This window comes from Myotis daubentonii, chromosome X (assembly GCF_963259705.1).
Source record: "Myotis daubentonii chromosome X, mMyoDau2.1, whole genome shotgun sequence".
Taxonomy (NCBI): domain Eukaryota; kingdom Metazoa; phylum Chordata; class Mammalia; order Chiroptera; family Vespertilionidae; genus Myotis; species Myotis daubentonii.
The window spans coordinates 40698209-40825576 of NC_081861.1; the positions used below are offsets into that span (position 1 = coordinate 40698209).

At 43.1% G+C, this 127368-nt stretch overlaps 3 protein-coding genes and 2 pseudogenes across 3 annotated transcripts; 3 read left to right on the forward strand and 2 right to left on the reverse strand.

Annotated features, from left to right (window-relative positions):
• The first annotated feature begins 20475 nt into the window (after positions 1 to 20475).
• Positions 20476 to 21168, forward strand: LOC132224417 (CCAAT/enhancer-binding protein gamma-like; annotated as a pseudogene).
• A 26383-nt stretch (positions 21169 to 47551) lies between these two features.
• On the forward strand, positions 47552 to 79853 carry KIAA1210 (KIAA1210 ortholog). Its single transcript, XM_059678641.1, has 14 exons — positions 47552 to 47652; positions 51478 to 51551; positions 55701 to 55872; positions 58971 to 59094; positions 59412 to 59543; positions 60363 to 60512; positions 64742 to 64939; positions 67301 to 67397; positions 69870 to 70732; positions 70841 to 71360; positions 71577 to 73643; positions 74591 to 74745; positions 75686 to 75791; positions 77565 to 79853. Exons 1-14 carry the CDS (start codon positions 47552 to 47554, stop codon positions 77729 to 77731), a joined length of 4926 nt encoding a protein of 1641 aa, XP_059534624.1. The 3' UTR covers positions 77732 to 79853.
• Positions 79854 to 83171: 3318 nt separating this feature from the next.
• CT47C1 (cancer/testis antigen family 47 member C1) lies at positions 83172 to 87135 on the reverse strand. The gene is made up of 4 exons (XM_059678642.1): positions 86800 to 87135; positions 86250 to 86679; positions 85365 to 85485; positions 83172 to 83604 (listed from the first exon to the last, which is right to left on the reverse strand). Exons 1-4 carry the CDS (start codon positions 87133 to 87135, stop codon positions 83592 to 83594), a joined length of 900 nt encoding a protein of 299 aa, XP_059534625.1. The 3' UTR covers positions 83172 to 83591.
• A 4683-nt stretch (positions 87136 to 91818) lies between these two features.
• LOC132224246 (60 kDa heat shock protein, mitochondrial-like) lies at positions 91819 to 93689 on the forward strand (annotated as a pseudogene).
• A 3044-nt stretch (positions 93690 to 96733) lies between these two features.
• On the reverse strand, positions 96734 to 98477 carry LOC132224039 (hsc70-interacting protein-like). Its single transcript, XM_059679118.1, has one exon. The coding sequence runs from the start codon at positions 98335 to 98337 to the stop codon at positions 97924 to 97926; it is 414 nt and encodes a 137-aa protein (XP_059535101.1). The 5' UTR covers positions 98338 to 98477; the 3' UTR covers positions 96734 to 97923.
• Between the last annotated feature and the right edge of the window lie 28891 nt (positions 98478 to 127368).

The following is a 127368-nucleotide window of genomic DNA, read 5'->3' on the forward strand; positions in this document are numbered from 1 at the left end:
GGCCATTAATTCATTCCACAAATCTTTATTGAATATTTGATTTTGGCTAGGTCTTTTCTTGAGTGCTAAAGATACAGAGATGAATAAGATATTATTCCTACCTTGGAAAGGCCTCAGTTTGAGCAGACAATTACAGTGCAACAGGTGTGTTAAAGACCTTACATGGAACACTAGTGTACAAAAGAGAGGCTTAGTGGGGAGAAGGGGATAGGAAAGACCTCACAGAGAAGGTATGTAAGATTCACCAGGTTGGTGGAGGAAGAGGGAGAACACTTTCTGAGTAGAGGTGGTATAGAAGTGTAAAACAGTATGACACACTAATAATGAATTAGGACAGTTAATAGGCCTATACTATAGCCATGTAATTGGTGTAAACAATATGAGGCCCTCAGGGGAAGAGGGAATGATGGGTACAATTTAGCTGGGGCCAATACTTTCATCTCACCACTTTTTTCACTTCACTTTCAAGGCCCTGAGGAGACAGGAAGGAGTTTTGAAAGCAGAAGTTGACTTAAGCAGATTTTAGTTTTAGAATGTTCCCTTTAGATGTTCTGTAAATGGAGGGATAGAATGAGTTGGGTCATAGCAAAAGAAATATTGAGATTATTTCTCTGGTCTAAGGGGGGTTGATGAATTGGGCATGTACAGTGGGGAAGATGAGCTATGGGTGGATTGGAACGCTATTTAGGAATTCAAATCTACACAGTTTTTTATTTTGCTTTGTTTTTTATTTAAAATATGTTTTTATTGATTTTTAGACAGTGAGGAAGGGAAAGGGATAGAAAGTAACATTGAACTTGTATGGATGCATATGAGCATAACCAGTGGACACAGACTGGGGGGTGGTGGGGAGGAAGGCATGTGCTGGGGAGTGGGGATGGCTGGGGAGAGGTCAATGTGGGAAAAAGGAGATTTACATAATACTTTTAACAATAAAGAATTTTTTAAAAATGTGCCATATAATATAAAAAAAGAAAGAAACATTGATAAGCATAGATCAGCTGCCTCTTGCATGCCCCCTACTGGGGTTTGAGCTTGCAACCCAGGCATGTGCCCAGGGAATCAAACCAGTGACCTCTTGGTTCCTAGGTCAATGCTCAACCACTGAGCCACCTACTGGACACAGTTTATTGATTAGTGGGCAGTGCAGTGTTGAGGGAAAAGGTAGCGCTGAGGATAACTTCCCAGTTTTTGACTTGGAAAATTGGGTGGAGAAGAAGATTTAAGGGATTGTAGATTAAGGAGAGAGAATGAGTTCCATTTTGGACAAGCTGAGTTTGAAGTACCTATATGACATCCAGGTGGAGATGTCCAGTAGCAGCTGGATAACAAGAGAGAGTCCCAGCTTAGAGGTGATTCTGAGGAGGGATTTTTGGGTCCTGTGTATTCCCTTCTTATACATTCCTTTATATTCTTAATACACTTTCAAGAACAGATTTTGGTGATATCCAAGGTTCTATATTTTCTCCTTCCTAACACCTCTGTATCCACCATCTATAACATTCATAATACATCACATAGCCACCCATGAATTCCTATTATTCATAAAGATATTTTTCTAAATCATGAAGGCAATTCAAAGAGGATCTCAGATCATCACTTCCTAACTCCTTATAGCAAAGTGTAGATATTCTAGAAGGCAACCAGACATTTGTTCAAGATTCTAAAAGTCACTTGTTTTGTTTTGAGAATGGAAAAGAAGTAATAGTCAGTCAAACCTAGGGACATTCTGTCTTGAGACCTGGCCTTCTGGGATGGGTTGACATCATCATTATTATCATCAGCATCACCATCATTGCTAAAGAGCTAATAGCTTGGAGCATTTACTATACGCAAGAAACTGTGCTGAGGACTTTTTATGCATGATGTCACTAAAACTTGGTCATAGTCCCAAGGTAGTACTATTACTATGCCTATTTTTTAAAAAATTATCTTTAATTGTTAGAAGTATTACAGATGTTTCCTTTTTTTCTCCATTGACCCCCCTCCACTCCCCACCCCCCTCAGGCCTTCACTACACTATTGTCAGTGTCCATGGGTTATGCATACATGCATATAAGTTCTTTGGTTAATCTCTCCCCACACACCCACCCACCCCTGACTTCCTTCTGAGATTCGTCAGTGTGTTCCATGCTTTTATGTCTCTGGATTTTTACAGATGAGAAAACTGAGGTTAAGGGAATATGAATGACTTGCTCATGAACCCAGTTATTATGCAATAGAGCTGGATTTCAAACCTGTATCTACCAGCATCTGACTCCAGAATCCTTATTCTTAAGGATTGGCCTACTTAGGAAGGCTATTTAATTATAACTACTGCTGCTTTTCTTTCAGAAAGTTTTCTAGTTTTTTTTTAATCTTCAGTATGTAACTGCCTGCTTACTCAACTCGTCATTCAACGACTTGGATTGCATACCAGTTTTAAAAGGAGAACTATATTACAGTTTGGAGGCGACATGTGAGGCAAAAGAACTTGAAAACATAGTTCCTGTGCTCAAGAACCTAGCTAGCAAAAGAAACCCAGGATATGACTTGAATGAGATTATGCAGTCTGGGGCTAAGAATGGGTGGAATTCATAATAAGGCAAGACTTCCTAGAGGAGAAGAGTTCTAGCTGTTTCTCCACTTAGAAGGAAGAAACAGACAAATGGGACAAAGCATTCTTGGTTTCTCTTAGGACCGTGGTTGGCAAACTGCGGCTCACAAGCCACATGCGGCTCTTTGGCCCCTTGAGTGTGGCTCTTCCTAAGCCTTAGGAGTACCCTAATTAAGTTAATAACAATGTACCTACATATAATTTAAGTTTAAAAAAATTGGCTCTCAAAAGAAATTTCAATCGTTGTACTGTTGATATTTGGCTCTGTTGACTAATGAGTTTGCTGACCACTTAGGAGAATTCAGAAGTCATCAGAACTTGGAGGGACCAGAGAAAACATTTGGTTACTAGAGTCTGGTCTCATTTCTTAGATGAAGAAATACAGCAAGAGAGTGGGTTAGGGTTCCTGATACCCCAGCCAATACTTTCTCCCTGGGGCAGGGGAGATGGAAGACCAGCATGAGCAAAGTCCTAGAGGTGCTAAGAGGTCATAGTCATGTGCAGGGAAGAATCAGACCAGGAGCAGCCACAAAGCCACCTTATTCAGAATGCATTTCAGTAAAGTCTGGGAAGTTTTGTTTTGATTTCCACCTACTCCATGGGCTTTCTTCAACTCTGGCGACAGTGTGTGACTTGCTCTTGCCATGTGCCTTTGCAATCCAGGGTGACAGTGTACATTTTATTGGCCTGCTCATGCCAAAACCATACTGTCAGTGGAACATACTAATAGCTTCTATTTACCCAGCACAGAATATTTCCGATAAGAAACTAAAGTTTCTTTATTCCCACAGCTTACATATTTTAAAACAAAAGAACCATAGAGTCTTAATTTATAAACTTCTGGCTGCCCTGGTGTTTGGTCAGGAAATACCAGTTTTTTACATGGTGTCAAAAATTAATCAACTTCCATCTCCTTCCACAAAAATGTTGCTTCACAGACGTAAAGATGTGGGGGGTTGGAGTCCTAACTCTCTTGGGTCCCAGACTACCTTGTCATACAGTCCTCATAAATCAGAAGACAACCCTTTCTGTTAGGTCTGTATTTATCTTTGCAGATGAACAGAGGTGCCAAGTTATAGAGGAAAAATCATTCATCTTTTTTTTTTTTTACTCTCATCTGGAATCTTCCAGCAGTTCCACCTGCCTCCAGTTAGGCAGGGCTCAGGGGCTGTGTAGATGGCAGAGTACTTGTTTTCCTGGACTCCAGAGTGGGTATTCTGGGTGCTTCTTTCCTCTTCCTCAGTCCAGAGGTTTTGCCTTTCACGTTGAGCTTTTTGCATTCCAGGTGCCCAGAATTTAGCCATCCATCCTTGGCCTTTTAGCCTTTCAGCCCTGGGTGGGAAGCTCAAAGGAACTGGCATTTTCTTGCTGTAGCTGCAATGATTCTGGATCCTGCATTATGCTTACTGGGCTAAGGGGTTGCCTCCATCTAGATCAGTGGTTCTCAACCTTCTGAACCTTTAAATACAGTTCCTCATGTTGTGACCCAACCATAAAATTATTTTCGTTGCTACTTCATAACTGTAATGTTGTTACTGTTATGAATCGTAATGTAAATATCTGATATGCAGGATGGTCTTAGGCGACCCCTGTGAAAGGGTCGTTCGACCGCCAAAGGGGTCGCAACCCAGAAGTTGAGGCCGCTGATCTAGATGGTCATCAGCAGAGTGCACTCTTGATGTGTGGGGAGGTGACACTGAGGGCCATAGGACTGGGGACAAGTAGTATATGGAGGGAGAGAAGTAGATTTAGTTTCTGTAATCCTGTCCCACCTAATCAGAATGTAGTCATCTTAAGAGAAAGGGTTTTGAGGATTTAAGACCCAGGAAAACACCTGACTGTTTTTATTTTGGGATTATAAAGATCAGAAAAAAAGCTATATTTTGTAAACTTGACTCTCTACAATTTAAATTTTTGGTAAATATTTTATTTTGTACTTTCATTCATTCAATGCATATTTGTTAAGCTCTCTACTATGGCCAGCCAAGCCCTGTGCTGGCTACAGTAATGAGCAAAATCTAACATGGTCCCAGCCCTCATGCAACTTATAGTCTAGTTGGTGAGCCAGACATTAATTTCATAATCAGAGAAATGAATGTTAAAATCCAGTTATGAAAAGTTCTATAAAGGAGAATTATGTGTTATGAAAGCACATAATAGGGGAGTTTTGACATTTTGGGAGACCAGGGAGGGCTTCCTGGAGGCAATGATGATTTTACTGAGACCTGAGGGATAAGTAGACTTTAACTAAGCTAAGAGTAGAGGGAAGAGTATTTCAGGCAGAGAGAACAGTATATGCAGTGGTGGGTCTGCAAGAAAGCCAGTATGGTAGAGTGGAGAGAGGATCAAGGGGAAGTATGGTTGGAGTTGAGGCTGTAAAGTCAGCAGGCTTCCAAGGCCTAACCATCAGAGCCTTTGAAGGCCTTGCTAAGGATTTTGATTGTTATCTCTTAATAGCCACGGGAAAGTTCTTGGTCAAGTTCTTTTTGAAAATGTCAGTTTATTGGAAGGGTAATTTGCTACTAAGGAAAGAAAATGGTTGTTTTCTTTTTTTTGAACCTATTTAGGTATATTAACATGTAAATAAATCTCATTTCCTACTCTCTTGGGTTCCAAGGGGAAAAGTACTACTGAAATGGAAGAGAAATCTTTAGGTTTAAAGGAGCCTAACGAGATGATGAAACTTATGGCATGCTGAGAATTGTGGCCTGACACTGTTTTTTTAACATCACTTTCCCAGTTGTGGTCTTCCTTTTATAATCTGGCCCAGGTCTCTATCTCCCTTCCAGCTACTGCACTCATTTAAATTTTTTATAATGGTGGTACAATACACATAACATGAACTTTACTATCTTAACCATTCTTAAGTGTACAGTTCAGTGGCATTAAGTATATTCTTGTGTTAGGCTACCATCACCACCATCCACCCATTTACAGAACTTTTATCTTACAGAACTCAGTGCCCATTAAAGGATAACTCCCCATTCTACCCTCGCTCACAGCTCCTAATAATCACCATTCTAATTTTTGTCTTTATGAATTTGACTGCTCTGGATACCTCATATAAGCAGAAGCTTATATTATTTGTCTTTTTGTGACTGACTTATTTAACTCAGCATCATGTCTTAAAGGTTCATCCACATTGTAGCATGTGTCAGAATTTCCTTCCTTTTTAAAGCTGAGTGACATTCCATTTTATTTATATATGACATTTTGTTTATATAATATGTCAATAGACATTTGGGTTGCTTCCACCTTTTGGTTATTGCTAATAATGCTGCTTTGAATGTGAGTGTTCAAATCTCTTTTCAAGTCCCTGCTTTCGACTATTTTGGTTATATACCCAGCAGTGCAATTGCTGGGTCATATGGTAGTTCTATTTTTATTTTTTAAATCCTCACCCAAGGATATGTTTTTTTAAATTGATATTTAGAGAGGGAGGAAGGGAGAGAGAGAGAGAGAAACACTGATGTGAGAAACATTGATCGGTTTCCTCTCCTATGTGCTCCAACTGAGGATTGAACCCACATCCTAGGATTGTGCCCTGACTGGGAATCGAGCCCCAAACCTTTTGGTGCATCAGGATGACGCTCCAACCAACTAAGCTACCTTAGCCAGGGCATTTTTGATTTTTTATAATAATAGTCCCTATGGGTGTGAAGTGGTATCTTATTGCTATTTTGATTTACATTTCCCTAATAGTTAGTGATGTTGAGCATCTTTTTTTAAAAATATATTTTATTGATTTTCCACAGAGAGGAAGGGAGAGGGACAGAGATCTAGAAACATCGACGAGAGAGAAACATCGATCAGCCACCTCCTGCACACCCCGCACTGGGGATGTGCCCGCAACCAAGGCACATGCCCTTGACCGGAATCGAACCTGGGACCCTTCAGTCCACAGGCCGACGCTCTATCCACTGAGCCAAACCGGTCAGGGCTTGAGCATCTTTTTAAAAAAATATTTTTTATTGATTTCAGAGAGAAAAGGAGAGGGAGAGATAGAAACATCAAGGATGAGAGAGAATCGTTGATTGGCTGCCTTCTGCAACCCCCTACTGGGGATTGAACCCACAACCTGGGCATGTACCCTTGACTACAGTCAAACCTGGGACCCTTGAGTCCACATGCCAACGCTCTATCCACTGAGCAAAACCAGCTAGGACATGTTGAGCATCTTTTTGTGTGCGTTTGTATGTGTTCTGTAGAGAACTGTCTATTCAAGTCCTTTGCCCATTTTTTTTGTTGGACTGTTTGTTTTTTGATTTGTAGAAGTTCCTTATATATTCTGGATATTAATTCCTTATGGGTGCCTTCATTTTACAGAATGACTTTAAACATTTTTTAAAAAACATTTTTATTGATTTTGAGAGAGAGAGAAAGAGGAGAGAGAGAGAGAGAGAGAGAGAGAGAGAGAGAGAGAGAGAGAGAGAGAGAGGCATTGATATGAGAGCATAATATAGATACGCTGCCTCCTGCATGCCCCCTACCAGGGATCAAGCCCACAACCTGGGTATGTACCCTAACTGGGAATTGAACCAGCAACCTTTTGGTGCACAGGATAACATCCAACCAACTGAGCTATATTGGCCAGGGCTAGAATGACATTTCTTAGAACAAGGGTCTAAGTTCTGGTCCCAATTCCACACGTGATTAAAATGGTGATAATACAACTGCCCTACCTAATAATAATAATAACAAACATTTATCAAGCACTTACTAAGTGCCAGGAACTGTTCCCAGTGTTTACACAAATTAACTCATTTAATATTCCAACAGCACTGTGAATGAAGCAGGTACTATTTTGTTTTCTTCTTTATCTTACAAATGAGGAAACTTGTTTACAGAAAGTATGTGATTTGCAAAAGTCATACAGCCAGCAGGCACTAGAGCTGAGTTGCTACCCAATAGACTGGCTTTTTAAAACCCATGCACTCTAGCCCTAGCCAGGTAGCTCAGTTAGTTAGAGTGTCATCCCCTTGCACCAAGGTTGCTGGTTAAATCCCCAGTCAGGGCACATACAAGAATCAACTAATGAATGCATAAACAAGTGGAACAGCAAATTAATCTCTCTCTCTCTCTCTCTCTCTCTCTCTCTCTCTCTCTCCCCCTCTCTTTCTCCCTGCCTCTCTCCCTCTCTCTAAACCAATAAACATATCCTCAGGTTAGGATTTTAGAAATATTAAACATAGTTATGCACACATTATTCCATCAGATCTTCATAGTGATACAGTCAGCCAGGAAGGATGGGGGTTATTGTTACTATTTTATGGATGCAAAGGCTCTGGGAACCTTAAGTGGCTTACCAAAAGCCTCAATTAGTGGCCAAATCAGAAAAAAAAAAGATCTTTGGACCTTTTCATTTATTTATAAATAAATCATTTTGCACTCATCAAAGGAGCCTATTCCTTACCCGGCCAGTGGGCCAAATAGGCACAAAAAGCTACATGACCTGTGCCAGAGTCTTTCTCATAGTTCCCATAGGAAGCTTTGCAGGTCATTGTTTGCTTTTAGGTCCACTGGTCATCTAGGACCATGGCTCTGAGGATCAGGGACCTAAACACTTAAGATACTTTTAAGTCAACAGTGCCTCCCTTCGGAGATACAGCAACTCTATGTAAGAGGTCCAGAAGACATTATTGCCTCCATCTGAGAGATGTGGAAACCGAGGCTCAGAGCAGGTAAGTAATATGCCTGAGGTCATGCAGCTAATAGCTAAGTATTTTATTTTTTGGGGGTGTAATATAAATGCTATTGTGTTTTTTATTTCAAATTCCACCTGGTCATTGATGATATATAAGAAATTGATTGATAGGAAACCAAGATGGCGGCATAGGTAAACACCGGAAATTACTGCCTCTCACAACCACTTCAAAAATACAACTAAAAGACAAAATGGATATCATCCAGAACCACAGGAAGGCTGGCTGAGTGGAAATTCTACAACTAGAAGGAAAGAGAAAAACACACTGAGACTCAGAGGAGGTGCAGAAGTAGAGTGCAGAGGTACGGAGATGCACATGGAAAGGGCTGGCAACTGAGGACACGGTTGTTTTTTTCAATCAGGAGGGAGTCTCAAGCTCCTGACTGCTCTGAACTCCAGTTCTGGGCGAGTCTCTGGGGACCCAGACTCATATGGGGAGAAACTGGACTGTCTGGCACCGGGCGGAACTCAAGGGTGGCTTTCTCTCAGAGGTACTTGCAGCGATTACCGGGACACTGAGACCCGGGGCCTCTTAGGGTAGGACTGAGGAGCAGCCATAGCTGCTTGCTCTGCCCTGTTGATTCCCTAAGACCCCGCCCCACCCAAGCTGTGCACAGAGGCTTTTTCATATGAAAGGCCTGGCCCTTTGCAATCTGAAAATTACCTAACAAACTGCAGCTGGGTCAGAGACCCAGAACTTCCAAAAGAAGGCCCAAGGCCCCACAGCAGCTTGCATTGCTTCACAGCTGGGCCTCACCTGGGCACCTCCAAACCCCAAACAAAGAAGAGGAATCTGAAGATCTCTCCATAGCTCCTGCTGGGTAGCCTCAGGCAGAGGCTAAATTAGCACCTCCTTAGAGATCCAAGAGCCAGTGTACCCAGTGGCCAGAGTGGGACCATCCAGATTACAACTCCTCAGGTCCATAAGGGGCACACTCAGGGGGCAGACTCAGTGAGCACCAAAGCCCCACTAAAGCAAGTCTTGCCCCAGTAGGGTGTCTCCAGCACAGAAGTTCTCCCACTGCAGACACAGCCGATTCTCACTGCCAATTGGCCTGGAGGCCAATTCTTCCCAGTGATACCAACAACAATCAAGGCTTAACTACAACAAGACTGTGCACAAAGCCCACAAAGGGGTGCACCAAGAGTGTCCACCTCAGGTAATTGGGGAGGCTGAGCCACTGGGCCCTATAGAACACCTAGCACAGAAAGCCACTCTATCAACACAGGGAAGCATAAAAAATGCAGAGACAAAGAAACAGGTCACAAATGACAGAAATGGAGGAAAGCAAACTACTGGATATAGAGTTCACAACCACACTTATAAGGTTTCTCAAGAATTTTCTAGAAACCACCAATAAATTTAGTGAGACCCTCAAGAAATCTAGTGAGACCCTCGAGGTTATGAAAAAAGACCAACTAACAATTAAGCATACATTGACTAAAATAAACAATATTATACAGAGTTCCAACAGCAGACTAGAGGATCACAAGAATCAAGTCAAAGATATGAAATATGAAGAAGCAAAAAACACCCAACCAGAAAAACAAAAAGAAAAAAGAATCCAAAAATATGAAGATAGTGTAAGGAGCCTCTGGGACAACTTCAAATGTACCAACATCCGAATTATGGGGGTGCCAGAAGAAAAGAGAGAGCAAGATATTGAAAACCTATTTGAAGAAATAACAACAGAAAACTTCCCCTACCTGGTGAAAGAAATAGACTTACAAGTCCAGGAAGCGCAGAGAACCCCAAACAAAAGGAATCCAAAGAGGACCACACCAAGACACATCATAATTAAAATGCCAATAGCAAAAGACAAAGAGAGAATCTTAAAAGCAGCAAGAGAAAAACAGTCAGTTACCTACAAGGGAGTACCCATATGACTGTCAGCTGATTTCTCAACAGAAACTATACAGGCCAGAAGGGAGTGGCAAGAAATATTCAAAGTGATGAATAGCAAGAACCTATAACCAAGATTAATTTACCCAGCAAAGCTATCATTCAGAATTGAAGGTCAGATAAAGAGCTTCACAGATAAGAAAAATCTAAAGGAGTTCATTTCCACCAAACCAGTATTATATGAAATGTTGAAAGGTATCCTTTAAGAAGAGGAAGAAGAAGAAAAGGTAAAGATACAAATTATGAACAACAAATACACATCTATCAACAAGTGAATCTAAAAATCAAGTGAATAAATAATCTGATGAACAGAATAAACTGGTGAATATAATAGAATCAGGGGTATAGAAAGGGAGTGGACTGACTATTCTCGGGGGGAAAGTGGTGTGGGGATGCGGGAAGAGACTGGACAAAAATCGTACACCTATGGATGAGGACAGTGTGTGTGTGTGGGGGGGGGAAGGGCAGAGGGTGGGGTGGGAACCGGGTGTAGGGGAGCTATGGGGGGGAAAGAAGAGGAACAACTGTAATAATCTGAACAATAAAGATTTAACTAAAAAAAAGTTATAAAAGGAAAAAAAAAGAAATTGATTGACATATGTATATTAACCTTTGTATCCTGCAACCTTGCTTTAATCACTTATTAGTTCTAGTAGTCTTTTTATCAGTTCTTTCAGATGTTCGACATAGACACTTATGTCATTTGCAAATAAGGGTAGTTTTGTTTCTTTTCAATCTATATACCTTTAAAAAAAAAAAAAAGATAAAGTGCCTGGTGAGTGGAGGGGGGAGAGGGTAAGGGAAAGGAAAAGGCACGGGTGTGCTGGGGTGGGGGGAGCCCACTGGGTCCTCCTCCTAAGGGTTTTAAGGGCAGAGATTCAATCTGTATACATTTTATCCCTTTTTTTTTTTTTTGGTCTTATTGCATTAGCTAGTACTTCCAGTATGAAGTTGAAAAGAGCTGGTAAGAGGGGGCATCCTTGACGTATTCCTGATCTTAGTGGGAAAGCTTCGAATTTCTTAACAAATATGTTAGCTGTAGCTTTTTTGTATTTTTTAAATATATGTTTATTGATTTCAGAGAGAAGGAAGAGGGAGAGAGAGAAGAATCAATGATGAGAGAGAATCATTGATTGGCTGCCTCCTGCACACCCCACACTGGGGATTGAACCCGTAAACCAGGCATGTGCCCTGACTGGAATCTAACCGTGACCTTCTGGTTCATAGGTTGATGCTCAACCACTGAGACACACTGGCCGGGCTTTTTTTGTGTGTTTTTAAAAAATCAAGTTGAGGAAGTTCTATTCCTAGTTTATTGAGAGTTTTTATCATGAATGGGTGTTAGATTTTGTCAGGTGACTTTTCTGCATCTGCTGATATGATCACGTGATTTTTCTGTTTTAGTCTGCTGATATGATGGATAACATTATTTGATTTTTTAAAAGAATAGTTTATTGACGTCTAGAAAGAAAGGAAGAGAGAGAAACATTGATGTGAGAATGCAACATTGGTAAGCTGCTTCCAACATGGATTGGCTGCCTCCTACACACCCCACAGCAGGGGTTGAACCCATAATGGGGCATGTGCCCTGACCTGGGACAGAACCAACAACTGTCTTGTGCACGAGATAACACCCAACCAACTGAGCCATACTGGCCAGGTCATTAATGATTTTTGAATGAACTAGCCCTGCATACCTGGAATAAATCTCATATGGTTATGATATACTAGTGGCTCGGTGCATGAAATTCGTGCATGGGGGGGGTGGTTGTCCCTCAGCCAGGCCTGCACCCTCTCCAATCTGGGACCCCTTGGGGGATGTCCGACTGCAGGTATAGGCCCAATCCCTGTGGGCGTGGCCAGCCTGGGTAAGGGGCTGAGGGCCATTTTCAGGCTGGCCGCACCCCCTTCAGGGTGGGAGTCCAAATGGGGTGCCTGGTGAGCCTGGGTGAGGGGCTGAGGGCCGCTTGTAGGCCCCTCCCTTGGTGGCTGGCCTGAGTGACCCAAGTCTCCCGCACACTCAGACCGGCTCCGTGGCCACTGCCCACAGGCCCCTCCTTCAGTGGCTGGCCCAGACAGGTGGGAAGCTTGGCTTCCTCCATTGCCGGGGGCGACCCAAGCCTCCTGCCTGCTCCAGCTGGCTCCATGGCCTCTGCCATCTTTGTCCCACTAATTTGCATATTCCCACCTGATTGGCTGTGAGGTGTCACAGAGGTATGGTTAATTTACATATTTGTATATTATTAGTGTAGATAATTATTTTTATATATTATTGGATTTGATTTGATAATATTTTTGTTAAGAATTTCTGTATCTTTGTTTATGAGAGATATTGGTCTGTAGTTTTCTTTTTTATTTATTGACTTTTGAGAGAGAGAGAGGAGAGAGACATTGGTTTGTTATTCAACTTATTTATGCATTCATTGGTTACTTCTTGTATGTGTGCTGACCAGAGTTTGAACTGGCAACCTTGGTGTATCAAGACGATGCTCTAACCAACTGAGCTACCTTGGCAGAGCTGTAGTTTTTTTTTTTTGGTTTTTTTTTGCAATTTCTTTGCCTGGTTTTGGTATTAGGGTAATGCTGGCCTCAAAGATTGAGTTAGAAAGTAGTCCCTCTGCTTCCATCCTCTGAAAGAGATTATCAAAAACTGGCATATTTTCTTTCTCACATGTTTGGTAGAATTCACCAGTGAACCCACCTGGGCCTAGTGCTTTCTGTTTTGGAGGGTTATTACTTCCAAATAAGTAATTTTAAGTAATTTATATAATAAGTAATTTTAATAATTGATTTGTGTAAGAGATATAGGCCTGTTTAGATTGCCTATTTCTTCTTGTGTGAATTTGGCAAATTGTGTCTTTCAAGGAATTGGCCCATTTCATCTAGGTTATCAAATTTGTGGTCTTAAAGTTGTTCCATAGTATTCTTTATTTATCCTTTTAATGTTCATAGGATGGATAGTGATGTCCCTTCTTTCATTTCTGATCTTAGTAGTTAATACTCTTTTTTACTTTAGCCTAGCTAGTTTTTAATTTTCTGAATTGTCCACACTGAACATTCACTAATTCATCAGTTACAATTCAGGTTTTCCTACCCTGACACTGGCTTCTGCCGCAGTTTCTGCTTATGACTCTTGGCTTTGGGAAGCCACGTTGGGAAGCTCCCTGTATTTGCTTGACTGTCTTTCCAATCTTAGGGGCAGCAGTTTTCCCTGAGTCTTTCCCTTTCGTGGATCCAAGAAGAGTTGTTGATTTTTCAGTTTGTTCAGCTTTTTACTTGTTGTTAGGATACAGTGGTGACATCTAAACTCTTTACCTATGGAACTAGAAACCAAAAGTCCTACTGTATCAGTTTTTCCAGCTTTATTGAGATATAATTGATACATAACATTGTGTAAGTTTACAGTGTACAATGTAATGATTTATACATGTATATATTACAAAATGATTATCAGAATAAAGTTAGTTAGCACTTCCATCATGTGACATAATTGCCTTTTTTATGGTGAAAACATTTAAGATTTACTCTCTCAACAACTTTCAAGTATATAATACAGTGTTGTTAACTACAGTCACCATGCTGTACATTAGATCCCAGAACTTATTCATCTTATAACTGGAAGCTTTTACCCTTTGGCTAAAATCTCCCCATTTCCCATAACTCCCATCCCCTGACAACCAGTATTCTAGTCTCTGTTTCTATGAGTTTGGCTTTTTTAGATTCCATATATAATTGGGGTCAGACAGTATTTGTCTTTCTCTATCTGACTCATTTCACTTGACATAATGCCCTCAAGAAGGTCCATCCATGTTGTCACAAATGGGAGGTTTTCCTTCTTTTTATGGCTGAATAACATTCGTGTGTGTGTGTGTGTGTGTGTGTGTGTGTGTGTGTGTGATTTTCTTTATCCATTCGTCTGTTGATGGACACTTAGGTTGTTTCCATGTCTTGGCTATTATATGGTAGTTCTATTTTTACTTTTTGGGGGAACCTCTATACTGTTTTCCATAGTAGCTGTAGCAATTCTGTATGGTTTTATTTTAATAGCATTCTTGAAATGAAATAGCATGTAGAAATGGAGAAGAAATTAGTTGTTGCCAGGGGTTGAGGAGGGATTGGGGTGGGAAGGATGTAGTGGTGGCTATAAAAGGACAACATGAAGGGTCCTTGTAGAGATGGAAAAGTTCTCTGATTGTATTAATGTCAATCCCCAGGTTGTGATAGTGTGCTATAGTTTTACAAGCTGTTACCATTGGGAGAAATGGGGTAAAGAGTATGTGAGATCTTTCTGTATTATTTCTTGCAACTGTGTGTAAATCTAGCTCAAAATAAAAAAATTAAATATATTTTTATTGATTTCAGAGAGAGGAAGAGCGAGATAGAAATATTAATGACAAGAGAGAATCATTGATTGGCTGCCTCCTGCATGCCCCACACCGGGGATTGAGACCACAATCTGGGCATGTGCCATGACTGGGAATTGAACCATGACCTCTTGGTTCATAGGTCAATGCTCAACCACTGAGCCACACCTCAAAATAAAAAAAATTAATTAAAAAAGAGACCTTTCTTTTCCTCTGTTTATTACCTTCTATTGGGCCCTTGTTTAGGCCAGTATTGAGGAGTAAAAGCTAAGTCATCTTGAGGCCAGTAGTAATTCACCAGAGCAGTTAAATTCAGCAGTTAAATAGATGGCATATAGGAGGTGGCCTGAACATCTATATCCTTTCCTCATTCCACCTCAACTTAAATAGAATCAACATTGGACCTGCCATGATACCTGAACCTCTTACCTCTAATACCATTCTTTGGGATCCTCTTAGCAGGCCTATGCTCTTTGTGACTTGAGACAAGCAGCATGTTAATCTGTTGGTGTGATTACTACTATCAATTATTGTCAGCTGGCACACAGCAGGCTCTGAAGTTCTGAGGAAACAGGACAGAGACTTTGGGGTATGAGAGAGAGAGCAATGTAGCAGTTCTCAATTTTTTTAAAAAAAATATTTTTATTGATTTCAGAGAGAAAGGAAGAGAGAGAGAGATCAATGATGAGAGAGAATCATTGACTGGCTGCCTCCTGCATGCCCCCAGGGGACCAAGCCCGCAACCCTGGCATGTGCCCTTGACAAGAATTGAACCTGGGACCCTTCAGTCCGCAGGCCGACTGACTGTCCACCAAGCCAAACCGGCTAGGGCAGTCCTCAAATTTTTATTCCCAAGGGTCATTTGAGAGTCTGTTGATTTGCAGTTATCAAAAAATGAGAGACACCTTCCTGGCTTGGGAGACAGAGAGTGCCAAGATAAGCTTATTAGGTAGAAGAAAAGCAAATGAAAAAGCTGTGTAGAGTATTATCTGTGTTTTTTTGTTTGTTTGGTTTGTTGATGGTGGTGGTTTTTGTTGTTGTTGTTGTTTTTGTAAGTAAAAAGAAGCAAAAAGTATTTTTATGCATACAACTTTCTGTTTCCTGGAGGGAACCCAAGAAGTAGAGTATGGACTTATTGGGGATGAAGAGTAGAGAAGGGCTTTTATGTATAGTCATTTTATAAGTTTGTGTGAGGTTAGATTTGTTTTCAACCCCTTTTTTCTTTTTTTGGGAGTTCTTGGAGGCCAGCTGCCCTGGCTACATGCCTTTACTTGTCCCACTGACCAGCCATTCAACCCAGGATGCCAGTGGCCTAAGAGGAAGAACTAGGAACTCCTTCTCCAGGATGTTAAGTAATGAAGGAAATAAAATGACAGCAGGAGGCTGTTTGGGTAGGCCAGTGTGAATCACTGATTCCAGGCCCAGGGGGTCACTTCCCTCTCAGCTGCCTGGACATGGAAACCAGAACAGTTTTCTGCTTGTCATGGTGGTAAAAACCCCATTTACTGTATCAAGCAAAATCTCCCTTCTTCATTGAAGGTGGCATCCCTGACTAGGCCTTTGCTCTCTGGGTTGATGGTTGTGTGAAGAGGGGCATGGAGTCTATGGACAGTGCTACTTGTAGGGGAAGTGCAGTTTGGCAGGGTTTCTCACCCCGGAGATGGCAGCTGTGGGGCCCCAGCTGCCTCACACCTCTAAGCTCTGGGCTAAGTGAAGTGTGAGTAATAAATTTGTGTGCTTTCTCTTTCCTGGTGGTTTTCAGGTTGGAGATAATTATTTTGGCCATGACTGGAGGTAAGGGAAAAGAAAATTGGATTTCTCCTCCTTCCTGAGAACTGTTTCATCCTGAGGACCTTGAGGGCCAGGAAGCTGGGGGAGGGAGGGAGCGAAGGGAATCAGTTTTGGAGTTTTCACACAGCCAGGGGAAAGGAAATGAATACATCAGCAAGAAACTGGCAAGGATCTTCCACATCCTTGCACCTTTGCTCTCAACATCATTGACCCCATCTGAGCTCCAGTTTCTACTCAGGAAAGGGAACACCTGAAACAAGGGCAAATTTAGCAGGAGGATGGATGGGTGTGCATTTAGAAACATTTCAGAATGTCAATTTATAAACTCTTCTCATCTCTGTTAAGTCAGGCGGGTCCCCTAGGACCACACCTGGAGCCAAGTTTGTGTTATTGGATATATAGCCTGAGAGTAATAAAACTACATTCTAAACATTCTATATAAGACAGATTTCTTCCAAATCTGGTTGCTTTCCTCCACCACAAGCACAAGCACCAGCATGCAGTGTAGCAAGTGATGGTGCGTTTCCTGCTGTTTCTTCCCTCCCCCAATCCAAGGTATCCATGCAGCAGGCGATTCTCAATGGCGCTGAAGACTGCCCGGTGGAGGAGGAGGAGTGGAAAGAGGATTTGAAGGAAAAAATCCTCAGGATGAGCACTACCATTAGCAAGTAAATGCCTTTGTCAGCATCATTATGTAAGCATTCCTCCTTTTCAACCTTCCAATCCTAGGGAGGCACCCTCTCCTCCCCCTCTCCAGCCCCCACTTTAGTATCTTATTGGCTTTCTCTTCCCCATTTCTACCTCCTCCTTCCTTAATGTTAATTTGCAACAGACTTGAACTGTTTACAAATGTTGGGGCTGGGAAAGGTCCCTGCAACATTGTGTGTAGTTTCCAGGTCCAGCTCCCTTAGAGATGGTTCTGGCCCTGTTGGTCTTTAATTTCTGAATCTCACTTGCCCCCAGACTCCCTAGGGTGTTATGAGGGCAGATATTCTGAAGGCTCTCTGAGATGTCTGGATGAATGGCCCCATAGAAGCCATAACTCAGCTTTCTAGGTAATCTTCCCAGGATTTGTGAGATGTCACTCCATTTGGGATGCTGTGATCAGCAGGGTCACACGGATTTAGACACTAAACTGCTTTGTCTCTCTCATTCCTAACCCCTAAACCCACCATTTCTTTGCCAGACTTTAGTGGGAATTGGTTCAGTGAGCCTCAGGAGGTAGACAGAGGGGAGAGGGAAAAAGGAAGGAGGGAGACAGAAGCCAAAAGGAAAGAGAGGAGAGACAGGGATTGAGAGGAACCTTCTGGAATGGCTTGCATCTGCTCTAGAGTTTCACCATTCTCCATTTCAGGCTCTAGTGATTACAGGAATCTTTTTCAAGAGCCATGTGTTTAAAAGTCTTGGCAAGGTTGTTGAGTCAGTTCTAAAGGTTTATTCGAATTTACCTTCAATGTTTTATTTTTTAATTTAAATATTATTTATTTATTTGAAAGAGAGAGAGAGAGAGGAAGGAAAGGAGAAACATTATTTTTTGTTATTCCACTTATGCATTTATTGGTTGATTCTTGTATGTGTCCTGACTGGGGAAGGGGAAATATTGAACTCTAAACCCTGGAGATCGCCAAGGCTCTAACTAACTGAGCTACTTGGCCTGGTTCTACCCTGCATGTTTTAGACTCACTGAAATCATAAATTAGAGTCAGGAAGATTGAACTCCCTTCTAAAGCAACAGAGGCATTTATTCAAGAAGTGGGGATCACCTGCAGTGTTTGCACTCTCCCTTTCATTGGGAGGGGCAGCTGTGCCCTGCAACCCTAAAAATCTGCCTTATTGTCCTGGCATCGAAGGAATGCCCAAATTGCTTAGTGGAAGTCATCCCTATCCTGGAAGCCAAGCAATGAAATGTATGCCCTCTTGGCATTTATAAAAGGTAGACACTTTTCCCCCAAAGTCTGGCTGTGCATGAAGGAATCAACCTTCAAAATTTTAAGAAGTAAAAAAATCTATTCCTTAAATAAATGTTTTATAGTTCTATCTTCTTACCCAGCTCCCACCAGGCTATGCTAACATTATCTTCTATTGGTCTTTAATAAATAAATGAATGGCCTTTTGTCACATGATAATTTTCAAGTCTTTGCTATAACCAAAGATCCCACAGAATAGTAATCTCAAAGTCAACTCGACAAGGTATTCTATTCACTATCTGTGAATTACAAGGTGCTGTGCTAGATATTATAGTAGGTAAAAGAAAAATGTAAGAAATGTGTCTTGTTCTCTAAAAGCTTAAAGTCCAAGTTAAGGAGACAGGATATTTGCATTTGAAACACCTTGAGAACAATATAAGACAGTAAGTAATCAAATATTAAATAACAATAGTATGATAATAGTAATTCCTATCAGTTAATGAGGCCTTCCTTAGGGACAGGAAACATGCTTAAGAGCATTATGTTTATTATCTCATTTAAATCCTCTTAACAACCCTGTGGGGATAGGATCTATTAATATCTCCATTTTTGAGACAAAGAAACTCAGATTTGCAAGGACTAAATAATTTACTACTGCACAGTTGATAAGGCAGATGGAGCTAAGATTTTATTTCCAACTTTTAATTTTGAAAACACTACAAAACTACAGGAAGGTTAAAAGAATAGTATAGCCCTGATCAGTTAGCTCAATTGGTTAGAGCATCACCTAGATATGCCAAGGTTTTGGGTTCAATCCCAGGTCAGGGGACATACAAAAATCAACCAATGAATGCATAAATAAGTGGAACAACACATCAATATTTTCCTCTCCCCTCTCTTCCTCTCTCTAAAATCAATCAATAAAAATTTTTCAAAAAAGAAAGAATTGCCCTATCAGTGAATAGAGCACCTGTGAACTAAAGGGTCCCAGTTACAATTCCAGTGAAGGACAGGTACCTCGGTTGCAAGCTAGTTCCCTGGCTCTGGTTGGGGTGTGCGTGGGAGGCAACTAATCAATGTGTGTCCTTACATTGATGTTTCTCTCTCTGTCTCTCCCTCTACATTCCACTCTCTCTAAAAAAAAAATCAATGGAAAAATATCCTTGGGTTAGGATTAAAAAGAAAAAGAAATAATAGTACAATGAAGATCCATATAGGCTTCACAAATGTTAACATTCTACCACATGTTTTATCGTTCTCTCTCTCTCTCTCTCTCTCTCTCTCTCTCTCTCTCTCTCTCTTTCATTTTTCTGACCTATTTGAGCAAAACTTGCAGACATCATTATACTTCACCTCTAAATACTTCAGCATGTATATTGCAAGAACAAAGACATTTTTCCACAAAATCCTAATGCAGTTATCACACCTCTTAAATTTAGACAGAGCCAGGATTTGAACTCAGCTCTGACTTCAGAGCCCTGACCACAAGTGCTATGAGAGTTCAGGAGAAGGAGCCATCAGTATAGTCTGGGAATTGAATGGTAGATTTTCTGTGGAACTTCTACTGCAGCTTATTCAGAGCAATGAAATAAAGGAGTAGGCCAAATAAGCACAAAGCATGAATAATCAAAAAACAAAATTCCATGTGTGTTCTATTTGGGTGTAAGATTTGCCTTCCTAATTAATTTCTTCTCTGGTCAATATTAAAATTGGTCTTGCCTGTCCTGTTCTGTGTGGCTCAGTTGATTGGAGCATTGTTGTGCATGGGAAGTCATAGGTTTGGTTCCCAGTCAGGGCACATACCCAGGTTGTGGATTCCATCCCTGATAAGGTCATATGGAAGGCAACTGATCGCTATTTTCTCTCACATAGATTCTCTCTCTCTCTCTCTCTCTCTCTCTCTCTCTCTCTCTCTCCCTCCCCCTCCCCCTCTCCCTCTCCTTTCCTCTCTTTAAAATCAATTAAGTTCCTTGTCAGGCCTGGGTTGGGTCAGGCCTGATGGCTGGGGCTGGGGCTGCTCAGAGTGGAGATGAAAAGAGCTGGAGAGATGGAGAGAGACATAGAAACATCAATGATGAGAGAGAATCATTGATCGTCTGTCTCCTGCACACCCTTTACTGGGGATTGGGCCTGCAACCCAGGCATATACCCTGACTTGGAATTGAGCCATGACCTCCTGGTTCATAGGTTGACGCTCAACCACTGTGTCACACCAGGTACATGTGAAGATTTCTTGGCCGTGTAGAGTGGAAACCATTGATTGCCATGCCCTCATTTCTACCTGTTCTGTGTTGGCAAGAGAGAGTGCCCAAATGAGCAAGATATCACAGCAGAATGGTACTCCAGGAGTGAACGGAATAAGTGTTATTCATACTCCAGCTCATGCCAGCAGCTAACAGCAGGTTCCTCAGCTGGTGCCCGCTGGCCCTAAGGGAGGTGGTAAGGCTGTGCCTCCAAGCAAGCAAAGCAAAAAGAGTTCACCTATAAATGGAAACAGTGATGTGTATACCCAACGCAGAGAGAAGAACAACATGGCTGTGAAAAAGAGCCAGTTGAAAAGCAAGCAGAAAGCTCAGGATACCCTGCAGAGAGTGAATCAGCTTAAAGAAGAGAATGAATGGTTGGAAGCAAAAATTAAATTGTTGACTAAGGAATTAAGCGTACTGAAAGATTTGTTTCTTGAGCATGAGCATAACCTTGCAGACAACGTGCAATCTAGTAGCACTGAAAATATTACAAATTTTGATAATGCAGAACAGTAGACTTCACCCCTTCCCGACTTCACAACTTGTGGCTTGAACATGAAAGATGTTGACGACTTACACCACTAATATCAATGGCTGAACATTGTCTTGTTCCATTATCCAAAGATTCATTGAAGGTTGTTTCCTAGGATCAGCACTGAAGAGTTGATTAGCTAAAATTGTTAGCCATGTAATTCAAATTTAAAATGATATTGGAATAAAGAAACAAAATTTTAAGGTGTATGGTGAAAAAAAAAAAAAAGCCCCAGACATGGATGTTCTTAATAAATCCCGACTTCCCAAGAAATGCTCTTTTTTTTTTTTTTCGGTTGACAAAAGGAATGAGGAATTGGCAGGTCCTGCAGAAGGTTCTGGATTTTAATGGAAATGGTTAATTTGATTAAAAAAGTTGAATGCTGTTTGTGATAATCTATTTGTGATTTTATTCTAAATTCTGCATTAAAAATCTTTAGGGCTATAGAAACCTAATAATAATAATAATAATAATAATAATAATAATAATAATATAAAGTCAATTAAAAATTGGTCTTTTCTAACCACCTTCTGGGGTAGGCACCCCAGAAATTATTCTTTGATTAAAACATAATTGCAAAAACACACTAAATGCATAAGCCACATATGAATAGAGAAATAACCATACATTCTAGCTAGAAATTTTAGCCACAGGTCAGGATTCAGTATCTACAACATAAACCTAGTCCTTGGTCTACTCATCCAATGAAATTCCAGAAACAGGGTATTTGTTGCCTATTGCCCACTAAAGAAGGAAAGCAGGCCCTCTGCTACAGACTGGCCAAGGCACCACCCCCTCCCCCTCCCGGAAGAGGCCCCAACGTGGCTTTTTTCCTTTTTATTCAAGGAAGCAAGACTTAGGCCCTCGGATCAAGTCCAGTCCTGAGGTATTTAATGACTGCCCCCTACCCCCTGCCTTCCCTGGAGAAATCTTCACCTTTTTAAACCCTTGATTTCTCTCAGTAATTAAAAAGAGCCCAAACCTGCATCTGCATTTGTCTTGCTGTTCACATTCTTACTAATCACTTAAAAAATCACAATGTTGCAAATCTCTGTGTCTCAGATGCTAGGGCAGGGACTGTGGCTGGGAAAGATGCCCTATTGAATCTTCCAGGCAGCCAACATCCGGTCACATTTTGTTCCCTCCTGTTCTTTCAATTTTCTGTAGGCACAATGTGATCAACTATCTTTGAATCCATGCAATGTAAGTGATGTTATAACTGATATACATGATCATTGATGGGGACTTCCACCCTAAGGGAATTCAAATTTTATTCACAGTTTTGACATTCTTGGTGGTTTTTATTTTATTTTTCCCTAAACTTACTTAGGATGTAAATTGTTTTCTTTGGGATTAAACAAAACAATTTAGACGGGTCAAAAATAGTGCTCAGATTGAGGTGGGAATGCTTGCAGCCTAGCTATTTAAATTCCCTTTCGGGCTTTCCCTCCCCCCACCCACTTTGTCCCTCCCCCCGCCCCCCCCCCCCCCCCCCCAGCCTGCAGAATAAAAAATGCCTGAAAGCGACTAATTTACATTTGCTTCCCAAAGCTGTGGAGTGTCCCTCTTTGCTTGGGTAACAGTCTCCACTAACTCTTTTGGGCTTCTTCCCCTCCAAACTCCTCCTCACATTCGTTAGCCTGCAGGGATACAGAGATCCTAAGAAAGAGCATCTGGTATTTCGCACTGAGGATACTGTGGTCGCGGGAAGTTGGAGGCAGGGGGAAAAGGGGAGTTAACTGTTCTAACCATGTAAGGAACAAGCCCAGCCCTCTTTGGACCTAGTTCAGAAGACGAGAAAGGCCTTGGAAAAGAAACTTCATCTGGCTGGTTGCTTCAGACGGCTGGTTTGGAGCTGCGTGCGTGTGAGCTCTGGGTGTTCAGAGCTCCTTGAGCGTGGCATCCCCATCGGTTCTCCGGCAGTGCCGTTTTCTATAAACCCCAACAGGCCAGGCTTCTGGCGAGCCGCTGACTCCGTCGGAAGCACCATGGCTGGGTTCTATGGGTGTCTGAAGACTCCAGAGTAAGTGGTGGGTGCTGTGAGGGCTCCAACCGGACTCCGCGGAGTGGAGGGTGGCAGAGCGCGGCCGGTGGGTGCGTTGGCTTCTACCTGTCCAAGCTGGGCGCTAGCTGGCTAGAGGGGCAGCTGGGAGCCACCCAGGGCTGGGTGGCAGGCATGGAGGGGATCCTGTCTTCGCACTGCGGGTTGGAGGCGGGACGCTCCAGGAGGGCTGGTACAGGTGTGCATATGCGTGGGAAAGCAGCGGGGCGCGGGCTTCCAGAACTTAGTGGCCAAGGAAGCCTTGCGGGGCAGCTGGACGCCATGCGGTTCCTGACTTTCAGGCTTTCTCCTTCCCGCCGCCCCTGGGCTCACCTGTGTCTCAGCAAAAGAGGATCCGGGCTGGGCAGATGGGACAGGCGGGGCGTCTTCCCAAAGTTACTGCGGTTGTTGATTAATTTACTTGCCAAGGCAAAGAGAGAGGCACCAAAGGCAAAATTTAGCTGAGGCTCAGTGGCTGACAGGAAAATACCCAGTTATTCCAGGGGTTTACTTTCCTGTGCATGGTGTTGTCCGACCTCTTGGTGGAAAGGTACTTTGTGATACCCCTTTGATTTTCCCTGAGTTTGTAAGGAATGACTCAAGGGTCTGAAAAGGGAGAGCTGCACAGAGGAGGAGGATGTTTAACCAGATGGATTAGGGAAAAGAGACTGGGGCAAAGATATAGGTTCCTAGTGCATGTCGTCTTAAAGTATCCCACAAACCTGGATCTCACAAAGCTAATTTCATTGACTAGTAACAGTATTTTTTAAAATATATTTTATTGATTTTTTACAGAGAGGAAGGGAGAGAGATAGAGAGCTAGAAACATCGAAGAGAGAGAAACATCGATCAGCCGCCTCCTGCACATCCCCCACTGGGGAAGTGCCCGCAACCCAGGCACATGCCCTTGACCAGAATCGAACCTGGGACCTTTCAGTCCGCAGGCCAACGCTCTATCCACTGAGCCAAACCGGCTTTGGCGACTAGTAACAGTATTAAAACAACGTTCTCAGCAATAATTCAGTTAAATGACGTGTTTCAGTTACACCGAAACACTTTGTTATTGCACCGGTCAGCATCCAGTGTGACTGAAAGTAAAGATATAAAGGGGTGGGGACACTGAGGGCAAGTAATGGGAGAGAGGAGAGCAAGGGGGAGAGAGAGATGAAAAGAGGGAGTAGAATTTGAACGAGTGGAGAAAATCACCTTAAATTTTTTGAGTTGTCTTAATTTTATAAGTGTTCCGAGCTATACAATGTGCAGTCTCGTTATTTGATGTGTTGTTAGGTCTTCTTCACTGAGCTTTCTCCGGGGCTCCAGGAGGTAGTGGGAGAGGAAGACCTGAAGGGAAATCTTACTGCTTAGATATTCATTGCTCCCCATGCAAGCCCAAAGAGGGATTCCTAGAATCGCAATGTAGCCAAATCAGAAGCGTTGCACCCTTTTAAGGAAAGCCAGTAAGCCTTGAAGTTGAATTTGGGTGGAAACACAGGATAAGGTCACAGTTTCCTCTCCAGATCACAGTTGTAATCTAAATGTTATATATAGGTATATACATTATTATGAGTTGGAGATGTTTTACCAGTGGTGGAAATGGGTCTCCTCCCCTTAACCACAGGGGATATGTCCTAAGACCCCAGTGGATGCCTGAAACTTAGCATAGTACTGAATCCTATATACCCTAGGTTTTTCCCTTTGCATACATACCTATGATAAAATTTAATTTATAATGGGCCCAGTAAGAAATTAATAACAAAAAATAAAATAGAACAACTGCAACAATATACTGTATTAAAAGTAATGTGGATTGTTTGGGGCCCATTATTAATTAAAATAAGGGTTATTTGAACACAACCATAACAGTCAATCTGATAACCACAAAATACTGACTTCTGCGCATGGGCCACGAAGTTTCAATCGCACTGTATGTGAGCGCCCACACATGGTATTTTGTGGAAGAGCCACACTCCAGGGGCCAAAGAGCCGCACGTGGCTCGTGAGCTGCAGTTTGCCAACCACTGCCCTAGGCTTGCCTTAGGCTAACACATTGCCATCCTGTGGTCCTATCACTGACCTGTGATGATAGGTTAGTGGGTATGGATGGATTACTCCTGAAAATATGCATTTCAATAGGACCTAAATGCTTTTGTGTTACTCTGATACTTAGTGGTCATCTGTGGGAACTTGCTAGGTTGGTGAGCCCTTCACATCATGCAGTCAGTTTTTCCCACTCTAAGAATAGGATTCAGGAAGGTGAGGCTGAGGACTTATGCAACAGGCACCTGACACCTTACCAGAGAAGAATTAATGATGTGTCAGCCTGATCCTCTTGGCTGCAAATCTTCCCTGATGCACCCCCCCCCCCCAAAAAAAAATCATTGTGGCCTGCTATTTCAGATTAGAGGCCACAAATACTGACTTTTTATGAGTTACAGTTGCTGGTGCTCAAGGGGCCCATACATTCTTTCTTGGCCCTGGTAAACCCTAGTTCCCAGATGCCGGAGGATCTCCAACCCTGCACGTCCTTCCAGTAGTTGACAGTCTTATCACCCTATCTGCAACCTGTTCTGAACCTGAGACCTACCTATACCCAGGGATCAATGATGAACGTGAAGCCTGACCCTATGTGAGCTTGAAGTTATGGAAGGCACATATAGGCTAGCAGAAAGCACCAGAAATATGCAGCTGCATCTACTCAACCTGCTAGCTTAGACCCAACTTCCACTCCTCACTGTAATTAAGAGCATTTAATGTGGTCATTAGAGATCCCTATTGCACTTTGTTTCCTTTTCTTCTTCTCATCTTCCATGTTTTTTTTCCCCTTTTAGTTTTAGGAGAAAGGCTGTTAACTCCAGTTCCCCGGCCAGGGGCCCAGACTAGTTATTGCATTTTGCTAACTTGCATTCACCCTGTGGCATCTGTTCGAAGTAGGTTCCCTTTCATTAGAACGCGCAGGGGAGCCTATGGAGTGGCAGGTGTCCACTAGGGGGCAGCACTACCCAGGTCCCCAGCCTCACATTTTGCACTGGGTAGGGTAGAAATTTGGGAAGGCCCACCTTTGGGAAAGCTCTTGAATAAACTATTTGCTATGTTTACCAGTTTACCAAAAGTTTGTCTCTGTTGACTATAACATAGTTAAAATATTTAACTCTGTAAAGATCCATTTAGGAGGAGTGGTTTTCAGATCTTTCGGAGGTTTCTCTGAAGATGTAGTTGACAAGTTTCATTTGAAAAAAGTGTGCCTTATGTTTAGTTTCCTTGGGAATATATTAAAATGTGGAAAGGTATATGATTTCATCAGTAACCAAAATTTCAGCATTTTATATGGGAATGTTTCCACTAGTTTCTCTTGAATCCTTTAAAAGCTCTTTTTCTTTTGGGTCAACTTTAGCAGTTTTGGGATTCTTTTCCCAATTTCTGAAGTAGCATAATTTTTGTTGCTTGTTATTTCTAGAAATTAGTAGCCAAAATGTAGTATGCAATTTGGTTACTCTTGTCATTTATTAATTTATTTTCTACTTTAACATTCAATAAACCAATTCATTTGACTCCTTCACAATTTTATAGTTATAGCTAATGGATAGGAAATTTGGGCAGCTAATTGTACAGTACATTAGAGTAATCTTCATTAGCATCTTCATTCTCATTCTGCAGCTTTAAATTTTATTTAATTGATTTTTTTTACAGAGAGGAAAGGAAAGAGAGAGCGAAACATCAATTTGTTGTTCTACTTATTTATACACTCATTGGTTGATTACCGTATGTACCCTGGCCTGAGATCACACCTATAAAATTGGCATATCGGGATAACACTAACCAACCGAGCTACCCAGCCAAGGCCTCATTCTGCTGCTTTATTTTATTTATTTACTTGTTTTTTTCATTTGCTTTTAAAAATGTTATCTTTATTGTTGAGAGTATTACAAATAATCCCCCACTTTTCCCTATTACCCCCCTCCATCTGGTTCCACTCCCCTCCCCACCCCAGGGAAGAACTAATGTTGGGAAAAAGACACACTATTGTCTGTGTCCATGGGCTATGCATATATGCATATACGTTCTTTGGTTAATCTTGCTTTATTTTTTAAATAATTTTTTGACTGCACAAACTATCATTTTTTTACTTTAAAAATATATTTTTTTATTGATTTCAGAGAGGAAGGGAGAGGGAAAGAGAGATAGAAACATCAATGATGACAGAAAATCATTGATTGGCTGCCTCCTGCACACCCTCTACTGGGGATCGAGCCCACAACCTGGGCATGTGCCCTTGACTGGAATCAAAACTGGGACCATCTATCCACTGAGCCAAACCAACTAGGGTGAAGCTATCATTTTTTAAAAAGTTGATTTTAGAGAGATGAAGGGAGAGAGAGAAACATTAGTCGAACCCGCAACCTGAGTATGTGCCCATTGCCTTTGGGTATAGGGGATGACACTCCAACCAACTGAGTCACACTGGCCAGGGTTCATTCTGCTACTTTAAATGGTTTTTACTCTTTCACGAAATCTTCAGTAGGTATTAAAACTACCCATTTAATGTAAATTGCTGTAAACTATGATTCACTGGAAGAAATGAAGACCAAGTTTAGGCAGTGAAAAGATTTGCTCTTTGATTACTTCAAATACATAAGCTAACCTTAACCCAGAAGTTTTTAGCAGGGGTGTGGGACTTTTGGTAATGTTTGCAGACATTTTGACATATCACAAGACTAGATGGGAAGTGTGCTACTGACATCTAGTGGGTAGAGGCCAGGGATGCTGCTCAACATGTAGGCTCTTCTTGCAATACACAGGAAGAGCCCTCTGCAACAAAAAATTGTCCAGCCCATATGCCAATCGTGTCAAGACTGAGAAACTCTGCCTTAAACTAATAGCACCTTACCAAAGTAGAAGCCTGAGAAGGACCACCCTTAAGTGTTTAGATCAGCACTATTCAATAGAAGTTTGTGGTGATGGAAGTTTCTGTGGTGTTCTCTATCTGTGCTGTTCAATACAAGAGCCACTTAGCCATGTGTGGCTATTGAACACTTGCAATGTGGCTAGTGTGACTGAGGAGCTGGCTTAAAACATTTTATTTTATCCTCACTCAAGGATATGTTTCTTGATTTTAGAGATGGAGGGAGGAAGAAAGAGAGAGAGAGAGAGGGAGAGAGAGAGAGAGAGAGAGAGAGAGAGAGAGAGAAACATTGATTGGTTGCCTCCCATACATGCCCCAACTGGGGATCTAACCTGCATTCTGGGTATGTGCCTTGACTGGGAATTGAACCCACAGCCTTTTGGTGTATGGGACAATGCTCCAACCAATTAAGTGACCCAACCAGGACGGGAGCTGGCTTTTAATTTAATTTTAATTAACTTAAAGTTAAATAGCCATATGTGCCTAGTGGCTTCCAATATTGAACTCAACTTTAGAGGCACTGCAGACTAGTGAAACATGGTTCTGGGATCAGACAGTCTTAGGTTTGTGTCTACGGTCTATCAATTCCTAACTTTATGGTCTTGAGTATGTCATATAAGCCTTCTAAGCCTCAGTTTTTTCATCTATAAAATGGGAGTAATAATGGGACCTATTCCTCAGAGGATTATGAATATCCAATTAAATGTTGCATTATAAATAAAGCATGTAGCAAAGTGGCCAGCACAGTAAGCATTTAAAAGATGGTAGTAATAATTGTCGGAGATTTGTTATTAGTATAGTAATTGTCATCATGTAAATCAGTCTTCAGTAGGGATCACAAAGGAGATCTCCCATGGGATATTTAAAGGCCATTTCAGAGGTAGAACACTAACAGCCCTCATAGGGTTACCATAGGCATGTCGCCATGCCTATTGGGGCCTTGGTTTTCTCATCTGTAAAATAGGAGTAATAATAAAAATGATAATCAGAATATTGCAACTTCCCTAAATGTGTATATCACAGAACTGTTGGGAAAATCAAATGGCTGCAGAGGAGCTTTAGAGAGGCCAAATCTCTCTGTAAGTGTAAGGTTTATGTTACAAGTTGGCACACAAGAGTGCATTTTGCATTTATTTAGATTCAGTGCAAAAGTTCTTAGTAGAATTGTCTTAAATTCCAAATAGGAGTGCCTGAATTGGGAGGTTGTATTAGAGAGCAGCAGGAAGCCAAGAGCTCTTCAATGTCAGGTCCACCTTGGTTCATCATTCTGCCACTAGTGTGACAGGAGAGCCCAGGCACCACTTTAAAGATGCATGGAAGCTTGGCATTTGGGCATGGGAAACCAGAGCAGTGTATGGACCAGCCTGACTCCTAGGCTGGTAATGAAGGAGCAAGGCATTTGGCCCACTGGGAGAGAAGAGAGCCCCTCCCAGGAGCTTATAGTGTGCTATCGAAGGTCATACTGCTCAACGGCTCAGCCACCCAGCATAGTGTTTGGCCTGAGAGATACACATGTACACATGCTGAAAATATTTGGCACCATGTAATGGAAAGAGCATGGGGCTTTGGAGTCAGACATAGGTTTGAATCCTCACAATGCTACTTACTAGCTGTGTGGCCCTGGGCAAATGCCTTCATCTTTCTGAGCCTTTGTTGTCTCACCTGTTAAATGGAGATAATGATTCCTACCTCAGAGGGTTGTCACAAGGATTAAGTCAAGTAACTGACAGGGACATAGGCTGCTAAATATGAGTTCCTTGCCACCAAATGCTGATAAACAAAGAGCAACTTTTAACCAATTAATTAGTCATAATCCCATTTCTGTTTCTCTGGGATGGAAAAAGTAAATGAAAGTTTCTGATGATGGTATGGGAAAACCATATACTAGTAATTCTTTCTTGAGAAGAGAAAAGGGGGAAAAGGATTCTCCTTGCTGTGCCACTATCATATCTAGAAGAGCCGTCTGAACTATTTATGGATAAACTAGGTTGGAAGATAAAGCACAGGGTTCTGAATTAGTCACAAATACAGTGTTTTAAAAAATATATATTTTCATTGATTTCAGAGAGGAAGGGAGAGAGAGATAGAAACATCAGTGATGAGAGAGAATCACTAATTGGTTGCCTCCTGCATGCCCCCCACTGGTGATCGAGCCCACAACCTGGGCATGTGCCCTTGATCAGAATCAAACCTAGGACCCTTCAGTCCACAGGCTGACGCTCCATCCACTGAGCCAAAACAACTAGGGCACAAATACAGTGTTAATGAGGAGCCTGAGGATCCTCACTTGGACTTGGGAGTTTCCCATACATCACCAGACTCTGTGTGCCCAGAGAAAGGCTTTCTGGAGACAATGAGTTTCCCAGGCATCTGAAATTTAAATTCAAGCCATATGTGTGGCTGGTTGATCCAGTGCCAGCTAAGGAACAAAGGCCACTGACCGGATCCAATTGACTTTGCCCTTACATAGCCATGGGCTCCAACCCTCAGTGAAGATAACCCTTTACAAAGCTGCTGGTCACCAGGGGATGGCTGGGGAGAGAATGGATAACTGGAGGAAGTCTCATCCCCTACTTTTGAGAAACCTATGAAGAGCAGGGGACATAGTTCATTAACACCAGGGGAGAGTAGTAATGAAAATAGCTGTATGCCAATAGCTTTATATAAGTTAGTTCACAAAATTGTGACAGCAGGGCCCTTCTCTTTTTTGAGCACTATTCTGATCTCTGAGCACATAGCAGGTACTCCACAAATAGCTATTAAGTGAATGAATCTTCACAGTTAGCCTATGTTGGAGGTACTACCCTTAGCCTCACTTAACAGATAAGAAAATTTAGGATTTGAACAATTCAGTGACTTGATCAAAATCACAGGCTAGTAATTGACAAAATCCAGGAATTAAACCTAGATTTGTCCAACTCATAGCCTAATCATTTTGTAACTACACTTCATCCTCAGAAGGTCAAAAGGACATGATATTGTGACATTCATACCACCTTCATCCTTGGGAGAAGGGAGGAGGTTCATTTTTTTTGTGGATAAGGAAACTAAATCATAAAGAAATCATATGGTCCTAGTTGGTTTGGCTCAGTGGATAAAGCGTCAGCCTGTGGACTGAAGGGTCCTTGGGTTCGATTTCAATCAAGAGCACATGCCTGGGTTTCGGGCTCGATCCTCAGTGTGGGGCATGCAGAAGGCAGCGAATCAATGATTCTCTCTCATCATTAATGTTTCTACCTCTCCCTCCCTCTCCCTTCCTCTCTGAAATCAATAAAAATATATTTATACTAGAGGCCCAGTGCACAAAAATTTGTGCACTCGGGGGCGTCCCTCAGCCCAGCCTGTGCCCTCTCGCAGTCTGGGACCCCTCAGGGGATGACCACCTGCTGGCTTAGGCCCACTGCTTGGGGGATTGGGCCTAAGCTGGCAGTCAGGCATCCCTCTGGCAGCCCAGGAGCCCTGGGGGGATGTCCACTTGCCAGCGGGGAGCAGGCCTAAGCTGCAGTCGAACATCCTTAGTGCTGCTGAGGAGATGGGAGAGGCTCCCACCACCACCGCTGTACTGGAAGTTGTCAACCTGGCTTGTGGCTGAGCAGAGCTCCCCCTGTGGGAGCGCACTGACCACCAGGGGGCAGCTCCTGAATTGAGCATCTGCCCCTGGTGGTCAGTGTGTGTCATTGCATCATAGTGACCAGTCATTCCCAGTCATTCTGCTGTTAGGGTCAATTTGCATATTACCCTTTTATTATATAGGAGTGCCTGGCTAGCCTGGGTGAGGAGCTAATGGCTGTTTTCAGGCTGGCCACAGCCCCTTCAGTGTGGGGGTCCCCCCTGGGGTGCCTGGCCAGCCTGAGTGAGGGGCTGAGGGCTGTTTTCAGGCTAGCCACAGCCCCTTCAGGGTGGGGGGGTCCTGCTGGAGTGCCTGGCCAGTCTGGGTGAGGGGCAGATGGCTGTTTGCAGGCTGGCCAAGTCCCCCAGTGGGGAACCTCACCCCATGAGGGTGTGGCCATCCTGGGTGAGGGGCTAATGGCTGTTTGCAGGCTGGCCGTGGCCCCCAGCCACCCAAGCTCCCAGTGGAGGCTGGCTGGAAGCAGGTATCTGGGATTTATTTGTCTTCTATAATTGAAACTTTGTTGCCATGAACAGAGGCTGCAGCTGGCTCAGGGCAGGCAGGAAGCTTGGCTTCCTCCATTGCCCAGGCAACCAAGCCTCCTGCTTACTCCAGCTCCGTGGCTGCCGTCCGCCATCTTGGTTGGGTTAATTTGCATATAGTTGCTCTGATTGGCTGGTGGGTGTAGATTGGGGTGTAGCAAAGATACAGTCAATTAGCATCTTTGTCTTTTATTAGTGTAGATATAAAAAAGAAATCATATGACTTGTCCAAGGTCGCACAGCTTGTGATGATCATTAGTTAGATGTTCTAGTCTTCAGAAGACTCAGAGCCTGATAAGGAGAGGAAGACTTTCATCTATTTGCTCCTAGGCTAAATGAGAAAAATTTAACAAAGGCCCCATATTGTTAAAATGACTTCCTTGAATTTCTTTGATAGTAGAAACAAACTATTTTACTCATCTAACGTGAACATTTGGAACTGTATTCCTTGTTACAAACACAACAAATTATAACAACATAATTCAATTATTTACTATCCTATCTAATAAAAGAGAAACATGGTAATTGGCATATGACCGCTATCCTTCCCATTGGCTAATCAGCGAGATATGCAAATTAACTGCTAGCCAAGATGGCGGCCGGCAGCCAGGCAGCTTCAAACTAACATGAGGCTTGCTTGCTTCAGTGACAGAGGACTCCAACGTTCCCCGCCTGCCTTGCCGGCCTCTGAGCCTGCAGTGTAAGAAACACTGTAACAAATATAGAAGCTAAACAAAACCCCAGAAACCTGCTTTCAGCGAGCTGGGATCTCAGAGCTGGAGTTGATACAGAGTTTCAATTATAGAACTGAAACAAACCAGATACCTGCTTTCAGGAGCAGAGGCCTAAGAGCTGGAGCCTCAGAGCTAAAGCTGGCCCAGAATAAAAAAAAAAAAGAAAAGAAGGAGTGGTTGGGAGCTTCCGTCACCTGCCAGCCTGAAAACAGCCCTCAGCCCCTCACCCAGACTGGTCAGGCACCCCAGTGGGGACCCCCACCCTGAAGGGTGTGTGACCAGCTGCAAATAGCCCTCAGCCCCTCACCCAGGCTGGCCAGGCATCCCAGTGGGGACCCCACCCTGATCCAGGACACCCTTCAGGGCAAACCAGCCGGCCCCCACATGTGCACCAGGCCTCTATCCTATATAGTAAAAGGGTAATATGCCTCCCAGCACCGGGATCAGCAGAGCTGCGAGGCCTCCTGGCACCGGGATCAGCATGACAGGGGGCAGCGCCCACCCCGCTGATCGCCCTGCGGCTCTGTGTGTGACAGGGGGCGGGGCCACAACCTCCCTATCGGCCCTGCTCTGTTCGTGACAGGGGAAGGCATCCCAACCCCCTGATCGCCCTGCGGCTCTGTGTGTGACAGGGTGCGGCGCCCCCCCCCCCCCACGGGCCCTACTCTGTGTGTGATGGGGCAGAGCCATAACCTCCCCATCGGCCCTGCCCTGAGTGTGAGAGTGACGGCGCCCCAACCCCCTGATCGGCCCTGCTCTGTGGGTGATAGAGGGCGGCGCCCCAACCCCGTGATCCGCCCTGCTCTGTGTGTGACAGGGGGCTGTGCCCCAACTCCCCTATTGCCCCTACTCTGTGAGTGACAGGGGGGAGCTCCTCAACCCCCTGATGGGCCCTGCTCTGTGTGTGACAGGGGGGAGCTCCCCAACCCCCCTGATGGGCCCTGCTCTGTGCGTGACAGGGGGGAGCTCCCTAACCCCCTGTTTGACCCTGCTCTGTGCATGACAGGGTACGGAGCCCCAACCCCCCTGATGGGCCCTGCTCTGTGCATAACAGGGGCAGCGCCCCAACCCCCTGATCGGCCCTGTTCTGTGCGTGACAGGGGGTGGCGCCACAACCTCCCTATCGACCTTGCCTTGAGTATGACAGGGGGTGGTGCCCCAAACCCCCAATCGGCCCTACCCTGAGCATGACTGAGGGTGGCATCGCAACCTCCCAATCCTCCCTGCTCTATGCATGACAGGGGGCAGCACCCCAACTCCCCAATCGGCCCTGCTCTGAGCCCGACCAGGGGCTGCACCTAGGGATTGGGCCTGCCCTCTGCCACCCGGGAGCAGGCCTAAGCCAGCAGGTCGTTATTTCCTGAGGGGTCCCAGACTGCGAGAGGGCACAGGCCGGGCTGAGGGACCCCCCCTCCCCCCCCCATGTGCACAAATTTTTGTGCACCGGGACTCTAGTAGTACATAAGGGAGATGTTCAAAATGAGGAATGGAAAAAAAAGAGAAGAAAAAGAAAAGATACAAATATGGGAAAGTCTAGATATAGATTTTTTAAAAAGTAACAAATGTAGACACTGTTATTTCAGAAAAGATTGCTACTAAAAACTGGCAAAGTCATTTTGTACTTTTGTATCAACAAGGTCATTACATCCTATTTCTTGTTCTGGGAACCTCATGGGCTAAGGACCAGCACATCTGATAAGCTGTGGATTATGTTACTTACCTTTCCATATTGCATTTAGATCTCTCCTTTCCATAAATCCAACTGTCCTGGAAAAATGAATAGGAATTTAAGCCAAAGGGAGACTTCTGAGACCCCTAGGGGTTGGAGAAAGGAAAAGGTCCTGGAAGCCCAGGCACATCTGCCTGCCCACATTCTGAGCAGAGCCCAGTAGATAAGGCAGGAAAAGTCGACTTTCCCAAATATGCAGAAAGCATGTGGATAGAGATGTCTACATTAGTTCACTATTCACTTGTGATAGTTGGAGAGGGTTTTCAGAAGTCCTTTAAGGGAAGCAGTTATGAAAAATAACCCCACTAAACCTCCATTAACTATTTTTGAAGGACATAATGCTTGTTTGCTTATTCAGAGTTAGAGGAGGGAGGAAAATCTCTGGGATGAGGTAATTTAGTTTTCTGATAGAGATGAACTCCTGATTTGAAGAATTTTTTTAAAAATTGCTTTTGAAAGGGAAGAGAAAATGAGTGGGGAATTTTAAGTCAAATCCCCTGAAATCCTGTGCATTTCTTAATTGGGAAAAATAGCTTAGGTTTCTAAACCATCTGAAAGTAGAAGAATTTTCTAAAGATACTGGCAGGTTTCTAAAGGGCTGCTCTGAAAGTTGGTCCCCTGTTGGCCAACTCAAGCAGGGCTTCTAGTAGGCCTCTGAAAAGTCTGGCCTTTGCAAAGTCTGGCCTCTCTGGGAATGAACTGAGAACTTTCAAAGATTGCCTCAGTGACTCACAGAATCCTAGAATGTCTGGACTAAAGGGAACCTTGGGCTCCAAGTATAGTGCAATCCCTTAGTTCTTAGGTGAGGAAACTGAGGCTTAAAGAAAGGACTTGTCGTGTCTGAGGCCTCACAACTAATTAATAGCACAACAAGGGTGTCAAGTCTCCAAAAGTTGAATTGGCTGAAGTCTGAGATGTTTATTAAAAAAACCCCAAAGCATCTTCTTTTGTGATCACAATCCTCTCTAGATATCAGTCAAGTTCCTTTTTTCTTCACCACCCTTGCCCTGTCATCCACTTTTTAATTTCCCCAACACTTTCTTAAGAAAAATTTCAAATATATAGAAAAGTTTAAAGAATTGAATATTATAAAATGTTGTACAATTGTACATTAAACACTCCCAACCCACTATTTATTTATTTATTTATTTAATTTTAATACATTTTAAATTTCAAATATATAGAAAAGTTTAAAGAACTGAATATTATAAAATGTTGTACAATTGTACATTAAACACTCCCAACCCACTATTTATTTATTTATTTATTTATTTATTTATTTATTTATTTATTTAATTTTAATACATTTTTTATTGATTTCAGAGAGGAAGGGAGAGGGAGAGATAGAAACATCAACAATGAGAGAGAATCATCGATTGGCTGCCTCCTGCATGCCCCCCACTGGGGATCTAGCCCAGGCATGTGCCCTTGACTGGAATCGAACCCAGGACCCTTCAGTCCACAGGCCAACCCTCTGTCCACTGAGCCAAACCAGCTAGGGCATAACCCACCATTTAATTTCAACAATTCAAATATAGTTTCAGACACTTAAATGCTTCACATACATATAAATTGAAATTTAATATTTTTTCATTTTTCAATTACAGTTCACTTCTTTTTTAAAAAAATATATTTTATTGATTCTTTACAGAGAGGAAGGGAGAGGGACAGAGAGTTAGAAACATCGATGAGAGAGAAACATCGACCAGCTGCCTCCTGCACCCCCCCCCCCCCAACTGGGGATGTGCCTGCAACCAAGGTGCATGCCCTTGACGGGAATCAAACCTGGGACCTTTCAGTCCGCAGGCCTACGCTCTATCCACTGAGCCAAACCGGTTTGGCAGTTCACTTCTAATATTATTTTGTACTAGAGGCCTGGTGCAAGATATTTGTGCATGGGTAGGGTCCCTCCACCTGGCCAACAATTAGGGCCAATCAGGGCCATCTCGCCCAGTCCCGATCGGCCAGAACCCAGCAACAAGCTAACCTACCCATTGGAGCATCTGCTCCCTGGTGGTCAGTGCACATCATAGCGATTGGTTGGTTGATTGCTCAGTTGGACACTTAGCATATTAGGCATATATATATATATATATATATATATATATATATATATATATAGAGAGAGAGAGAGAGAGAGAGAGAGAGAGAGAGAGAGAGATTGTAACTCACAGTGCGGAATGCTCAACCCACACTTTCCCTCCAGCCCCTGGTCTTGGAGACCTCATGTCCTTCCAAGGCTCTGCTCACCCTCTTCAGCTGCCACACGAAGTAAATTGTATCATGTGCGTGGAAACCCTTTGCAGGCTCCAAGGATGTGTCCTTACTTCGCTGCATTTCCCATTACCCCAACATAAGGAGAGACACCCTCATTATTAGGTAACACATCGTGGTAAGACCCCTGCTCAGCCAACTGAAGCGGTTTTAAATAGGCCATGGTTTGCCCTAGATGGTTTGGCTCAGTGGATAGAGCCACAGCCTGTGGACTGAAGGGTCCTGGGTTCGATTCTGGTCAAGGGCACATTCCTGGATTGTGGCCTCAATCCCCAGTAGGGGGCGTGTGGGAGGCAGCAGATCAATTCTCTCTAATCATTGATGTTTCTATCTCACTCCCTCTGCCTTCCTCTCTGAAATCAATAAAAATATATTAACAAAAATAAAAATAAATAGGCCATGAATCAAACATTGCTGCTCTCCATCCATCCAGCCCCCTCACACTCTCTTTTGTCTCGCCCCCCGCCCCCCCCCCCCCCCCCCCGCCCTCCACACACACACACTCTGCTGGGGTCTGTAAAATAGGGTCAGGATTTCTACTTCAACCAAGGGCAACGTTTCCGCACGGTCCTCCTTCCCCGCCCATCTCTGTACCCAGTCCTTGGGGCATCTCTCTCCCTCCCTCCCCTCCATCTAACTTGGTGGGCCCTGGTCTGCCCCCTCCTCCTGCAACCCCCTGTCTGCAGCCTCCCACTTTCTCCTCCAGGGGCGGAGCTCCCCAAAGGCTGTGTGGGGTGGGGCAGGGCTGTGTGCGGGTGAGCCCAAGGGGGGCCTTGGAGGAGAGCTGTGTTGACAAGTCATGGGGAGGAGGAGGAAGGGACGTGCAGCCTGACCCGTGGGGGTTCCTTGGCTGCCCCCACCCAGCAGCTTTTCTAGGCCCCTGCGCAGCTGTCACCCTCCGCCCCTCCCTGCCTCCGGTTTGCTTTCAAATTTTGGACTCAGTTTCTCCAACTCAGCCGCACCCCCCTCTCTGCTGCATCCCCAGTCCCCGGGAGCCCTAGGCCGCTCCTTGGCCTCAGGCAGGTGTGCCTGGCCCATCTGCTCCCCCCCCCCCCCGTCCCCCAATGATGCTACCCACTCTCCTGGAGTAGTTAGTGAAACTTAACAAATAAAAAGAAGCAGCTCTGAAGATTATAAATTGTGCACTGAGAACACCACAGGTTGCAGAGGCCTGCTTAGTCCATGGCTCTTGGATCACGTGTAGCAGCCTCCCGTACCACCTGTTCCCTCCTGGCTCCCGCCCCCGTCCACCTCTGCCTGGCTTGGGCCAAACCCTGGGAACTTCCTGATGCTCTCTCCTCACACCTCACTTTCCAGTCCCGCCCACCAGCGCCTGCAACAAGCTAACCTATCTGTTGGAATGTCTGCCTCCTTGTGGTCAGTGTGTGTCATAGCAACTGGTTGAACAGTGGAACTCCCAGTGGAATTCTGGTAAAAGGGACAATCTGCATATAAAGCTTTTATTATATAGGACTAGAGGCCTGGTAAATGAATTTGTGCACTGGTGGGGTCCCAATCAGGGCCAAGCCAGAGAGGAGGTGATGGTCGCCGGGCCGGGCATAAAAGGAATGGATGCTGGATGTGGATGCCGCCATTATCAGTGCCCCCCCACCACACAGTTCCCTGCCTCCCCTCTGCCCCCTTCCCTCACCTCCATGCTGCCACCGCAGTGGGAGGGTGGCAGGCCAATCGGGGCCCACCAGCCTGGGCTAGGGATGGGGGGCACGGGAGGTTGGCCGCTGGCCCCGAGAAGGGAACTGGCCTTCGGCTCCCCTGGGAAAGGGGCTGTGTCCACCGCCATCCACCACAGTTCCCTGTCCCAGCCTGGGGTTGAAGGCCCCAGCAGGGTGGGGAGAGGAGGCAACGGTCACCAGACCAGGCGCGGAAGGAATGGACAGAGGACGCCAATGCTGCCATCGTCGATGCTCTGCCACCACATGGTTCCCCACCTCCATCCCTCCTCCTTCCCTCGCTGTCATGCCACCACCAGGGCAGGCCCGCAGTGGGCTGATTGGGCCTGTTGGCCAGGGGGAGGGGCGGGGCAGAGGAGGTTGGCCACCGGCCTTGAGGAGGGATCCAGCCCTCAGCCCCCCTGGGAAAGGGGCCGTGCCCACCACCACCCATCCCTGGTTCCCCATCCTAGCCTGGGGACTGCCCCAATCAGGTGATTGGGGCCTGCTGGCCAAGGGGAGGAACCACAGGAGTTTGGCCAGCCTGGGGAGGCTGGCTGTGGGAACGCACTGACCACCAGGGGGCAGCTCCTCCATTGAGCATCGGCCCCCTGCTTGTCAGTGTGTTTCATAGTGACCAGTCGTTCTGGTCATTCCTGTTGCTTAGGCTTTTATATATGTAATTGGTTTCAGGTGAACAGCATAGTGGTTAAATAATCATAAACTTTCCAAAGTGTGCCCCCTGATATTTCCAGTATCCACCAAACCACCAGTCTGTTGTTCACTGTATCTGTGAGTCTTTTTCTGTTTTGTCAGTTCATTTATTTTGTTCTTTAGATTCCACACATAAGTGAAATCATATGGTATTTGTCTTTCTCTGACTGACTTATTTCACTGAGCATAATACCCTCTAGGTCCATCCATGCTGTCATAGTGGTAAGATTTCATTCATTATTTTAAGCTAAATATGTTCTTTTTAATTGATTTTAGAGAGAGGAACGGAGAAGAAGAATGAGATAGAAACATCAATGATGAGAATCATTGATCAGCTTCCTCATGCACGCCCCCTACTGGGGATATATATATATATATATACCCCCACCGCTTTTTTATCCACTTGTCTATTAATGGGCATTTGGGTTGCTTCCTGCCATACATTTCTTATGGCTTCCCATTTCAGCTTTAATGTTCCAGCCATGCCCAATACCCAACATTACTTACAACAGGGTTTCCTTAAAGTAGGGTGTCTGGACTCTACCTCAGAATCACCTGGAGGCTTATGAAACATGCAGATCTCTGGGCCCCACCCCCCAATGAAGAATCAGAATCCCTGGGGGTGAGGGCAGGATGTTGATTTACATCCTTCCTTCTCACCCATTTCTCATGCCATTGTCCATATCTGTAGCAGTCGTTTTAAAAGAAACAAACCTATTATTGCCCAGCCAGCATTGCTCAGTGGTTGGGTGTTGGCCTATGAACCAGGAGGTCATAATTCAATTCTCCGTCAGGGCACATGCCTGGTTGCAGGCTTGATCCCCAGTAGGGGCCACACAAGAGGCAGCCAATAAATGGCTCTCTCTCTTCATTAATATTTCTACCAGTATCTCTCCCTCTCCCTTCCTCTCTGAAATGAATAAAAACATATTTTTTAAAAACCCTATTATTTATTGAGCACTTCGTTTGTATCAGGCACTTTGCTATTTTTCATGCTTATCTCACTTATTCCTCAGATGCCGGCTGTGTGCTTCCTTCTCACTCTTAAATGGAGAACAGAGCAATGTCCAGCCAGGGTAAGGGGCCAGTCACCTCCCACCCTCAGTTAAGTTCTACTCCTGGATTCTACTCCCAGGGTGGCATTTTATTTCCCTAGTGCCGGAAGCCGGTCCATCCTTGCTGCTTGACACAGTCGCTGCAGGAAAGAAACATCTGCACAGCATATGTTTCAAGGGACCTGGCGTATATAGCATACTGTTCTTAATATGTTTGCTCCCCTTAACGCTGTGTGTTTTAACCAAGGTCACCTCTCCGAGAAAGGTTGTTTCCCCAGGTAGGAATTTTTCCCTGAAGTCAGGGAGGGGATGAAACTCCTTAACTAAGTGCCAGGCGGGTAGTTAATCACTACAAACAATCATGCTTAAGCTACATAATCTTTACTCCCTGGAATGGAGATAAGAAACGCCCTAGCCTTTGTAATAGAAATTGACAGGATTAAAATCAACTGGTATAAATACGGATGTAACAAGACAATAAACAGCAGAACCTCTCTGGAGATCCAGACCAGAACTTGGCTGGAGATCCTGGCTAGAGATCCTGGCTAGGCTGCTGATCAACTGAACGCTGTCTCCGTGTCATTCCTTCTTCGCCGACTCTGTCCACACCTTTGGGGAACCCCTGGACCCGCTGGGGCAGGACCCCGGCACCCTAGGCCATTCTGACTTGAGGTTCATGTGTCTTAAAGTTTAAAGAAGTCTAATAGATTTCTACTCTCCTGGTTCTCACTGCCACTTTTCTTTTCAAACCCTTGAGGTGCTGACTCTAGTGGGAAGAGTTTTGCATATGTCATTTGTTCCTTCAAAGGGACAATCCTGTTTCTCTTCCTGCATAGGAATGACGTAGTTTGAATGAGGATGAGTGTGAGAATGCTCTGAGCACTGTGTGTTGTGATCCTTTCCGCTTCTAGGCCTGAAGTGAACACGGGAGCATGGTACCTGCCCTTGGCCACCTGGGCCTTTCTCCCCCTCACCCCCACTTGCTGTCTTCCAGCCTCATTCAGTTCCAGGTCCTCCTCTTTCTCCATCCTTTTGCTGTCCTGTCTAACCCCAGGCCCTGGGGCACTCCATTTTCCAAGACATTGCTATGTGGTATCCCTTGCTTTGGAGCCTCCTTCTCATGTCCTTCTCCAGAAGCTTCTTTTCTAGGCAGTGGACCAAAGAGGAATAAGAGTCAGGTGTGAAAGCAGACTTGACTTTGGGCAAAAGGGATGTAAGTGAGTCAGGTGCCAGTCATGCCTCATTGCCCCAAGGACATCATTAAAGGTCAGAGTCCTCAGGCTCTTCCTGGGTACCCAGGGTCTGTGGCTATCATCTGCCCTCTCTGCCTCATCCTCAACTCAACTATGCTGATTCTCGGTGCCTCAGTCCTCAAGCTGTCAACAAACTTTCCTACCTGTCAAATGGCTCATCTTAAGGTGGGCTTACTCTACCAGGCCTGTCATTATTACTTTACACCAAGTAGTTCCTTTTGCTGCTTTAAATGAGGCCACCCAAAAAAGCACTCTCTAGGACCTCCTGTGGCTAGACTATCTCCTACCCCCCAATTCTCCCAGCTGCTGTTCCTTTCCACTCTCACCTTCCCTTGTTCTTTGACCTCATTTACATCTATGTCTCAGCTTTCTAGCCTTGCTTTACCACTCCTTGACCAACTTGGCTTTGCAATGTATTTTGTTTTTGCAATGTATTTTGGACACACTGCTCTGGCTTACTTTTGCCCTCTGCCTCATTTCTGCCCTCTGGCCCCCTGTACCAGCAACACACTCCAGCTTCCTGTTCTATAACCCTTGTGGCCTATAGGCCCCACCCATACGCAATTTTCATGTGTATTATTATTAATTTTGTCATTAAGGAGTGGGTGATTTTAGTGTAACACTTATGGACTCTGGAGTCAAATTGCCTTGCTTCAAATCCTGTCTTCAGCATATACTTCTGTGTGACTCTGGGCAGTTATTTAGCTTTGCACTTTTCTCATCTACAAAATGGGGGGTGGGTTAATAACAAGACTCTTCAGTGTTGAAACGACCAAGGAATCTTTGCAAATATGTTAGAGGCTGATAATGACCTAGCAAGTTATCCTATTTTTAGGTCATATAATATAGTACAGTGTGTGAGATTCTTTGTGTCAGGAAAGGGTGGGAATTTAATACTTGCCAGATTTTGCCAAGTTAGGAGGGTAAAGAGTGTAATGATAGAATCATGAACTCTAAAATCCTTCAAAACTGGATTTGAGTCCTATTATTTGTATGACCTTGCATCAATTACCCAATTTCAGTGAGTCTCAGTTTCCTCATCTGGGAAATGGGAATAAAAATAATAAAATAACAATGCTTACTTTTATAGGGCTTTTGGAAGGATTCAATGAAACAATGAATAGAAACCCATTTTTTTTCACAGTTCCTGCCTGTCACAGAATAAGGACTGAGCAATTTCATTCATTTTATTAATTATATAATATTAATTGCCTCTGACTACAAGAAGAGATCTTTTAATCATAGGGTATGTGGTTTGACAAGACAGATAGGACTCCTCATCAGCTAGGCTTTGAGGCTGCTAGAGAGATGGCAAGTTCTCTGCATTTTTTAAAAAATATATTTTATTGATTTCTTACAGAGAGGAAGGGAGAGGGATAGAGAGAGTCAGAAACATCGATGAGAGAGAAACATTGATCAGCTGCCTCCTGCACACTCCCCACTAGGGATGTGCCCGCAGCCAAGGTACATGCCATTGACCGGAATCAAACCTGGGACCCTTGAGTCCGCAGGCCGACGCTCTAGCCACTGAGCCAAACCGGCTAGGGCAGTTCTCTGCATTTTTAACCCTGTCCAGGATCTAAGGTGTTAGGGGTGGCATGAGTTGGGTCTTTCTGAGCTTCTACTGGTTTACTCTGGGGGTGAGGTACAATGGGGAGAAAGGGAAAGCAGAACTGGAGGCAAAGCTAAAGACTATTTATTTATTTAAAATCTTATTATTGGAAGTATTACATATGTCCCCCTTTTTCCCTCATTGACCCCCTCCAGGCCACTCCTGCCCCTCGCCTCAGGCCCTCGCTGTCCCACTGTCTGTGTCCATGGGTTATGCATATATGCATACAAGGTCTTTGGTTAATTACCTTCCACCCACCCACCCTCCCCAGCCTTCCCTCAAAGATTCCACACTTTGTTCCATACTTCCATGTTTCTGGCTCCACTTCGTTCATTAGTTTATTTTGTTAATTAGATTCCACATACGAGTGAGATCATGGAGGAAAAGGCACAAAGAAGAAAAAGGAAGAAAGAAGAAGAGGAGGAAGAGGAGAATTGACAGCTAGTATGGCTATTGCAGCCGCTTCTCTAAGATAAGGAATAGATCTTTTCCTGACCAGGAATTGAACCATGACCTCCTGGTTTGTAGGTCAACACTGAGCCACACAGGCCGGGCTCAGCTTGATAGTTTTGGTGGTCAAATGCCCATTGGTGAAGGTATAGAATGTAGAGAAGTGACCCTTTATCCCTTGTATGCCTTCTTACTGAGACCCAGGGCATTTTGAGGATTGGCTCTGCATAGGTTGCTGAAGATGTTTTTTTCAAACACTGTACCACAAAATCCATGTTACAGTTACTGCTTTGGGCATATATCCATCAGGGCTCAAGGTGCCAGTATGAATGATCATCAAGATTGGTCTCTTCTATCTAGGATCCCATGAGGGGACATTCACATCTGTTCCTAGGAACATAAGAAAACAGAAGTTCTAGAGCTAACTAGTTGGTCTTGAGCCTGCTGCTGCTCTTGGACCCTGCTGGGAAAATGCTAGTTATGCTGACTAACCCGGAAAGCCCTGATTTTTGCATGGCACAGGTTGTATCATGAGTGGAACATGGTATCAAACCCCACCACCCCAAATGAACTCTGCCATTCAGTTGGGTGATTGTATACATCAGAGCCACTCTGATTGATGGTGGCTCATGGTGTGGGACTTCTGGAGCTCACCTTGTGATTCCAAGAGCTGGTTGAACCTCTGGTGTCTTCCTGCCAACTTCATGCAAGGAAAAGATGAAGGGGGACTGGTGACTCTTCTGCACTGGAGGTTAGCTTATTTTACGATTAATAAGGGGAATGGGAGCCCTTTCTGGTATTTTAATTTCTGGGAGAAGCTCAGGTTTCTCAATGAGTTGACTTATGGCAGCAGACATTTCCTGTAGAACTGGCTGGGTGGTTTCAAGGAGGAAGATATTTGCCATCATTCTCTCACCCCTGCTGTGTCTCAGAATGATCAACTCCAGGACTCTTCATCCATTGATTGGCTAATGCACACACTACTATAGCAATATTTGAAAGGGGTTGGAGACATTCTTGTGCAGGTAGGGAAAGCCATCTCTAACACGGTGAGCCTTCAGGAGGCTTTTGCATGTTCAAACATTTTGGCAGAGCCTAACCTGCTCAGTTGTCAACTCATTTGAAATAATGGCAACTTACATTCTTCAAAAGAAGTGTTTGTGGTGGGGTGGGGTGGGCTGGGGGAAGGGAGCCAACAATACCCTCATTGGCTTTTCAGTGAGTTCTGTTTTGCAGCTTATATGGTTCCAAACCTACCCCACTTTTGGCTTCTTGCTCAATTAGAGCTAGGGCCTGGAGGACTTGTATCTGTTTTCCATTGCTGTGCAACAAGTACAAAAATTTTTAATGTCTTACAACAATGCAAATTATCTCTCAGTTTCCATGAGTCAAGAGTCCAGGCACGGTATAGTCAAGTCCTCTTCTTAAAGCCTCACAAGGCTAAAATCAGTGTATCAGCGAGAAATAAAAGCTTATCTGAGATTCTAGGTTCTCTTCCAAACAGGTTGTTGTCAGAATTCAATTTTTTGAGGTTGTAGAGTTGAGATCTCTGTTTTTTTGATAGTTGTCAACCAAGGGTTGCCCTTAGCTACTAGAGGCCACCTGCCATTCCTTTCCACATGGTCCTCTCTGCAACCTAGCCGTTCCTTTAAAGCCAACAGGAAAGTATCTGCTATAGCTTCAAATCTCTCTAACTTATATATCTGAACTCTAGATACTCTTTTAAAAGAGCTCACCTGATTAGGCCAGGCCCACCCACACTCAAGGACCAGGGATTTATAGGGCATGCACACTGGGGGTGGGGCAACGATCTTGGGAGCCATCTTAGAATTCTGACTATCATAGATTTTTTAAAAATGAGACCAGCTGTTTTCCATTAGCATTCTCCATTCTGGGAAGTCAGCAAAGTTGTCAAGCAGTCTTCTGAATCCTTGAACCTGAACCAGACTATGCTTAAATTTTTTCAAAACCCTTGGAAGACAGGCCTTTCTCTCTCTCTCTCTCTCTCTCTCTCTCTCTCCACTAAAACTCTTGTTGAGACCTCAAGTCAGACAATCTGGGAAGGAAAAAAGCAACTCTGGGTCTTAAGCATCTGGGGTTGACTGACAGTGAGCGAGCAAGCATTTAAATAATGACTGATAATGCAGCTTTATGTATCTGCTAGGCTAGACTGTCTGATGACCATTATTATATGACTTTATACTCTTTGGAAGTGGTTCTGAAGGCCTCTCATCATTTACTGGATAAAAACCTACATTATTTCCTCTCTCCTTGCTCAGCTTGCCAGCTTTTTCATGGTGCTTAATGCAGAGAGATCTTTTACTAAAGTGTGTATCAAATTGTTTTTAAAAAGGGACTACTTTCCCAACTGACCCCTATTCATCACTTCACCCCTCTTGCATTCATCCATCTATAAAAACACCTAGAGAGCACCTTCTGCATGCCTGGTATCCAGGATAGGTGCTGATGATATCTAGATAAGCAAAATGTGGCCCCTGTCTTCAAGGTGATAATAGTTATGACAGAGACATGTGAAAAGAGCTGAAAGCATGGAGCATGGGTGGTAACTTTTTATCTTGGTCTTAAAGAATGTCTAGGATTTCAAGGGATTAAGGGGTGGTATTACAGGTGAAGTGGACAGCCTGTTCAGAAACCAAAGAATGCAAAAGAATATGGTGTGTTTAGGGAATGACTGGTGAGTCTGGGAGATCAGAACATGAGGATGGGAGTGGGGGTGGACTGCTGGTAGAATGTAGGAGGGCAGGAAGCAACAGTTTGCAGAGGGCCTTGAGTGTTAAGAACTTGGCTTTCATCCTGCAGGCAGTTGGTGAGCTAGTTTAAGCATGGAAGCTCATGGTCAGATTGGTATTTTGGAAAGAACATTGCAACTTTTTTTTTTTTGAGATACCAGTGAGGTGACAGTAATTTTTGCTGAATATCATAAATAAAAGTGCAACCCAAAAGCTATTTTTAAAGAGCCCTGGTACAGTTAAAAAGCAAACTAACTTTGAACTTTTATTAGCCACGGTGAGACACATGAAAGGAATATAAGTGGTGCCTCTATGAGGAGATACTTGGGAAGCAAAGCTCTGGTTGATAAAGTCAGCTTGTGGGCAAACAGAAAGAGGTTGTGCCAGTGATGGTGGCTGTAAAGTAAGAAGGTCAGGGTATCTGTTCCTGAAACCTCCTCCATAAGAGCCCCAACCTGAGTGGGGCTCCACACCAAGAGGGTCTCATGGCTAGGACACCTGAGAATGGACTCTATGCACCAAGGACAAGAGAGGCCCAAGTTCTGCACAAGTGAATAATCTTGGGACAGGGCCCACCTTGCTTGGAGAGAAGACAGGTCCTGCTAAGTTGGAAAACAAGGAGGTTCCTTTTCTAGGACAAGTTTTCCTCTGCCTTCCATAGCATGCCTCTATTTCTAAGAAATTGCTGACCACAAAGATGGCTCTTCTATTACTTCCCCTTCCTTTATTGAATTTGGGCATTCATTCAATAAATATTTATTAAGTGCTTGCTATGTTCCAAGTACCATTCTAGGTGCTAGGCGATCAGTGATGAACAAAATACGCAAGGTCCCTGCTTTTATGGAGTTTACATTCTGGTAGAGGAGACAGACAAGAAACCAGTAATGAAATTAGTAAAGAACATACTTTTAGGTAGTGGTGAGTGCTATGAAGATATTAATAAAGGATGATGTGATGAGAGACTGGATGGCAGTTCAAACATGGCAAGAAATAGGTGCATTTCAGAAATATAACGAAGGAAGAGTCACAGGATTTACTGTTGGATTAGATGTAGCATGGGAAGGAAATAGAGGAATCAATGCTGCTAGGCTTTAGTCTGAGGGTCTGGCTAGTGGCATTTCCTGAGATGAGGAAAATGTGGGGAAGGCAGTGTGAGGGGAAACAAGAAGTTGATATGCACTGTGAGGTGGAGATGGTGGCTAGGCATTTGGTTATAGGAATATGGAGTTCAGGGAAGAGGTCTAGTCTCAACAGAGAGATTTTGGAGTCCAGAATGTAAGTAGAATTTAAAGCCTGAATAAGATAATCTAGGATAGTGGCCGACAAACTGCGGCTCACGAGCCACATGTGGCTCTTTGGCCCCTTGAGTGTGGCTCTTCCACAAAATACCGACTTCTGCGCATGGGCCACAAAGTTTCAATCGCACTGTACATGTGCGCCTGCACGTAGTATTTTGTGGAAGAGCCACACTCAAGGGGCCAAAGAGCCGCATGTGGCTCACAAGCTGCAGTTTGCCGACCACTGATCTAGGATATGGTAGCCACTGCCACATGTGTCTATTGAGCACTTGAAATGTGGCTAGCCCAAATTGAAACGTACTATATGTTTAAAATGTAACCCAGATTTCAAAGACTTAGTAAGAAAAGAATGTAAAACATTTCACTTATATTATTTTTATAATGATTACATGTTGAAATGACAATAATTTGGTTCTATTGAGTTAAATAAAATATTAAAAATAACATCACCTGCTTCTTTTTGCTATTAGAAAATTTAAAATTACAAATTATGTGGCTCATAGTAATATTTTCATATAATGACATGGGTCTAAGAAGTGATTGTAGATACATTAGCAGGAAGGCCCAGGTTAGAACCCTCAGGTGCTCCAACATTTCAAATTTAGTGGAGGAAAAAGAGCCAGCAAAGGAGATTAAGAAGGAACAGCCAATGAAGAAAACTAGAGGAGTGCTGTTCATGACAAAGGCAAGTGATGCAATTATTCAAAAGGAGGGAGTGTCCTGCTGCTATGATGTCAAATAAGTGTCGGTTGAATTTAACATGGGCAGTTTTGGTGAGGTAGTTTGGAAGCCATTCCATTTGGAAGCCTGATTGGAGAGAGTGCAGGAGAATAAGTGGAGACATAAATCTAGTAAGTATAGATAATTCTTGAATTTTGCTTTAAAGAGATGCAGAGAAGTGGGGTGGTAACAGGAAGAGGATATCCCATCAAGGGGAGCTTTGTGTGTTTTGTTGTAGTTGTTGGTTTGTTTGTTTAGAAGGGGAGATAGCTCAGCTGATGATGGTGCTGTCTTCGGGGGCCCCAGGAGTCAGTTGGGGAAATAAAGCAAGTGTACCAAAAAAAAATTTGAGACAGTCTAAACTCAAGAGCTAGTTAAATGGAATGATAGTTAAATTGAATTATTCTATTAGTGCTTAGGGATTCCGATGCTGCCAAGATGCCCCCTTTCTTTGTTCTCCCTTTAGTCTTCCATACAGGGTGGGGCAAAAGTAGGTTTTTGGTTGTGAGTACGAGAAACAGTTTATTCTTGTATAAGTAATCGTTAATTATTGCATTATTTTCCATATAAATAACTGCAAACCTACTCCCCCCCCACCCTATATATTTTCTCTTTGGTTGTTTTTCCCTTTCTTTAACTCCTGACAGTGGATCAAGGACACTGTTAATCTGCTATGGCCCAGTATTTTGGAAAACAGGCTCCTTTTTCATGTACTTCTCTAAAGCTCAGAGATAGTTTATTTCCGCAGTGTCTGAAAAGCCTTCCTTAACTCTTAACATTTGCAACAGCATGGATGGGTCTGGAGAGTATTATGCTAAGTGAAATAAGCCATTCAGAGAAAGATAACTATCATATGATCTCACTTATATGTGGAATCTAATGAACAAAATGAACTGATGAATTAAATAGATCCAGAGACATAGAATCATGGAACAGCTTAATAACTGTTAGAGGCAAGATGGGGGTAGAGGGGTGGAGGGGAGAAATTATCCAGGGAATTTATATGCATGTATGCATAACCCATGGACACAGAATATAGTGTGCTGAAGGCCTGGGAGAGGCAGGGGCTGGGTGTAGGGGGTCAATGGGAAAAAACAAAGGGGACATCTGTAATATTTTCAACAATAAAAATAAATTTAAAAAATAAAACATAGTTCTGAAAAAATGAAAATAAAAAGCTTTCCTTAGGGCAGGAGTGGGGTGCTGCTCTATTTATTAAGATGGTCCAGAAACTCACCAGTGATGGTCTAAGCAACTTTTCTGTTCTTCTTCTGAATTTCTGAGGGGTTTCTGAATTTCCCTACCCCTTTGCTTCTTCCAGATGTCCAGATGGAATGTGTGTGTATGTGTGTGTATGTGTGTGTAAACTAGTGAGCACTATATAGGCCTGGGGCTTAGTCATCTTCAGGCAGAATTGTGATATTGGCTGATAGAGTTTGAGTGACTTGAACAACATCTTTCAGCCAAAGCCCACCAGGAACACACCTGTTGTTGAACAAGTTGGGTTTATTATTCATTGCAACGAGAAATAATTCACACCATAAGCCTTTTCAGTGAGAGTCTGAAGCCATCCTGACACCAGAGCCTCAGTCATTCTCACTGGGTGACCGTACAAGTTCACCTTAACCTCAGAGCCTGTGATCACCTCTCTCTACTTCCAGAGGTGTATAAGGGGCTTATGGCTATAAACAGCAGCACAGATGGGTCTGGAGCCCATCCATTAAGCTGCACGGACAGCCTGGGAGTAGAGAAGATCTGGAGAGGTGGCACTCCAGAACCTACTTAACCCCACTTGATGGCACTTGCCTCTCTACAAGCCCTCTTGTTGTGTGTAGGAATACAGCACCCTTTCTCTGTTATGGTGCCCTTCATATCCCCCCTAAAAACTCCCATAAAAATGTCAACATTGATTTATAAAAGTTTGAATATCAACTGACATGCTTCCCTAGACCTATCATTCCTAGCTTTTGCTAGAAGGCTAGATTGAGTTGAAAATTTACAGTTGACTCTCAATTGTATATCTGCACTAATGGAAAAGAGCTTAAGGAAAGATAATTCTCCCACAACATGGAATCAGTAAAGGTGAACTTTTTCTTTTGATGATCACTCTGATTGTTTCCCACTTTTGGTTGTGTAAAACAATGCTGTGGTAAGCATTCTTGCATGTATATTTTTGTATACAAGTGTTAGTATATCCACAGGGTAAAGTACTAGCAGTGATGATACTGAATCAAACGGTACATGGATTGAACCTGCAACCCAGGTATGTGCCCTTGACTAGGAATAGAACCTGAGATCCTTTGGTTCACAGGCCTATGCTCTAACCATTTAGCCACTGGCCAGGGCTAGATCAAATTTTTTACATTTGTCTTTTTGGGGGGTGGGTAACAGCTTTATTGAGATATAATTCACATACTACACAATTAATTCATTTAAGGTATAAAATCAATGCATTTTAACATATTCAAAGATTTGTGTAACCATTATGACAATTAATTTTAGGACAATTTCACCACCACAAAAAGAAGCCCTGTTTGCTCTGGTTGGGTAGCTCAGTTGTATATTATATATTTTGCTGATCTGACAAAAAATAGGTATAATTTTAATTGATTTACAACAAAATAATAATCTACCTTTTTTTTTGCTACAAAGTGGCTTTAAAAAATAAGGTACCTATACTTGTATATAAGGATTTCTGGTACCAAGAATTAACCAATCAGACCCAACCCTATTATGTGACGTGACCAATAATATGCAACTCTATTATATGACCTATATATTTATAATTCAAGACAGGGCATTCACACCGGACAGTTATTGTTGTGATTACTGCTGTAATTTTTAATTTGACAATCTAAGGGAAAAGAGGTCAGTATCCCTGACTAGTCAGGTATAGCATGTTTTTAAAATTCTTGTGGTACACCGGTTAAAAATCACTGCTCTAACTGAAGGATAAGGAGTAGGGTAAAATGATTATATTATGTTCTGAATATCAAATGATTTTTTGTGAGAAAATGCCTTTTTTATTGTCTAAAGTTTTCAAATGATGATCTTTTGCTTTTTACTCTATATTTTACTTTAGTGTTGATCCTACTATGGCTGCATCACTAAGGAAAGCTTCTGCCAATCTGGAAGTTCTGGAGGCCAGAGATGAGGGTAAGAAACTCCATAAAATCTTGATAACTACAAATAGATTTATTTACTATGTTTAACAACCCTAGGAAAGAAAATTAAGTCACAAGCAAACAAGTTCATATCAAATTTCTTACATTAGGCTCAGTCCACATTTACTTTTTAGTCTTCTAAACTCTTCACTTTCATTTCCAATCTGATACTCAAAAAGTTTGCCTGAGGCCCTGTAATCTTATTTGGGGATTGTTAATATGTTCTACTTAGTAAGGCAGGGGAAGTGTTTCTGTTTAATCAGGAAAAAAATCAGAAGAGCCCATGATCAGAGAGATTCAACTGAGGTTTTACTGTAGCTAGTAATCCAGATTTAACCAAGAGTAAAGGGGAGATAGAAACAAAAGATGCCATCATAGGCTTCTGTTAAATAGGATTCAATTAAAACATTTTCTTATTGCAAAACTTACTCAGATGTTTATCATTGCCTAAATTATGGTGCCAACTATGAGTGATGGGTGTCCATGAGTGATAGAAAGGGATGCAAAAGTTACTAAAAAATATTAAACTTTATTGACACTAAAAAAAGGAAAAAGAGGAATCTAATATCTTAAATGAGATATTGAACTTAAAGACAAAACTGGCTTTAATAACTCACTGAGTTGTTCTCAATTTTTTCTGCACTTTCTTAGTAGTATATGGTGTAGAAAGACTTGGTATGGAAGGATAGAGAGAGGGTAATCTTTTGGGGGCTTCCTGGGGGCCATACTTCACTGATGTTGTGGGGTAGAGGATACTGAGCATGGTAGAGTTTGGGTATTCATCTCTGTGTCACCATTGTTTAGTATTGGGCCTCAGAGAGAGTGATTAGACACTCAAAATTTATAAAGAATGAATTAAATAAATGAATGATAGTCCTCCTCACCTAGGCAGCCCCAAACACTAAACCAACTGACCTATCTTTTTGTACATGAGCTAGATATAAGCCTACAAAAGAAGATGGCAATGCAATGCAGCTTGGTGAAGAATGAAGGTAAGGAAATGCCTTTTCCCTATCCCCAAGATTTTTTGCTGTTAATCCTCACCCGATAATGTCCTTCCATTGATTTTTAGAGAGAGTGGAAGGGAGAGGGAGAGACAGAGAGAAATATCAATATGAGAGAGAGACATCGGCTGGTTGATTCCTGCATGCATTCCCACCAGGGCGAGGGATCAAGCTTGCAACCAAGGTACATGCCCTTTACCTGATTCAAACCTGAAACCCTTCAGTCTGAGTGCCGACACTCTGTCCACAGAGCCAAACCGGCCAGGGCCCTAAGATTTTTTTTAAAAGACTAAACATTTGGGTACATTTTTAGTATTAGTCATTGCTAGCCAGAGAATAAGGTGGTTATTGGGAGGTTGAAGGGAAGAAAGGCTAGTTAGAAATGTTTTCTTTCCAAGCAGCAGTGCAAGAGAACAAGGTCACCATTATGTGATGCATTTTTAAAGCTAAGTTCAACTTAGACGAGCTGCCTGTGTGCATGGTGGATAAGCAAATATACAACTCAGCAGCAATGATTCCATCATTGGATTTAATGGTGTTTTCTTCTCTGGGGGAAAACCTGCCTGCCATGGGCCATTTTCTGGCATGTGACACACTGCAGGCCCTCATTGGATGAGGATGTTGAAAGCTACTGCCTGTTTGAGAATACATAGTCCTTAGGCTTGGATAGGGAAATGAATGGCTTAGTTGTAGAAGTCCAGACAGCTGTCAGCTCTCAGTTGTCAGCTCACTGACCACCACTGCTGTACCTTATGGGGCATAAAGTACCCAGTGTATAGGTGACCTACATAAACATTACTGGATACAAGTGTGCGTTTTGACCCAAATCTGCTGTATAGGTCTATCTACCCTTACACTTTTAGCAAATCTTGAAACCAACCCTCACAGGACTCAGCTGCTGGCAATTTAAAGGCATCCCTTTACAAAGAAAGCTTGAAAGACCAATTTATACACTTTAATACATGGCAACTGTCTCGGATTCCATTAAGGGTTCAAAAGTAACATAGCATTTGGACAGTTCCCAGCTTTGTAGCTCACACCCAGGGTTGGTCTCCATAGATGGAGTCTGATGTGGTTCATGATGGGGAGGTCTCCTAATCCAGAGGAGGCTTAAGACTTGGCATCTTGCAGCTTGCCTTGTACTGTGCTACTTGTTAAAGGGATTTTAAAGAGGGCCTGCCTACAACCTTGATGAGGGGACAGTAGCTAAGACTTAGAACTATATCTTATTCCTTTCACATGATACACAAAATGTAGTAAGTGCTTGATCTTAATAAATATTTGTTGAATAGATGAACGAACTAATTAATGTGCAGACTAGAGAGCATTCAGATACAAATGCTCTTTTGGTGCTAACACTCAAGTTTAAGTATGCAGAGAGAAGCATGAACTTGAGAGAAAAGTGAATGCCTAGTGCAATGGTTCTCAACCTGTGGGTTGCGCCCTCTGTGGGGGTCAAATGACCCTTTCACAGGAGCCGCCTAAGACCATCGAAAAACACATATATAATTACACTAGGGGCCTGGTGCATGAAATTCGTGCATTGGGTGTGTGTGTGGGGAGTGTCCCTCAGCCCAGCCTGCCCCCTCTCACATACTGGGAGCCCTCAGGCATTGACCCCCATCACCCTCCAATCGCAGGATCGGCCCCTTGCCCAGGCCTGAGGCCTCTGACAGAGGCATCAGGCCTGGGCAGGGGACCCTCATTTCCCCCCATCACTGGTTCTGCCCACAGCCCAGGCCTGATGCCTCTGGCCCAGGCATCAGGCCTGGGCAGGGGACCCCCAGACCCCTCCAATTGCTGGCTCTGCCCCCACCCAGGCCTGATGCCTCGGCCAGAGGAGTTGACCCTCATCACCCTCCGATCACCAATCACCGGATCGGCCCCTTGACCAGGCCTGAGGCCTCTGGCAGAGGTGTCAGGCCTGGGCAGGGGACCCCCAGCTCCCCGCAGTTGCAGGCTCCGCCCCTGCCCAGGCCTAACGCCTCTGGCCTAGGCATCCAGCCCGGGCAGCGGGGACCCGCAGCAGCAGCGGCCCTGCGATCGTGGGCTCCGCTTTAGGCCCAGGCAAGGGACCCCTAGCTCCCGGGACTGCCAGCTTCGACCGTGCCCAGCTCCCATTGCTGGCTCCACCTCTACTTCCTGCGATCACTGGCCAGGGTGGAAAAGGCACCTGATTCTCCGATCATGGCTGGGGGGCAGGGCAAAGGCGGCCCCAGGGCCGCCTTTGCCCTGCCCCCCAGCTCTTAGCTCCCCCCTGGGTTTCTGATCACTGTCAGTGGCAGGGGGCTTCTTCGTGCTTTCCCTTTCGCCTCCCTGCATTGTGCCTACATATGCAAATTAACTGCCATCTTGTTGGCAGTTAACTGCCAATCTTAGTTGGCAGTTAACTGCCAATCTTAGTTGGCAGTTAATTTGCATATAGCCCTGATTAGCTAATGAAAAGGGTAGCGTTGTACGCCAATTACCATTTTTCTCTTTTATTAGTGTAGATATTGTTTTTGTGACTAATCACTATGCTTTAATTATGTTCAATTTGTAGCAATGAAAATACATCCTGCATATCAGATATTTACATTACGATTCATAACAGTAGCAAAATTACAGTTATGAAGTAGCACGAAAATAATTTTATGGTTGGAGGTCACCACAACATGAGAAACTGTATTAAAGGGTCATGGCATTAGGAAGGTTGAGAACCACTGGCCTAGTGAGTGAGACCTAAACAGAGGCTGCCCAAACACCACACGGAAGCTGGAGCCTGAGCTTCTGCACTTACCAGCAATTCAGATACTTTGTCACACCAAAAAGTTTCCAGGTCGATTCCAGGTCAGAGCACATGCCCGAGTTTCAGGCTCAATTCCCAATAGGGGGTGTGCAGGAAGCAGGAAGCAGGAAGCAGCCTATCGATGTTTCTCTCTCTCCCTCTCCCTTCCTCTCTCTAAAATCAATAAAAAGCACATCTTTTTTTAAAAAAGAACAAACCAAATGAATGGTGCTATGGTCCCTGGTAGCAAGAACCAAGATCTGCAGGGCACCTGGAATCATAGTCCTTCTTCATATCACAGAGACCCTGTTTCCTCTCTTGTCTTCCCTCCCACCTCTCACTATGTATCACTTTCATTCCTAACTTCTAGGAAAGAAGAAATCTAAATTTAAAGCCTTCAAGAATTTTTTTGGCAAGAAGAAGAGAAAAGAGCCTGAAGGTATCCAGAGAAGAGGAAGCAGCTTGAAACCAAGCTCGTCCAACAGCAGCATCAACAGCTCTTCTCTGAATCTGGTTCAGGAAGGTCAACAATCTACATTTAGGTAAGCTCTCGGGGGCTGGTGTGAGGGGGTTAGAGGGGGATGGGGACAGAATGCTAGACCCAGGTCCCCCTTTTGTAGCCAATCACTGGTGGGCCTTCGGTTCCAGGGACTTTTGGCCTCCATGCCTGTGGAGGCTGGGTTGGTGGCCATTGTCAATGCAGCCATTTCTCAGTGTCCTTTCTCTGTGCTCACATGTAGACTTGTCTGGGCCGCACAGCTCAATAGGTTGGAACATGATAAATGCACAATCCATTCCCCAAGAGCTCTTGGTGGAGGGCACAATAGATCAAGGAAACCTTCCCCTGTCATAGCTACAAGAACTTGAGAAACAGGGTCTACCACTAGAGCTGCAGGCCTCTGTTTTATAAGGTAATAATAGCCTACATTATTCAGGAAGCTTGGTCTGGTTTGTTTGCCTGGCCCTCAGACTGTAACTCTGTGATTACTGGGTGAGGGGAGCTATATTTCAGAATACGTAAATAAAGTATCAGTGAAGCCATCTAGCTGAGTTGGGGGTATAAGTGTGAAGTCACTGTATTAATGTAAAAATGAACAAATAAGCACAAAAACAAAGAACCCAAATCCATTTCTCCCTCTGTCCCAGGAGACTAGGGGAAATGTTACAACTGTTCACAGAAGGGATGCCCCTGCCACCCCTATTCAAAGTTTCATCTGTGATGCCCCGTTTTCCATATCCTATTGTGGAAAATCTGGACACCCAGTACCACCAGCTGTTCCTAGCTCAATTGGATCCCCCTCTATGGAGTTCCACTTGGGCCTGTTCTCCTGACCTTAAATTCTAGACTTATCTGAACTCCCCACAGAGCTCACCTGTGCTTCTCCTCATTCTCTCAAGGCTTTGCTTAGTGGTGATGGTACAGTTAGCAAACATGTTATACTGCCCCCTAACAGCTAGCAAATAAGTGTCCTTAAGGAGGACCTTAATGAGTGCAATGAATATGAGGAATTTCAGATAGCTTTGCTAGTGGGAAAGATGGTTTTGGACAGGGGCTTGTTTCATACCTCAAAAATCATACCATTAGAGACCATGGTCTTATAGCTCCAAATAAGGCTAAGACAAGCCCTGCTAAAAACAGAAGGGTGGGGTGGGGAAGGGCATTTGGGTTGACTCCATGCTGTCTCTACAAATTGGCAAGGGCTGTCTCTACTAAAATTGTATATTTCCCCTTCTTACTTGCCCCTCCCCCTCCAAGATGGTCCATTTAGTTTGCCACATTCTCCACAAAGAAGGTGTGTGCAGGTGCATCTCTCTGAGATGGGTGGGGAAAGGAGGGAAGGAGAGAGAATGAGAATGAGAGGGAAAGGGAGTGCGTATAAGTGCATGAGCGAGCTCATGTATGAGTAAGGGTGCTTCTCTAAGGAACTGAGATAGGTCTTTATTTTGCAAGGAGCATAAATTAATTGAATATAATGTGGGAGGTCTGAGGATTACTCCTGACCCCAGTTTCTTGCTTAATGTTATGTGAATTTTACCTCAACTATGTATAGTCTACATATTGAAATCCAAGAGTCACTTGCTTGTAAACAATGTTGGGCGAATGATTAATATGTGATTACACAGCATCTCCAGCAGTAATTGGTTCTGTTGTTGCGTGATGTGACTTTCTGCAGCAGTTTTAATGCATGCAGATGTTTCACAGATGCTAAGCCACACCCCAGCCATGTGCATTTGCTAATCTCAGTGACTGGTGAATGCACACATTTACTAGGCCTATACAGTATAAATTTAAAATGATAGTAATACATATAGAAAACTTTTCTGTGAAATTAAACTTTTCATACATTCATAATTTTGATTACACAAACATATCTACATAAGAAAAACAGGTAAATTTTCAATTTTTAACATACGCATTTGGAAAACCTAACTTTATTATATAACGGACTTTCTGCTTAAGTGGACATCCTTTTGCTTGAATTAGTCCGTTATATGGAGGTTTTACTGTATTTAATTTTTATAAAATCCATCTATCTATTTTTCTTTTGTCGCTTAAGCTTTTTGTGTCATATCTAATACATTGCCAAATCCAGATAATGAACATATACCCCTATGTTTTCTTCTAAGAGTTTAAGCTCTCATATTTAGGTTTTTGACCAATATTGAGTTAGTTTTTATATAAAGGCTGTCCAAAAAATGTATATACATTTTGAATGACTATAAAGTCAGTGTTTATGAACATACAGTTCATTTAAAATTTTTAAAACAATCTATCAAAATGAATAATTTCTTTTGTCAATGCCTGTTTTCAAACTGATGACTGTTCTGGTCCAGGCACTACTGATAACAAAGCAATGGAATCTCAAACATCAAGAATCATTTTGTTCAGTATTTGTGTGCCCTCAATTCATTGACTGTTGCCAGTTTTATACGGTAAACTGTATTATTTATGAATCCCTATTAAAAAAGTTTAGTGGCACTTTAGGATGAATTTTCTTTGTTCAAAACTTAGTCTGGCTTTACCCATTATTTAAAATCAGTTAAACCTGAAAAAGAGTGAAAATTAAGTGGGTTATCAGCTATTAAAGTGTTTATACATTTTGGGGGGATACCCTATACAATGTGAGATAAGAGTCCAACTTTATTCTTTGCGTGTGGCTATCCAGTTGTCCCAGCACTGTTTGTTGAAAAAACTATTCTTTCCCCCACTGAATGGTCTTAGCACCCTTGTTATAAGTCAGTTAACCAGAGGTGAGTGAGTTTATTTCTGGATTCTCAGTTCTATTCCATTGATCTATGTCTACTCTTAGACCAGTGCCAAACTGTAGCTTTGTAGTCAGTTTTGACAGTGGCAAATATGAGTCCTTCAAATTTCTTTCTTTTCAAGATTGTTTGGCTATTTTTGTTCTTTTGCATTTCACTGTGAATTTTAAAATCAGCTTGTCCATTTATGCAAAAAAAAGCTTAAAGGTAGCTGGAATTTCATTTAATATCTCATGAACAACTTTTTGTCTCAGCATTTATTCATCTCTACCCTCCTTCCGTGATGTCTGTCATAAGCCATATTATAGATACACATGTGTCTTTGGTTCCTATGGCCCTTGGGCTGCTTTTACAAGACTGTTTCCTTCTTTTCTAGGGTCAGGGGAAACATGAGCAAATCCCTGTCCCATGAAAGCGTCTTCAGGTCGAAGTCTGAGCTTGAAAGCCCAGAACGTAAAATATACCCCTCTCCAGAGCCCCAGAGTGGCAGATCTCTGAAGGTAATATTGAACTTGAATATCAGTGCCTATTTGGACTACTCTTCCTCCATTCCCTATTCCTACCCCGCCAAAAAAGGAGGGATGAATTTCGCCTTACTTCTCTGCTGATTCTACCTCCACAGGGCTCTTGTAAACATTGAATGAGAGAATGTACTTTAAATATATGATGTGCTTACCTAGTGCTTGTCACATAATGTTGACTAGTGTTACCATATTCACTTTATTTGACACACCCAAGAATTTAAGTATTATTACAGTGACATCCCACTGTTAACATGCAAGTATTCTAACCTCCATGTTTTTTCTTTCTTCCACAGAGAGCTCATATTTCCAGAACTCTGTCTATCACTAGTAGTGTGCATAGACCTGTTTCTGGAACTCTGCTTGGAGTTATACCCCATTACGTGCACAGAAGTGGAATCTGGATTGGAGGCTCCAAGATCACTGAGGTAATAGAGTAGAATTGTTCAAAGTATGGCATCTGAGTCAAACAGACAGACCTATGCTTGAATTCTTAATCTGCTACCTATTGGCTCTATGACCTTGGACTGATTGCTTAACCTCCATGAGCCCTCCTTTCCTCATTTACACTGGGTATAATATTAATATCTACCTCAAAGAGTTGCTTATGAGGATTGATAAAGACACATAGAGGTTTAGAAAATTGCTCAGGATCTCCCAGATAGTAAGTGATAGACTTGGAAATCTGACCCAGTTGTGTTGACTTTAAAACACGTGGTCTTTCCATTAGCACAGTCTCTAAGATGCTCAACTTCTTTATACCTGCTTCAACAGGGAGAAGGGTACGCATTTAGTCTCCACAAAATGCAGCATGTGAGTTCAATCCCCAGTAAAGGTACATAGAATAATCAAGTAATGAAATAAGTGGAACAACAAATCCATGTCTCTCCCTCCCTCCATCTCTGGGAAGGCCACACAGGGAAGAGACCCTTCTCCACTGGAGAGCTGATTATTCCGTATTTGGCAAAAGGTTACTTGGGTTAATTTTTTATTGATTGATTGATTTGGGAGAGGGAGGGAGGGAGAGACAGAGAGAAAAGGCTATTGGTGTGTAAGCTAAGGCTATCGGTCTTTGGTTTGAATAGGCACTAGAAGTGAAAACAGGGAGGTAGAAGATTCTTTCTTTGGCATGTTTTTTTAACTTTGGGTTCTTAGTCCTTTAACCATTAAGCAACAAGAAAACATGCATAATTTGGAGGAAAGTACCCAAGTTTTAACTTTTTTCCTTTTATACTCCTCCTTAACAGATTCCACCACTGCGCTCATGCCAGTCCATCAACCCAACCCGGATACGATCTGACACAATCCCTAAGGACTTTGAAGAAATCTCTGCTGCTGCTGCTGAGTCACCTAAGACCCCACAAAAGGCTTTTCCACCGATGTTGAAAACGGAGAAGGTTAGCCCCATCCTAAGTGGCAGGTTGTGTGGGGGTAGTGGTAGGTGGAGCACAAGTCAGAGGCATAGTTTCTTCTTGAGTTTTATTTTCTTCTGTTGTAGCTCAATACTAGGAAGATTAGTGGGGAAGGAGAGGCCATTCTTGGTTATTTATTTACATGGTCATTTACATTTTCTATCCAATTCTAAAAGCCAAATAATTAGTCTTCAAGTTATAAGCAATAGGCCATATCTGAACAAAAAATAGTTTCCAGATGTTTTCAGTTATTTCAGGAAGAAAACAATGGAGATTTTGATGGAAGTAAAGCCTCTACAGATTTAATGCCAAAATGTTAAGGTTAGGGCATGTAGTATTATTTGAGAGACATATATCCATATGAAAAAAATCATTTGACATATGAGAGGGCATGCATGTGTATTTCATATATCTAAGTTTGTCAACCAAATAATATTCATCAACAATTGGAATATGAATAGATTGTGCCTATATAAACATTTCTATTCTCAAACTAATGTGTAGTTAATTTGTTATTGAACTTGAGAGGGCTTTTAAAGTGAAGTAGAATTTTGAACAATTAACATTGGGAACTAAAAAGTAAACAGCAAGGTAATTTATAATGAAGATAATTGGCCAGTCAGCAAAAAACTATGTTTTGATGTTAAAAGATTCTATAGCGAGAAGTAGCCTTCAGTTAAATATGTCAAAAAAAAAAAAAAAAGCCAAAACAAAACAAAACACCAATTAGGTTAGGACCAAAGGTAAAGCACAGGCTGGAGGTAGGGAGATGGATGCTCACTGATTTATGGATTTAGGCTATGATTATAAGTTTTTTTTTCCTGCAGAATATCACAAAATCAGATGACGGGACATTCAGTCTGAATTGGTGGAAGGATTGAATTAGATAATTTTATTGAAGTAAAATTCACATAACGTAATTTCTCATATTAAAGTGTATGATCCAGTGGCTTTAAGTATATTCACAACATTGTGCAACCATCAACACTATCTAATTCCAAAATAGTTTGTTTCCCCCAAAAGGAAGCCCCATACCTATTAAGCAGTCAGTCATCATTCCTCCCTCCTCTCTGGATTTGTCAATTCTGCACACTTCATATAAATGTAATCATACAGTATGTGGTCTTTTGAGTCTGGCTTGTTTCACTTAGCATAATGTTTTTAAGGTTCATTCATGTTATAGCACATATCAATACTTAAGTCCTTTTTATGGCTGAGTAATATTCCATTGTATGAATGTACCATGCTTTGTTTAGCTATTCATCTATATCTGCATATTGGTTATTATAAATATTGCTGCTGTGAACATTCATGTATAAGTTTTTGTTTAAACACCTGTTTTCAATTATTTTGGGTATATACCTCAGAGTGGAATTGCTGGGTCATATGGTAAGTCTATGTTTAACTTTTTGAGGAGCCATTAAACTGTTTTCCCTAGCAGCTACCCCACCTTACATTCCCACCAGCTATGTATGAGGGTTCCAATATAACCACATGTTGGCCAACTCTTTTCATTTCCTTTTCTAAAAAAAAAAATAGTCATCCTACTGGGTATGAAGTGGTATCTCATTGTGATTTTGATTTACATTTCCATAGTGACTAATAATGTTAAGTGTTTTTTGATGTGCTTATTGACCATTTGTATATCTTCTTTAGAGAAATGCCTATTCAAGTTCTTTGCCCATTTTTAAATTGTTTTTGTTATTGTTGTTGTGGGTGAGTTGTAAGAGCTCTTTATATATTCTGGATACTAGACCCTTACCAGATATATGATTTGCAAGTATTTCCTCCTATTCTGTGAGTTGTCTTTAAACTCTATTCAAGAGAACAAAATTGGTCAAAATTTTAAACATTTTGTAAGGTTTAATTTATTACTTTTTTTCTTTTGATACTTATGCTTTTGAGTCATATCTAAGAAACCATTGCCAATATAATATCATGAAGGTTTACCTCATTTTCTTCTAAGAGTCTTAGCTCTTATATTTAGGTCTCTAGTCCATTTTGAGTTATTTACATATGGTGTGAGACATGGTCTACATAACTTCATTCTTTTGCATATGACTGCCCAGTTATCCCAGCACCATTTGTTGAAAAGGCTATTATTTCTTTCATTTAATGGTCTTGGCACCCTTGGTGCAAATAAATAGATGAATGGGTTTATTTCTGGACTCTCAGTTCTGTTCCATTCCTTATGCCAGTACTGCGCTGTCTACTTACTGTTGCTTTGTAGTAAGTTTTAAAATGTATTTTATTTTTAATTTAAAATTTTTATTGATGAGAGAGATGGAGAGAGAGAGAGAGAGAGAGAGAGAGAGAGAGAGAGAGAGAGAGAGAGAGAGTTGTTGTTGTACTTATTTATGCATTAGTTGGTTGATTCTTGTATGTGCCCTAACTGGGGAACCCATAACTTTGTATTAGGATGATGCTCTATCCAACTGAGCTATCTGGCCAGGGCCAGGTGTACTATATTTTAGTGGGTCTAGAAACATGACAGAAGGGGGAAAATACTAAAATGTGTTTTATTTTTCCAAAGAGCAGCCTTACCCCAATTAACAACAAAGAAGTGTCCAGAACCCCTATCAACCAGTGCTACGGACCCCTTTCCCTGGCCTAAGGCCTAATCCTGATTCCTCCCCCAGAAAGATTCAAGGTTAGTAGGCGTCAGGCCTGGTACATCTCACAGATGTTGAGGTGAAAGGACCTTATTTGACTCCAGCTGTTAACCAAAAGTTGTCTGTGCCAACCTCCCTCGAAAACACGGGAGAAAGAATGAAAACATTTTACATTGGGTACATAGAGGGTGTTTTGGTTCTCAGCATGCAGTGATGGAGGAGTGGGTTGCAGGAGGGGTGCGGGAGGAAAAGTAGAGAAAGGAATCCCATTTCCTTCCCTCAATTTTCTTTCAGAAACCTGCCAGAAAAGGATTCCGTTTGCTTTTCCTAAATAGCTAATAAAATCCTATGGTTGGCTCCTGTGGTAACTTTTCTAGGTTTCTCCTAACCAATATGGCTAAAGGAAAAGGTAGGGCCTTAGAAAGAGCCCTACTTCCCAAAGGGGTTTCAGATATTTCTGGTTTCTGTTTTAAGGGAACTGACAGTTAATCACTTGGCCTTCAAAGGGGCTTCTGCTAACACAAATATCTGGAGATTCTTAGGAATGAGAGTTGCTCTGGGGTGCATCTTTGAGGTGTGAAAAATGCTATGTCAGGAATCCCAGAGGATACTTTTTTGAATCCCCTACAGAGGAACCCAACTAGGAGCTCCAGGATCAGATAGTTTGCAGAGGTGGAAGCTAGCCATAATGAGGACAAGGAGACATGCTCCATACCCACACCATTGGGGGTGGGAGCACTCAGTTCCTCAGGGTGCTCCCATCAGCTTTGTATCCATTAACAGTAATATAAGTAAAGGTAGTGTGTTGTTTATGTAAACTTAGCTTATAGGCCTCTTCCAACCTGATTTTCTGCCCTCCACTGAGCCCCCTTATAGAGAAATACCAGAATGCTGATGGGTTTTACTGACACCAATTGTGCCTTCATCCCTATCAGCTCCTCCTGTTAATAAAACAGGGGTACAGCCCTGACTGGTTTGGCTCAGTGGATAGGTCGTCGGCCTGCTGACTGAAAGGTCCCAGGTTTGATTCCGGTCAAGAGCATGTACCTTGGTTGCGGGCACATCCCCAGTGGGGTGGAGGGGTGTGTGTGCAGGAGGCAGCTGATCAATGTTTCTCTCTCATCAATGTTTCTGGCTCTCTATCCCTCTCCCTTTCTCTCTGTAAAAAAAAAAAAAACACAAAAAAACCCAATAAAATATATCAAAATATATTTAAATAAATAAATAAACAAACAAACAAACAAACAAACAAACCAGGGGTACAAGGCAAGAGAACATGCACACCCTGTCACCTTGTTAACTCCATTAAGTGGTTGGGCTCCTGTCCCAAGGGCAAAGGGGAGCCACTGAATACTTTCTAAGTAGAGGAGCAACCTGAACTTCTTGTTTCTTGTTTTCACCTGCCAGGGAACAATCAGAAATTGTTCCCCTTGCCACTAATGAGCCTATTGACCTGAAGTGTCAATATTCCTGTAGTAAAAAGAGACAATTGTTCATGAAGGATTTCTGCTTTAGGAATTCTTCAGCCAGAGGGATGTCCAACTTTAGAGACCAGTGATAGTGTATGGAGTTGACTCATTTCTTTTCTTCCACTTTCTTCAGAGCTCCTTTGAGCCCTCATCTATACCCATGCGTGCACAGTCCTTGACAACATTTGCCACGCTCACCTCTCCCAGCAGTCCCCAGCTATCCGTTAGTTTCAGCACCCCAGCTACCACCCAGGGCTGTTTGGATTCTTCAGCTGCTCGACACAAGATGGCTTTAAACCCCCGAAAACAAAAGAAGTACCTTCAAGCGACTGTAAGTCCTTCAAGAGGCCTGGGAATAAACTCCGATGTGACTAAGGATGAGTTCCAAGCTTTGCAGACTACACCTAGGGAAGTGATATGATTTGGAGGATCCATAGCCTAAGTAGAGGTGGTAAAGTCAAGGGTACTGTCCCAGGATTTACACCCCCAGGGAGGTGACCAAACTTAAATTTAGTGATTGGGATGTCTTATGCATGTGGAACTTACATAAAAGAGACTGAAGAAAATAGAAACAGTAATCTAAATTCCTAGAAACTGCTTATTGTATTAGCATCAGGAATTCACTCAACTTTTTTTGTAGAGGATATTCAACCATAGCCCAAAATTAGGATTCTTTTAATTATTAATCAAGTAAGACCCATGTGTTACAAATTGCAGCACTGTTCCACTCATTTGGGATAACTCAAAGCATTCAAAACTCAGCTATTAACACCCCCCGCCCCAAGATCTCTCAGTATCACATTGATGTCACAAATTACTGTTTACAACTTTCAAGCAGGTAGAGCTACACTTAGTGAGCCAATTCTGTTAAAAACATGGCCACAGTTCAGATTCAGAGATCTGACAGCAAGGAAAAGTAACAGTTGATAGCAGAGAGGGGCCATTTAGTACAGGGATCAAGAACCTTGCCCACCTTTATAAGTCCCTCAGGGCCACAGTGTATCATAATCCAATGTAATAGGTCATGTTCATTATTTGCCCGAGTCATCAAGAAAAGTTAAACTATGTTCCCTGATCTCTGTTTAGGAAGGTAGGAAAGTAATGTCTTTGGGAAAGATTTTTACTAAAAGCTAAGAATTAAATATGCTAATGTTTATAAGGATGTGTCAGTTAGCTGGAAGATTGATTCACTTTGCTCAAACACTAATTTCTCAGTGACAGTGGGCTATAAGTATAAGGCTGTAAATCAAAGCTGAAAGAGTCTAAATGATTTCATAGTTTTAGTATTTTACAGGAAGGAAATTAAAGCACAAATAGTTGCCCAAGGTCAAACACCCTATTGGTGGCAGAGCTAAGGCCAGAACCCAGTCTTCTGACTTCCAATCCAGTACTCTTTTCACCCCGCCATGTTGCTCCTTGATTAGACATCTCAATTTAGCTTTAGAAAAAGAACAAATACAACTTGAAAGAACAGTAGGCAGGGCAGCAGGCCCAGGGGGCCTCTGGTGGACCTGAGAGAATTTCCTTGGTTCAGTGTCAAGCAGAGAATCACCAATTACTATGCACTAAACCCTGTGTATGTATTATCATCTTGACCCGTCACAAACCTGGGAGATGGGGAATGTTGGTTAAGGGAAACTTAGTGTGACCCTTCTGACTTCCTTCTGCATCACCTAATTGAGGAAAGACCTGGGTATCACTCTTTAAAAAGGCTGGAACATCTACTTCTTCTTTCTGACTCTCTACCTGACACTCAAATGAATATAAATGGGTACAGGATCATATATGATGCAGAAGCTGCTGCCACTTGCTCTCTGCTTTAGAATTTCTTAGGTCTTCAAGTCCCATAGGAGGTTTCCCTTATCTCTAATTTATAGATATGGACACGGAGATTTAGAGAATAATTTATCCAGGGATCCACAGAGAGTAAATGATGGAACAGAGATTTGAGCCCAGGTCTCTGACCACATTTACTCAGAAGTAATTTTGAACTGAGCCTGACAGGCATGTCAAGTGGGAACATAAAGAGTTGTATTTTTGTCTTTAGATGCATGTCATAAAGGCTTACGTTAAGCAAATTCTGGACACTGTTCAATACAGTGCTACTCTGACATGTCTAAAGCTGCACTGTAATTATCTGAAAACCTTGTTTATTCTAAACCACTTTTAACCCCTTCAGTATAAATGCTGAACCCTTCCTCTTGTCCTCTCTTCCTTCCCAACAAAAACCCTGATCCTCTTTCTTCTTTTGAGCCGGAAAGACATAATTCATGTTCTCACTAAATTCCCTGGGGATGAGAAAGCCAAACAGGATTTGAATTTGGCTCCCAGGTGTGATGGATCAAATTTAATAATTCCAGTGTTGCCAAGAATATGATTGTTGTCAGGCCCAATACCCAATTTTCAGATTTATTGCCCAGCAGAGTGTTTCAGTGGTTTTAGAGAGTTCTCTGCAGCATATCTCTAAGAGATTAGACACTTCAAAGGTAGGTGAACCACTTCCAATAGGTAAAATGATCACCAGGTAATGAATGCTATTGGAAATAATTTTCATTGTTAATGGTATTGTTCTGTTCCCAGCAGAGCCATTTGGATATCAGAGATGTTTTTTCCTGATTTTTCCCCCTTTGGCAACCATATAGGGATGGGTGAGCACCTTAGTCTTATTCAAGCTCTTTCTTCTCTCTTTTAGATGAAGCCAAAGCAGGAGGAGCCAGGCCTCCCACTGGTTTCTGAAGAGAAAACCAAACCAAAAGCAGTTACCCAAAAGAAGCTCAAAGACAGTGCAGGTTGGCACACTTCACCCTCACCCAGAAGCATGTACCACAAGCTTAATTGCACAGTGCTATGTGATGGGAGTTACCCAGGCTAGCTGTCCTTGGTCCTCAGACAGCTTGCAATTTAAGATGCATACTAATGTGGTCCAGGTTTCTCCATATAAACTGCTTAATTAATACAATTGCCACTTGCAGAGGGCTCATACTGGATCCCTCTTTTGTCTAAATCCGTGGTTGGTAAACTGCGGCTCGCGAGCCACATGCGGCTCTTTGGCCCCTTGAGTGTGGTTCTTCCTAAGCCTTAGGAGTACCCTAATTAAGTTAATAACAATGTACCTACCTATGTAGTTTAAGTTTAAAAAATTTGGCTCTCAAAAGAAATTTCAATCGTTGTACTGTTGATATTTGGCTCTGTTGACTAATGAGTTTGCTGACCAATGGTCTAAATGAATTTAAAACCGGAAGTGGTTTATGTTTGTGAGTTTCTTCAATCCTCTCTAACTCTACTGTACATTCTGAGTTCCTTAGTGAGCTCAGATATTTGAGGGCAGCCAATAATTTCCCTTCAGCATTCCCCCTCAGCAACAGAACCAGATAATAATTACAGAATTGGCCCAAAACTAGTTTTTTTTTTAAAAAAAAATATTTTTATTGATTTCAGAGAGGCAAGGAGAAGGGAGAGAGAGATAGAAACATCAATGATGAGAGAGAATCATTGATCGGCTGCCTTCTGCACACTGCACAGTGGGGATCGAACCCTCAACCAGGCATGTGCCCTGACTGGGAATCGAACTATGACCTCCTGGTCTACCACTGAGCTATGTCAGACAGGCCCAAAACTAGTTTTTTAAAGTTGCTTTTCTCTTCCTGTAGAGAAGTGGTTCCCAACGTGGGGCACATGCCCCACAGGGGGGTAATTTGATTTTTAAGGGGGGCAATTTGATTTTTAAGGAGGGCAATTCGAGAATGAGTTATTAACAGTGAACTTTTTGCATTTCTTATGGTTCTAGGGGCCTAATATACAGTATATAAATATATATTGTGACATATTTATGCATTTCAGTTCTCTATTGTATGTTTTGAAACTTTATTTGCTATTTTTTCATGTCACTACATATTATTATTTTTTAAAAACAATTTCTTAGTGATTTCTTCCTTAGTACTTCAACTGTCCTTTTTTAAAAAAATTTTTCTCTTTCATGGATGCCATGTTCCTTGGAAGCTTGTTTAGACCGAGTTAATTTCCTTATAGGCTTCCTCCACATTAATAGGAGTTGACTTTTTGAATAATAAGAATTATATGTCACAGGCGGGGGGGGGGAAATCAGGATTTTAGAGATGCTTAGGTGGGGCATGGCCCAAAAAAGGTTGGGAACCACTACTGTAGAGAGAAAAGGTCTTGCATTAACAGTGAGACCAATTCCCATATCCATGGGCAAAGAGGGCTAGGGCAGCTACACACAGATGTCTTTTATAGTTGACACCCACCAAATCCCCAAATAATACCATGGGAGTGAAAATCTCTGTGTGTGTGTATAGGTGGATGTTGGCTCCAGCTGATGGCAACCTCATTTCAAGCAATACTTGATAAAACAAAATCCCAGTTCCATAAATTAAGTCAAACAATTATTTCATATTTTTCCACAAAGGAGTTCAAAGATAGGATATTCCTAAACAAATTTTTTCATGGAAACTAACAAAACTGTTCTGCAGAGAGAGAAAAACAGAGAAAGAAATGAGTAATTCCTTTTTACTTTCTTTTTATTGTTTTTTTTCATATTTACTTTTAATATTTGTCCTTTTATGTACAGAGGATAGAACTGATTCAGTGTTGATGGGGGCAGATACTGATTGGATTTGCACATAATGGAAATAGTTTGGAGTGAACCCAGCTATGCTTAGTGCTGTATGCTGGATATGAAACCACCAGATGGAGCTAGGGATGCAATGGATGACAGGGGAGGGAAGGCAGTGAGGGTTTTCCCATCTGGGCATCAAGCTGAATTCCTTAGTAAAAAATATAGCAAGGAGCTCAGCTGGTGTAGTTCAGTGGTTAAGCATTAACCCAGGAACCAAGAGGTCATGGGTTCAATTCCCAGTCAGGGCATATTATATGAAAATTAAGTAGAATTAAGTAGAAAATACAAATACTAATTAGAAAGTAAAATTTCCCCTTGCCCTGCTTCAGTTGGTTTCCTAAAAGATAATCATTGCTGCAAGTTCAAAAATTGTCTTTTGATGTGTCTCACTCCTAATGGTGGACAATAATGATATAATGATAATGAGCCAACCTTAGAATCAGTTTATAAAACTGGGATTTTACTTCACTTTTAGTGACCAGTTGCTCTAGCTTCTGATTAGCTACTTCTTCATGCTAGAAAATTCAATACCAAATAGGTACCCATTAGACCAAGGCAAATTGTTCTTATTTTAGGAAGTCAAAAACACACATATTTTTCCTTTTCTTATTTCTATCTGGTACAGGTCCCTCAAGTCAGGAACAGAGCATCAAAACTGAGATTTATAAGACAACAGACCAGGCTGCAAATGCAGATGCTGTTGTGAGTCCGGGCTACTCATGGCCAGCAGCATATAGGAGACGGTGTGGAAAAAAAGAATCAAGTGCTTCAGAAAAGAATGAGTGTGCATCCAAAGGATGGAGCTTTATACAACTTAGTCGAAGGCCTAGCTTAGGTAATAGAGCTGGGTACTCATCTGCTGACAAGATTGCCAGGGATAGCCCTTTCTGGCGCTTTTCCTTGGAGAGACAAGTCATGAAGCAGCCCAGAGCTCCACAAGTAGAAACCACTACTCCTCATGAGTTGCTTTCAGATGAAAATGACATGAGAAGGAGAATGGCTGGTTTAGATTTTAAAACAAGAAAAGCATCATTATCATATCTCAGACCTAAAGACATGAAAGAGTCCATGGCTAGTGGTCCATCACAATGCCACGAAGATGGAACTAAGAAGTCAGAAACCATAACTTCTCTTTCATCAGTGGTGGAAAACCCTTATACAAGCCAAGAAGTTATCATGTTTTCAGCGACAGAGAAGGCTCAGGTGCATATGGATCCTTCTCATATTCAGTCAGAAGAGGATGCTTCCAGCTTTGATTCAAAAAATGACCAATTTGAAATGAAGTCAGCTCAAGATAACTCAACTATCTGCAAAGAAACACCTTCTGAAAATGTCATCCAGGCCTTTCCAGCAAGTGTTTTGGATATGGCAAGTGCTTTGCCAGAGGGAGGAATTTCTGTAAAGAGGCTGCCTCCCAGAAGCCTTTCCCAATCTTTGGAGAAGCCAGAAGCTGAAGAAGTCTCCTCATATTCAGACATTGTTTCAGGGGTGGAAAGTGGTTCTTATCAGCAGCTGACTCCTGGATATGTTTTCCAGTCTTCAAGGAAGCCCAAAGATGAAGAATTATTCACAGATTCAGAGAGTGCTTCTTCAGAGGAGGGCAAAGGTTCTGAACAGAAGCTGGATCCTGAATATTCTTTCCAGTCCATGATGAAGTCCAAAGATGATCAAGAAACCTTGCCAGATTCTAACAGTTTTCTTGGGAACTTATGCAGTTCTCATGAGCAGCTGGCTCCCAGATATGCTTCCCAGGCTTTGGAGGAGCCTGAAGACAAAGTGCCCACAGAATCAAATAGGAATTCTGAAAAATACAGTAATCCTAATGATTGGAGCAATTCTGAGGAAGATATGCCTCCCAAACATCCTTCCCCAGTCTTGGGGATGCCCACAGCCCAACAGGAAATCTCAGTTTCAAAGAATACACTTGAGGAGGAGTTGGTTGTATCTGTGGAGCAGACTCCTCCCAGACACCTTCCTCAGCCCTCTGTGAAGCCATCTGTTCAGCAGCAACTCGCCTCAGGTTCAGCAAATGTTTTTTCAGATTGGGTGTCAACGCCTCCCATGAACTTTTTCCATCACTGGCTGAACCCTAAATCCGAGGAAGAAGCCTCTGCAGGTCAAGAAAATATTGCTCCTGAGTGGGGCATTTTTATGGAGCCGCTGCCTCCCCGAGTGCATTCAAGGCGCCTGATGAAGCATAAAGTTGAGCAACCAATCTCCTCAGGGTCAGAAATTGCTACTATTGAAGGGATCATGTCTACAGAGCTAAAGCCTTCAAGAAATAATTCTCAGCACCCAGTGAAATCAATAGCTGAACAAGAAATCTCTGTAGGTCCAGACAGCACAGCTGTTAAGGGGAGCATTTCTATGGAGCCTCCTTTTCCTAACATTTTTGCCCAGCCCATAATGAACCCAAAAGTTGAACAAAATGTGTTCTTAGGTTCAGAGGGTGCTGATAAGGCCATTTTAATGGAGATAACACTCCCTGAATGCTCAACAAATCCTCAAGACCAGCATGTCTTCTCAGAGAACACTGCTGGTAATAAGGACATGTTTGTGGAACCCCTGCCTCCAGACTACCCTGTCCAGACATTGGCAAAACTTAACTTCCAGCCACAGACTATTTCCAGCAACCCAGCGAGTGCTTCCACAGAATGGAGCGATCCTGTGGAGCTGATGCCTCCCAGACACACAATGGGCTCCTGGGTGAGCACCAGCTTTGAACAACCCTCTGCAAGTCCAGAGAGCACTGCTGTGGAGTGGGGAAACCCTACAGAGCCACTGCTTCCCAAAATGCCTTCTCAGTCCCTAAGGAGACCAGTTGCTGAGCAAGAAGTCTTCTCAGGTTCAATGAGCGCTTCTGAAGAATGGAGTGGTCTTGTGCAGCTGAAGTCTTCTCTATACACTTTGCAGCACTGGGTAAGCCCTAAATTTGAGCAACAAACCAATGCAGGTCCAGAGCCTTCACAGTGTTGCATGAAATCAGTAGTCAAACAACCAATCTCTGCAGGTCTAAAGAGTGTTGCCATTGAGGGGGACACTTCTACAGAGATGCTGCCTCCCAGACATTGGTCCATTGTGAGACATAAAATCCAGAAAATGATGCCAACTTCTGAGAATGCTGTTGTTGGGTGCATTTCTGAGAGGCCACTGCCTATCGAATATCCCACCCACTTCTCAAAGCCTAGCATTCAAGAAATATCCTTACATCCAGAGAACACTGCTGTTGAAGGAGGCATGTCTAAGAAATCACTACATCCCAAGTGTCCTCAGTCATTTGTGAAATTTATGGCACAGCATGTCTTTTCAGAGATCCCTAATATGGAGGAGCAGGTTTATGTGGATCCTCTGTCTTCTAATCAACCTTCCAAATATTTGTTGAAGCCTACAGTTGAGCACCAAGTTTTCTCAGGTTGTGAGAGTGCTGATATCGAGGGAGACATTTCTTCAAAGCTGGTGCCTGCAAAATGCCCTTTACAGCCCTCGGGGAGGCTTGAAGACCCACAAGGAGTTTTCTTATATTCAGAAAATGCTCCTGTTAAGTGTAGCTATCCCCAAGAGCAGCTGCATTCTGGATACCTTTCCGAGGCATGGGGGAAGCTTAAGTATGAGCAAGAAGTCTCCACAGTTTCTGAGAGCTCTCTTAAAGAATGGAAGAGTTCTGAAGAGCAGCTGCCTTCCAGATGCCCTATCCAAGCTGAGGATGGGGCTGAATTCCAGCCACAGATGTCCTCATCAGGCTCAGTCAGTGTATCTGTAGAGAGGAGCAGTGCTGAGAATCGGCTGCCTCCCAGACACCCTTTTCAGGCTTTTGCAGACCCTCAATATAAGCAACAAGTTTATTCAAGTTCCATGAGTACTGCTGCCAAGGGAATCATTGTTGAGAGCAATCCTAGCAGCCAGGCCCTCCCAAGAGGTCCAGTTTCTCCAAGCAAAACTAGGGGACACAGCCAAGACTCTGAAGACCTCTTTGAGAACATTTCGACTCCTGATACCAAATCTGTGAAGTTCGCCCTTGCTTCTGCCTGGCCACCATCCACTTCTGGGGACACTTACACTAAGGAGGATGTTCTTGAGAGTAGTGATCAAAATAACGACTATTCAAATTTATCCAACAGTGAGGCTTATGTTGAAAACCTCTTTGGAATTCGACTGAAGAGAATCCCTTCCTTAGAGAAGTACAAGAGTGAGGAACAAAACCATTCTACCAAGCTTCCTTCACTCTCCTTAGGCCCAGTTTCATCTTACACAGACAGAGAACCACAAATCATAAGTGCTTCCCAAGGGCTCCTGGGCATCTCCAAGAACCTTACCACAACATCTGATATTGCAGAGAAGCAACAGAGCAAGCCCAAATCTGACAGCATGCTCAAGAAGAAACCTGATTACAAGATCCCAGGTGAGACTATCTTTCCAGATGGCAGTTAGGTACCAAGTGGAGGGAAGAACTGTAAATCAGTCTTGAATGGGAAGAAGTCTGTTCTAGCCTTGCCTGCTGAGTTTTTCCTTTGATAGGGCTGGCTTGTTGATTTAGGGGCAGGATAGTGCCCCATTCTAGATTAAGGGATTCTTTAATGGACACATGACCATCTTCCCATTCCCTCTCTCCCACTCTCTGTACACTTTACATTTGGATAAAATGTTATGATTTTCTCAAAACACTTTCACATGTATTATGCCCCCCCCACATACCATGTGGATTTTTAAAGACAGCTCATTAATAGAACACTATGTTCAGACTCTCAGCTTGAAATCTTAATTTACTGTAAGTGGTTGTACTTCCAGAGCTTCTTCCCTTGCCTGAAATGTCTAAGAATCCAGATCTAGGTGATCTTTTGAGCACTAATCTCTCCCAAAGTCTTTGCATCTTCCAACTCACCATCACATAGTCATGTATATGCCTATAACCACACCCATGTACCTACACACTTGCATAAGGATCTATGAAGTAACAAATGCTGTAAGCATTCCCTTGGAGTTAGAGGATTGGCATTAATGGTCAATGACCTGAACCTCTGGCCTCCTAGGAATTTTTCCAACCCGCCTGGCAACCATTGTCCTATCATGATTTGGAGATAGGAAGAGGGATGGACAAGGAAGGGAAAGGTACCAGTAAGAGAACAGTATGTAAACTTTGAAGTACAGCTTCTTATCTATCCAAAGAACTCCTTCCTTACTAGGTTTTGTGGAGGGTACAAAAGAAGGGGGCTCTTCTCTATGTAAGATCTATTTTTTCACTGGGCAATTCACAAGGACCCCTTGGGACATTATTATGGGTAGGCCCCAGCCAGCCTCAAGACTCTGCCTGCCTTGCTTCAGTTCTAACTCTTTTAATTCCTTTCTCAGGAAAGGCTCCTGGTAAACTATCAGGTTATGCCACCTTAGACCCATCTTGGATAACCAGGATCAAGCAGAAGCAGAAGAATTCCCCGACCCAGGTTCCTACGAAAGAGCTGAATAGAGCTGGAGCAAAGGCTGACACTAAGGTGCCTAGATATGAGGTAGGATCTGGGGAAGCCCCACAAAACACTCCCACAGGTTGCACTGGAAACTTTTCCAGGCATACATCTCCCCACTTCTTTGGTTGCATTAATCAAGACAGGAGGACTCTTCAAAGGAAAAGACTTGCTTTGTACTCAAACAAATGTGCCCCGCTTTGTGCTCTTAAAGAGTGTGTGAAAGTAATGAATGTGAAAAGATTCTATAAATCAAATCCTGTCCTAAACATTCTAAAGAAGATTCCGTGAAATTGGTTGAGAAATAAGGCGTAAGTAATATAAAATCCCAAAAGATTTTTTATGACTAGAGTGAAAGTTTTTTATGACTGGGGTGAAAGTTGAAGAACTATTCTTACAGATATTTTAGACACACACACACACACACACACACACACACACACACACACTAATTTAGATCAGTATGGAGAGGTTAATTTGAAAAGCTTACACTAGACAATTTTGAAAAGACCTATAATTATATTATTTTCTAATGCAAGGAGTGCAAGTCAGATGACAACAAGTTTTGCTCAATAGAAATCCTATGGAACTCACTTCAGTTAATTGATAAAACTTGTTTGTAACCACCACATTCTGTTAGTTTGCTGTTAAGTGCTAGGGAAAAGGTTGTTATCAAGATAAATAAATTCTCATGTCAACCCGTTTACACTATTTGTGTGATTAGACAAACTTTTTTCCAGATCTGAAAAGTGGTAAACTTGAACCAGCTTAGGGTTTGTGAACCTAAATTCTGAACCAAGGGGGCTCTCACTGCTATTTCTTTCCTTATCTTTTTCTATCTCTATCACTCCATATCTTTCCTTTTTATTAGTTTTGGCCTCATAATACCCAAGGACAGGGCTTATACCTGTGATCATCTGAATAAGTAATTGGCTGTTTTCATGTTAGTCCTAACAAGCTTCCTGTTTTCATTTTTGTATTAAAGGGAGCTGACCTTGCAAAACAAAGCCAACAAAGAGAGATTTCCACTTCCAATGTCAATAGACAGGAGAAGAAGGCAGAGATGAAGTTACCTGACTCTATCAAAGAAGGTAAAAACACTCACCTAAGCCCCTCCCCCAAATAGCCCTGGAAGAATGCTGTGAAACTCTTGCATTTTCAAGCTCTGAAAATATATATCTTCCCACCTCCAACTCCAAATCAGCTTCAGGAGTCTCTCATGGCTCTTCCATTAGGTACAGATATTTACTTGTTTTAGGAAAATCCAATCATTATGGCTGTTATAAGTCCAGTGTATAACTTTCAGAATAGCTTCCATTTTTTACCCTATTGAGAAAATTGTGTAGGTACGAAATTATGATCAGGTACTAAAATGTTTCTGAGGCTAGTATTCAAGAGGAAAGAACCAAGTTACTTTTCAGTTCATAGCAAAGCAGTGTGTTCTCATCTTCTCTATTTCCAATGAAACTATTACGAATAATCCACTCTAAAGATCCAATGGTATTGAATTGTTTTTTAAAACTATTTAAAAAGCTTGTTTAGCCCCTCTATATTCTAAGCAGAGGTATGAGAGGTGGGGGAAATGTTGAAAGTGGAAAAAAACATTATGATGGAATAGAATAGAGTGTGATTTCATCAGCAGAGTTATATGCCAGAGAGTTGTTGTTGTTGTTTTCAGCAAGAACAAGGGCCCAGTACAATGGATTTATATTGAATTATCTTTGTCCTTTTCTTTAGTCCCCCTCATGAAGAATTAGACTAGGAATTCGGTAACCCATTGTCTGGCCATAAAATAGTAGCACCTGACCTGCTCATAGTTATTAATAATCTCATGGACACTATATTCCTGCCAAGTGGTTCTCAAATCACTGTTTTAGAAAGCTCACTGGTAAGCTTTTAGGGGTAGGGGAGGCTGGGGGAAGGTCAAGGAGGGAAAAAAGGAGACAGATGTACTACTTTTTGTAATATTTTAAGCAATTAAAAAATTAAAAAAAATTACAGATGGTCCTGGCTCCATTGCTAGAAATCCTAATTCAGTTAGTTCAGGAAATGACATAAGCTTTGGTATTTTTATTTATTTATTTTTAAAGAATAGTTTATTGATTTTTAGAGAGAGAGAGAAACATCAATGTGAGAATGCAGCATCGATCAGCTGCCTCCTGCATGCCCCCACCAGGGATTGAGCCAGCAACCTAAACATGTGCCCTGACCGGGAATTGAACTGGCAACCCGTTGGTGCACTGAACGATGCCCAACCAACTGAGCCATGCTGGCCAGGGCTGGGCCTTTGTATATTTAAAAAGCTCTAGGAAATTCAAATGTGTAGCCAAGGTTGAGAAGCACTGATTGAGTCTAAGCCACTAAGTTAATCAACCATAAAACAGGATGAAGAAAGGAGTAGATTTGGGGAATAGGGAGGTAAGTCTGCTTGGTCAGAGTAGTTGGTACAGTGTTATTTAGCATAGACTTTTACAGAGTTGAGCTACTTTATCATCATTTATGTCACACAACATCATAGATTAGAGAAAGAAAAATAATATTGGAAATTTAAAAAACTGAAGATACCATATAATATGATTTTTCTCTGATCTCAATTCAAAAGTATAAGCCAATCCAGTAATAACCACCCAAACATTGGCAGTTACAGCTATAAGCATTTTTTTCTCAGACCTCCCCTTATCCACATCCCTGTGCCATAGCCATATTGATTTTACCCCTTTGCCATACCACCCATTGCATTTTCCATGCATTAAGTTTTAGAAAACAGAATAAACATGAAAGAAGGAAAATTTTATTGTATTCTTTAAACATAGCTCAGTACCTCTAGGGCTTCTTACTGCTTGTGTTATTTGCTGTGGTTCCAGTAGGATATGAAAATGAGGAGATAATTCAAGTGCTTGCCATGGGAAAAGAAACCAGAAAACCTTCAGCTCACCCAGCCATGTTCCAAGAGCCAGATGAGCCAATCTGGTTCTCCATGGCCAAGAAGAAAGCCAAAGCATGGAGCCACATAACAGAAACCATGCAATAAATAGCTCCTGGGTGGAGCATCAGCATTTCAAATGATAATTGCCAAGAGCTTTATTAATGCTATGCACTGAATTATTTAGATATGTAACCATTTTCTAATAAGCAAAAAAGCCTTATAATAGGAATTAAAGCTAATAATTATGTGAGTGAGACAAATGCCACAAATGCCTAACGTTTAGTTCAGCCACTGCCAGCATCTGAAAACCCAGCATTTCCTCTATAAAAACTATGTAAAATGTTTGCGGTACTATAGAATTTTGAAATCTTTAACGTTGGACAATGTGTTTTAGAAGGGCAAAAGCAAAAACATTTTGTTGGAGCAACTAAGATAGGGGTCATTTCCCTTAATCAAAAAATTAATTCTAGTGGAAATGTCCAGATCATTTGGCCCAAGGATTGGCTTTTAGGTTTATGAGCCTAGTTAAGTGCTTTAGTTTTTGGTTGCTGCTCCAAGCTTTACCAAGACCCCTAGAAGAGGTGGTGGAAGTGAAAATCCTGGGTCTCCAAGAAAAATTTTGCACAGCCCATCCCTCAGTCAGCCCATTGCCCTTTAAAACACCTTCTTTGTATACCTGGGAAATCTCAATGCCTGCAATTTATTCAGAGCTCTCTCTTTACACATTCACCATATCAATCTGTCACAGGTCTGGCAGCAGTGAGTACCTTCCTGTGAGGCAGAATATTTCTTGGAGATTATCATGCTCCTCTGGATGGTTAGTTCACCAGTCTTTGACTGCTTTCCCCAATGCCACTGCGACCCTCTCCAGTTGCTCAGAAGTGTACTAGATATCATATATATCCTGTTTGTTGTTGCTGTTAATCCTCAACCAAAGATATTTTCCATTGATTTTTTTAGAGAGAGTGAAAGGGGTGGGGGAGAAAGAGAGAAACATCAATCTGAGAGAGACACGTTGGCAGTTGCCTCCTGCATACGCCCCTACCAGACCAGGGATGGAGCCTGCAACCGAGGTACATGCCCTTGACCGGAATCCAGTCCGAGACCCTTCATTCCATGGGCAGACACTCTATCCTCTGAGCCAAACTGGCTAGGCCCATATCCTATTTTATAAGCACTAAAGACCCTGTTGAAATTCAAAATTCTGTAGATGCCAAAATATATACTTTTAGTCAAAATACCTTCCATGAAGGAAGTCTGGGGCCACTGGAGAGATGCCTTACCCCCTGGCTCCAGATTGAAGGTGAAGACCCCTGCATAGCCTAGTTTCTTTTCCCTTTCCCTCAGAAATCTCTGTTTCACAAGATTTTAGCCCAAAGCAAGACTGCCATAGAACAGTTAAATTTCTGGTAACTGGAAGCCTTGAGTGATTAAATCAGCCTCTTCCTGCCCTCTTTCCTGAAGACACACACCTCAAAAGTTTGACAGCCCTCACCTCCTCAGTGAGTGACTCACCCTTCCCTCCTATTCCATTCTCCAAATATACCAAACACTAAGGGGGAGCTCCATTTGGATGCCTGCACAGCACCTAGCTCATTTTCTTAGGAGACCCAGAAGTGTCTTATTATAACTTTCACTGTGTCTGCCTCTACCACCTCAGGGCTACTTTGTTTAAAGAGAAATGCAGGGATAGATACAACTGCACCTTTAAGTTCTGAGTGGGATGTTGCTTCATGGAAAAGAAATTCAGATGGGCAGTGAGATGCTAGAGCTAATTTCAATGCTTTCAGTGCTTGGTTTTGCTGATGGTATAGTGTGACATTGTATAATCATATGCTGGATTTTGCATTTTCCCTATAAAACTATTTTTCCTGGTATTGTATCTTTATCCTTTTGATAATGTTAGGTTTTTGATTGATTTGCTTTGATTTTCTTTGTATTCCCATAGTGAATAGTTCATTAAGATAGATACCCTTTACCCAGGTAATCATGTAGATAAGTTGCTATACCTCCCTTCCCCCTTTTCTCAGGGTGGACCACTATTAGGTTATTCTCACTCTAAGAACACTCCATTAACAATTTCTTTTCCACAGGTAATAACAAAACTCTGTTTTAAAGTAGATGCTAAGTTTTTTTTTAATGCCTGTAGACACATTTTGACAAGTTTTCAGTTTTTAGCATTCTTGATTTTGGCTATATGCAAAGCAAATAAAATAAATAAAGCTTGTTCTGTAGTTGTCTCTGTCTGTCACATGGGGAAGGAAATCAAGTAAAATATTGACTGTTCAGACCAGAGGGTTATCAGAGAAGCAGAATTATCTTAAGAAGTTGTGTATGGCATAACCAAGTTGTGCCTGACCAAGCTGATGGCCTCCAGTTGGGTATTTGTACAGGGGAAGGTGGTATTGAAGAAGAGGTGCTCATCTGTGTAAACACCTGGGGAGCAAAGAGACTGGTAGGAGAAAGAATGCTGATGGGGATGAGTGTGTATGTGGGGGAGGGGGCAAGGTGCTGGTAATCCAGCCTGCCCAAGGGACTGGATCCAAGTCCTAAAGCAATATGGGCTATTAGAACAAGCCACTATCAAAAGGAAAGGGCCCTGCTGTGCTTAGGTAACAACTTGTAACATGGAGTAATCAAGGGAAAGGGGTGATAGATCAGATATTTAACCTGGCCCTTCTGAAGCATTTGTAAAATTTTTTGGGTTCAGAAAAAGAGTTCAATTAGGGACCCACATACCCATATGTATGAAAATATTTAAAATAATAAATAAACCATTAAGTAAAGTAAGTTGTATCTTCTTTATGACAAATGTACCTTCATAACCCCTGAAAAGCTAAGCTGGGATTTAGAATTCTGACTCCCCTAAGTCTTGCTCCAATGGTGTAGGAAGAGCTGCCCCCCTTCCCAATCACTTAGACCAGACCCATCCCCAGTTCTGGGCATATACTACCACCCCCTAGGCCTGGGAGCACAAATCCCAGCAATGTAGTCAGCCCTTCCAAGGACAGCTCCAAGAGAAGTACACAGGCCCTGGCAGCAGACTTGGGAGTGTAAAGGGGTGCCAGTACCTGAAACATGGGCTAGCAGGGGCACACCCCTTGTTCCAGGGGCTGGGCTCCTGGCCCTATAGGGAGGGGCATGGTTGGAAGAAGACAAAAGTGGGGACTCTAAAGCATGGAGCTCAGGACAGAAATTCCTCTTGCCTGGGTCTAAGAGCAAGACTATACTATCAGCTTACTAGTATACAATGCAAGCACTGAAAAATCAAAAACAATTTGAAGGTGCTCAAATAACACTATATGGAAAAAATGTCCACTGGCCTGCCCTTTCATTTTAGGTAATGATGACAAGGAGCCTGTGCCTCACTGTTTCACCATGTGGTTCCAGCCATAAGGAATACATAATACATTTTAAAACATTGACACACACACAAAAGTAATTGTGGGCATGTGAAGTTTGCTTTGCTTTAACAGGCATTAGAACACCTACTAAGTGAAAATCTCAGTAGCCTTTGGAAAAGAAAGATAACCCCTTTTATAGTCCCAACCATTCAGAAGTTCACAGTCCAGGTGATCAGGGGTTGGGGGGTAGGGGAAGTACATACACACACACACACACACACACACACACACACTGCACAAATAAATACTAGGACATGAATGTTCATATTAGCACTATTCATAATAGCCGAAAGTAGAAACAGCACAAATGTCCATCAACAGAAGAATGGATAAACAAATTGAGGTATATGCATACAATAGAATATTATTGAGCTGTAAAAAGGAATGAAGTACAAATACATGCTACAATGTGGATGAATCTTGAAAACATTATGCTAAGTGAAAGAAGCCAGACACAAAAGGTCGGCTATATGATTTTATTTATATAATATGTCCAATAATAGGTAAATTCATGGAGGTGGAAAACAGATTGATGGTTGTCAGGGGCTGGGGGGATGGGGAGATGGAGAATGACTAATGGGAACAGGGTTTTGGAGTGATGAAAATATTTTGGAACTAAAGAGTTGATGGATGCACAAAATTGTGATTGTCACTGAATTGCTCACTTTTAAATGGTTAGTTTTATGTAAATTTCACCTCAATCAAAGAATGACAATATAAGTTAGAATATGAGATGTGCTACCATAGAATATAAGAGAAGGTATCAGTGCAATCAAGAAAGCACTTAGGAAACCTTAACTAAATGCAAAAATGAAGCTGTCTGGTTTCAACCGCAAGAGCCCTGCCCCTTCTCTGATGCTTTGGTCAAATAGGACTCCACCTTTTCCCCCTTAAGACAGAGTCCACAGATTAAACACATTATCTCCCTTTCCTCTTTTTATTTTTCTCATTTTTATTAGGAAATATCTTAGACTTACACAAAGATATAGGGAATAATACTATCAACATCTATGTATGTACCACCCAGCTTTAGATATGTAACATTACATTTCTTAAATTGAAGCCCACTGTTGAAGCCTCCTCAGTAAGATCCCCTTCCCTTTCTTTCTCCAAGACATAACCATCATCCTAAATGAAGTGTTTTATCTTTCCCACACATGCTGTTGCACTTGCCACATTGGTACACAGCTCCCATGAGCATGCTTTTTACTCCAGATACTTGTATCCACAATCAATGTATGGTGATCAGTTTGCATGGTTTTAGACTTCATGTACATGGTATTATGTTTGTATCCTTCTGGAACCAGCTTTCCCCCCTTATGCATTTTTCTGCTGCCATCACCCACTCTCAGCCCCCCTATCTCTCAGCCCCCGTGAGTTCTGGTCTCCGCAGTCCAGCCCTTGCCATCCTGTTCAGTTTACCTGCAACAGTTCCAAGCCAGTGAGTTAAGGCTGGTCCTACCTTGGGTGAGTCTCAGCCTCTTCCCCTGTGGCTTTAATAGTGCTTCTCAGACCTTTAAACTAGTGCAGGGGTCCTCAAACTACAGCCCGTGGGCCACATGCAAATACAAATATTGTATTTGTTCCCGTTTTGTTTTTGTTTACTTCAAAATAAGATATGTGCAGTGTGCATAGGAATTTGTTCATAGTTTTTTTTAAACTATAGTCTGGCCCTCCAACGGTCTGAGGGACAGTGAACTGGCCCCCTGAACTAGTGCTTCTCAAGCCTGCACTGCATCAGAATCCCCTGCAGAGCCTGCTAAATACAGGATGCTGGGCTACCCTTAGAGTTTCTGACTGAGTAGGTCTTGGGTGGAGCCCCAGAATTCCTGGGTGATGCTCATGATGCTGTTTTGGGGATCGAACTATGAGAACCACTGTTCCAAATCAATGTCTGGGCCCAGGCTCAGCAGCACCATCTGGCCTCCAGGCATGCTGGGCCACCTATGAGGTTTCCTTCAAAACTGTTCTAGAGCCCCTCTGTCTAGCAGACATATAATGCAAGTCACGTGTAATTTTAACTTTTCTAGTAGCTGCATCAAAAAAGAAACTGGAAAAATTCATTTTAATAGTATATTTTAATTCAATATGTTATCATTCAAACAGGTAATCAGTATACAGTTTATTAGTGACAGCGGTGACACCTTTTATAGTTAAGCACATCTCAAATCAGACAGAGCAGCTCTAAAGGCTTGACATCAAAAATTGTTTCCAACTCGACATTTTAATTTATTTTGGACTGCCATAAAATAATTTAAAGCAGGCATACAAAATGGTGGAAAGTAATAACTTTCAAAACAAAGAGGTAAGCGAGATATGAGTTGGAATTATTTATCTAACTAAACTCTGCCTGCATTTCAGTTTATTAATTGAAACAAACTTATTTTTAACTAAAACAAATGCTGTCAAATATAGCTATAAGAAATAAAAGATGTCATTGGATAGCACTTTCTGGGTGATGAAGTTTGAAATGATATCAGTGTTTAATATAATTAACATGGATTTATGAAAATGAAAATCTTCAGAAGAGTGAACAACAAATTCTTTCTTCTGTCTTCTTTCTAGTTCTCCAAACTGCAGGATGAAATGAGAGAAAAGTAACACTTACAAGGCATTAAACAACTCCAATGACTTTCTAAATCTAAGAAAATAGCCCTGTGTGTAACTGCTGCATTTGTGCGCTATATCCCAACGAGGAGAGAACACCACGCTTCCCTCTTGTAACCTGCCTTGCAGATCATTTGATTCTGTCCAAGAGATCTATTGTGACATTTGGTCCACCCTAAAATGCCTTGATATTTGGTTCTGTCCAGAATGCCCATGCTTAGGAAACGTCCTGGGTTCAAAAAGCCCATAATGTTTATATACACTTCTGATTTATAGGATTAATACATAAAAATATAAAGTTTTATTGGTCCAATAATTGTATTCTGGCCTTATTGCCAATAGTAACCTTTCTTGCCTCAGGAGCCTAGCTTGTAATGGCACATGGGGTTAGGTAGACAGCTCAGGGCTCCAATCTTGCAGAAAAGCATAATTTAAATATCAAGGACCTTTTGGCATAGACCAAATGTCTCTGTGGACTTTTGGACAGGACCACATATCTGCTAATTGCTACCTGCACCTTTGGGTATAGGATGCTTCTATAACCCATGGCTTCAATTGTGATCATACCAACTTGTCTCCCTCTTGCCTAGCACCCCAAATGCCTTTTCTTTCCCTTGAGAGCCCACACTGATATTTAAATAAATCTCTCCACCTTAAAAGCCTGTGCTCATTCTATAAGTGACACTCCCAGACCCTCAGTTTCCATATCACCCATATAAGAGGCTATTATAAAACATGCAGCTATGAAAGTGCCATAAAAGAGAGAAAGTTATTCATTTAAATATAGTCAAAGATAAGATAACTCTTGAGACTTAATTACCAATTCAGTGATTAACAATAATCATACTATGACTAAGTTTCTTTTCTTTTGACTGTCACATGAAATACAAAAATCTACAACCAAAAGTTTAGGTATTAATCATTAAATGTGGTCCTACTTGAAATTGTTATCTTTTTGCTATTTGTAAGTCGTCCTTGTCTCCTAGTTCTTATAGGAGACTAATTTCTTTTTTTAAACTTTATTTTTGTTGTTGACATGATTACAGATGCCACCATTTACCACCCCCCTTTGCCCACCTCCACCAGTCCCTGCCCCCACTTCCCTCTGGCCATCCCCACCTGTTTGCTGTGTCTATGGGTTAGGCATATATGTTCTTTTTGGCTAATCATTTCACCTTCTTTCATCTAGTCCTTTCCACCCCCCTCCTGTCTGACAGCTGTCAGTCTGTTCCATGTATCCATGCCTCTGCTTCTATTTTGTCAGTTTATTTTGCTTATTAGATTCCACATGTAAGTGAGATCATATGGTATTTGTCTTTCTCTAACTGGCTTATTTCACTTAGTATAATAATCAGACTGCATTTCTATGGCCAAGCAATGAAGGCCCAACCACACAGCCCAGCTACTTTAGCTGCTGCATCTAGTAACTGCTTTCTAAACAAATATTGGCCTTATGTACTGATTTCCTTAGACTTTACAGATAGAGGACAGAAGACCTCATGAGAACAAATGAGTAGCCATGAAGTATAGTTCAGTACATAATGTGTTTTATATTACTAGGTGTATGAGTAGTCTATTAACATTCTAAGTAGTTAAAATTGAATTTCAAAACTAATTTTAAACATTTTTAAAATTAATTTACTGGGAGAATTAAAAAAAAATAAAGCTGTCAGTAACAGGTAAATGCCAGGAATGGCTGGGTGATATTCAAAGCGACACACAGATACCTGGATTTGCTGGATCTGCTCTCTGCTGGATCCACAACCATTTCAGGTCCTTCCTGTTTTTGGTTCAACGCCTCGCTGTCTTCCTTACTTTCAGCACCCTCGGCCCCTTCTTCAGTTGTTTCTTTAGTGAAGAATAAGACAGACTTTGGGATCAGACATTCCCAGAAGAAAATCCCAGTTCATAATGAACGGGCTCACACATAAACCCTCAGGAGAAGCAGGAGGATGGAAGTAACTAGGAGAAGAGGAGCTGGGCACCTTCCCACTAGTTGCAGCAACACCCCCGTGGCCCTCACATTTCTGCTGCTCAATTGTTTGCACGGTGACATTACTTCCCTTTTTGTAGTAAACCTGTGCTGCTGGTGACTTCTGGCCTTGCGGAGAAAAAGGGATCAGAATAGCCAGGGTATTCTGTATGGTCTAGTCAGAACTGTCTTGGGGAAATAGTTTTGCCTCAGCGACAAATTCTGTGTGAAGCTCATTAGCCCCTCAAACCCCCGAATCTTTCATTTTTACAAAGTCCCCGGGATCAGTTCTCAGGGGCGGGGAAGCCGTAATGGGGTTGGGCTTCTCCTGGGCCTGCGGTGTGTTGAGGGCCTGGCCCACCCGAGTGAGCATGACCTCCGGTGCGCCAGCTGTGCCCACCACCTGCTCACAAGCAGCCCGCCCCCCCCATCCTCCTCCCCCCGCGCCCCCCGCCCCCCGCGCCCCCCCGCGCCCCCCCGCGCCCCCGCCCCCCGCCCCCCGCCCCCCGCGCCCCCCCCCGCGACCCCCGCCCCCTGCGACCCCGTGCCCCCCGCCCCTCCATCCCCCTGCCCCTCCGTTCCCCCCCCACCTCGCGACCCGACCCGACCTTATCCCCTATCCGCTCCCCCAGATTCTCACCCTGGGGGGCTTCGGCCTCCTGCGTGGGCTCCTCCTTCACCTCCTCCGCTATCTCCCCAGCCGCAGACTCCTCCTCCACCTTGGCCTCAGGCTCTGGGGCCAGGAACCCCTCTCCAGAGCCTACGGCTCTGTCGCCCTCGGGCAGCACAGCTGCAGCCCCCTCTCCAGAGGCAGCTGGCTCTGAGAGCACGCGGACCTGGGCCGCCTGACCTGGCAGGTGATGTCTGGGCGGAATGGCACTGCGAAAGGCGGGACGCAGGAGGATGTGGTCGTTGTTGTACAGACGGCGCAGCATTCTTCGCACCAGGTCCAGAAACATGATGTGAAAGCCCGCCAAGGGTAACAGGTTGGGGTCCAGCAGTATGTTATGGCGTCTCACCTCCTCTTCCTCCTCCTCCTCTTCCTCCTCCTCCTCCTCTTCCTCCTCCTCCTCCTCTTCCTCCTCCTCCTCCTCCTCCTCCTTCTCCTCCTCCTCTTTCTCCTCCTCCTCCTCCTCAGCTGGGCCAATGTCAGAATCCTCTTCACTGGTACTTCCCTCGGGGTCTCCCACTGCCCCGGCCTCCTCCCTCAGGCTCTCCATGGCCGCTGAGATTTCTGCTGCCACCATGGCGGCGGCTGCGTCCCCCCCGCCCCCCTGGGGCACGGAGTTGAAGATCAGGGCATCCCTATCTCCATCTACCCCGATCCAGGCCCCCGCCATTCGCACGGGACTCTCCCGGCCCCCTGGGGCCGGGTTCCCATCGTCACTATCGGACATAGTAGCGGACAGTACCTCCTCGGGCAGCGAGCGGGCTGTGGCGTCGACTGCCAAGATGGTGGCCAGGAGCGGCAGCCGTTGACAGGGCCCGCGGGAAGGGGCGGGGCGGAGGAGGAACTGGCTGTCCATTGGCAAACGGCCTCTGATTGGCAGGTGTGGACGGCCAACCCACCCACCAAGGCTTCGCCACACCACGGGGGGTGGGGCCACGAGCGTCAACAAAGGGCCGCGCCTGCGACTTACAAGCTCCAAGCTCATTGGCTAGGAAGTGAGGATTGACATGCCCTGTGTCCAATGGCAAAGGCCCTTAGCTTCTAGGATGGCTCACAATCAGCTCTCTTGTCTACGAGGCCTTAGGGTCCTGAGCTACCTTCAAGTCCACACAAGTCCTGTTCTTTCAATGTTGCAATTGTCTGAAATCTATAGTGCAGCAATTTTCAACAGTGCCATAAGAACTTTAAAAACATGTAATACCTGACTAGTTAGGGGCACTGATCTCTTTTCCCATTTAAAAAAAATTGACAGCCGTAACCGGTTTGGCTCAGTGGATAGAGCGTCGGCCTGCGGACTGAAAGGTCCCATGTTCCGGTCAAGGGCATGTACCTGGGTTGTGGGCACATCCCCAGTGGGGTGTGTGCAGGAGGCAGCTGATCAATGCTTCTCTCTCATAGATGTTTCTAACTATCTCTCTCCCTTCCTCTCTGTAAAAAATCAATAAAATACATTTTAAAAAATAATAAAAATATTGACAATGGGAGATATCTGTAATACTATCAACAATAAAAATATATTTAAAAAATTGATGACAGCCAACACCAGGGGTCCTCAAACTTTTTAAACAGGGGGCCAGTTCACTGTCCCTCAGACCGTTGGAGGGCCAAACTATAGTTTAAAAAAAAACTATGAACAAATTCCTATGCACACTGCACATATCTTATTTTGAAGTAAAAAAACAAAACGGGAACAAATACAATATTTGTATTTGCATGTGGCCCACGGGCCGTAGTTTGAGGACCCCTGGCCAACACACTAGCTGTTATTGTGAATGAATCAAAATTTTACCTATTTTTCTTAAATCAGTAATAAATATGTTTTTTGGTGTGCCACAGAATTTAAATAATTAGTTTATGTGTGTCATGAGATGAAAAATCACTGCTGTAAAGGGCAGAGAGTAAAAATTTTGGGTTTGGTAACTCAGAGGTACATTTGAAACCACTATGTAGATACTAATTTAACAACAGAGAAAACAAATGTCCACAACTATTTTATTCTTGAAACTAAAAATATAATGCTAATTGAATACAATCAACACTAATAAAAGAGAAAAATGGTAATTGGCGTACAAGCTACCCTTTTCATTGGCTAATCAGGGCTATATGCAAATTAACTGCCAACTAAGATTGGCAGTTAACTGACAACTAAGATTGGAAGTTAACTGACAACTAAGATTGGCAGTTAACTGCTGACTAAGATTGGCAGTTAACTGCCAACAAGATGGCGGTTAATTTGCATATGTAGGCACAATGCAGGGAGGTGAAAGGGAAAGCAGGAAGAAGCCCCCTGCCACTGACAGTGATCGGAAACCCAGGGGGGAGCTAAGAGCTGGGGGGCAGGGCAAAGGCGGCCCTGGGGCCGCCTTTGCCCTGCCCCCCAGCCATGATCGGAGAATCAGGTGCCTTTGCCGCCCTGGCCAGTGATAGCAGGAAGTAGGGGTGGAGCCAGCGATGGGAGCTGGGCACGGTCGAAGCTGGCAGTCCTGGGAGCTAGGGGTCCCTTGCCTGGGCCTAAAGCGGAGCCCACGATTGTGGGACCGCTGCAGCTGCGGGTCCCCGCTGCCCGAGCCGGACACCTAGGCCAGAGGCATCAGGCCTGGGCAAGGGGCCGATCCTGCGATTGGAGGGTGATGGGGGTCAACGCCTGAGGGCTCCCAGTATGTGAGAGGGGGCAGGCTGGGCTGAGGGACACTCCCCCCCACACACACCCAGTGCACGAATTTCGTGCACCGGGCCCCTAGTATTTATAATAAAGGTCTATTAATAAGAAGAGTGTAAGTCTTTTGGGAGAATAACATTTTGCTTAATTGGGGTTCAAAGTTAGTGATATCTATCAAAATTGATTGCATATGTTCATCTGTTGAACTGTAATGAGGTTTTACATAATTTATCTTTTAAAAAATATGGTGAGTGTTTTTAAAAGGGTTTTAAAAGCATGCTCAATTGCATACAGCTATTTCTCATTTATTTAATAGATGCATTTTCATCTGCTTGAGTACAGCAAAGGGTTAGAATCTGAATCAATTTATGACTTCAGAGATGTGCTATTTCAAAAGTGTACTCCATAGAATTTACTTAACTGCTTCTACCACTGATCCTTTAAATAAGCAAAGCAGATGATATCATTCCTTGAATTTGTTTTTAAACACTAGCATTTTAATTGAAATACAGGTATAAATCAGAAATTCCTGGTACAGTGCCTGCACTTAGTCTTACTTGATATAGGAATTGGATGTACAATGAAAAAATTATCATTTTCTTTATCCTTGGAGCAGAGGGAAGGAGAGAAAGGAGAGGTGGAAATATGGTTGCAGTATTTAAGAGTTGAACAAGAGAACAAAAAATCTTTCATAATGCCAACAACTGCACAATGAAGAACAACCTTGTATCTCATCAATTTTATAATTCATGCTCGATCAGAAGTTAGGTTCCCCTCTATGTATCTCAATTAATTCAAACCCCATACCCTCCAAAATACAAAGACAATTTAATTGGTATTCCCTAAGTAGAAGATCAAACATCAAAGGGAATTCCTCCTTCTGACATCTATTGATAGGATTTCACCAAAGTAGAAATCTAACACTTAAAAATGAAATATCTTGGCCAAGTAAGAAATTTCAGTTGTTAGTGGTATTACCCCACTGTATTACATATTAAATCAAACCTAGCATTAAATATGCTTGCACAATTATGCTGTGAATTATATAGTAGTGATGATGCTAGTGAAAAAGGACTATCATTAACCCAAGAAGAATAAGGGGGAGAATGTGAAAACAAGTAGGAAGCCAACAAAGAGTTGGTCATTTTCTGATGAGGAAAGGTAATTTTAAACATAGAAATATAAAAGGGGAAATATTACCTTAATCCTTCTATCCTATCTAATAAAAGACAAAGATGCAAATTGACCATACCTTTGCTACGCCCACCAGCAAATCAGAGCAATATGCAAATTAACCGCCAACAAAGATGACAGCTAATTTGCATACTGTAGGCAGGGCAGACAGTGGGAACCGCCATCCAGGCAGCGCGGGGCTCAGGCGGGGCACGGCAATCTCGGGGGCCCAGCCCCGTGTGCAGCCCCGGCTGGCGCGGGGCTCAGGAGGTGCGATCAGCAAAGCAGGACTGGGGATTGGTGAATGGGCACAAGGCAGACCTCCTGGTCCTTCCCCTCAGCTGGCAGGCTCCTATCAGTCTTCAGTTTCTACTGAAAGGAATGTGGTGCCTCCACTGCGCAGCCTCCCAGGACTCGGACTCGCAGGCTCCTGAGTGGAGACTTCAACAAGGTCTTCAGCACCTGCTCAGGGGAATAACGCCACCTCCCTACTCCACAGCTGCTTCTGTGTCTGCCAGAAACTGCGCATGCTCCTCCCTGTGACATGGGCGGGGCCAGAGTCTGAGTTGAGTGGTTCCAGGATAGTGATAGCAGCTGGACCAGTGCAGGGATGGAGGGACGGAGGGCAGGGAAGGAGCAAGGGGGAAGCCCTGGTTCCCTGCTCCTCCTCCCACAGGCATGGCCCTTGCTGCTATTATGATAAAAGGAGTTGTGTTTTTCTAACTGTCTGGGTAAAGGAAACAAGTGCCTGTTGACTTCTGATCTTACTCTCAGAGCTGCCAGTTAATCCCTCTGGATGCATCATATCCAACCTCCAAAGGATCCGAGGGGCAGGATCAACCTTCGTTCCATAGTTGAGGAAACTGACCAATAAACACATGTGTCTCATGCCTCAGTGTCAACTCCCGCAGAAATCTCCGGGTAATGACTCAGATTCTATATCCAAGGGTATATTTTCTTCTGTTTTCATGTTTAATTCAGCCCCAGGAATCAAATAATACAATAAAGAATAAAATGAGTTCAGAGGGCTCAGCATTGTATTCCCAGAGCCTTTGGTCCCACACAAACCGCAGAGCTCAGTTATCCTGAGATGAAAGGAAAGGAAAGAGAAACGTGAAAGGTTTCCCAGCTCAGTCACAGAGACATCTCATAACCACATATTAAGGACACGACATTAGCTTAGGGGTGGAAATGACACAAATGGAATAGAAGATGGAGCCATTTGGAGTGAGCAGGCTAGCATGGGGGCAGTTAGGGGCATGCAGGCCGGCGGGGGGGGGGGGTAGTTGGGGTGAGCACACTGGTACAGGGGGCAGTTGGGGGTGATCAGGCTGGCGGGGGAGGGGCAAGTTAGGGGCAAGCAGACAGGCAGGTGAGTGGTTAGGAGCCAGCAGTCCCAGATTGTGAGAAGGATGTCCGACTGCCAGTTTAGGCCCGATTGCTGTAAACCGGCAGTAGGACATCCTTCCAGGGGTCCCAGATTGGTGAGAGTGCAGGCTGGGCTGAGGGACACTCCCCCTTCCCCCGAGTGCACAAATTTTTGTGCACCGGGCCACTAGTATGTTAATAATATGAAACATTTTATATATCAGACGGGAACAGAATTAAGTAATTCAACTCTACTGCAGCATTATACATATCCTGTTCCCTCACTCACCACTGATGGCCTGCCTCACAGCTCACCAGCACTGCAGCTACCCCACATAAATGCCTTGATTACACAAAGTCCTTTGTCAGATTAGGCCAGTTTCCAGGGCACTGGCTTCTCATCTCACTCAGGCTTATGTCAAAGATGTAAATTTTGGCACAGGTGCCCAAGCCTCAGTGTTTCAAGGTATAGACCTTTTAGCTGATGCTGTACCATTACTATAGGGCCAAAGAGAAGAACAGTTATTATTAAACAGAGTTTGGGCAGTCCCAAAGTAACAAAAGAAAGTGTGATATTTGCAAAGTCCATTGCCTTAAGAGATAAATATAAAAATATTAGTGCTAAACTTGTTCAAGCTGTTGCCAATAATACAAATGAAGATGCTGGGAATGGCACTACCAGTACTACTGTACTGGTACACTATCTTGCCAAGGAAGGCTCTGAGAATATCAGTGACTGTGCTAATCCAGTGGAGATCAGGAGAGATGTGATGTTAGCTGTTGGTGCTATAATTTCTAAACTTAAAAAGCAGTCTAAACCTGTGACAACCCCTGAAGAAATAGCTCAGATTGCTACACTTTCTGCAAACAGAGACAAAGAAATTGGCGACATCATTTCTGATGTGATGAAAAAGGTTGGAAGAAAGGGTGTCATCACAGTAAAGGATGGTAAAACACTGAATGATGAATTAGAAATTATTGACGACATGAAGTTTGATTTGGGTTATATTTCTCCATACTTTATTAATACACCAAAAGGTCAAAAATGTGAATTCTAAGATGCCTATGTTATATCTAGGGAAAAGAAAATTTCTAGTATTCAGACAATTTGTACCTGCTCTTGAAACTCCCAATGCTCACCATGAGCCCTTAGTCATAATTGCTGAAGATGTTGATGGAGAAGCTGTAAGTACACTCATTTTGAATAGACTAAGAGTTGGCCTTCACGTTGTAGCAGTCAAAGCTCCAGGTTTGGGTGACAATAGAAAGAACCAGCTTAAAGTCATGTCTATTGATACTGGTGGAGCAGTGTTTGGAGAAGAAGGATTGACTCGAAATCTTAAAGATGTTCAGCTTCATGACTTGGGAAAAGTTGGAGAGGTCATTGTGATCAAAGGTGATGCCATGCTTTTGAAAGGAAAAGGTAACAAGGCTCAAATAGGGGAAAACATACTCAAGAAATCATTGATCAGTTAAATATCACAACTAATGAATATGAAAAGGGAAAACCTAAATGAATGTCTGGTAAAACTCTCAGATGGAGTAGCTGGGCTGAAGGTTGGTGGGACAAGTGATGTTGAAGTGAATGAAAAGAAAGAATAACAGATGCGTGCCCTCAATGCTACATAAGCTGCTGTTGCAGAAGGCATTGTTCCTGGAAGGGCTTGTGCCCTGCTTTGGTGCATCTGGCCTTGGACTCATTAATTCCAGCTAATGAGGGTTTTAAAAATTGGTATAGAAGTTATTTATAAAGCATTCAAAAATTCTGCAATGACTATTGCTAAGAATGCAGGTGTCAAGGGATCACTGATAGTTGAGAAAATTATGCAAGGTTCCTCAGAAGTTAGTTATGATACTATGCTTGGAGATTGTGAATTTGGTGGAAAAGGAATAATTGATCCAACGAAGGCTATAAGAACTGCTTTATTGGACACTGCTGGAGTGGCCTCTCTGTTAACAACAGCAGAAGCTTTAGTCACAGAAATTCCTAAAGAAGAGAAAGACCCTGGAATGCATGAGAATGGGAGGTGGTATGAGAAATGGCATGTTCGAATCCTAGAATAGTGCTTTACCATCATTAATGAGAACTGTGAAAGGAAGCTCAAGGCAGTGCTCCTCACCTATAACTTCAGAGAAGTAGGTTGAAGGAAATGACTGAAGACAAGGCTGGCTGATGCTTAAGAAAATTACTATAACCATCAGCTACTGCTTTCAGTTGACAATGTACAATGGTCTACTGCTGTCATTGTCCATGCCTACCGATAATTTTTGTATTTTTGTTTTATTTATTTAATTTTTCATTTTCAATTACAGTTGATATACATCATTACATTAGTTTTAGGTATGCACCCCAGTGACCAGAAATTATATAATTTAATACTTAACCATCCCAATAAATCCTGAAACCATTCAGCACCACACCTAGTTATTAGACTATTATTGACTACATTTTCTATGCTGTACTATATATACCCATGACTATTCTGTAACAACCAATTTGTACTTCGTAATCTCTTCACCTTTTTCACCCATCCTCCCAATCCCCCTCCCATGTAGCAACCAACAAAAAGTCCTCTGTATATATGAGTCTTTCTGTTCTGCTTGTTCATTTTGTTTGTAGATTCAACTGTTGACAGATAGGTATTTATTGCCATCTTATTGTTCATATTTTTATCTTCTTAAATAAGACTCTTTAACATTTCATATAATACTGGTTTGGTGGTGATGAACTTTAGATTTTTCATGTATGTAAAGCTCTTTATCTGTCCTTCAATTCTAAATGATACTTTGTAGGGTAATATTCATTGTAGGTCCTTGATTTTCATCACTATGAATATCTCTTGCCATTCCCTTCTGGGCAGCAAAGTTTCTTTTGAAAAATAAGCTAACAGTCTTATGGTAGTTCCCTTGTAGGTAACTTACTGCTTTTCTCTTGCTGCTTTTAAGATTCTCTGTTTGTTTTTTCCCTTTTGCATTTTAATTATGAAGTGTTTTGGTGTGGGCCCCTTGGGTTCATCTTGTTTGGGACTCTGGGCTTCCTGGATGTGTATGTCTGTTTCCTTTACTAAGTTAGGGAAATTTTCTGTCATTATTTTTTCAAACATGTTTTCAATTTTTTGCTTTCTCTCTTCTCCTTCTGGCACCCCCATGATGCAAATATTGGTATGCTTGAAGTTGTACCAGAGTTTCCTTACACTATCTTCATTTTTAAAAATTCCTCTTTCTTTTGCTGGTCTGATTAGGTGTTTTGTTTGTTTGTTTGCTTCCTCATATTTCAAATTGCTGATTTGATTCTTAGCATCACCTATTCTGTTGATTCACAGTAAATTATTCTTTATTTCAGTTAGTGTACCCTCCATTTATGACTGGTTCTTTTTTATACTGTTGTTCTCACTAAGTTCCTTGAGCATCCTTATAACCAATGTTTGAACTCTGCATCTATTAGATTGATTGTCTCAATTTTGTTTCATTTTTTTCCTGAAGTTTTGGTCTGTTCTTTCATTTGGGCCGTGTTTCTTTGTCTCCTCATTTTGGCCACCTCCCTGTGTTTGTTTCTATGTAGTAGGTAGAGCTGCTGCATCTTCCAGGCTTGGTAGTATGGCCAAATATAGTAGACATCCTGTAGGATCCAGTGGCACAGCCTCCCCAATCACCAGAGCTGGACACTCAAGGTGCATACCTGTGTGGTCTGTATACACTCTTATAGCAACTTGATGTCAATGGGAAGGATTTACCCAGGCCAAGGTCAGTCACTGCCTGTGTTCTGCCCAGGACCACCAGGCATAAGCTACAAAGTGATCTGCAGATGGATGCTTCTTGTGTTGGGCTTGGAAGTAGCCAGGTGAGGCCAAGCTGTGAACCATGGTTGGCTGCCGCCAGTGCTGGGCCTGGAGCCACTTAGCAAGAGGTATGGGGCTTGCTGAGGCCAGATGATGCTTATTTGAGAGATTTTTGGAAAATCTGAAACATGAGCCAAGACAGGCCATTCCTATGGTAAAGCCACTGGAAACAGCTTGGGTGGGCTCCAAAGGTGGGTGAGGCAGGATCTCAGGGAATAATCACGTGGGGGCAGACAGTGTGATCAGGTTGATGGAGTCTCATATGGCCCCCGCCTGCTGGTTCTGTAGGGGAAGGGCTCATCAAAGAACAGTGGCTTCTGCCTAAACTTCTGTCTGGGAGAAAGATGTCCCTCCAGCTCTCGCCCTGATGCCAAACAATTCAGTTTCTCCCCATATGTCTCTGGTGCCTTTCAAGCTGCTATACCCACACTGGAGCTAAGAGCAAGTGAGTTCAAGTAAATCTGTACAGGGGCCCTTTAAGAGGAAGTGTCTGGGACTCCAGTAGCCTCAGCCTCCCTCAGCCTCAATTCCCACTGGTTTTTACAGTCAGAAGTTATGGGGACTTCTCTTCCTGGGACTGGAACCCTGGGCTGGGGGGCCTGGTGTGGGACTGGAACACCTCACTCCTCAGAGGGGACCTCCACAGTCAAGATATCCTTCCTGATTTTTATCCAACACATGTCAGTGTAGAACCAACCTGTTCCATGCCTCCACCCTTCCTACCAGTCTTGATGTGGCTTCTCCTTTAATTCCCTAGTTGTAGGCCTTCCATTCAGCTCTATTTCAGGTGGTTCTGAATTATGATTATTCTGTAGTTTAGTTGTAATTTTGATGTGGTTGTGAGAGGAAGCATTTTTTACCTATTCCACCATCTTGACTGGAAATCTTATTTTGTATTTTTGAATAAAAATACATTTGTACATTCCCAATAAATGCAAGAGTCATATACCAATGAACTGTTTTCAGTTTAAATCAGTGAGTCATTTTTACTACTATTCTGTTAAAATCAGGATTTTAGTGCTTGCCATCACCTGATGAGAAGTTAAGAAGCAGTCTTTCTGTGGAGAGTAAGAATAATTGTGTAAAAAATAGAGAAATATCCAATTATGTGAAACTTTGTGTAATAAAATTTGTTTAAAGTTAAAAAACAAATAAAATATAAACCATCTCTTCACTACAGTGTAAGATTTACATGCTTCTGTACAAGGATACGTTATTTAAAATGTAGTAAGATTGCTTCTGCCCTGCCAAGTAATTTCCGTCCCTACCTAGTTCCTACTACAATACTGGTGGTTCCAGTAGTTTTATGAAAATAAATCATTTTAAAATATAAAGCATTTAAAAAGAAAAATCAAAATGCCTCAGTAACTTCGTATTCAAATCAAATTTTATCTATTTAAATGTTACATTTTTCTTCCCACTAATAAGCCTTTATTTTACTCAAACTGAGCAATAAATTTTCCATTCTGAAGTATCTTCTTTGCCCAATTAATTCAAAGGAAAACACCAAAATAATTAGTAAACAAAAATGTAGGGTTTTTTAAAATATATTTTTTACTGATTTTCAGAGAGAAAGGGAGAGAGAAACATCAATGATGAGAGGGTATCATTGATCAGCTGCCACCTGCACACCCCCTACTGGGGATCAAGCCCACAACCTGGGCATGTGTCCTGTTTGGGAATTGAATCGAGACCTCTTGATTCATAGGTTGACGCTCAACCACTGAGCCACACCAACTGGGCTGACACACCTTTTTTATTTGTTTTGAAATATTAAAGTTTAAAAGTGTTTAAAGTTTGTAATTCCTAGTAGGAGAACATTATCTGAATGAACATTCTAATGGAAAATCACTATAAAATATTACAGCTTTATGTGGGGCAGAGAGGTAAGGATTCTCTTCAAAGCTTTCTTCATGAGAAGTTCAGAGGTACACTGGTTTGTATTTTGCAATATCCATTTGGGAGATTTAGGTTGCTTTTCCTCCAGCAAGGATTTTATTTGTAAGAAGGGCATTACACTTGACCACTAAATTTGGCTGACAAGTTACTGATGAGATTAACAACCTCTGGGTTGCTCTGATATTTTGACATATTTGCCAGGTTCTGGGCCACATCCTGAAAGGCCACTATAACTTCTGGATCCTGCATGGATTCAATAACCTCTGGATCACAAATAATTTCATTGAGCCCAGGCATTCCTACTATTCAGGCATGCCTCTTCCCAATCCAGGCATTCCTCCAGAAAAAAATTACCAGGCATTCTTCAAGGAAAGCTAGCTGGAAATGAGCCATACAGAGCTCCTGATTGTCCTCTGGCTTCTTCCTCCCTCTTGGCTCTCTCATTTTGTTAGGAGTCTTCTTAACCCTTTCCATTCTTTCTTTGACCTCTCACTCTTCAGGTTTCCACTCACATTTCCTCCAATGTTCTGCAATTTTCTGGACCCTTGGTTGAACTTCTTTCATCATCGCACTAGCATCTTCATAATCCAATTTACACACAAGGTCAATATAATGGACTGCTTCTTCCCAGTGGTCCAGAAGTCTGTGTGCTCTGCCTTGCCATTTGTAAGGCTGAGCTAAATAACGATTTATTTCAATAACTCTGTCAGTCTCCAATGGCAGCATTTGGCTTCTGTAATTTGATAAAGACACTGGCTGTCTTGGCATACAGAATGGCCAAGTGAGGATTCAGCTTGATGGCATCTGTGAACAAGTCAATGGCTTTCTGTAGTTCACCATTACTTAGGGCATCAATGGCAGCCACACTTTTATCATTTGCCTGATCCATCATGGCCTCAGTTATCTCTACACTTTCATCTCTCATTTCTTGAGAGGCATCAGAATTGGGTTCAATCACACCTTCATGGTCATTTCCGAGATCATTTTTCTCACTTAATGTTTCCTCTGATTTTACATTTTCTGCTACCTTCTTACTATCTGTTTTTTCCTTCTTAATATTTTCCTCTGATTTAGTTTTATGAGTAACAGGTAGTACTTTACACCTCCACATGCTGCTCATCCACTCCCCCAAGAAGGCTTTTCCTCAGTATGCAGAATGCTTGGATCCTGCTTACACATTTACACCCAGGCCCAAAGCTCCCTCACTTTGCACAGGTCTATGGTCATGAAGCTTAGGAAGGCCACAGGTGAGGCTGAGGCTGCAGCACTAGCTCAATGTGACCATATAGAGGGGTTTCTATACTTTATCTTGCAAATATCTTTTTCACACAGATATTGGCAAATATTGATATCAATCCATGAGCTAGGTATTTCCAAGCATATGTTTTTTTAAAATTTTATTTTTCAATTACAGTTTACATTCAATATTATTTATTAGTTTAAGGTGCACAGCATAGTGGTTAGGTCATGTAAAATATATTTTACAAAGTGTTCCTCCTGATATTTCCACTACCCACCTGACACCATACATAGTTATTCCAATATTTTGACTCTATTCCCTATGCTGTGTTTTATATTCTCATGACTATTTTGTAACTATCAATCTCCATTTCTTAATCCTTTTTCCTATTTCACCCAGTCCCCTTCTGGCAACTATGAGTCTGTTCTCTGTATTTATGAGTTTATTTCTGTTCTGTTTGTTTGTTTGTTTTGTACTTTAGATTCAACATGTAAATGAAATCATATATTTATCTTTCACTGACTGACTTATCTCACTTAACACAAGCATGTGATTTTAATTGAGCATATTTATATCTTGGAAAACATTTATAGAATTCTGTTAGATTTTTCTCTCAATATTTGCCTTTTAGCATGTCATCATATTATAGACTAGAGGCCTAGTGCACGAAATTCATGCATGGGTGTGGTCCCTAAGCCTGGCCAGTGATCGAAGCGTGAGCGTCTGGTATGGAAGGGCAGGTCTCAGCTGACCTCTAGGCCCTGGGCAGCACCTGGGCCCCTGGGCCCCCACATGCCCCCCTTTGCCTGAGTCCTGGCACCCAAGTCCCCACACAGAGATGCAGTGAACACAGCTGGACACTGTGGGCTGGGGCGCAGCGTGGGCCTCTGGGCCGCCCAGTGGCTCTGCACAGAAGCCAGGCAGGCAGCTCACTCTCTCCTGGCCAGCCTCGCAGACTGGCTCCTGCGCAAACCCACCAGGAGTCCAACCAGCCCCTGTGGTCCCAGCAGCTGCGGCCTGGCTCACCCAGAAGAGGCCACACAGGTGTGGGGTGGGCTCCTCGCAGCCACCCAGCACCTGAGCACAGGGGCTTCTCTGATGCAAGCCCTGGCCTCCCGGGAGAGGGTAGCAGGGAGATTGAGAGTGATCTCAGTGGACATCTCACATTCTCACCGCACATCTGTCCCAGTTATTCCTGCCCCCAGGTAGCCAGCGAGAGGTGTCAGCCCCCTACCCAGGAGCTGTAGGAGGTTGGTCACCAGCCACCCACCCCCAGTTCCCTGTCCCAGCCCAGGGTCCAATCTCAATCGGGCGATTAGCCGGCCACTGGTCTCCGTCTACGGGACGATTGGTCAGGGCCAGGCCCCCCGCCCAGCTCCCTCAGCACCTGGGAGCCAGGTGGTTGCCCTGACCCCTGCTGCTGCTGCTGGTCGCTGTCTGTGGGGTGATCAGTTGGTGCTGGGCGGCAGCCCCACCTCCCCACTGCCACCACTGGTCACTATTGGAGGGGCAAATGGGGCCGTGCTTGCACTTGCCTTAGCCAGTTGCTGCCTGCTCACCTGCTCCACCATCCCCCCCGTGGTCCCACTCTCGTCGGAGCCCATCGAAGCAGGCAGTGCCTCTACTGCTGCCCACTGCCAGTGCTGCATTGTCACCCCCTGGTGGTCAGTGCCTGTCATAGTGAGCAGTCAAATTCCCAGTAGAACAATTTGCATATTAGGCTTTTATTATATAGGACTAGTAGCCCAGTGCACGAAATTCGTGCACTGGGGTGGGGTGGGGAGGGGCCCTCAATCTGGCCTTCACCCTCTTCAATCTGAGACCCCTCAGGGAATGTCCAACTACCTGTTTGTGCCCACACTTTTAACAGATAACAGCTCCATTGTTGTTTCTTTCTTATGCTTAAAACCATTGGAATTAGTAGGCATTCAAAGTGTGTATACATTTTGGGGGGACACCCTGTATATCTCTAGTCAGTGGTAAAAGAAACTAACAGCAGATTTGGAACCCCAAGACAGGGAACCTCGCTCACTCCCCACATGTCTCCCACTTCACTTTCCACCTTCGTGGCAGCAGGAGAATCAACGTTTTCTCTCATTAATTTGGAAAAGCACGTCCTGTCACCCGCTGCCTGGCAGGAGTGCACTAGGCCCCAAGCAAGCAAGGCTCAGTTAGGGCAGCCTTCGCTCATGGGTGCTGGCACCCAAAGTGCACGTTCCTCCTCTACAGCCGCCCCGACTATCCCACTGTTTCACTGAGAGGACGGAATTCCTCTCCGCCTCTGGGTTCTTGATCTTGAACACTGACCGAAGGCACCTCAGCGAGGGCCGCCCGTGCCTACCAGGTGTGTCTGTCTGCACCTGCTCCTGCCTCAGCACCTGCATTAACCCCCCAGAGGTGATCTCGTAGCTGCACTGGCCTCCGTGGGAACAGGGCATCACCACTCCGCCCTCTCACTGTCATCTCACAGTCGCCCACCCTCAGCACCCAGAGCACCCAGACACTCTCCAAAGGACGTGAGCGCATCAGAGGGGATGTGTGCACATCCTGTGGGGGTGTTAGGCATGCTGGGTTGATGGAAGTGTGGTGGAGAGGCGGGGGGAACTTGTGCACGCCTTGGTTTGCAACTGTTGCAGGCGCGGGAGGGTGACAGTGTGCTGGGGGATGTTCGCACGCCAGGGGTGGATGTGCACACCGGAGGCCTCTGGCTTTGCAGATCCGCAAACCCCCGTGGTGCGGCCAGGAGGATGTCAGTCTGGCCCGCCACGGTGGCTGTCCCTGCGATCCTGCACCTTCTGGGCCAGGAGGCGGATCTTGCGCAGTCACTCCTGGGCACTGATGGCCTGCAGGCGCTACTTCAGCTCAGCCTGCAGGCTCCGCTTGGCGTGCTCACAGCTGTCACCACCGCCATGTGGGGAGTACAGGCCGCCTTCCGCCGGCCTGCCTCCCCTGTCCAGAGGCTCTCTGCGCTGCTCACCTGCCCAGAGTGACTGGGGCTGGGTGGAAGCCAGGCGTCCTGCCCTGCCCAACCCCGGCCAATCCACTCCTGTGCGAGCTGCCGCCCCACCGGGAAGGGTCACAGATCCGGGTCCCGGGACCGCAGACAGCCTCAAGCACTGCCCCCTGCCCGGCAGGGTCACAGATCCGGGTCCTGGGACTGTGGACAGCCTCAAGCACTGCCCCCACCCGCCAAGGTCACAGATCCGTGTCTTGGTCCCGTGGACAGCCTAAAGCGCTGCCCCCTGCCCGCCAGGTCACAGATCCAGTCCTGGACCGCGGACAGCCTCAAGCACTGCCCCCCGCCTGGCAGGGTCACAGATCCGGTCCTGGGCCGTGGACAGCCTTTCCCTCTGCTGCCCGCCTTCAGTATGCAAATTAGCCACCATCTTGTTGCTTCAGGGTGGGGGTCCCCATGGGGTGCCTGTTTGCAGCTGGTCACACCCCCTTCAGGGTGGGGGTCCCCATGGGGTGCCTGGCCAGTCTGGGTGAGGGGCTGAGGGCCGTTTTCAGGCTGGTGGGCGACTGAAGCTCCCAACTTCTCCTTTTTCTTTTTCTTTTTTATTCTGGGATTTATTTACCTTCTATGGCTGTCACTGGAGCTGAGAGCTGGCTTTAGCTCTGAGGCCCGGCTGCAGCTCTGAGACCTCGGCTGCTGAAAGCAGGGATATGGGTTTGTTTGGATTCTATAATTGAAACACCGTTGCAGTCCTGCTGGCTGAAGCCCGGCTGGCCGAAAGCAGGTTTCTGGAGATTGTTTAAGTTCTATAATTGCAACATTGTTTCTTATAGTGCAAGCTCAGAGGCCGGCAGCAGCAGGTGGGGAACCTTGGCTTCCTCCATCACTGGAGCAAGCAAGCTTCCTGTTCGCTTCAGCTGCCTGGCTGCTGGCCGCCATCTTAGTTGGCAGTTAATTTGCATATAGCCCTGATTAGCCAATGGGAAGCGTGTTGGAGCTACGGTTAATTACCATGTTTGTCTATTATTATATAGGACTAGAGGCCCGCTGCACAAAAATTTGTGCACTCGGGGGGAAGAGGGGTCCCTCAGCCCACCTGTGCCCTCTCGCAGTCTGGGACCCCTTGGGAGATAACGACCTGCTGGCTTAGGCCTGCTCCCAGGTGGCAGAGGGCAGGCCCAATCCCTAGGTGCAGCCCCTGGTCGGGCTCAGAGCAGGGCCGATTGGGGAGTTGGGGCGCCACCCCCTGTCATACACAAGCAGGGCTATCGGGAGGTTGTGATTCCACCCTCAGTCATGCTCAGGGTAGGGCCAATTGGGGGGTTGGGGCACCATCCCCTGTCACACTCAAGGCAGGGTCGATGGGGAGGTTGCGGCGCCACCCCCTGTCATGCACAGAGCAGGGCCCATCAGGGGGGTTGGGGCTCTGTACCCTGTCATGCACAGAGCAGGGCCAATCAGAGGGTTGGGGCGCCACCCTCTATCACCCACAGAGCAGGGCCGATCAGGGGATTGGGGTGCCGCCACTCTCACACTCAGGGCAGGGCCGATGGGGAGGTTATGGCTCTACCGCATCACACACAGAGCAGGGCCCGTGGGTGGGGGGGTTGGGGCGCTGCACCCTGTCACACACAGAGCAGGGCTGATCAGGGGGTTGGGGCGCTGCACCCTGTCACACACAGAGCCACAGGGCGATCAGGGGATTTGGGCCCTGCCCCCTGTCACGCTGATCCCGGTGCCGGGAGGCCTCGTGGCTCTGCTGATCCTGGTGCTGGGAGGCATATTACCCTTTTACTATATAGGGTAGAGGCCTGGTGCATGGGTGGGTTCCTGCTGGTTTGCCCTGAAGGGTGTCCTGGAGCAGGGTGGGGGTCCCCACTGGGGTGCCTGGCCAGCCTGGGTGAGGGGATGATGGCTGTTTGCAGCTGGTCACACATCTTTCAGGGTAGGGGTCCCCACTGGGGTGCCTGGCCAGTCTGGGTGAGGAGCTGAGGGCTATTTTCAGGCTGGGGGTGACTGAAGCTCCCAACCACTCCTTTTTTTCTTTTTCTTTTTTTTAATTCTGGGCCAGCTTTAGCTTTGAGGCTTGGCTCCAGCTCTTAGGCCTCCACTGCTGAAAGTAGGTTTCTGGCCTTTGCTTACAGTGTTGTGATCCTGCTGGCTGAAGCCCGGCAGGTTTCTGGGGTTTTGTTTAGCTTCTATGTTTGTTACATAGTTGCTTGCAGCTCAGAGGCCTGCAGCGGCAGGGGAACATTGGAGTCCTCCGTCACTGAAGCAAGCAAGCCTCATGTTAGTTTCAAGCTGCCTGGCTGCCGGCTGCCATCTTGGCTGGCAGTTAATTTGCATATTGCCCTGATTAGCCAATGGGAAGGGTAGCGGTTGTACACCAATTCCATGTTTCTCTTTTATTAGATAGGATTAGTCACTTCTAATTGAAGTTTATGTGGAAGCTGCTCAATTGCACAGTTAGGTGAGTGTGAAATATGGAAATTTCCTTTGCACTTTCATAGAGGTCTGAAAAAAGCTGCTGGAACTATTGTCTGAGCTTGGATATATATCCACTGCAACTATGGGTGGAAATGGAGATCTTGCTCCTTATTTTAACTTCTGGCAGCATGCGAAGCATATAAAACAGCCCGACAGTACTTTAATTTGAATGATTTTAGTTGTCATTGAAATGACTCTACCACAGTATAACTTTTGTATATAAGCACTCTTTGCCTTGTAATTGTGGGTTGAATTGATTAAGAAATATTATCAAACCTACAAGAAAAGCTTATTTCTAAAGTCATTCAGTTATACATAATAATATGTGAAGGGGATTTTGTTAATTAAATAATTCAGTCTCCACCTTGAGGCACACACACACACACACACACACACGCACAGCTTTACCACTGTAAAGCAATATAATTGCTCTGTGATAGAGCAAGTAAGAATATTCAGCTTCTATTCCTGACAGAAGTTCACAGAACTGTGGTAGTTAAGTTCATGAAAGTGAAAGAAGTTTCCCATTGATACTATTGGTTGGATAACACATGAGACATTCAAATATTGTCTGCAATGCAACTGCTGATAAATAATACAATTAATAATCATAATAGTTAAATACCTTACATTTTCACACGTTTTGTATATTTGTTCACGAACCTTTTTCTGCTCCACACATATTTGTACTACCATCAGTTTTAACACATCTTAGCAGATACCAATTCAGGTTACACTCAGTTATTTTCCAATTTCTTAAAAAATATTCTCCCCAGAGTAGATCCATGCAGACTATTCATAGATACTAATTCTTCAGTCACTTTAAACTCATTACCCACCTCTCAGTCCTGGTCTCCTCATTCCTGTCACCACCAAATTCCTGGGATAACAAGTATGAATTTTTTTCTAGGCAGTGCAAGTATTACCAGGACAATCTCAGGCAAGTCTTGAGACTCAAAGCTCTCCCAAAGAAAATAAAAGTTCTAATTGGATGTCTCTCAAATCTCTTGAAGTAAGCCCATAGCTCTGCCACTTGGCATCCCAAGAAAAAGCTCATTAGGAAGCTGCCAATGAAAAACTATGGCTATGACTTAAATGACACACTAGACCAGATGTATTTAATTGATATCTTCAGAGCATTTCATCCTAAAGCATCAGAATATACATTCTTTTCAAGTGCACATGGAACATTTTCTAGGATAGACCACATATTAGGGCACAAAACAAATCTCAATAAATTTAAGATGATTGAAATGATAACAAGCATATGCTTTGACCATAATAGTATGTAACTAGAAGTCAATCACAAGGGGGAAAAAAAACCTGAAAAACACTCAGACACCTGGAGGCTAAGTAACATGCTACTAAATAATGAATGAATGGGTTAACAATGAGATCAAGAAAGAAATAAAAAGATACCTTGTAACAAATGAAAATGAGAATCCAGCAACCCAAAATCTATGGGACACAAAAGCAACCCTAAGAAAGAAATTCATAGTATTACAGGCCTACTTCAAGAAATAAATTCTCAAATAAACAATCTAACTTTGCACTTAAAGGTACTAAATAAGAAAAAATAAACAAAACCCAAAATGAGTAGAACAGAGAAAATAATAAAGATCAGAGAAGAAATAAATGAAATAGAGTCTAGAAAACAGTACCAAAGATCAATGAAACCAAGATTTGGTTCTTTGAAAAGATAAACAAGAATGATGAGCCTTTAACTAGACTCGTCAAGAAAAAAAGTCTTAAAAAATTGTGACAGAGTAAGTGGAAGCTACAATGACATTCTCCCAGGACCAAACTGGAAATACAACTAAAATATTCCTTCTTTTACTATATAAGACCCTGTGTGATCTGGCCTTTGTCTGCCACTGGTCTCATAGTTTCTAGAACACATGAAGTTCTTTCCTACCCATGGGATTCCATATGCTTGAAGTCAGCCTTGGGAAGAGTTTTACCGGAATCCTTAGCCCCTACTTCTATGTAAACTTGTGTGAATTATTTTCAACACAATGGTAAAGTGCGATGAAATCTAACAATCTGCTGTCAAAGCTTTGCATTCTGGTTTGAGGCTATAATTTTCTGGAGAAAGAAATCTCTTGCCAGTGAGCACTTAGTACAAGGACTATGTATGTTGAGAGGGGAGTAAATTTTTCTTTCAGAACAAAGGCACTCTGAGGACTGGCAGAGGCCCTGCTTCAACTCTTCCCATAGCTGACTTCTCATTCTTTGAGTCTCAACTTCAATGTCACCTTATCAAAGAAGCCTTCTCTGACCTCAGTCATTTTCTATCTCAACACCATGTCTATTTCCTTCAAAGAACTTATCACCATCTCTAAATATAGATTTGCTTGTCTGTCTTTCTCGCTGTAAGTTCCATGAGAACAGAGACCTTGTTTGTCTTGTGGGATGCTGTATTTCCAACACCTAATACACAATCACCCCCTGAGAAGTGTCAGTTGATGAGAAAGAAAAAAACTCCTAAGGAGAGAATGCAAAAATAAAGAGAAGGGTCTAGCTTAGCACCTTGCTCAGGTGCCTCTTGCCATCCTGATTGGCATCACAAAAAGTCTTCATTTCATAAGGAAAGTCCCAACTTCAGCCAGCCATTCTCAAATACAGCAGCACATCAGAATTCCCTGGGAATTAAAAAAAAAAAAAAAAGGTGTGATAGTCACTCCTCCCCATCAGGTCAAGGTTTCATTTCAGTCTGGGGCTCTGGCAGACATTCTCAGTGCACTACATCTGCCACTGGGTGGAGCAGTGTGATTGTGTTTTACAATAGAAACCAGGCTTTGCTATAGAAAGATAAATTACAAGCTTTTATGATTTTAGTAGAGGTCCAATGCATGAAATTCATACAAGAGTAGGCCTTCCTTCCCCTGGCTGCCAGCGCCGGCTTCTTTCTGGCACCCAGGACCCGGGCTTCCCTTGCAGCCCCTGCTTTGTCAGGAAGGTTGTCCGGTCTAATTAGCATATTACACTTTTATTCTTGTAGATCAGTGATGGCGAACCTTTTGAGCTCGGCATGTCAGCATTTTGAAAAACCCTAACTTAACTCTGGTGCCGTGTCACATATAGAAATTTTTTGATATTTGCAACCATAGTAAAACGAAGATTTATATTTTTTATATTTATTTTATATCTTTAAATGCCATTTAACAAAGAAAAATCAACCAAAAAAATGAGTTCGCATGTAACCTCTGACACGCGTGTCGTAGGTTCGCCATCACTGTTATAGATAGTTGTTTTGACAATTCTTTTTTAAAAAATTTATTTATTTATTTATTTATTTATTTATTTATTTATTTATTTTAATTTCTTCATTGGTTAAGGTATACAAATGTGTCCTCATCCCCCCATTAACCCCCAACCTCCCCCCCCCCCGCCCGCACTCATACTCTCATCTCCCTGTTGTCCGTGTCCATTGGTTTGGCTTATATGCATGCATACAAAACCTTTTTTTATTGATTAAGTTATTACATATGTGTCCTTATCCCCACGTTACCCCCCATCACCCCCACTCATGCCCTCACCCTCCCTGTTGTCTGTGTCCATTGGTTAGGCCTATATGCTTGCATATAAGTCCTTTGGTTGATCTCTTTCCCTTACCCCCACCCTCCCCTACCTTTCTTTTGAGGTTTGACAGTCTGATCAATGCTTCTCTGTCTCTGGATCTGTTTTTGTTCACCAGTTTATGTTTTCATTATATTCCACAAATGAGTGAGATCATGTGGTATTTATCTTTCTCTGACTGGCTTATTTCACTTAGCATAATGCTCTCCAGTTCCATCCATGCTGTTGCAAATGGTAAGAATTCCTTCTCTTTTTTTTACCGCAGCATAGTATTCCATTGTGTAGATCTACCACAATTTTTTTTAGCCACTCATCTACTGATGGGCACTTAGGCTGTTTCCAGATCTTAGCTATGGTGAATTGTGCTGCTATGAACATAGGGGTGCATATATCCTTTCTGATTGGTGTTTCTAGTTTCTTGCAATCTATAGATTCAATGCACTCCCCATTAAAATACCAATGGCATATTTCACAGACCTAGAACAAAATTTCCAAAAATTCATCTGGAATAAAAAAAGACCCCGAATAGCTGCAGCAATCCTGAGAAAGCAGAACAAAGTAGGTGGGATCTCAATACCAGATATCAAGCTGTATTACAAAGCCACTGTTCTCAAAACAGCCTGGTACTGGCACAAGAACAGACATATAGATCAATGGAATAGAATAGAGAACCCAGAAGTAGACCCAAACCACTATGCTCAATTAATATTCGACAAAGGAGGCATGAACATACAATGGAGTCAAGACAACCTCTTCAATAAATGGTGCTAGGAAAATTGGACAGATACATTAAAAAAATGAAACTAGACCACCAACTTACAAATAAAGGACTTAAACATAAGATGGGAAACCATAAAAATACTAGAGGAATCCACAGGCAGCAAAATCTCAGACATATGTTTTGACAATTCTGACTTCAGATCTTCTCATTCTAGGAGGATTGGCTAGGCAGTGCCTCAAAGAAAGTTCCAGTCCTGATTTCTTTTCCTTATTCTTCCAGGTACTCAATAAAAAAACACCTGCCTAAAGTTTCCCTCACTTCTCCTAACCCACTTCCACAAAGCTATGCCACCATCCTCTCAGCTCCAACCCTTCTCTTTACTCTTTTCCACTTATAAGAGTGTGTAAACTTAAGGTATATAACAGTGATGGTTTGACATGTATATATTGTGATATGATTATGTAATAAGGTTAGTTAACATCTTTATCATGTCATATAATTACCATTTTTTGTGATGATGATATTTAAAATCTACTCTTTTGTCAACTTTCAAGCATATAATATTAACTATAGTCACCATGTTATACATTACATCCCTAAAATTTATTCATCTTATAACTGGAAGTTTGTACCCTTTAATGAACATCTCCCTGTTACCTGCATCCCCCAGCACTGATAACCACTATTCTATTACCTGTTTCTATGAGTTAAATGGCTTTTTAAGATTTCACATGTAAGTGAGGTCATACAGTATTTGTCTTTTCTCTGTCTGACTCATTTCACTTAACATATGCCCTCAAGGAAATCCATCCATGTTGTCACAAATGGAAAGATTTTATTATTTTTTATTGTTGAATAATATTCTGCTAATACATATATAATCACATGTTTTAATCCATTCATCCATCAATGGACATTTAGGTTTTTTTCATGTCTTGGCTGTTCTGAATAATGCTGCTTTGAATATAGGAGTATAGATATCTCTTTGAGATAGTGATTTCACTTCCTTTGGATATACTGAGTGTCAAGATTATTATGACCACCTGATGTTTGTAGGCAAATTAGCTATAATTTTGCGCTGAAGTTGCTAGAGGGCCAGACCATTATAAATAAGGAAGCAGGTTGTTTACCACAACAGTAGAAGTGATTTTTTCTGAAGATATGGGTAAACAACGCGATTTAACAGCCTATGAAAGTGAGATATATTTGAATGTGAATGGCCAGATTATTATGTCCACCTGACATTTGTAGGCAAATTAGCCGTACACTGCATCATATGGGATATGGAAGCTGAAGGCCTGTTCGAACACCTTTGTTGTCTGCAGTTACCAAGATAAAACGTCTCCAATTCGCACAGGAACACAAGGATTGGACAGTTGAGCATTGGAAAAAAGTCATGTGGCCCGATGAATCACGTTTCCAGTTGCATCATGCAGATGGCAGAGTGAGAATTTGGCGGAAACAGCATGAAAGCATGCACCTCACATGCAGGAGTACAACCCTTCAAGCTGGTGGGGGCAGTGTTATGGTTTGGGGCATGTTTTCCTGGCATGATTCGGGCCCTTTAATTTGTGTGGAACAACGTCTGAATAGCACAACATACCTAAGTGTCTTTGCTGATCAAGTTCATCCTATCATGTTGATGGCGGATCCCAATGGAGATGGCTTCTTCCAACAAGACAATGCGCCATGCCATGGTGCTCGTATTGTGCAGGAATGGTTTCAAGAACATGAGGGAGACTTTACCTTGCTTAGGTGGCCCCCACAATCACCAGATCTCAATCCAATTGAGCACTTGTGGGACAAAGTTAAAAGAGCCATCAGGCAGCTGGTTCCACAACCATCAAATGTCACAGAACTGGACAGTGCTATTCACCAGGCATGGTGTCAGATTCCTCGCATCACCTTTCATCATCTGGTGGAGTCAATGCCAAGAAGAATCGCCGCAGTATTGAAGGCAAAGGTGGCCCAATGAAGTACTGATGGGGTGGTCATAATAATCTGGCCACTCACATTCAAATATATCCCACGTTCAAAGGCTGTTAAATCGCGTTGTTTACCCATAGCTTCAGAAAAAAATCACTTCTACTGTCGTGGTAAACAACCTGCTTCCTTATTTATAATGGTCTGGCCCTCTAGCAACTTCAGCACAAAATTATAGCTAATTTGCCTACAAACATTAGGTAGTCATAATAATCTGGCCACTCGGTGTATATTCAGAAGTAGGGTTGCTGGATCAAATGGTGGTTCTATTTTAATTTTTTTGAGGAACCTCCATACTGTGTTCCATAGTGGCTGTTTCAATTTGCAGTTCCACCAATAATGCATGAGGGTTCTCTTTTTTTCTGCATCCTCACCAGCACTTGTCATCGCTTGTCTTTTTTTAATGATAGTCATTCTAACAGGAGTGAGATGACATCTCATTGTGGTTTTAACTTGCATTTCTCTGATAATTAGTGATGTTCCACATCTTTTCATGTCCATTGTCCATCTATATGTCCTCGTTGGAGAAGTGTATATTCAGGTCCTTTGCCCATTTTAAAATTGAATTGTTCATTGTTGTTGTTTTTCTATTGAGCTGTATGAGTTACTTATGTATTTTGGATATTAACTCCTTATCAGATATATAGTTTTTAAATATTTTTCTCTTATTCCATATGTTGCCTTTCCTTCCTTCCTTCCTCCCTCCCTTCTTCCTTCCTTCCTTCCTTCCTTCCTTCCTTCCTTCCTTCCTTCCTTCCTTCCTTCCTTCCTTCCTTCTTCCTTCCTTCCTTCCTTCTTCCTTCCTTCCTTCCTTCCTTCCTTCCTTCCTTCCTTCCTTCCTTCCTTCCTTCCTTTCTTTCTTTCTTTCTTTCTTTCTTTCTTTCTTTCTTTCTTTCTTTCTTTCTTTCTTTCTTTCTTTCTTTCTTTCTTTCTTTCTTTCGTTGTTAATCCTCACATGAAGATATTTTCTCCATTTTTTTTTAGAGAGAGTGGAAGAGAGGGGGAGAGACAGAGAGAAACATCAATATGAGAGAGACACGTTGATTGGTTTCCTCCTGCACACACCCCAACCAGGGCTGGGAATCAAGCCTGCAACCAAGGTACATGCCCTTGACCTGAATCGAATCCAGGACCCTCAGTCCACAGGCCGACACTCTGAGCCAAACCAGATAGGGTTGCCTTTTCCATTTTAAAAAATTGTTTCCTTAGCTGTTCAGAAGCATTAAAAAGTTTGTTGTAGTCCCATTTGTTAACTTTTGTTTTTGTTGCTGGTGCTTTGATGTCACATACAAAAAATCATTGCAAACACCAATGTCAAGGTACTTTCCCCCTGTTTTCTTCTACATTTTTAGGTCTTACATTGAAGTCTATAATCCATTTTGAGTTAATTTTTCTCAAAGGTGTAAGATAAGGGTACAATTTCATTCTCTTGCATGTAAATATTCAGTTTTCCAAAAACTTTTTTTATTTTTTAAAAATATTTTTTATTGATTTCAGAGAGGAAGAGAGTGGGAGATAGAAATATCAATGATAAGAGAGAATCATTGACCAGCTGCGTCCTGTACGACCCCCACTGGGGATCGAGCCTGCAACCCAGCCACATGCCCTTGATCAGAATCTAACCTGGGACCATTGAGTCTATAGGCCAACTGAACGAAACCGGCTAGTGCTTCCCAAAACTTTTTATTGATGAGACTATCATTTCTTCATTGAGTGACCTTGGCTCCAGTGTCTAATATTAGTTGACTGTATATGATGTGTTTTTTTTTCTGGGCTCTCTTTTCTGTTTCACTGATCTATGTGCTTGTTTTATGCTGGTACCATAATTTTGATTACTGTAATATAGTTTGACATCAGGAAGTGTGATGAATCCAACTTTGTTCTTTCTCAGGTTGCATTGACCATTCAGGGTCTTTTATGGTTCCACACAATTCTTGGGATTATTTGTTCTATTTTTAGGGAAAATGTCCCTGTAATTTTAATAGGGATTGCACTGAATTTGAAACTCTGCTTTTCTTTCTCTTCTCTTTTACCTCTTTATCCTGTCTTCCTCTTTTTTCTTTCTAGGAACCACTCTGTGTCTTGGTTTTCATACTTACAAAATGAAGATAAGGGTAACATTGTTGTGAGAGCCCAATACTATCTGCCAAATTGGCATATGGTATCTTGGTAGACCCTCACAACAATGCTACCTTGATCCACATAGTAGTGGTAGCTGCTTTGTTTAAGCAAGGACAGATTTTTTGTTTTTGTCTCTTTAAATCCTCATTTGAGGATATTTTTTCCATTGACTTTTAGAGAGAGTAGAAGGGAGGGGGAGGGAGAAAAAGAGAGAGAGAGTGATATATATAGAGAGAAACATTGATGTGGGCGAGACACACCTTTTGGTTGCCTCCCACACGCACCCTGACCAGGGCCGGGGATTGAACCTGCAACCCAGGTATATGCCCTTGACTGGGAATTGAATCTGCAACCCTATGGTGTGTGGGCTGACAGTATAACTGCAGAGCAACACCAGCCAAAGCTAAGCAAGCAGTTTTACTAATGCCTATTTCCAGAAACATACATTATGTAAAGTAAGTTATACATGAATAGTATTTGGGGGAGAATCTCCACATTCACTGCTTATTTGTCTTTTGCTATAATACTTCATTAACCAGTTTCTGAGTGAATTGAATGGGAAGGGGCAAATGTGGTAGCAGAAGAGGCTAGGAAGAGCTGTTTTGTTTTCATCTGGAAAATGGAGGTAATAGTACTTACTTCATAGGCTTGTTGTGACTACTGAATGAGTTAATACAGGTAAAAAGTTAGAACAGAGCCTGGGACATAAACAACATATGACATATCAACACACAATTCCTGCCTTCAAGTAGCTTAGCGTTCAATTGGATAGATAAGATTCATGTAGTAAAAGGCAATAGTGCATGTCACCATGTATCACTATACGCATAGGTTGCATGTACTGTTAGGCCCTAAGAGATGATAGTTAGAAAGACGGTCTTGCTATAAACTGAAAGTGCCAAAAAAGTAGAGCTACCAATAAAGGCACCAAGATCAGAACAGCGAGAAAATCCTTTGAGGTGGAGTGATCAGAGATGGTTTCATGAAAGATATAGGACTTGGGGTAGGCCCCAGAAATATGCCAGGGGCTGGGTAGGTGGAGATATAGTAATACAGTAGAGGCAAGGGAAATGCCTATGACATGGAGTGGGAGGTCAAACTTATTTGAAATGCACTTAAGGAAGCCCCTTGCACATACTTCTCTGGTAAAACACTAAATTAAGAGAATATCATCTCCTAACATCTAGAGCTAGTCCTATCCTAACAGCTAGGCCTTGGTGTTGCTAGAAGCAGACTTGACATCAATAACAACACCAAACTAAGGCTTGATGTTCTGTTGAACGTAAGCAACTTCATAGGACATCATTATCAGACAAATCAACTCGGGACTATGATGGATCAAGGCAAACACAAAACAACCCCACAGTGTTTGAACCCAGACAAAATAAAAACATTGTCCAAACCACAAAAATGACCCATTATCTCTCTCTCCCAGCTAATATGACAACCACTGCTTCTTTACCAATTATAGCTTCTGTCTCCCAACCTAGATAAAATTTATGGAAATAATCACAGAATTGCTCTGCTTTCTGATGGCACCCAACCTAGAGTGAAACGCATCTTCCTTTGACCCTTCCTCAAGTAACCCAACCAAAGCTCTATTCCTATGTCTTTTTAACAACCTTTTCATTAGATGCCTTACAGTTCTCCATGGAGTCTGTCTTCCTCACTGCGGCAAGCAATAAAACCGGCTTGACCCACTGCATGTGTGTTCCTGGTAGTCTTTGGCTAAAGGACATTGACATTATCATTACAGTAATTGAGGGCTACAGATACAGACCCACCACTTAGCTTCATTTTAAGAATTCAGAAATAATTCGAGAAATGTCTGACACAGAAGCAGCTCACCTTAAACAAATGAAATGATAGAGGCACTCACTGGATGCTGTAGGAACAGAAAAAAGACTTCTTTCAGCAACAAATCACAATCCTACAATTCACTGTGCATAGTACTTTCCTTTTTTTCTGATCACACTTCAGTTACAGAGATAATCCGACTCCTATCTGCTGCTGTTTCTACAACCAACACCTGAACAGTGTCTTTCCATTTCCCAGTAAGACATCCAAGGCTGGTATTTTTCTGTAATCTCTGGTTTAAGGCCCATGGAAGATGAGTCCAAATTTCAGGCTGGTTAAATACAATTTTCAGGAAAAAATTGCAATTGATGCTCATGAAGTACCCCTCTTGTAGCTAATTTTAAAATGCTTTATAGGGACACAGACTTTCTGATACGTCCCCAGCCCATTCTCAATTGCTATTTTTGAATAATCATTTTATGCCAAACTGCTAACCTACTGAGGGGGTAGAAGAGGTGGTATAACTAAAGCATATGACACTAATCTTATTCTCAAGGAGTGTACAACCTGACCTGGAAACAGCAAATCATTACAAGCAGAACAAGAACATGGACACCGAAGAATGTGCTAAATGACATAGTTCTTCTAATGTCACATTAACTTATTCCATGAATGCAGAGAAATTTCACAGCAAGAGCTCACCGTGGGTCAGGGGAGCATAGGGAGGGTTTGTGGAGGAAGAAGGGAAGGTAAAATGAAATTTAGATAAAAGTTCTTTTGGGGGGATTTCATGGTTTAATTTATCTTCAGTATAAATTAAATTTGGATAATTAATTAATTTTCAGCGGGTTGTGCAATGTTCCTTTAGGGCCATTGGAGTCAACCCAGGATGTTCCCAAAACAGAGCTAGAAGTGTTTGCTTTTTATTGCAATCCCAGCTCTCCTGGGAAGTGTTGCCAAGCAGCTGTCTACACAAATCAAATATAATTTTTCCCACATTTGGGAAAATCATAGAATCATAGGCATGTAAAGGTTGGCAACTTCTGGTTTGAAGGGCTTCCAGGGAGAATTTCTGTATCACTGATATCTTCAAATCCCCACCTGTTACAAGTGACTGATATTCATCCTCACCATCATTCTTTGTTGTCACTATATTTGATTTTAGCCACTCTGATGGGTGTTTGGTTATATATTTATTTTTATATATAACATTTCATATACTTTGTTCCCAAGCATTTCTTTGTGGTTTCATTTTTTTTAACATATTATACATAGGATTCCATACAGTGTGGTTTTTTAAATTTAACTATAGTTGGTATACAATATTATATTACTTTCAATGTACAATATAGTGATTTGACATTTTTATACCTTACAATGTAATCACCCCACTAATTCTAGTAATCACCTGTCACCATGCAAACCTATCACAACATTATTGACTATATTCCCCTTCAACTTTTTCACCCATCCCCTTATCTCCCTACCCTCTGACAATCATTTCTGTGGTCTCTGTTTCTATGAGTCTGTTTTTGTTTTGTTTTGTATGCCTGTTGTGGGCTGTTGTTGTATTTCTTTGACATCACATATATATGTGTGATTTTGTCATCAATTCACCTACACTGAATACCTAGATCGCTTCCATATCTTTGTTATTACAAAGACATAGATAGACAACTGACATGAAAAAAAAATGCTCAACATTACTAATTATCAGAAAAATGCAAATCAAAACTATAATGAGATACCACCTTACACCTGTCAGAATGGCTCTCATCAATAAATCAACAAACAACAAGTGTTGGCAAGGATGTGGAGAAAAAGAAACCCTTGTGCATTGTAAATTGATGGGTTTGTAAATTGGTGCAGCCACCTTGGAAAACAGTATGGATGTTCCTCAAAAAATTAAAAATAGATCTACAATATGACCCAGCAATTCCACTTTTGGGTTTTTATAATAGGAAAATGACAACACTAATTTGAAAATATATAGAGACCCCTATGTTCATACAGTATGTTTTTTTACAGTGTGGTTTTTATTTATTTTATTTTTAATATATTTTAATTGATTTCAGGGAGAGAGAGAGAGAGAGAGAGAGAGAGGAACAATAAGAGAGAATTATTGATTGGCTGCCTCCTGCATGCCCCCCACTGAAGATCGAGCCCATAACCTGAGCATGAGCATGTGCCCTGACTGGGAATCAAACCATGACTTTCTGGTTAATCGGGCAACACTCAACCACTAAGCCACACCAGCTGGGCTTAACAATTTTTTTAATATATATATTTTTTAATTTCAGAGAAGAAGGGAGAGGGAGAGAGAGATAGAAATATCAATGATGATATTGATTCATTGATTGGCTGCCTCCCGCCTTTCCCCTACTGAGCATCAAGCCTACAACCTGGGGATGTGCCCTTGACTGGAATCAAACCCAAGACCCTTCAGTCTACAGTCCAACGCTCTATCCACTGAGCCAAACCAGCTAGGACATTAACAAAATTTTATTTATCTTCTGTAGGTGCAATGTTGTATAGCAGATCTCTAGAGATTATTCATCTTGTTTAAAAAACCTTATGCCCACTGATAAGTAACTTCTCATTTGCCCCAGCCCCAGCCCCTGGAAACCACCTTCCCCTTTTTAATTCCAACCTGAGCACATTTGCAAAGGTTCATCATATTACCATTCCTGAACATTGTGGTGAATGCCAGTGAGAGCATTGAGAAAAGGGAAGAACCCCCCAGAAATAAATTTTTAATTGTTCATGCAGAAAATTACCTTCTCAGTATAAAAATAAACAAATGTACATATAATCCTGACATTCTACCTTATGGATTCTGGTCAATGTACATATCCCCTGTAGTCTGAGAACTCTTCTATTTGGATTGGATTGATTAGCTTAGTAAATTAAAATTTAAAAAAATATTTTTATTGATTTCAGAGAGGAAGGGAGAGGGAGAGATAGAAACATCAATGACGAGAGAGAATCATCAATTGGCTGCCTCTTGCACACCTCTATTGGGGATTGAGCCCACAACCCGGGCATGTGCCCTGACCGGGAATTGAACCAGCGAACTCTTGGTTCATGGTTCAATGTTCAACCACTGAGCCATGCCAGTTAGCAGTAAATTAAATATTAAAGGAGTTGTATGGTGTCATGTGTAATCTTGGCTCAGTTACTTGTCCTCGGTAAGCCTCTATCTCTTTGTCTATAAAGTTGGGAAAATATACTGGTAAGTCTCTACCTCTTACATTGTTTTGTGGATTAAATACAATAATACACTTAAATGCTTAGCACAATTGCTGGCACATAGGAAGTGGTCAATAAGTATTTGCTTTTATTATTTAAGGTAAAACAAATGTCATTACAATAGAAAGTAGCATACTGTCCTGGGAAAATCACTGAACTGGATGTCAAGAGTCCTAGATTATAGTTCTAATTCTGCCTCAAAATAAAACATAATGGCCTTGGGTAAGTGAAAAATCTCTCTGGACCTTAGTTTATTCACTTAAAAAAAATGAGGACATTGGGCTAGATGGTTTCTAAGGGTCTGTTCAATTTTAAATATCATTCCACAACAATTTTGTAATTCCCCTATTACAGAAAAGTCCACAATCTTCCTACTACTATCCCAAAGATATAGTGTAAATTACTGGACAAATGGATGTGTAAGTAACTGGATTTAAAAAGTATCCATGCAGTTATCAGAGGAAAACTTGTACAGGCCCCTCATCGGTACTATAGCATTTTTCTACTACATGGCTGTAGTCTGTTGTGAAGAGTAGATTACAGCAGGTGCCCTGCAATAACAAGTTGGGGAAGACTGGCACAGCACATTAGGGCATCATCAGGATGAAGAATGAGGTTGTTGAGCCTATGCCTTATCTTCAACATTTATGTGCTTCTACTTTTTGCATTTGGAACACATTGAGATACTTCAGAAGCACCCACACAATAGTTCATTAATGACTACATCTGGAACAATTAAAACATTGGCACTGATCTTGCCTGTTTTGTGTGTGTGAACTGTTACCAAAGTTTTGTTCCTGGAAAAAAAAAAGCAAAAAAAAAAAAAAGCTGTCTCTGGAGCCTGGAAGTCTGTCGTTTTTTGTGTTTTGGTTTTTTTTAGAAGCAGCCTCATAAGGGTGAGTTCTTTCCTTTTCTTTTCTAATATATTTTTTATTTATTTATAAGAGAGGAAGGGAGAAGGAGAGATAGAAACATCAATGATGAGAGAGAATCATTGATCATCTGCTCCTGCACACCCCTGCTGGGGATCGAGCCCACAACCTGGGCATGTGCCTTGACCAGGAATTGAACCGTGACTTCTCGGTTCATAGGTTGACACAATCACTGAGCCATACTGGCTGGGCAGCCTGTCCATTTTTTTATGACTACACTAGAGGCCCGGTGCACAAAAATTTGTGCACTGGAGGGGGGGGGTCCCTCAGCCCAGCTTGCCCCCTATCACATACTGGGAGCCCTAGGGGATGTCCTACTACCTGCTCCCTGCTCCCCTTGGGGAGTGGGCCTAAGCCACAGTCTGGCCTCCCTTTGTGGGAGTCAACCAGGCTGATCAGGGGAAGGCATCAGCCCCATCACCGCACTGTTGCAGCCACTGCCAGTCAGGGCAGCCACCAAGATGTTTTCATCAACACGGACTCCAGTCCCTTTACCATGAAAAAATCCATCCATCCATCCTTCCATCCTTCCATCTTCCTTCCTTCCTTCCTTCCTTCCTTCCTTCCTTCCTTCCTTCCTTCCTTCCTTCCTTCCTTCCTTCTTCCTTCCTTCTCCTCACCTGAGGATATGTTTCCATTGATTTTTAGAGAATGTGGAGGGGAAAGGGAAAGACAGAGAGAAACATCAAAGTGAGAGGAACACTTTGATTGGTTGCCTCCTGCATGAGCCCTGACCTGGGCCTGGGCCAGGGAGGAACCTGCAACCTAGGTACATGCCCTTAGTCAGAATTGAACCCAGAATCTGCGTTGGGCAGGCTGAGGCATTACCCACTGAGCCAAACCAGCTAGGGCAGGATATGACATTTCTTAACCCTCCAGCAGCAGACCTTCCTTTTTTTCTCCAGGAGTGTGGTAAAAAAAACCCTAGATCACCTATTTGGACTCTCATTACCCAAGTTACTAAGAATATTACCAGTGACCACAGGGAGCTTAGCCAATCAGCAGTCAGAAAAGGTGTTTCCTCTGTAGTTCACACCAATTGCCAGTATGGCCCCTGCCGGGCCTAAAGCCTCTGGCGAGTTATTAGCCCTGGGCCGGGTCACCCCCAGCTCCCCACCGCTGCCACCATCAATGATTGCTGGCTGGCTCCTCCCCGGCCCAAGCCTAAAGCCTCAGGCCGAGGTTTTAGGCCTGGGCTGGGGCACCCCCAGCTCCCCACAGCAGCTGCCACCTCCATCAAGGATCGCTGGCTGGCTCCGCCCTGATTTCTCGCTGCTGCAGCCATCAATGATCCCTGGCTGGCTCCTCCCCGGCCCAAGCCTAAAGCCTCTGGTTGAGGTGTTAGGCCTGGGCCTGGGCCGGCGCCCCCTGCCCCCCGCCGCTGATCGCTGGCTGGCTCCCCCCGGGCCCCGGCCTAAAGCCTCAGGCCGAGGCTTTAGACCTGGACCGGGGCACCCCCAGCTCCCCGCCACCAATCACTGACTGGCTCCGACCGGGTTCCCTGCCAAAGTGCCATGAGGATCACTTGCTGGCTCCGTCACGGTCCAAGCCTAAAGCCTCTGGCTGAGGTGTTAGGCCTGGGCCGGGGACCCTCCCCCCATGCTCCCCACCTTTGCTGCCATCAATGATCGCTGGCTGGCTCCTCCCCGGCCCAGGCCTAACGCCTCAGCCTGAGGCGTTAGGCCTGGACCTGGGCACCCCCAGCTCCCCACCGCCACCTCTGCCATCAATGATCGCTGGCTGACTCCGCCCCGGCCCTGGCCTAAAGCCTCAGGCCGAGGGTTTAGGCCTGGGCTGAGGCACCCCCAGCTCCCTGCAGCCGCCTCGGCCATCAAGGATCGCTGGTTCATGATTGCTGCCTGGCTCCTCCCCGGCCCAAGCCTAAAGCCTCAGGCTGAGGCTTTAGGCCTGGACCTGGGCACCACCAGCTCCCTGCCGCCAAGCGCTGGCTGGCTCTGCCCCGTTCCCCGCCAAAGCTGCCATCAATGATCGCTGGCTGGCTCCGCCCCAGTCCAAGCCTAAAGCCTCTGGCTGAGGTGTTAGGCCTGGGCCGGACCCTCCCTATGCTCCCCGCCATCAACAATCGCTGGCTGGCTCCTCCCCGGCCCAAGCCTAAAGCCTCTGGCCAAGGCTTTAGGCCTGGACTGGGGCACCCCCAGCTCCCCGCCCCCACCGATCGCTGGCTGGCTCCGCCCCAGTCCAAGCCTAAAGCCTCTGGCTGAGGCGTTAGGCCTGGGCCGGACCCCCCCATGCTCCCCACCATCAACGATCTCTGGCTGGCTCCTCCCTGACCCAGGCCTAACGCCTCAGGCTGAGGGTTTAGGCCTGGGCCGGGGCACCCCCAGCTCCCTGCAGCCGCCACCATCAACAATTGCTGGCTGGCTCCTCCCCGGCCCAAGCCTAAAGCCTCTGGCCAAGGCTTTAGGCCTGGACTGGGGCACCCCCAGCAACCCGCCACCACCGATTGCTGACTGGCTCCGTCCAGGTTCCCCGCTGCAACTGCCATCAAGGATCCCTGGCTGGCTGGACCGGCCCAAGCCTAAAGCCTCTGGCGGAGGCTTTAGGCTTGGGCCCGAGCACCCCCAGCTTCCTGCCGCTGCTGCCATCAAGCATAGCTGGCTGGCTCCGCCTGGTTCCCCTCCACTGCCGCCATCAATGATTGCTGGATGGCTCCGCCCAGGCCTCAGCCTAAAGCCTCAGTCTGAGGCTTGGGGCTGACATATGCAAATTAGCCGCCATCTTGGCTGTCGAATAATTTGCATATCTCGCTGATTAGCCAATGAAAAGGGTAGCGGTCGTACGCCAATTACCATGTTTCTGTTTTATTAGATAGGATTCTTGGATTGAGAGGCTATGTGGCAAAGTGGTCCTTATTGATTTTGGAGGGTATTAAAAACACCTAGTCTTGAAATTGACTCTCTGAACCTGTTGTGGAAAAGACTTAGCAGCACTTCATAAAGGTTTACTTTCAGACTTCCCTTTCTCTAGATCAGTGGTTCTCAACCTTCCTCATGCCAGGACCCTTTAATACAGTTCCTCATGTTGTGGTGACCCCTAACCATAAAATTATTTTCGTTGCTACTTCATAACTGTAATTTTGCTACTGTTATGAATCGTAATGTAAATATCTGATATGCAGGATGTATTTTCATTGTTACAAATTGAACATAATTAAAGCATAGTGATTAATCACAAAAACAACATGTAATTATATATGTGTTTTCCGATGGTCTTAGGTGACCTCTGTGAAAGGGTCGTTCGACCGCCAAAGGGGTCGCGACCCACAGGTTGAGAACCACTTCTCTAGAGGAAATAAAATAAGAAATAAATAACTTTGGTAGGAAACATGTTGATTGATTAATATGTTGTTTCTAGAGAAAGAAACTAGCAAAATAGCCTTTGATTTGAGAGCTGGTCAGTTCCATTGGTTGAGTATGATGTCAGGGTACCCATGTGGGACCTACAAAGGATATGAAATGTGCAGGGAACCCAGAGGGCACAGAGGTAGCCAAAGGACAGATTCTACCTACACTTAGGAACAGCATCATTTTTCTATATGGATCGGACAAATAGCATAAACATGGAGAAACCTGGGATACCTATGCCCCTAGCAGAAGTCTAACAAGCAGGAGGTAGTTAATACATAATCCACACCTTATGGTGTACAAAGGAGTCTCACCAGGAATTCCATGTGCTTTTCCATGCATAGCTTTGTGGGATAGGTGCCTTTTGCTGAAGAAATTAGATTGGATCATTGCTTACTCCTTGAGGGTGATGAGGTTCTAAAGAAATGATTCTCACTAACCAAGGTCATAATAGATGAATTTCCAAAAATATTTCCAAAATAATGTGGGGGAATGACTTAATAGTGATTCATACTCATTGCGTATTTAGTATGTGACAAGGACAATGAAAAATTCTTTACAGCCTTAGCTGGTTTGACTCAGTGGATAAAGCATTGGCCTGAGGACTGAAGGGTCCCAGGTTCGATTCCAGCCAGGGACACATGCCCGGGTTGCAGGCTCAATCCCCAGTAGGAGGCGTGCAGGAGGCAGCCAATTAATGATTCTCTCTCATCATTGATGTTTCTATTTCTCTCTCCTCCCTTCCTCTCTGATATCAATAAAATATATTTTTTAAAAAGTCAAAAGAAACAGAAGTTTTAAAAAATTCTTTACATGATTTATCATATTTATACTTCATAATAGTCCTGAGATATGCTATGAGGTAGTATTTTTTTCCCCACATTGTAGATAAGGAAATTAAGCCTCAGGCAGAGGAAGTAATCTACAGGAAATAAATGACAGATTTTATGTGACTCCAAAGACATGAGATTCATGATAATGATAATAGAAGTCACAGCCCCTTCCTCAAGTATCTATGAAGACAATGGGGAGGGGATAAGGAAGAAGGCCTTTAAGCAGAAAACATAAGTCTCTCTCTTTCTGTCTATGACTCAGCTGCAGCTGTGACTCATAGAAGGCTGAAGGTCACTCAGCAAGTTGGAAATGACCCTGGGCTTGTATTAGAGCCACCATATGAGTACTATAGCTCTGGTTGTTATCCTAAACTGACCTCGCTCACCACCACTCCCTCAAAGTTAAACATTCTTCAGTCTTCCACTCCTGCCTTCTCTCAGGTAAATGTGATCAAAGACAATAAATATGTGCCTGAGCGTGTTGTTGGGCAGATCGGGAGGGCAGAAATGGGTTCTGAGATATAAGAGAGATTGACAAAGAAGCAATTTCCAGGGTCCAGGAATTGGACAGCATCCCAGCATTTGTGTAGTTGGTGAGAATGGGGACTCTGGCCCCTCTGATGGGGCTGATGTTGACCAGGTTATAGGCTTTCCTCCCACAGATGCTGAGAAAATAGAATGCCTCTCTCTCTCTCTCTCTCTCTCTCTCTCTCTCTCTCTCTCTCTCTCTCTCTCTCTCCTTCATTGTATTACCCAGACTGGAAATAAATTTCTCTATGTCAAGCCCTGTTCTCATCAGCAGATGCAAAATAAAATAGCTGCCTTATATAATGCGCTGCAATTTCCCACATTAAATGAAAGTATGTTGATTAATCTATTTACATCTGGTTTGCAGAGTTGGTGCTGAGATAAAGGAAACTAATGGTGGGTATTCATTTCCAGCAGTCTCTGTACTAAACATCAAATTTCTAACTGACACTTGGAGGCATAGATAAAAGTTTGTGATTGTTATTATAAGTTGTGGGATAAGGGAGAATGGGGAATGCAACTTATGTATCTATTCTATGGGGTACTTTAGACCTTTATAACCTTGGTAAATCCTAAGGTTTCCAGGCCTAAGGTTTTTTTTGTTTGTTTGTTTTTTTGTTTTTACTTGGCAGCATGCCCATCCTGGTCTCCCTGTTTTCTTGCCCACACATTGCTTTAGTTTCAAATACAGCTGACTTGTACACATCTGCCCCATCCCCCCCCCCAAAAAAAAGAGGCCTGCCCACTCTTGCCAGGGTAGCAGACCAGCAGGGATCAATCACCCAGTCTGAGTAGCACCAGCCTTTCAGACTTGAGCCTTAGGTTTTCTTTCTCAGATTTTGTCCTTCCACTCTTTAGAGCACCCCCCTTATCCTGAAGACACATACACAACACATATACTCTCAATCCCCTCTTCCCACCACCAATTGAAGGCCCTTCTAATAAAAGGCAGTATGAGGCAGATTCAGACATTTGTAAATACCTACTTGTCTCCTCTTGGATGTATGGGCTGTAACCTTCACTTATTCCAGTTATATAACCATTGGTCAGCCAATTCCCATAAGGCTCTTCTCTGACCTAGTTACACCTTGGAATTTAATGATTTCATAGGTTACAAGAGGTGTGGCTGCCAGGTTGCTATAGAAACCTTTACTCTACTGACCTTTATTTTATTTACCCTAATAAAAAATAGTTAAAACAAAGTTAAATAACTATTCAATGAGGGATTGGGTATAATTTAAGTATAATGTGTTCTTTCATGCTGAGTAATACTTGCAAGCCTTCTACCTCAGACAAATTCAATTTGTCTCCTGGGTTTTTTTGTTTTGTATGGTATTTTGACATTTTCAATTAAATAATCCTATTGGGTTCCAAAAAGAAGGGAATTCCCCTTTAGTTGTGTATGCTGTTGTTAAAAGACTAGCTTCATCGTCATGCCTAGACTCCACAGGCTGGAATGGAATGGGAGAAACTGGAGCATTGATAAGGAATGGCAAAGGAAGAGTTGGCAGTATCAGAAGTCTGGAAAACCTGAGGCCACATTAAAAAATAATCAGCTAAGATTTATGCTCTAGGCCCAAGGGGTGAAGCCACAAAAGCCCTGAATCCTGTGCTTGGGAGAACAGTGAGCAGAGTTAAGTGTGTGGGAAATCAGGCCCCAGGCGGCTGGCTGGGGAACAGCATAAGTCCCTAAGAACAAAAATTAAACTTGGAGCTGAACGGCTGATAAAACATTGTGACCTTAGATGCCTCCTGCCCAGGAACGGGGGCACCAAGGAACAGTTTGGGGGAACTACCACTCAAAGTTACCCTCAAATAAAAATAATAAAAGCCTTATTTGATAAGGACAACCTATATTTTAAATATTAAGTAAAAAGTGAAAAAAGACATATTGAGATGTTTGCTATTTCTGCTCTTCTATCACATACCATCTAAAAAGAAATAGTGTGCTTGCTATGTTAACTCAGCTTCAAGATAGCTCCCTGGCCACACACAGTGGTCCTTCTTTTTGGCCCATATCCCCACCTCCCACCTCCCACTAGTAACTATTTGCTACCCTTAATAGGTATATAGATATTCTTCCTTATAGATATAGAGTTGCCACTGAGTCCCTGGATGAGCCTTGGTTTCCAAGTAATAGAGAATTAAAGTTTATACATAAATAATATGGTATTATCACTAAGGCCTGGAATAGGGTGGTGGGGGATGCATTTTAAGGCAGCTTTAATTCCTAAGAGAGCCCAAACTCTTAGAGAGTAAGACTCACAGAGGTAACTTTCTCCCAAGGGCCTCACCTAGGGCTGAACAATATCTGTGGAGCCCAGTGGCTTAGCCAAAGCATTGGCCAAGGATGAGGAACAAAATGGAAAGACCAAAAAAAAAAAAATAGGAGAACAAGAAGGAGGAGGAGGAGGAGGAGAAAGAAAAAGAAAAAGCCCACCTCAGATCAGGTGTTCCTCTTGCCAGCATCTCTAATGGCTAGAGCACTGCTCAAAATTGCCTGACTACTGAGAACCCTGAGGCCTTAACAATCCAATTTTGAATGCTTCTGACACCTAGTAACATTTGCAGTTGAGTTACTCTCAAGATACAGATGTAGAGCTGAATCATAGCAGTTGGTGGTCTTAACTATAAGCCACAGAGACCACCTCTAGCTAATTTAGGGAGAAAATGTATTTATGTAAAGGTTTTTGGTAGCTCACAGAGGCTCTAGAAGAGCTAGGGAGCCTAGCTCAGGTCTATGCAAGCCAGAATAATGACCATTGCATTGCATTACTAGCTTACTAAGGATACTACTATAGTTGCCACCAGTAGGCAGTAGACATGGCAATTTGCCCCCTAACACTCTCTATATTGAACTAGGAACTCTATCTTGATGCAGCCATCAATACTCATCAATGGGCACGTCCACAAATATTGGAAAGGCATTTAGAGCCTAGGACATAAAAGAGAAGAACTGTATTTATTTGCTAGAGCTGCAATAACAAAATAACACAGACTGGTGGCTTAAACAGAAGAAATTTATTTTCTCACAGTTCTAGAGGCTAGAAGTCCAAGATCAAGGTGTGGCAGATCTGGTTTCTCTTGATGCCTCTCTCCTTGCCTTGCAGAGGGTCACTTTCTCACTTCCTCATGTGGCTCTTTCCCTTCTTATAAGGACACCAGTCATATGGGATTGGGGTTCACCTTAATGACCTCATTTAAACTTATCACCTCCTTAAAGGCCGTTTCTTCTAATACAGTCACATTCTGACGTACTGAGTGGAAGTGGTTAAGGTTTCAACATATGAATTTCACATGGGACAATTTAGCCCACAACAGTGACAAATGTTTATTTCCTCAAATTTGCCACCCTCCCTTGGGTACTACTGACTTGGGATATTTTACTACTCCATTCCTTCTATCCTTCTAAGGTCAAACCAGGCTAATTCGCCTCCCCCTCCAAAAAAAATGTTATTTAATACCACCTACCTCCTCTTCTCTACCAGTCCTCTATTGAAGCTCCAGCATGCTTTGTTACTGCACTTACCCAAATTAAAACATCTGGAGTTCTTAAACCACCTGCTCTGATAGTCTTCTAGATGAAATATTGGACTTCAAATTGGCTCATCTAATGGTAGCTAGTTCCAGTACAATTATCAACTCATGTCCCAAGGACCAGATGGATGAATATATCTAGAAACATTTGGCAATCATATTCCTCAAGGTAAGCTCTGGAGAAAATGATTTAGAATGTGGTCCCACTACCCTTATAAAGATCATACTGTTAATCTAAAAAGGTTATATACTAATGTCATGTTTTTACTATCATAAATACACTATTTTCTTTTTTCTTTATTTATTTATTTATTTATTTTTATTGCTTAAAGTATTACAAAGGGTATTACATATGTATCCATTTTATCCCCCCGCCCTAGACAGTCCCCTAGCCTCCCCTATCCCCCAGTGTCTTATGTCCATTGGTTATGCTTATATGCATGCATACAAGTCCTTTAGTTGATCTCTTACCCCCCTACCTCCTGCCCCCCAACCCTCCCCGGCCTTCCCGCTGCAGTTTGACAATCTGTTTGAGGCAGCTCTGCCTCTGTATCTATTATTGTTCAAAAGTTTATAATGGTCTCTATTGTCCATGAATGAGTGAGATCATGTGGTATTTTTCCTTTATTGACTGGCTTATTTCACTTAGCATAATGCTCTCCAGTTCCATCCATGACGTTGCAAATGGTAAGAGTTCCTTCCTTTTTAGAGCAGCATAGTATTCCATCGTGTAGATGTACCACTGTTTTCTAATCCATTCATCTACTGATGGGCACTTAGGCTGTTTCCAGATCTTAGCTATGGTGAATTGTGCTGCTATGAA

What these genes read in the sequence shown, in the direction of transcription:
- KIAA1210 (XM_059678641.1), top strand. Translation starts at nt 47,552, where the DNA reads ATGCACTGTGAGGTGGAGATGGTGGCTAGGCATTTGGTTATAGGAATA. An exon ending in GAGGCTCCAAGATCACTGAG is followed by an intron (nt 59,544 to 60,362) that starts GTAATAGAGTAG and finishes CCTCCTTAACAG; the next exon opens with ATTCCACCACTGCGCTCATG. An exon ending in ACCTGACTCTATCAAAGAAG is followed by an intron (nt 75,792 to 77,564) that starts GTAAAAACACTC and finishes CTGTGGTTCCAG; the next exon opens with TAGGATATGAAAATGAGGAG.
- CT47C1 (XM_059678642.1), bottom strand. Translation starts at nt 87,135, where the DNA reads ATGGACAGCCAGTTCCTCCTCCGCCCCGCCCCTTCCCGCGGGCCCTGT. An exon ending in TGAGGGAGGAGGCCGGGGCA is followed by an intron (nt 86,680 to 86,799) that starts GTGGGAGACCCC and finishes GAGGAAGAGGAG; the next exon opens with GAGGAGGAGGAAGAGGAGGA. An exon ending in GGAGGCCGAAGCCCCCCAGG is followed by an intron (nt 85,486 to 86,249) that starts GTGAGAATCTGG and finishes TCTTCACTAAAG; the next exon opens with AAACAACTGAAGAAGGGGCC.
- LOC132224039 (XM_059679118.1), bottom strand. Translation starts at nt 98,337, where the DNA reads ATGAGCAGCATGTGGAGGTGTAAAGTACTACCTGTTACTCATAAAACT.